The sequence below is a fragment of the Apteryx mantelli genome, chromosome 3 (genome assembly GCF_036417845.1).
Source record: "Apteryx mantelli isolate bAptMan1 chromosome 3, bAptMan1.hap1, whole genome shotgun sequence".
NCBI lineage: Eukaryota > Metazoa > Chordata > Aves > Apterygiformes > Apterygidae > Apteryx > Apteryx mantelli.
Window position 1 is genome coordinate 117330879 of NC_089980.1, and position 144179 is coordinate 117475057.

Here is a 144179-nt window from a genome sequence, read left to right on the forward strand (position 1 = left end):
ATTGAAAATGACACATTTTTGTAAGTAGTTGAAGCCTTTTATTTTCACTAAGCAAATTTCCTTCTTTTATGGAAGTCTTTCTCACATCTTTATTTTCATTAAACTGTGGTCTCAATTCATTCTCCTTAATTTAACCATCAACTGAATTAAGAACCTAATGGCTCAAAGATGGTGTGAAGCTGAAGAACTGCCCTCTAGAGATGTCCACTTCCCTGTGCAGCTGTGGAGGGAATGTGGATGCTCAAGTAGGATGGCTCTGGTCCAAATGTTTTAGTGCTGGAGTTATAGGGAGGAGAACAGGGGAGAGGCTGGATTTTTTTCCCTCTTCTACAACAAAACCTTTCCTTTGAGACTATTGATTAACCCTGCACTTAAGAGCAGACAGTGCTTTCCTTCCATGGGCAATTAAAGTAGTAGATTTCATGTGGGCAGAGAGAGAGCAACTGATACACAACTATTTGTTTTCCTTCACTAACTTTCTAAAACTTGGATTCCCAGACCCTGATGGAAAGGAACAGGGAATGGGGAGGAAGGGAGGAAATTTCAGTTGAAAGGGCATTCTAAAGACTTTTAATGCTCATTGTAACTTGACTCTCTTCAGATTAAATAAAAGAGCTAGTAATTCCGCAATCTGTAGATAAATGTGTTTGCACACCAGCCTGCAAACTGAATCAGATTATGAAAATTGATGTTCACATAACTAAACATTTTCCAAGCCCAATGCCATCAGTAGCTGCTGCCTGCCTTGGCTTTCTCTGCTGGAGGGATATCCATAGGAGGGACTTCAAGAGAAGTTCCCTGTGGCTGAGGAACAGCAATAAATGAACTTTACAGCCTGAAATGTAACTCTGGTGCCTTAGCTCTTTGAAAGGAGGGAACGATGTGGACTCTTCTTTCTCTGTGACCTGCATTTCCCCAAACCCACAAAAGTGCTCTGAGAACAGGAATGCAAGGGAGCCTTGCCATGGTTTTCCTCCCAGGATGGAAGATTTGAGTCTTGTTGCCCAGAACTTCACATTCGGGTTGAGTGTAACTGTTGCCTGTGCTGCCCTGAGTACCCTCTGCTCTCACGAGCTGTTGGTGAAGCATCACCAGAAATACATGTGATGCAGAGGCCCTCCAACATGGTTCTAATGCTTTGGTCCTTCTCTATTTCTGCTGTTTCAGTATACTCCCCATTTCTGCAATGTTCTTGGTTTACATTCCTTGTCCTCAATGAGGGGGGCAGGATAGAAGAACTCAGTATGCAGCTAAATGTCTGAAACAACTGTGCCTTAAGCTGAGGTCTTTTGAGTTAGAACAAAATAAACAAACTAGCGGAGACTACTACTATCTCCTTTATGTGTTGTTTATTTATTTACTGCGTTCCAGTGGTGTAGCTTACACACTATCAAATCTACTTTTGTCAAATGCAGGAAGAAAAGAAAACCATTCTCTCCTGAACAGAGTGTCTAGAAGCCAAGTTTCTGTCTGGAACAGATCTGAAGGGCTGATCCACAGACATCCAGAAATACAAGTTTATAAAGGAAAGGCAGAGTGACTCAATGGCATACACACAAGTGGGGATTGTTATATTGGATTAAAAAAAATAGAAACCAAAACAAACCAACCAACCAACCAACCAACCAAAAACTCTTACTATTAACTTTTGTTAATAGTGATAATGAGTTTTTAATCTGTTATCTTTGAAGTGGTTCTTTTATTTAAATGAACAGGAATGAGGGAGACCTCACTATCTTGCTAGTTATCAAGCTTATTCAACTAAAAAGTATTTTCATAAAACTGTGTTAGGGTTCACATATCCTTACAAGTGTAAATATCTTTTCTCTGAAAAGTGTGGTCTTTGGGTAGCAATCTCATATAATTCAATGAAATGAAGTAAGTCAACATAAATTTAGAATTTTATTTTCCCTTTTCTTCTACTCCTAAAATGAAATAACTCATCAGTTTTCAACGGTAAAATTGTATAGAAAATGGGGAGAGATGATTTATGGATATGAACATTATCATATACAAGATGGCAGACAATCTTAAATAATTTACCACAGTTAAGTCTGGGGGATCAGATGATCCCATAGCACTGAAAAAAAATGGAACATGAAGTTGCAAGTCTAGTAGAAACTGTTATAAATACATCCATCACACTGACTGTAGTAGCTTTTGACTAGAGAATAATAAACTTAGTACCTATATTTAATGAAAGAAAAACATGAAGCTGGCATCCACAGACCCATTAGTCAGCACTCATGATTTTAGAACAATTTTGAAAAAAAAAAAAAAAGAAGTGAAAGAAATGCAACAATACTTACCAAATTTGGATTATGCCAGGCTTTTCTGCTAGCTTTCTTGATAAGCTATTCCTGAGTAAGCGTGATGAACCAGACCAATCTATCTGGACTCTGTTAAAGCACCTGATATAACCTTTGATAATTTTCTACATGGGAATTTAATTAAGATGGTGAAGGAAAGTGGAAAGTGATGATCAGGAAAGAATTGCCTAGTAGGGAGACAGATTAGTTATGAGATGGGTCTGATTTAATATTTTAATTAATGGTCTTGGCACACAAAATGGGTACTTATGAACTTTGCTAAAACCCGAAAAGTTGAGAAGCATTATAAGCACAGAGGACGGTCAAGATCTGAGTGATCTTGAGGCCTGAATTTATAGAAACCATGTGAAAGAATTGCACAGTGTGAAAGTTAGTTACAGCACTAGGGGACTATGGATTAGTTTCAGAGGTAATGTCTTTTAAAGATTAAGCAGAGGAAGGTCCCCAAGGTTCTGACTACCAAATAAAAACTTAAGTTAAAAAGTCTGAAGGTACATTTTCTTTCTCGACAAATTGTACTAAAAAATGTGGTTTTGCTACATAAGCTGGGGTTCCATGATGTATTTACCTGCTATTCCACTTTCCTTTTCCAGCAGTGTATTTTTCTGTTTCTCAGCTTCTGAGTGCTTTGAAGCTATTCTCATGAAAATGACTGGAAAAGAAAATAAAAACCATAAATAAGAGGGAAATGCATTTGTGTCTCAAGATAGAAGCAAAAATGAGTGACCTGATCATTGAATTTTCCTTTTCCTTTTGACAGGAGTCTACAGCAGGCAGAAGAGAAAGATCTTTTTAAGAGGTAAGGCAGAAGTTTACTAAAAAAGTAGCTCCTGTGCAGGGTTTCAGACAGCTCAGCAAGGCCATACATTTTCACTGATGTACTAAAAAAAAACTTCAAGATATTTCAGTAAGAAGGGTACTGAAGGATAACGTAGCCAATGAACACTGCTGTGTATGTTCAATTTATAGCTGGGCTTAAACAGCAGATTGTGCAGAGTGAAGTGGGAGAGAAATGTTCTTGCCACATCTTTCAGGTCTGATGAATAACACAGTTCCTGGACCTTGTCTGTGGGAAAACTAGTTATTGGGGATACCCACAGGCGGTCAGGAGGATTACACTAATCAGTGCAGGTGCATGGGACAGGGTCTGAGTAGCTTATTGAAGAGCATGCTCAGGAAGAATCGAGGGAGGTATATTTTTTTTCTTCTGTGGGGATTTTTTCAATGGCAAACTGCCAAGCATTTCAGCAGCTAATTATGTCAGGAGTTTATTTTTTTTAAGTGTTTATAAGTGATCCAAAAAGAGGGAGGTTTGATTCTTCCACTTGACATATGTCAAATATAATTGGAATGATCACACACTGGTCAATCTGTGAACAAATTGGATTTGCAATTTTGGCAATCACCCGGCTTTTAAAAGGCTCTCTGGAAATCAAGCAGGTTTGTTTCATGCAATGTTGACAGTTTGTGCACAAAAAAAAAGAATAGAAAAATAAGCAATTTCTTTCCAGACAAATAAAATCTAGGATGAAGTCTTACTCTTTTGAAGTTGATGGCAAAATTCCCACTGGCCATGATTTCACCCCAAATCTTTCAGCAGTGCTGAACACCTAGTAGTTCCCATGGAATTCCACTGGACCTGGGGAAAAAAACTGCTGTGAAAAGCAATCTGATAAAGTTACCTCTTTCTTTTCTCCTTGCAGACATTCCCAACTGTGAACACTGTGTATGATCAAGCTGACATTGTTCAATCTGTTAAGCTTCATTTACAGAAAGTAAGAGGGAGGATAGTCAGTACTTCCTTTAGGCTGATACCATAATGGCAGTGGAAATATGTAAAAGGACTTAAAACAAAGGCTGGGGACTTTTTCTGTCCTATCTTCAATAGTATCTTCTTGTCCATCCAGTCCCTTAATTTTATCAGCATGTCATTCTGATAGGCTGGCTCACAGTCACTTGTTCTTGTTCATTTCTTTGCTCATACTCCTTACACATTCTTCTGAACCATTTTTATCCTTCCTGTTTTCATAATTTGTGGGGTTTTTTAAGGACCTAGAAAGAGGAATAGGAAGTAAGTAATGATGTCTTGTTCTAAATTTTGCTATTTCTTCTGTTCTCTCTATTTTCTTCTAAAATTTTCTCCTATTTTATTATTTTCCTCATATTTTAATTACAGCTGAAACAAATGCAAGATCAGAAAATTCTACTTTTTTTTTTTATTTTGAAACTACTTCATTTAGACCTTAGTTTATCAAAACACTTAAGTGCCTATAGAATTTAAGCATTTGCTAGAGTCCAGTGTGACTTAAGCACACATTAAATATACTTCCAGAAAGAAATGGAATTTTTCTATATATCTTTGACCTATACAGAATCAGAGTGAGCTTTTAAGACTAACAGTGCTGCTATCCAGCACCCCTCACTTTAGGTTCTCTTACTCTCAATGGGAATAGTCTCTTTGATGTCAATGGGAGCAAGATACATCTCTTTAATAATTGTTCTCTGTGCCAGACATTTGTTAGGACTCAGGACAAAACCCAAAGTTCAAGAAAGGCCATTGACATTTAAAAACCTGGGAAAAATACAACCATCTCTACTCTCAGTGAACCTTTCTCACTAATACATATCTGACTTTGTGACAAAGAGCAAAAGCTCAACATTTTACTAGTCTTTCTAAAAAATGTCATTTATAAATGGTAGGTTAAAAACTAAAGAAAAATTACAAGTGTTTGTTTAAAGAAAATAAAATGAATCCCAAACCAAATATCCTATTGTAAATACAATATATGAATACACAGTCATGAAGATGCGATATTCCTCTCTAATTTAGACTTTCAATTGCAATGATTTAAAGTTTTTGTCAATATAACACTGAATAAAATGCTTTCAGAACTGTTTATTGACTCAACTGGGTAAAAAGAAGCTCCATTTATCAAAAGACAAGTTAGTTATTGCTCTGCTGGCTGCCACTGAGAGATCATAAAGTTTAGACTGTCTGATAACAGGAATCCCACTGAAATGAACTGAGCTATCAGGATTCTGCATTTTTGACTGGCAGCCAAACTATACACAAAATTTCTTTCTCCTATGAAGACTTTATCCTTTTTGTGTATTATTTCCCTGGTAAATTTTATTCCATCTTTTGAAGAACAGATACTCAGTTAATGAGCTGGTGAAGTTCAGAATTTAGAGGCATATTATTACAGTAACCTCACCATTTTGACATCATACAAATTTACCAGAAGGACTACCAAGTCATGTGAATAAATGAATTATCTCAATTTTCAGTAATTATAGTATTATGCAAAATATGAACATGCAAGCAAAACTAGTTATCTAGGTATATACTGTGTAACCACAATAGTTTCTTGCTCCAGAATTATATAAGAAGAAAAGTAACAATAACAGATTCTTTCCCTCTCGTCTAAAAGAAATTTTTTGATTGACAGGGTATTTTCCATTGATTCTCCAAGGAAGCAAGCAGGTGTACCAGAAGTGACAAAAAAAGAATTCAGGAAACTGAATGTGAAGAAATCATGTTTTTATTTAGTTCTGATGGGCTTTTGAAATCACAGACACACGAAAGCCACAAAGATAACTGCTTCACGGAGATTTGCATGTTCCACTGCTAACACATTTGTTCACAGCTGAATGCTTTCTACTTACTGCTCATTCCATTCTAGCTGGTAGGATTACTCTAACCAGTGCTTAGGACAGCTACTAATAACCTATAGGAGGGAAAGTTTTGCTATCAAAAATTACAAATATCTTACCTGAGACAACATTTGTCTTGAGAAGGCTTCCAAGTTTTAACTGCGTTCCTGGCTTCACAGAATGCTGCTCAGATTTCTATATGCTTTTGGCTTTATGGGAAGGGGATGTTTGATGTCACTGGGAACTTTATAGACCAACAAATTTATCTCCATTTTATCATTAGTTTATGTGAGAGAAAGGACCATTCAGTTCTCCTTTTAGTGTCTTCCTCCTAAGGCTGGAAAACAAATCCCCAAATGAAATGAGGCTTGTACACCATCTGCAAAACATTGGGACCCTATTAAGAACAAAAATGTGTCCATTTTTAGAGTCTCTAAGATAGACCTATTTCTGTGGCTCCTGTTGGCTTTAGCATAAGCCAGGCAGGTGCTCAGGCAATTGGTTATTTTCCAGATAAAATCAGTATGTACATGACAGAATCTTTCATAGAGTTCAGATTGTTGCAAAGGAGTGTTATTAAGTTCACTGTTCTTCCCCTGTTCATGTTCCCACAGTTCTGATGCTTATTTTAAACTTTTTTTTCCTTTCCCACGTTCTCGCTCTTTTTGATAACATACATATAATTATGAAAATATAAAGGGGCCAAAGGATTGCTTTTGAAGTGATGGATGCTTAGGACAGCTGGGGTTTACCCGAGATGGCAAGTCTTTTCTAAGATACAGCTTTGATTATTTTGTGGGTGTGTAATAATACTACGACTTTGTTACTTTGAAATTAAGGTCCTTGAAAAAATATGGATATTCCAAATGTTGATATAATTGCTGTAGAGTTTTTCATTGCTCTGGTATTTGGAGTACTCTACACTGTTTAATTTGGGCCATTAACATTCCAAATGAAAGTAGCAAGAACTTCACTTTAAGTTTATCTTTCTTTGACTAATCTTAACATGTACCCAAGTCTCTAGCTAACTTTCCAAGAATCACATGGTACAGTTATATTTCACAAGCAGGGATATATCCACCCTGCCTGCTTTAGACATTTTACTTACTCTGTCTAAGTGGCCCCCCTGGAAGCACTTAACTCTCTCCAGTGACTATATAGGGAGTTCAGTCTTCCAAATTTTCTCTTCTGAATCAGAGCAAAATTAGATCTTACAGTAGACTACAGCAAATGATGCCAATGTCTCCGACAGTGTCAAATTAGAGTCTTGATCCTTCAAGCCCTATTCATGCAAGTAAATCAATGGTACTGCATGTGGAGTGGAAGAGAAGCTGTGTTATTAAAGGTCACAGGGTCAGGACTTCAGAATACTGATGGCTTTTACTCCACTCAGCCTTAACATACTCATGCTCAGGCCCTTCCCTCTTTTGCTGTATTTTAGCCAATTTCTAAGTAATATTCCCAGCACAACATAATCCTGAACTTCAAAGCAGGCTCTTACAGTTTCTTGCAGATGTGGTAAAAGCACAGTTATGAAAATAAACATCAGCTATTAATGTAATAATGATGCAAAGAGCAAGATTCAGTATAATCTGATCCAAGAGGTTCAGTCCAGCATTACCTCCTTATCAAATACTACATATACATACACACAGACACAAAGGAACTAATGAAAAAATCTACCCTTAGCTTATCCAGTCCCCCTTTTATTATGTACTTATGCAGTAAAGCCTTTTGTTGTTGATTTAATAAATGCAATGAATATTTATAAAAGATAGCAAAGAACATGATTTGAAAGAGTCTTTCTCTGGAACTGCAATTTCAGCTGACTTCAGTGTATTTTCCTTTAACACTCAAATCTGACACATCTGAACAGTGGTGCAGAGGGGAAAGTTTGCAGTCTCTTGACTATAGGCAATTACTTGACTGTTGCACTGTCAGAGAAAGAAAAATGATGCCAGGTAAACAGAAAAGGAAGGAAAATATAAAGAGCATATTTAAAGCTTTCTCTATCTCTGATACACACACTCTACTGTAGGGATTTTGATCCCTTTTTATTTAAAAGTAGTTAAGTTTCTTTGCTCCTAAGGTCCCTGAAAGCATAAACAAAAATCTTACAGCATTATGTATGAAAATTACTGAAAGACTATAGAATGACAAAACTGCTTCATAGATGGGAAGCTAAACTTTAAAATGTCATTGAACTAGAAACTGTAGAAGAAAAGTCTCAGGAACCTGGAATAACTGAAATAATCTTGAAGTAAATTTTCCCCATTTTTTTTGAAATTATCCTTCTATCTTTTTTCTACATTTTTGGAAAAAAAAACCTTGTAAACCTAAATGCTTCCTATTTGAGAGTTTAAAAAATGGACAATTCTTGTGAAAGGGAGCATTTCATTAAAAATTCTATTCTGTTGAAAAATGACTTTTGTCAAAAAGAAAAACCACAGCTCTGATTCAAAATGGCTAGAAAAAGAAAACAGTACTATGTTACCAGGAGAGAACACATCCCATATGAGGACCCAGATACTGGAACACTGGCCTTCATACATTTTTCATACATTTTTCATACATTGTTCTTAATATTTTCAGTTGATAAGACTCTACCTACCTTTCACTGTACTGTGTAAGCAAGTATAAATACAGGTTGAAAAGGATTACTCTACCATGGAAGGTAAAATCTCTATTCAGTTCTTTAGGAACAAAGAAAATACCTGTGTAGGAAGAATACATTTCTCTGGTTCCCTAAAGTGTGAAACTCACAAGTCTTTGAGCAATGCACACGAAAATTGCAGAAAGAAGGTATACACACCTGAAGATCCATTTCCAGGAGGAAATTTGAAAGAAGTCTTGAGGAGAACCTGAAAAGTTTATTTTCTTCCAGAAAATCAATTAAAAAGCAGTCTCCAGCAAGTATTGGAAATAAATAAACTTTGATGTCTTCTGTTGTCCAAAAACCTATCGTGTTTCCACTGAAGTCAATGGCAATGCTCCTGCACATTGCAGTGGATATAGGATCAAAATGTGACTATTGATACAGAAGGTAGTGCTACATAATTCATTTTATGCTTAGGAACATCAGATCAGATTTTAAAGATGTTATAGTTGCTTAGCTGTCATTGAACTAAATATAGACAGGCACTGTAATAATACTCCTTAGAAAAATCTGAACCAGATTAGAGGTCTTAAATCCTAAAGCCATTCTATAAATCCCTATGACCAACTAATACCTCAGATCACTTAAATTGATAACGTTCATATTTTTAATTCAAGCAGCAGCCTCAAAAATACAGTGATTTTTTCATCTAAGATTATGTGTTCTTTATCTATATTTTCTTCGTTTAGCCTTTGCTACCTGCAGAAAACTTTGAAAAACAAACACAGTGAATCTATTGAAGTTATGTGTTTATTTAGACATGTCAGGATTTTAAAGCTTATTATTCTGCTAATTCTACCAAACTTATGCTTATCTCCTAGTCTATGTTGTTAGATAGAAAACCATCTATTCTGGTTTCCACAGCAGCTTACAAAATACTTCCATTAAAAGCCAGAAAGGAACTCTCCATCTATTATGGAGGTGCATGACTTTCTTTAAAAACAACAGCCTAGGCTTTACTAGGGAAGAATAACTTTTTATCTTTGTGACAGAAATCCTGGTTGACAGCCCTGTTTACACTATAGAAAATAATGACTGCTGACAGTCCAAAGGACCACCCAGCGGGTTATTTACATTTGAAACATTTGAAATCAACTCTGTTTAGATAATGTTTCAGTTCTGCATCTGGCTTGCCTGCACATGTTGCTTGTACACTGTTTTAAAGTTAGTACATCTCATTGGAACTGTAATCAATAATGTCCAAGTTTCATACTGTCAGCCAGTATCTATTAATGTGAAACTGCTGAGTTTAATGTTAAATATTTTGTTCATTTGGATTTTGGAGCCCAGTTGTTAATAGAAAACTCTTATGTTTAAAAAAATGGCATTTTTAAAAAGTAAGTGAATAACATTTAGGCTTTTTATTCTAACATCACCCTCAGGAGAGGAATATAAATGTATTTTCATCATATTATACTATGTAAAAGAAAGATCTTCCAGGCTACCTGAGTTCCTCAGGCTTAGAATGTAGACTGCAACTACACTTCAACAATTTTAAGAAATAACATTTTTTCATATCTGTATTTTCTTCAGGTCAGGAAGTTCTCTTTTCAGGTTACTATTTTCTACTTCTTTGTTTGCCAAGAATATTTCTAAACTGAGTAAAAGAAGAATAACCTGAAGGGTGTTCCATTAATCTGAAAGAAAGGTTTGGACACAATTCTCTGAAAAGAAAGAGTGGCCAGTTGGATTGACTTTTTTTAATCTAGCATTTGTCTTAGTACTCTGAAAAAAAAAAGGCAATGACAAAATAAGCAGGTAGTTTGAAGGTGTCTAAACAAGCAATAAAGACTAATATCCTTTATTAATTACTGTTCCTGAAGTAGATATGAATTTATGTTGCTGTTAATTATATCTTTCCTTTTCTTAGGTTTTCCATTCTTCATTCACAGTGGCAGTGATCCACAGCTCCAGTTCATGTTCTAGTTTGGAAACTCTTGTTAATACAATCTGAAACTGGGTCTCCTTGCTTAATTTAATAGGTCATGGAGAAAAAAAACATGCTTATTTCTGAAATGCAAGAACAGAGCGTTCATGTATGGAGATCATCCTGAAGTATTGCCAGATAACTGACATTAGGATGACAGTCTGAAGAAACAAGTTAATCTTCTCTACTACAAACTCCAGAAGGCATTCTGGAAGGCACTTTATGCAACCTACCTCTCTTGACTGACTACTTGGGAAAAAGAGAAATCTAACTTGGAAGGACTCCTAAACCTACAGATACCTAAAAGTAGATGGCAGAAGTCTAGGTATAAAAGAAAATGCTCTTTGGATGATGTGTTGTTTGGTGCTGAATATTCTTCCCATCTAACATATATATTTTTTAATTTTATCAGCAATACATACTAATCTACAGAAGAAATAAATCAGAAGAAAAAGCCCTGCTACAAGAGGAAAATTCTTGACGTCATAAAGGACTCTGACTTAATCTAAGCTAATGTTCCAAGCTGTCAAGAAGGCAAAACAAGGAAATAGCTATAGGATTTTGCTTTTTATTAAGAAAATTCCTTGTACACTATCTATCTAAAGCATAATTGTGATTAGAAAACGTGAAAAAGAAACTCTGTCTCCTTTGGCTGTCATGCTCATGTCTTACTCCAAGGGATTTCTAGGAAAAGATGTGGGTAACCTGCAGAGGAATCTGGGAGGAAGGTCAGGGCTGCTTCATGGCTTCAGTTGCTACGGACTTCAAACATGTGAGAGGTACAGGACAGCTTTCTTCATAACACAAGTAACTGATCAGAAGAACACCTAATATGGTAATATGGTAAAATTAAATCTTTAGCACGAACTGAAGAAAATAAATATCTTTTCCACTATGAGTGTGAGCTACTGGAAAGCTAAATTAAGATTGAGGCTTGAGATTATAATGGCCATGCAGAAAATACTGACTGGATGGTTCTCAGAAACATATAAATACATCAATAATCTCCACATTACATTGTAATTTGAGCAGCAGCCTGGTCCTAGTAAAGTCAACAGAGTAACATAGATTTCAAGTAGATGTGGCATCATTTATGCTTACAGTTTACTTCAAAGCTGCCAAAAGATCCCCACTGATTTAAAATCAGCTGGAACAAGCCCAAGTGTTTTCAGCATTGCCACAAGGAAATGAGGAGTTACATCTGAAAAGAATGAAATCAGATAGGCAAAAGAAGTGATCCAAAACACATCAAATACAATTTTAGGCTGTGAAAACTTAGACAGGTTGTCCTTGTTCATATTTGTAAGACTCTGATGGCTGACAAGAAACCAATTAGAGTAAGAGACTGGTGTTATGAATTTCCGCTTTAACTGCGGCCTTAATTTTGACATCAAATATGAAAGAAGGAAATCGGGAGCATTAAAATATAAGACAAGCTAAAGGGAATACCTTAGGCTGAGACTGGTTTTAAAAGGTAATGGGCAGATCTAGTGTCCACAGAAAATGACCACCACAGCACATATAACTTAAATTAATCCCAATATTTTAACACACTTCACCTCTGCTTAAAAAAAGTTCATTCTGGCCTAATTTTCTGCAGTTGATAAAATCTTATAGAATGGCACCTACTTAAGTGACTTGATACTTTATTAATCAAAAATGTCTCCCAAACAGCTGGAATTGTCAATTTATGAAAATACTTTGGTATTCAGATGCTTTATTTTATTCCCCTCATTAGCATTATCTAAATTTCTTGTTAGGCATAACTCATTTAACTGCTTAACAAGAAGAGTCTAAAATGATTTAAAACCCTGGGAGAAAAGGATTTGACTGGCATTTGGAAAATAAAACTCTGCAAGTATAAAAGGCAATACAAATATTGTGAAAACAGTATGTTTAGAAACTCAGAATTCTAACAGTTTCTTATAAGACCATATATCTGACCTAACAGAACAAAAACTTTCTTCATTCGAACAGGTAGGCTGCCAAAGCTACTTATCTAGTCTTTTTTTTTTTTTTTTTTGGCAACTAATTAACTATTTAGTGCAGCAGTTAGCATTACTTAAATATTTAGAAGGAGGCCACAGGAAGGTTAGGCCTAACTGAGCTGGACACTGTCAAGCATTCAGCAAGTCAGATACTAAAAGACCATGCATAAGACAGGAATAATACTTCAACTATGATTATTACTTTTGTGAATGGAATTAATTGTATTAAGTAGTTTATAGAAACCCTTCATATATTTAAAATGACCTTCAGGCTCATATTACCACTACAGGCACTGCCTTCCTCAGATTCAACAAGGAAGCAGTTCTCCAGTCTGGATTCTAGGTTCTTTAGACAAATCTTCCATGCGGCAGCCAGCTACCTATAGCTTCTTTAGCACTGCCTATCATACTTTCTATGCCTTTCACATACACTACAGATTCTCGTATAAAGCAAATTCTCAACCTGAAGGCTAGAAAGATGCATTACTGTGCTAGGAGTATTTGCCTTTTCCATAAGGTTAAATGGAATGTGAACTGTGCCAGGTAAAAGGTTCAAGAACCACTGAAGAGAAATTCAAAATTAGTACTACCTGTAAATTGTTATAAAGGCAGATGCAAACTCTTATCTTAGTGATACAGATGACAGAATTCCTCTGAAGTCTATCAAGTAACAGGAATTTTTATTTCTACTGTTAAAAAAAGACATAGGTAAAGAATAACAGGATGGATGGCAGATAAAAAAGAACATTTGGATATCAATCCAGCATTAGGATTAGCTTGCACTAGTTCATACACCCCTGACATTTATGTAACTATTTGCACTTAATTTTGGATGAAATGAGCTAAAACCTTTTCCAAAGACTTGAAGCTTGTTATTTCCTTTTATTTACTTTCTTACATTAGTTATGGCATGGGAAAAGCCCAAGAGGTTTTCTTTGCAGTATTTCTAATTCAATTAAGAGCAAGAACCAATTAAAAACTCACAAATGGTTTCCCATGAACTTTTAGACTCAAGTGTTGGATAAATTTAGATTCTCAATACCACCAAATTTGATTTCTAAATGTTCTGGCCAAGTTTTTTTTTTTTTTTTTTTTTTAAACAGATGTCTATAGGTAGGATGCTGTGTCCATATTTAGACAACACAGAAGAAAAGTCTACTTTTCAAAATTTCTGTGCATCCAAGTACTCCCAGTAAATCCACACAAGAAGCTGTAGTTCAACTCCACTTAGATCAGACAGTTTCTCTAAAGATCAGACTAAACCCTTCTGCAGAGGCTACACAGGCATCACTATATTTCTCCTTCTTATGATCACATAGGCGGAAGTTGTGCATAGACTTGATAGAAATGCATGTGATTTGGATTTAAAACCATAGAGTTTGACAAGTTTGGTAAAACCTGGGGTTGAGATTTGTAAAAACATAATCAGAGCTACTGTTGACATTTATTAAGCTAGTTAAAGGAGAAACTGCCATTTTTTAATGAGATGCCAGTACTTAATCCTGAGGAACTTCCAGTTGTCATCCTACTCCCACCTTAGTAAGGAAAATAGAACAGAACATGACTGGAGAAGGCATTCAGTTAGACTGATCTGGTCCTTATTAAAACATGGATCCAAAATAATCCCAGAATATGTGTGTGTGTGTGTGTGTGTGTACACACACATACAGAAAGAGTGAAACAGGATAGATAACCATGAAAGACAGGTCTAAGATTTTTTGTGGAAAGTTCACTTTATTGGAGTATTTGGCTTTATAGGAAAACTGAGAAAGGGATAACATATTTATTTGCTGCTGAAGAACAGGAGATATTAGCCACCTGGAAATTTAGGCCTATGCCTAATAAAAGTATTTTCTGGTCAGCAAGGGCCTTCAAGGAAAAAAAGAAGAGAAGAAGAAACTCAGATCAAAAGTTTTGCAGTTATATTCACTGCCGAAGTTAATTTTTAAAATGATAAAAAGCCTATTGGTAATTTTTTTTAATGTTACTAGTAGCAGATATTGCAAAGAATAGAGTTTGAATGCAATGTAATTATGTTTTTGGTCATATACTTAAACATATTAAAAATCAACATAAATGGACAAAATGATGTTCACAGTAAACTGTTAGAGAAGTGTTAGGAAACTAAATATGGTTTACAAAACATATTTTTGAATTGCTGAAAGCAAAGATGTCATTTTAAATAGTATTACAGTTGCATTAATTAAGAATGGATGTGGAAGAAAGATCTTTCCATAGCAGTTACACGCTATTTTTGTCTTAACAACTAGCTGATTAAATGCCTGCAAGAAAAAAAAAAAAAGCTTCTTTTGCAAATTGCCCCTTGCTTTTTGTATCTTTGGCTGGTATCAGGATATCAATTTTCTTTTCTAGTATGGGATACTTACTCACTTGGTCCTTCAAACATCTATTCTCCTAGACCCCTACCTAAAATGACTGGGTGCCAGGAACCTAATAACTGGTCTACAGACATATTTAGTACTTTGTGTGGTTTCTGTAACATCTTCTCCAATACCTTCTCTTTGTTCTGATCTGGGTTAGGCATCCTGTAGCAAAGGAACACCTACATGGACTTTCCTTCATAGAAAACATCTCCTACCAAGACATGAGCCTCTTTTGGGAGTCTGTATATCTCTAGGTTTTTTTCCTAGATCTACCACAGAAAGCCTGTTCCTTACATATCTCTTAGTTTACAGAATTGTGCAGACTGCCTTTTACTGCAAAGTCCATACTAACCAAAAATACTTTTGGAATTAGCCTAAGCCCACTGACACAGGTTGAACCAGCATGCATAAAAGGCATGTAGAATCAGGCAGTAGAGTTTTGTAGTGCCACAAGAAGGCTTGTTTTTGACAACCAATGTCACTTCTTCCATTAGGCTAATTCACTACTTCTCTTTCCCATGTAATATTTAGAGGAAGAAAGGAATTTTCCAAGTATGGAGCATGAATTTATTAGTCACTACTATACTGCAGAGTCTACAGACTAGCATGAACACTTAAATTAGACAACCCTCTTTTTTCCCAAACTAAGTCAATCCAAGAAACTGAATTTGCATAAACAATAAAAATATTGTACTGTGGAAGTTCATAAATTCCAACAGTTTCATGGAAACAGACACTTGAGATGAGTTAAGAAGCTTTAACAACCCTATACAAAGGCAAGTATATTGGCTGAAAAAGTAGCCAGTATTCTGGAAATTACTAACAAAGTACTACAGCACAAATCTGCTAGTGGATTCTTAAGCTTGTACTGAATAACTAAACTGAAGCAAAAGGGTATAATAAATGCAAGAGTGATTCTTTATGAATATGTAGCATATCTAGCTTCTGGGTCCATGATATTATTACTATTCCTATTCACTGAGCCTCGATATTGGATGATTCAGTGTTTCTCTGCTTAATAAGTAACAGATGTAGTTCACAAAAGACATGCAAACAGAATTTGCTTCTTACCTCAAGGTGGTGGATGTTACAACAGTTCTTCAAAAGGCATATATTAATGCTTTCACTGCAGTTATGCAAGCTTATATAACTTTTTCCAAAAGGTTGCAAAATACCTTCTGATAAAAATACGTGCAAACGATACACATCTTTTTTGGTGGTGGTATCTGTCTAAAGACAGATGCATATGTCTGTGTTGTCTATGATACATAGAATCTGAAGGATTTTCTTTGAAAGATGGTAAACACACTTGCCTATGTTTTTAATCTCTTCAGTCTCATTTTTGGTTTTGTCAAAAATATACAGCCCAGTCTGAAAGAACTCCAGAAGCTTTTGCTATTGAGTGGAACTGAATGACTTTCTAACAATGCTAAGTTTTCCTCTATACTAGGCTTAGTCTCGTCATGAAGATAGGTAACTTAGAGACAAACAGCACCTGATAGAAGGAGAAAGTCCGCCTGGTGTACTGCTGTGAGTAGTAGATCATATAACTGCAAATTGGCTGCTGGAGATGTCACACACACTAATTTTTTATGGGATACTCATGGCACTTTTAGGACAAGGACCTACCAAGGACTTAACAAAATACACTTTCAAGTGGGGAAGAGTCCAGACTGAAGAAGCACAATTACCATCTTGGCATTAGTTATGTATAAGTATAAAACTGCACATCCAGCCATGAGAAAGAAACTAAACTGGTTCTCAAGAACTCCAAGTCTCATTCTCAACTCTGCTCTGATGTGTCACACCAACTTTCAAGTCAATAACCGCATCTCTACAGTGAAGCTGATTTACAAAGATACTCGAAATTAAGTTGAACTCTGTGAATTACAGGGTATATAAATGCTACACATTACTACTTCTGCATATATTCTCCAGAAATGTTTTTTCTCTATCTTACTGCTAATAATTTACTCTTTTTTAAGCTAATGTTACTGTTTCCTTAAAGATTAAACAGTAAAAAAAATCTTATATGAGAAGGAGCAGGAGAGTTGTTTAAGTTCATCTGTGAACCAGGCTTGCTTGTTTTCTCAGGCTTGCTTCCTGGCTGTAGAATAAATTCTTACAGGAACCAAGGGACATCATAAACCTATATATTTTCTGGCCGGTATTGATCATGCATTTGATTAAACAAATTTTCAGAAGTGCTTAAATTCTTCAATGATGAGGGCAGCACAAGACAAGCTATTAAAGAAGCTGAACTGCTTAAGTGCTACAGAGTTGCTTTTAAAAAAGTCTTTGTATGCCTGACAAGGAAAAACATTGGGGACCAGACCTAAAGTATTTACTAAGAAAAATTACAATGCTTAAAGTGATTTTTAAAACCAAGTATGAAGGTAATTTCTTCTACCATACATGCGAAAAAAAATACCTGTACATTTAGCAAAAGTAAAAAACTCCAACTCAGAGACAGTTTGATGCCAGTTTGAGTTTATTACAGAAAGAGACCAAACATTATAACCTAATAGAAACCAGTATTTCCCCACTATGTCTAGTTTCAAATTGTTTGTAATTTTTCCCCCAAATCTATATTGCAAGAGAAAGTTGAAACTAGACACAAATCGGAATAATTTTTTTCAGGCAACCTATTCAAAAATAAAACTTCATCATAAATTATCACCTAATGTTTATTTAAGAAATAAGTTTAGGGTAAAGTTAATGTCATTTAACGCACTTCAGTTTTGTGTTGGAATAGTCTTGATCAGGAATCTCATTTTGATAAATCCAAAAAGTTAAAATACATTTTTGTGTGCAAGTATATTATTGCTTCAACACTTTCTTCTATACAAATTCAGTCATTACTTATGGCAACATAATTGGCTGGAAAGATGCCAGTTTGTCCTCCTATTGTTCCTTCCCACCAATCAAACTGTGAATTTGTTTTGGTTGTGACTGTGATTTTGTCTCCAGCTTTGAAAGATAAGTCACCTGGCTGTTGTCCTTCGAATGAATAAAGTGCTGTCACTTCTGCTGGATTGCTCCAAGAATTACCTGAAATGAAAGAAATTAAATAAAAAGAAAATTACTGACCTTCACATACAGTAAGTCCTTAAATAAAATATCCTTAAATGATAGTAGAGACCAGTGACAAAGGCACCAAAATAATTTATCTGAGTGTATAAACTGCAGACAGAAAAACCATGGCTTCCACTACATTTTTATATAAGTGCCATTTGGATTCTAGTCTATCAGCACAGTATTGTTAACAAAGTAGCACTCTTCTCAAAATAAAGATCAGCAGTTTTCTCTGTATGCCTCAAATTGTTCCACTAGAGACAGTGCGAACAAAATCAGCGTGTTGAAGAAAGCATAACTATTTCCTGATAGACTGCTGAACAGAAGAACTTTTGAGTTTTAGTTCTGGTATGTGTTCTCTGGACACAAACTGCAAAACTTAAAGCAGGGACTTTGATTTTATATCCATGCTTAGGATATAGGATTGTAAAATACAAATGTTCACAGCATTTTCCTTCTCTTTTCATAGTGTTTATTATTTCTAGGATTTTGGGATGTTTTGCCCATCAAACAAAACATACAAAGTTTACTGGTGGAAAGAACGTCTTATGGCTCTACATACTGGAAGGGACTTAGCCTGCATTGAGGTGTTTTACACCACTTACATAAATGATTTTTATTCTCTTTCCATCAGTCTCATACACAACTTTTTCAGTCCTTAACTGCGGTGGGATTCATGCCGTGACTCCTCCAATTTAGTTTTAAAATCACAGAATCACAGAATCGCTGAGGTTGGAAGGGACCTCTGGAGATCATCTAGTCCAACCCCCCTGCTCAAGCAGGGTCACCTAGAGCACATTGCACAGGATTGCATCCAGGCGCGTTTTGAATATCGCCAGAGAAGGAGACTCCACAACCTCTCTGGGCAACCTGTGCCAGTGCTCTGTCACCCTCACAGTGAAAAAGTTTTTCCTCATGTTCAGATGGAACTGCCTGTGTTTCAGTTTGTGCCCATTGCCTCGCGTCCTGTCACTGGGCACCACTGAAAAGAGTCTGGCTCCATCCTCTCGACACCCTCCCTTCAGATACTTGTACACGTTGATAAGATCTCCTCTCAGCCTTCTCTTCTCCAGGCTAAACAGGCCCAGCTCTCTCAGCCTTTCCTCATAAGAGAGATGCTCCAGTCCCCTAACCATCTTTGTAGCCCTTCGCTGGACTTGCTCCAGTAGTGCCACATCCCTCTTGTACTGGGGAGCCCAGAACTGGACGCAGTACTCCAGATGTGGCCTCCCCAGGGCTGAGTAGAGGGGGAGAATCACCTCCCTCCACCTGCTGGCAACACTCTTCCTGATGCACCCCAGGATACCATTGGCCTTCTTGGCCACAAGGGCACATTGCTGCCTCATGCTTAACTTGGTGTCCACCAGCACTCCCAGGTCCTTCTCGGCAGAGCTGCTTTCCAGCAGGTCAGCCCCCAACCTGTACTGGTGCATGGGGTTGTTCCTCCCCAGGTGCAGGACCCTGCACTTCCCTTTGTTGAACTTGGTGAGGTTCCTCTCCACCCACCTCTCCAGTCTGTCCAGGTCTCTCTGAATGGCAGCACAGCCCTCTGGTGTATCCTCCACTCCTCCCAGTTCTGTATCATCAGCAAACTGGCTGAGGGTGCACTCTGTCCCTTCATCCAGGTCATTGATGAAGAAGTTGAACAAGACTGGACCCAGTACTGACCCCTGGGGGACACCGCTAGCTACAGGCCTCCAACTAGACTCTGTGCCACTGACCACAACTCTCTGAGCTCTGCCATTCAGCCAGTTCTCAAGCCACCTCACTGTCCACTCATCCAGCCCACACTTCCTGAGCTTGTCTATGAGGATGTTCTGGGAGACAGTGTCGAAAGCCTTGCTGAAGTCAAGGGAGACAACATCCACTGCTCTCCCCTCATCTACCCAGCCAGTCATTCCATCAGAGAAGGCTATCAGATTGGTTAAGCATGATTTCCCCTTGGTGAAGCCATGCTGACTACTCCTGATCACCTTCTTGTCCTCCACATGCTTGGAGATGGCCTCCAGGATGAGCTGCTCCATCACTTTTCCAGGGATGGAGGTGAGGCTGACTGGCCTGGAGTTCCCTGGGTCCTCCTTCTTGCCTTTTTTTTTTTTTTTTTTCAAAATCATCTAAAGCCTTGAACATTATTATCCGGTCCCCATTCTTGTTAACATTTTTAGCCAATGTCTAAATATTTAGTATGTTTGATCTTTCAATCTGAGTATCTTTATTTTGCTGATGATCACATTTGCTCTCAATTCTTTTAACACGGTCTGAACTTTATAGAGTAGTTGCCTTTCTTTAAAGTTGGTTTTAAAAATAATTCAATTAAACCAGTGTAATCCCTTGTATGAATGCATCTAAAAGTGGTTCATGCAGATCTGAAAAAAGTACTTTGGTGGTACAATAGACAACTAGTTAAGAGGAAATGATGAACACAGTGAGCTGGAGAGGTTTCAGGATGTATTGCTCATATGGACACAATGACTGCACAAATGCTCAAGCACATAACATGACAGATTTTTAGCATTAGGTGCACCTGCAAGTCATGCCTGCTGCCTGAACTCAGTTGTAAAGGGGAAAACCCATGCTCCTCTTAGTCTACAGATTTCAAGTAGAGCTGGAAAGGATGTGAGAGAAGCACCGCTACTACTTTTTTTAGCAGTCTGTCCTCAATAGCTGATTCTGATAACGGTATAACTTTTCGTCTGGCTGCTTTTATCACCTCAAAAGAAAGAGGAAAAATTCTTTTGCACCCCAAAATACAGACTTTCTAGACAAAAAAGGACAAACAGAGAAGAAGAATGGACTACAAATGTATGTGTAAACAGCACAGATGTCCTTTTCTGGTGTCTGTAAATATATATGTTCACTCCATAGGCTACTTCTTTCCCTTCATGACCTGCATTTGCAACAATGCACTGGATAATCAAAGAATAATGGAAAATTCTGCGGCCATGGGCTGGGAGACTGTTGATCGCAAAGAGGTCAAAGACTGTCTTTCCTAGGTTCATGATCTTAAGTCGCACATCACTATTTCTTTTGATATAAAAAAGAAAACAAAAGAGAAGGTCCATGTATATCAGATCTTTTTCTCCACTAGTTACCCCTACCAAAAAAAGGTAGCAGTAGAACTTTCCTCAATATCCTTTTTACTTTTGCACTTGAAACCTGGACAGATTGAGTATTCAGCAATTGCTTGATCTTCCTCCACGAATTCAAGCATTTGATGCAGTCAGGATGATATGATGTGTTCACATGCATATTTTGATTGAGGAAATCATGCAGAAAAGCACAAAAGTGAAAGATACTTTGACTTTTTATTCCTAATTTTAAATGAAGAAAAGTAAGAAAATATTATGGATCAGCACTCTTCAAGGGCTAAGGCAAGAGAACAGTTCTGACACACTTATGTAAAAAAAAAAAAAAAAAAGAGGATGGGGTGTGTTTTACTTCTATGCCACATTCAGGCAGTAAGTAGGGGTATCAGTGTATTGCATAAGGTACTATGAAGGCTACAAATTCTCATGTTTTTCTTAATAATACATGTTCCCATCACCTGAATGTGCAGGTAGAGAAGCACTCAAGGAGAATTACAGTTACTAAATATTTATAACTGTCCAAACTATGTTAATACACTTGGAAAAATAAAGATAATTGATGACACGAAAAAAAGACAACAGGAAGTTAATAGTCAAAGTCTCTTTTAACTAAAGTTAATAGAAGTTAATAGAAGAACTGTCACTGCAGCTTTAGTAAGCTGGACTCACAGCAATGGTATTAAACAGCAGTTACCTCCTCCATGGCTGAACTTGAATTACGAGTAATACTATAATTCCTCTTACATAAACCGTTGAGTATACTGAAATTGGAAAAGTAGAAGTAGGAAGGAAAATGAAGAGAAACTAGACACAAATCAAAGCATGAAAAGGTGAAACAAAAGTACATGTGAGATATGAAAATGTAGGAGTGCAATTGATGCACTACAAACACGTCTCCAACTACTGTTTGCTCTGTCAAATGAACAAGATTGTTTCATGCATTTGCCTTCCCACTTTTGCTCCTCTTCCAGAGGATCATACATCCTTCCAAACATGCAGAAACTTCAAAGTTAGCTGTGATTATGAACACTGCTTTGAGTCCTTGCCCTGTTTGCTACCTATCATTCCAAAGCATTTTCCAACTTTATTATTCTCTCACCTATTTCATAATAATTCCTATTTAATTTTGCCTAGCAGCTCTTTGCCATATTATAGTTTCATTTTATTTCTCATCAAGACTCTTATCTCTGCGCTTTACTAGCACGAACCAGATAAAATACGTATTTATGGTCTCTAGATTGCAGCATCCCATGCCTCATATTTATTAGATTATCCTAACAAAGAAGTATCTTAAATGAATGTACCTTTTTGAAATCTGCCATATATCATATGAAGAGAAGCTATTTCATCTGTTTCCTCATTTCAGTTGCACATAAACTGGGGTGGATACATATTATACTGTATCATGTTATATGTGATATACTACAGATGAAAAAGCATGACTTTTTCTATATGCATTGTAATAACGTCAAATTTTAAAACATTTATTTTAAACAAAATTGTTATAGTCACACATGAAGATTGCTGAATGCCTATCTTGAAACCACATTTGCAGCTCACACAAGATGGTGCTACAGTGCTACATACAGCATATGATACTGAGATCACTGAGATTTATGAGTATGCACACTGGAATAAAAACAAATTACATTGTGGAAAATCCTTAATTAATGAGATTTGAATACACACACAGCACACTTCTACAAACACAGTGGCCAACACAGAAATATAGAAATTTTGGTTGAAGATCTATTAGTGCAGCAGCCAGCATACATATTCAGTGTTCTAATAAACACAGGAATGGCGTATGCTGGTTAACTAACTGCTCTGACCAGTATACCCTTTCATTTTTATTCATCTTTACATACCATAATGCTCTGAATGTTTTGCTTAAGACTACTGCTACAGATAAATGACTTGATGTTGTATTAACTAGAGTGAATTTACAGCCTGTTAGGCACTCTGTGGTACCAGCCCCACAGTAAATATAGAAAGAAATTACAGTATATCTACAACAGAATAAAAGTATTCTCCAGAAAGTTGCTACAGAACAGATACACTGGATACATTTATACTAATACACTGAACAGTGTCAGAGCCTTTTTTTTGACTTTGAGGCCAATGGGGATAGACTAGTCACCTATGTACTAGTAAACTCTCAGCATCCAGACAGGAAAGCCATATCCAAACTACCTACTGGTTTCTAGACTGGAATGACTCCCAAACTGCACCCATAAATTATCTGGGAAAGTGCTAATGACAGCCATGCCAAGGAACGGTCTAACAGTTTAGCCATATAGGTAACTGAGTTCTAGCGCTTAGGCCCATGCCCTCACACTGTTTATATTACCAGTAAATGTAGCCACTAATTACACATTCTAATTTATACCATGATAAAATATCTGTAAACCCATAGCTTGACTCTAAGAGTGTTTTTTTTTAAAGAAGAACAGGCATTTCATGTCACTTTGGATTCGGTTTTATTAAGCTTTTGAAAATCAAAAACAAGCTGAAAAACAGAAGAGTTGCAGTACTGCTGTGGGTCCCAAACTTGTTTTACTGGCAAGGATGTATATCCTCTAGCTATTGAATGTCCAATGTTGAAAAACTTGCAGAGAAATTATGCAAAAACTACAAAGTGCTGCTTTTGCCCATTGGGACACAAAATAAAATTGAAATGAGTTTCATGTGCTTGAGGTTAGTGGCGAGATTGCTAAACACCTACTTAGCAAAATTAGATAATTGTCAGCAATTAGAGAGCTAGCAGGATCTCCATGGAACAACCATGTGTCCAGCTATATGACAGGCTATAAGCAAAGTAAGACAAACTACTAGTGCTGTCTTTGGGCTCACCTGACCCATATTAAGAATCTTGCAGAAAAGGAGACCCGTGACTCACCTGACACTGTGGACATGCCATCTGACCCAGGGCACTGATGACTGATAGGGTAATCCTATTGCAGTTTGCCAGTATCTTATGCACTTTCTTTTAAACCTCTGCTTTGATAAATGGGCTGTGGGTCTGGTTTCTTTTGAAGCTGAAAGGTTGCAACACCAATTCTTTTGGGTTGTAACATACCATACACAAAAGCGGTTGTCCAAGAGATTTATTTTTCCCTGAAATTCAATGTTCCTTCTACCCTGCAATTACTCAAAATTTGTGTACAACCTTTGGAATACAGGGCTAACATTTTTGTTATTTAAAAATCAACCTGAACAAGCAACGTATTCAACATATTAAGCTCTGCTTTCTCTGTATTTTGTAAAAAAGTAGAGAGAAGTGACTGGAATATTATTAATTGCCACACACATTTTAAAGTTAGATGAATCTCCAGCATTAGAGATGACAGAAGTTGCATATAGTGCATAAAATCTTCACCAAAAAGTGTTAGCTTACAGAAAAGCTGCCATAGAGTTCTCATTGGCTAAAACGAATCACGGAAAACTAAACGACCAGATAAACCCTGTTTGTGCAGGAGAAATATGAGAAAATCAGCAAACAGACCAAACGATGGAAAACATTTAATGGTTCTAGGCAGACACAAACACCTATTCTTTTAAAAGTAAATATATCAAATATCAAAAAGGCTCACTGTCACTAGCATAGTGTTCACAGAGATTGGAAGCCTCAGTTATTGCTCACAGGTTTAGGATGAGAGTTGCAGCTAATAGCGGACAGACAGAAACCTTAGTTCTTTCCCTGTTATGGGACACTGTGCTTTTGTTAGGATAGGATTAGTATTGAGTTTAGAATTAGAGTTCAGGAAACAACTCAAAGTGGAGTGAAGAACTAGATTAACTACCGGGTTCTTTTCAGTGGTGCCCAGTCATAGGACAAGAGGCAATGGGCAAAACTGAAACACAGGCAGTGTCTGAACATGAGGAAAAACTTCTTTACTGTGAGGGTGACTGAGCACTGGCACAGGCTGTCCAGAGAGGCTGTGGAGTCTCTATCCTCAGAGATATTCAAAAGCCATCTGGACAAGGTCCTGGGCAACCTGCTTTAGGTGACCCTGCTTGATCAGTGGGGTTGGACTAGATGATCTCCAGAGGTCCCTTCCAACTTCAACCGTTGGGTGATTCTGTGATCACAACTGTTGTTTAAGCCAGACAGAACAGCCTCCCCATCCGACACTGTTAGTAGACTGCACCCAGCCAGGGAACTGACAGCATGGTGTGCAACAAGTAGGGACTCACGCCTTGGTGTGCTTGTGTGACCTCACAGGTGGCTTTCTTGCTAGAATCAGTGGGTCATAGGGAGCCTTGCAGGCACACACAGAACTGGAGTAGCCACATCTCCAACAGGAGGCGTGTGTGAATAGAGGAACTCACACTGCCAGAACAGGTGGTGTGTGCTTGTAACCCCTACTGCCTGTGAGAGGGGATGTGTGTGCCTTAATACTTTGTGCACATAACATTTTGTGCACACTCTTGTATGTGCATGCATGTGTGTGTGTGTCTGCATACAATTAAAACTTTGGGGGGAGTAGTTATAGAAGAGCATTTAGAAATTTGTAGGTGTTTATTAACATTTTCTTAGTGTTTAATATTGTGGTTTATTTGCTGTAGTACTGATATTGATCCTGAATGTAGAGTTCACAGATTAACAATTAATTATGTGTCATTAATGAATTAATAAACCACTTTGATCCTGATTTTGGTTTAAATTACATGAAGTGAGCAGTTTTTCCCTGTGACAGTTCTTAAATGAATCTCTGCTCCTACAGTGAACACTAGGGTTCAGGCTGAATGGCTCAGCCTCAATTAATACTTATAATTAAAGAGTTTTACTACCAGTCTAATAAAAGGTTTTAGAAGGTTGGCAAGTATAGGCTGTGAAGATAAAGTGAGACTGGAGGCAGGAATTCAAATAAGCAATAAAAAGCTAAGCTTGCTACAAGTTCCATGAGAAGCTAGGGTGGATTTTTTTTTTTTTTTTGCATAAACAAATCAGTTTAATTACCCTAGGACTGACAGAGTGACTGGACTACTGTTAGGGTTAAGATTAGGACAGGAGTTAAAGAAAGTACGGGTTGAGGAGAATTTATTGGTGGACAAGCAATATCAAGGCTGAGATGAGGCCTGCCTTAAATGGCAAAAGTAAATAGTTTATTGCTATTTCTGGATTTGCTGTGCTCACCAAGCTATAGGGCTAGATCCAGAGATTAACCCTGCAGGTGCAGGAGGGAGGGAAAACAACATATGAATTATGATTCATTCTGAGGTGGATATGAGTTTCTGCATTATAGTCAGTTAGTTTTAAGGATAGAATTAGAATTTGGGTAGAGGATCCAGTCAGCAAACAAAGTTATGCAACCTCTAGATTCACTGTTAACAGGGGTTTGAATAGGTCAAGTTCTTACAGTGATTAATGCTGCTCCCTCCTTCATATTTTGAGACTTTAAGCTTCCCAAGCTATATTTTGGATAGTTTTTGCACAGAAACTGCAAAACTAGAGATACATTTTCTGCTGGATCCAGCACACCATGCATTATAATAAGGAAGGCAGGGTTAGGCAAAGGAAATAGCATGTAGTAAATTCTGAGGGCATCAGGGTCACCACTAATGACAGGAACAGGTTTTGGATTAGGGTTAAGGCTCAGGATGGTAGGAACTAAAGATCTAAAATTTTGACTTGAAGGATCCAGCAGCATTGGGCTATGATGAGGCCTGAAGACAGAGAAATAGCTTATGGTTAATTCTGAGGTAAGAGGTAAACCACTAAGTTCAATCTGTAATACTCACAAGAATGAGATGACAACCAGAACTGGTAGAGAGCTTTTTTGGTTCTTTTTGAACTCAAAGATAAAACTTAACCAGAGAGGTTTGGGTATAGTTCAGGATACCATTTGCCAAGAGCTAAATTTATTACTTTACGGCATAAGGCCACAGTTATAAGTGCTTTTGATCAGTCTTAGTATTAAGCAAACTATAGCTAAATCTGAGTTTACAATAATGATTAGGTTTCTGCAGAACAGTAGACAAAAAGATTTTTTGCTATATCCTACAAATCCTATGGGGCTAGGATAGATATAAAGGAGGAAATGGTTTATTGTGAGCAAGGTATGAGCCTCTGAATTTAGTTGAAGTTTCAGTTAATAATGGAAATAAATATCTACCATCTTGAGTCTTAACTCTAAGAGTTATGTTTACTGTAATTCTTATAACATCTGCACACAATTTATCTCTAAGATATAGATTCTTCTGACATGAATAAGTTCATAAGAAAGCACCCGGACAACTTTCCTTCAGATTAGAAAAAGTCATACGAGTTGAACTGTTCTATAACACCACTACCCAAAATATCCGATGACCAAAAAAATAATTTTTTTCTAGCATAGAAATATATTGGCAGCACTGCTTCTCTTCACACTGACCACAAAAATTGCTTTCTATATAGAAAGAACATAGAGAAAGGGGAACGAAATGCTTTCCACTGCAAATGCACACAGTGATGGAGCCTGGCAGAGAAAGTGGTCTGGCATCCATATCTGTAAGAGTCTTATTTTTTGGAGACTGCTCTCAACAGTTATGAGGTCCAGTAAGATCCACACAACAACGAACAGATTACTGCTGGCTGCAGGTTGAATGTTTTACAGTCTCAAGTCATTCAGGCTCACTCAACTATGATTAAAACTTTGGTTAGAGTTCAAGGCAGAAGAGACTAAGTTGTAGGTCTATAGCTAGTTCCTGCAATGCCTGCAAAACCAGGATGTAGTTTGGATTCTGAAAGGTTGCTTTTAATGTGAATGAGACTCCATGATAAACACTTAACCCTAAGGTTAAGACTGACGCCATTGTTTGCAATGTGTTTCTTAGACAGGAAGAGATTAATTAACAGTTCCCTGAAAGGTGGGATGGAGGTCTGTTTGCTTAAGCTGAATCCAAAGGTTAGATGTGTGTGTGTGTGTGTGGGTGCGTGCGTGTGCGTGTGTGTGTGTGAGGAGAATGATTGCTTATGACATTCTTGTGGCAAATTTGGTAATGGACAAGACAATAAGCTACAGTGGTTTTGAAACATATTTGCTGTGATTTCAATACAACTTTTCTACGTAAACTAGAAAATCTAGTCTTTTAGGATAGGATTCATCTGACAACTTTTAGATGTGTAATCACTCTATGCTTCCTTTATAATCAAAGAAGAAAAAAAAAAGGCAATTTAAGGGTAGTTCATCTTATCCTAACATAGATGACTGAGATAAATTGCCCTTTTGGGGTGATTTTTTCCTACTAGAGTACATTAGCTTAGATCTAGATGATGAACTTTCATATTACTAGACTAGAAGAGAAATTTCACACTTAATTTGTTTTCTTAGACATATTGTGCCAAACCCAAAAACCTCAAGAAATCTCTAGATGCTCTAGCTCTACCTGGGAAGATTATTTTGCAAATATAATACTTACCAAATAATGAGAAAACATAATGGTGTACATTTGAAAACCTAGTTAGTGGTGGAAACTATAATCAGCTACAGAATGAGAGATGATACTGGGTATAAGGCGATAGGCTGTAGATGTACTTAAGAAAGGGGAAGTGAGTAGCTAAATGTCCTGATTCAACTGAAAAAGGAGAGTCAGTGGAGGAATGTGATGGAGGTTGATATGGGCAAAGTGATGGGGCAGGAAATTAACTTTGAAGCAAGAGCTGAGTAAAAGAGAGTAAAAGAATATCGAATTTGCAAAGGTCAGAGAGAAGGATGTTGGAATAATTGAATCATAAGATGACAAAAGCCTGAACAAAAGTGCAGACTGAAAGAAATGGCTCTCCCTCTGAAATGGTCTTCAGAGAAAAATCTATAGGACTTGCACATTGCTCAGAAGGTGAGAACTTCTGAAGAAATTTGACTTGAAGATGACACATGGTCTGCAGTGATCAGCAACAGGCAGTTTCAGATTATATTAAAAACTATTTGGATAACTTATTAGTAACTCAACCTAAAAATTAACAAAGAAGTACTACAGTTAGACAGAAAGAGATGGATCTGGAACAGAGGTAGTAATGAGGTATCTGCAGAGAGATGGTATCCGGCAAATGGAAAAGGACCAAGGACAGTGAGCTGGCAAACCTTAAGAGGAAATTGGAGGACTGACGAGGAGGCTTTCTCAGAAACACACTGAAAGTATAGATGTAAAGGCAACTACACAGCTAGTCCAGCAATGGAATGGAGAGAGCACAAATATTCCTAAAGAAAATGGAAGATCACAATTAACATGACCATCAGGTTAAGGGAGAATGGAATACAATTTCTAATACTTGGTTATGAAGAGGTTGCTAAAGACTTGGAAATAACAGTTACATTTACTGTAAATGGAACAGTATCATGGCTGAATCTGTGGCCCTAATGCCAACTGACAGTCTAGCTTTGTTCATGCTATTAAACTGTGCCTCCAAATCAGGGTAGCTTTATTTGAATTGCCTATCGGGAACGGTCTCTGGCACAGGCTAACCTCTAGGCTACTGAGGAATCATTTGAGAGTCCACTATATTGCCCAGGTCAAAATGAGGCCAGGGACCTGCTAACAACTTAAGAGAACAAATAATAAAGTTGCAGTGCCCAATAATATTCCCTGGCAATATTTCATTTATCAGCATAGATGAAGCCAATGGTTTCAGCCAGGTGCAAGAGGAGACACTGCTTTAGAGAGGGTCCACTAATAATACTGAAGAAGATTAGGTAACAACAATTAGGCTTTATAAGATGAAAGAGGATGAAATGTTAATACTGGGAAGAAATAGGGCTTGATGTGATTGAGAGTTTAAGGGAGAAAAAGAAGCGACAAGCTAGGATGGACCTGGGGCAAACAGAGAGAGAGAAGACAAAACAATGAGAATCTTCTTCATCTGTGAAAGCTATAAGGTTTACAGAAAATATGAGCTGAGGGAGAGTACAACCATCAGACTTGTAACAGTCTCTTCCTGAAAGATAGACAGTGCAGATCGAGAAGAGGGGACAGACATTGGGGAGGACCTGAAGAATGATCCAATAATGCAAAACTTCCATACAGATGGGACTGGGAGCATGTGATTAAATAAAGCACACTCTCAGGCTTAGATCAGAGCCTGGTCTGTTGCTAGACATTAAACCAGTTTTTTGGTCACTCCTCTTTTTGTTCTCATTACTCTTAGGGGAAGGCTACTTTGGAACCCTACTCCTCTGTTTTTTGAGGTATCTTTCTTAACATCCAGCTTCAAGTGATTCACTACTAGTTTATATCTTTTTCTTGTTTGTCAACATTGGCCTTTGGTTTAAACCTTTCTTTCTCCGTATTTACCTTTCTTATGCTTTTCTAGCCAAAAAAACGTATTCCTCAAACCTTCAGATTGTTATACTAAACAAACTGATTTAGTTACCTCTCATTTCAGTGACTCCTCACTTCACTCATCCTACTTATTCTTCTCTGCATCCTTTCAATTTTACTTAATCTTTCCTGAAAATGAGTAACCCAAATACTACCACATTCCAGGTAAGGCAAATTCCAAGTTTAGTTATCATTTCCCTACCTCTACAGTATGAGCCCATAGGCAACTGACTTCTCACCCTGTACCATTAAGAGCAGAGTTGTTTAAATAGAAGGGAGACAAAACTGAAGGAACAGAGAATTTGTTTTGTGAATATCATGGATTTCTTTCTGACTGTGAAAAGAAAAAATATTTGGGGTGAATCAACACAGTAGATTGTCAGAACAGACCTTTTATGAGGAGATAAAGCCAAGAATAAAGAAATCAGTGTACACAAAGGAAAAGAAGGGGAGGAATGGAGAGGAGAGAACACTAGGGGAACTGGAAGTCACTGAAAGCTGAGGTATGAGAGCAGGAGAAGTATTAGTGACATAGCGGAGCCTCTCTTTCAGTGAAAGGCTGAGCTCAACCAAGGCTGCAGAATAAATGACAAAGGCAGACAACACCAAGCTAAGGGGTCAAATGAAAGAACGATAATGAAGTTACAAAAGCTAGTACTGGGGATTGAGAGAAATCAAGACAAAAAGGGGATGTGTGTACATACTTTAGAGAAACATCAGTACATATAGAGGCACAGACTTTGAATATTAATAGATGTATTCCAAACCCCAGATCTCTAAACCCAGAGCCATACGAGAATTCAGCATAATATAATATTGAACACACGTTATTCATTTGATGATTGTCAATCCAACAGATAGTTATCAGTTCCATAAAGTGTTTTAATATAAGTAGGTTTTGAAAGAAGAGTCTTGGTATACATTAATGGAAGCTGTTCCAAGGTTTTAGAGGAGAAAAAAAATGAAGGTAGCAAACAGGAGACTAGAGAGATGCAAGATTAAGAGTGAAAGGAAACATTTTGTTCTTAGTGCCTTTACCTGCTACCTGATCATAAGAAGAAATACCAAGAAGTGGATTTAAATGGTGTAGTTACTTCAAAGAGAGTAAGAAAATGGGCATAAAACTAACCTGTTGATATTAATTTTTAAACTAGTATGATAACAGCACTAATCAGGTCGAAGTCAAAGTACTACTTGGTTGGTAGGCCATCAATATGGAGAGAGAAATTGGATTGCCTGTTGTCTAATATAATGCTAATGCTTCAACTTCATGATACTTTGGAGAAAGGAGAGATAAAACTTCAATAATAGTCTCAGAGACAGCACCTTTTTCAGAAATGTGAGGCAAATCTGAGGTCCTGGTTATGCATGGTCAGTTATACTGGGGAATACCTACTTTTCAATAAATCTAAACTTATCCTCTTGGTTTCCATTGTATTTTACCTCTAGTCCTGAACTATTATATAAAACAGAAGCTATGTAAGTAAAGATATGAAATCAAGCTATGAACATAAGGAAATTCATGCCCTACAGAGATTTCAGTTCTGAGATGAATTGCATCAGAGGATAGTCAAAATAGCATTGGAATGGAGCTGAGAGGGAAAATGAGAAAGAAAGATGTAAGAATTAGTGCTGGATGTTGAAGAAACCATTAATTACTACAATATGCTTGTTTCCTGCAAGCTGTTCAGTTCTGTAATTTTAAGTATCGCATACCTTAGGTCACAATAAATTCTGTAATTGTTTTTAAGAGTTCAAACCAGAACAAATACAGATTTTGAACTCAAGTTATGGGAATTAACAGTGGTTTTGATCATAACAAATACATATCCTAATACACGTTTGATCAAAGAAATGGTTCAAGACGACAAATTTTGATAATATTTAAAAAGATAATCTTAGGAATACTTCAGTTATTGAAAGCATACACGTATAACCCTAAATTTAGCTCCCTAGAAGCAAAACAATGGAAACTATTTTATCTCTTATGTTATGACAACTGCCGAAAATGTATAACACAGGAAAAGATACTGTAGGGTGTAAGGAAAGAAAGCTACACAAGTATGCAATCGTACATTTAATACTAACATTTAATACAGCTGTTAAATCAGCTGCAATAGAAAACTATTCTTTTACTTAAGTAGAAAAGGTATGGCTTGCAGGTGATATGATTATCAGTTTCAAGTTTGAGCGAATACTCAGAACCTCTTGCATATATTATGTAATTCCTCTCTATAAAAAAAAAGGACCGGCTTATTTGGTTGCTAGGATGCAAACAAAGAAAAAAAATAGTATGTCCACAGTCAGGTTATAGAACATTGAAACAACCGCCTCAAATAAAATGCCTGCTTTATGATCACATGCAATAATAGAAAGACATAGTATCTTTTTTCATGTGATTATTGGGGAAAAAAAAAAGCATCTTAGAGAGTAAGACCTCATTAAGCAAAGTTGACTGGATGCACTTCATTTTCCCTATTCATAGAGCATATCTTTCAATCTTTAACCTAGAAGTAGAGTATTAGATGAGTCCCTAAAGCAGAACAGACATATACATAATTATAAATTCCACTTTAGTTATTTCTGGACAAATTATAAACCAAGTATCTGTAAGGGTATTCAGGATGAGGATCTGAGCCAGGTGTTGGAAGTCAGGAATCTTACGTCCTGTTCACTTTCAATGGCTAACCTCCTTAAAAGGGTTTTCTTTATTTTTCCTCCCCCCTCTCCACACTCTCCTGAAAAACCCTCAGCATACAGAAAACAATAACCTCATATCTCACTGAACAGATGTTTGAGAAGGCCTAATATGCACAGTGGATTTGACATTTTATATTCTCAGGTACTAATCCGCTATAATCAGATATACATACAAATCTTTCAGTACAGACACTTGAAATATGTCATATGCCACCATTGATCCAATTAATCTCCAACAATGCTCATCTGATCAAAGGTCAGGAGCCATGCTATTCACTAAAAGACTCTCAAAACAAATAAAGTCTCTTGTCTTAGCTGCTGTTTTACTACTTAGCTCTGTCTTGTTTGGGGTAAGTAACAAAAATACTAGTGCTTTTCTACTTTCTGATAAAAAGCTCAAGATGCTCAAAGTGTTAACATTCAACATTGAAATCCTTCTTAATAACTGAGGAAACAAACAAAACCATTGCAAAGTATTAGTTTTACTTGTTCTGTAGAGTTGGCTTGCATGTATTTCTGGTACTAGAGTGGACTACTCAAGGTAACTGAGCTTCACTCACACTGCAGAAAAGCAATACCCTGTAATGTCCACACAAATGCTTTTTGCACAAATGATTCTGTGCCAACAGTTATACAGATCTGCTCTGAAGAGGGAGGACAGGCCACAGTTGCTTTATTCTCTTCTGCTTTACAACCACTTATGGGCAAAAAAGTCTTGTATCCAGAGGACCTGATGTCTGTCTTGTTACACCAGCTGAAGATTTGAGGTAGTTTGGATTATGTCAAGGGAAGGCCTGTATCATTCCAGGAACTATACTGTATAATACCTCTCAGCACTAAATGTACACCCCAGTACCGGCAAGGAGCACAAAACCAAATTGCTTTGTGTTCAGCCCTTTTGTCTTCCACTTACATGGGAACTGTCTCAGCAATGTCTATTTTCTGAACTACTTGCAGAGTACTTTATGTACTACCTTAAGTTGATACTTCGTCTAGGTTTTCAGTGCCCTTCCTGGCTACAAAACCCTCAGGCTGATTTCTGGAATAACATAACTATGTTCTCCATCAACAAAGAAGTGGTGGATGGAAAAATTCATTCAGGTTTAAAAATGGATGTGGAAGACAGAACAAAGCCAAGTTAGGTACAGATGTAGCCTTCAAGGTACACTATCCTCAGTTTTGTCCAATGAAGAGATAGAAATTCAACAACAGATGCAAATCCTTATGCATAGAACAGAGGTAATATACTATTTTTTTTCTGTTGACTCACAAAAAGAAGAAAAAAACTCAAGTGTTTTTGACCTCTTCCACATAAGCTGGAAATGGACCATTTCAAAGCAGCTTCCACGTCACCAACTTGTGTCACTACTAAACAATGTCACATCTGACAAACAAAACCAATAGTTTCATTGGTGGTCAAAGCAGACCTGACTAAATTTAAAGTTTAAGTTACTGTGCAAATTAAGCTCATTCAGTATGAAACACGCTTCACTGGTTTTGAGTCTCTGGCCTACTAGAGAACATGCTGGCTCATCATCTTCATCTGCTGATGGAATGTGTTCTATCTTTGTTTCAGCACACTCAGCTTTTGCGTTAAAGAAGTGCCTTTTTTGTCAAGCATCTGTGGATGTATTTGGTATTTAGGAGATTAAAAAAAACACCTCCTGCTTGTAAGAGTCAATTCCACAACAAGTACTGCTGTCGATTACTTTCTGGATTTTTCTGCCTTTTCAAAAAGCATTTGAATTTCCCTTCAAGCTGAAATGGTCACATAAACGATACTGATGCCAAGGTCCTTATGATGTTCAAGACTACATTACTGCAAAATAGTGCCTCTACTGAAATCATACTGCAAGAGATGAGATTTGATGCTAAGCATAATGATCATATTCTGAAAAGTACAGTATAGAAAGGACAACTGAGCACTATTTTACTGAGGCCAATTAGACTATTCAGGAATTATCTGCAGATCTTTTATTATGTTGACAAGCTACTCCATGTTTCCTCTACACATACTGAGTCAACCCAACCTGAACACATCATCTCTGCATTTTGCTTCTCAAGTCTCTCTACAGTCTGATTAGAAAATTCTGCTAACATGGTATTAGCATGTGAACTAGTTCATTTGATATAAATCTTCACTTTCATCCCAGATTGGAAAACAACTTGCAGCCTGCCTCCCCCCCTCCCCCCCCCCAAAAAAGAAGAAAAAGTAGTAAGCCCAATTTTATTCTATATAGTTCTGCACAGTCACTACAGTAATGCTCTATGAAATACTGATTGGAAAAAAGTTTCAAACTGGTATAGAGAAAAACTCTTCTGGAGTGGTTAGAAAACAGCGGTTAAAATAATAAAATTATATGAGGCAAAGAGGTACCTCATATGAAAACATATAAAATAATATTACTGTACAAGCCTTCATCTGAACTACTGCTGACAACCCTCATCAGTAATGTTCAAACTGCATGAGGAACAGGATGGTCAGGAACAGAAAAACTGTTTTTGCAAGGGGAGGCAAAGATTAGCTTCACAGAATAAAACTTAGATGAAAAAGATTACTACTTTCAGACAAACGAATAAAGCAGAAAAGGTATTTTAGCTAAGGAACATGAAAGCATGAGACTAAACTGATTTAATCTTGCTAAGAATAAATTTAGATGAAAAATAAGTCTCAGAAAGAAGTTTCAAGTCATTAAAAAAGAAAGATTCAGAAACAGCTTTCAGTAGAAATAGCTGGGCAAAATCTACCTATTTTTAATATGAAGTCTACTGCTTTCATGATAATACAATCATGTGGATCTACGCAACACGCAGAAAGCTCTTATTAACTTAAGTTGGGTTAAGGAGCTCAAAGCTTGCTGTGATATATGCTATATACATTATTGCTGCAATTACTAGCTTCCATTGCTGTTATGTTATTATACTACCACTATAGCCATTAACTCTATCTAATTCCAAGGGTTCACCTTATAACTTCAAAAGGTATTTAACAGATATTCCCTTCCTCTGTCACCTGGTGACCCAAGCAATTGTACTTCCACTTACAGTATCCTATGGCACAATCTTGTATCATTTAATAATAGTGCAAATCAGTAGAAGAAAAGCAGATAACTACCTAATCACAGCACAACTTCAGTAAGAGCTAGAAACAGCTCAAAACCACAGAAACTAAAGTCAAAACTGGTTAAACTCTGCAAATAACAGCACCCAGCTTCATAAGGATGAAACATCTTGGATAGCCACCATCATGAAACCCATATTTACATTTCACTTCCCAGGCTAGCCCAGCCTATCTTCACTGAATACTCATTACATCAGACTGGCCAAGAAGTAGGCAGTTATGATAAAGCTCATGAAATGAAACAGCAAAGTTTTTCAATTTTCATTTACAACTGAAGAATGGTATTTACAGTATTCTTTATACTTTTATGAACATGATGCAATGCTAAATGTACTTTCAGGTCAAGTAAAATATTAGATATCTAGTTACTTCTGATAACAACCTTACAGTAGCTAAAGCAGTGAAAGAAAAATGATAATTTTAGATCAAGAATGAGGAATCTCTGGCTTGCAGACTGGATTCAGTCACTAACTCCAATTTGTCCAACATGTAGCAAACTCAGACAACCTTCTACCCCACCTCTTGCTCTGCGGCTTCTTTTACCAGTAATCAGGTGGAGTTGATTATTCTATTTACTCCAAAGTTCTCTTACCCACATTAAAGAATAGACTTTAAAAAAGTGTACAGCCTAATGCATATGAAAATGACTTAGGGCTAACATTTCAGAAATATCATCTGGTCTTGGTGACATTAAGAGAAACAAATCATGTTTCCATAGATTATTTAATTTCCATTTCAAAAAACAAACTGCATTTTTCCCCTCATTACTAACCATGGAGTCTTCCTCCATCCTTAAAAAGGACAAGTTCTGCATTCTTTCTCTTCTTCAAATCTTTGTAGATAATGTGGTACAAAAATATTTTATAATCTTCCTGTCTAGTTAAAAAGTTTTGATACATGTTTACTAGGATTCAAGTTGGCAAATGAACCTGCAGAATGATGCCACCATTTTAAAGTGTCTTGATCCAGAACAGAAAAGAATAAGAAAAAAAAGTCATTCTGACTAAATGCTAGAAAGACAGACTTTAAGCATATATATGCTTTCTGAGAACAAAGGAAAAGTAAAATTTCAGGTATTACACAGAGAAAAAGTGAACCTGAGACCACAGTCTCTGATTTTTTTTTTGGTTCCAAAATGGTGAAACACTTCTGCTTTGCTACAATGGTACTTAGCTGTAATTGCAATAAAAATGTCCAAGTCATGAGTAGCTCATGAACCAGAAAGATTTGGGCGCGCTTGAATTTCTCTTATAATGTAGTTGTTAGTTTTTTTGTCAATGGGTATTTCTAAATGTGGAACTGCATAACTGATATATATAGCTGTATGCTAGATTTCCAGTTAAATATGAGTTGTTCCAAAATATTACTAGTTTTGTTAAATCTAAGTTAAAAGAATATCAGAAAAACAAAATGATTGTTTCAATATGTACTTAGCAAGGCAAGCCAATGTTAAAGTTGTAGGCACATTGAGAAAGTGATGCTCTCTTTCAGCAGGTCTAACTAAAGATTCCATTATTTCACTGCACTGATTTTAACCAAGCTCACCAGTAACACATAATTAGAGGTACTAATGCACAGAAAACTAGAGTGGTGTCAAAGTCACACATTATATTTTGTCTTCTCCCTGAGTTTGATTGAGATCATCCTATAAAGTAGTAGTTCTAAAAATAGCAGGACCATAAGTGAGATGGAAACTGAACTGCAGAATAGGCATGCGAGTACAATAAGTGAACAGAAGGTGAAGTGACAAGGAAAAAAAAAAAAAGTGGGGGGAAGCTACTGCCCTCAGAGTGCTGCAAAATTGAAAGGTTTTTAATTTTTTTTTTAAAGCTTTATACCTCAGAAGCAGTCTATGAACTCATAGCCAATTTAATTTTGTTGGCTTAGTGAACACCAACTTTTGTAACTGGCCACAGAGAACCTCATACTACTAACCTCGTACTACCAAAACAAAAAACTGTGCATACAGCCCCTAAATGTATCTTGCCAAGGAATATTTAAGGAGGCATAAAGGTGTTCCTTGAAATTCTCACAGCAAACAAATTTTCATATATGTACTGAACCATCTGGCACTCAAGAGATTATTGAAAGAAACATTGAGATCACAGAAGGCATTCTGGCACCTCCAAAATTATAGAGAATCAGACCAGACACGATTCTTGGAGAACTGTAACCATGGAAAGATGCAACTCTGAGAAGGATTTAGTAAGCATAAGCTGAGTTTACCACAAACCCTTGGTACTGCCTGGTCAAAAAGGGTTAATATTGTCCAAACTGTTCTAACAGGGAATAGCAAATTGAGTAAGGAGTGGAGTTTGGTCCAAATTCACAATGTTTTTTAAGAGCCCAAATCCTACTGATCTCAGGGAGTTCACGTCTCAGAATTTGCTATCTGTAACATTATTTAAAATTTGAGAGGAAAAGAAAATGTCTTACGCAAGACTGAAGGAACTCAATCTGTTTAGCAATCAAAACGAAGATCAAGAAAGATCAAGAGGTGATTTGATTACAACATGTAAGTGTCTCAAAGGGAATGGGAGGGGGAACCTTTGGGTAAGACAGGGCTCTTCAGTCTAGTGAAGAAAGCCATAACAACCATCAATGTCCAAAGCTGCAGACAAATTCATATGGGAAAGCATGAATTTTTAATAATGGGGCTGACAAATTACTCAAACTATCATCGAAAAAAGCAAATTTTTCAGCTTCTTAAAAAGGTTGTAAATTTCTGTCTATTTCAGCTTCTCTTCATCAGTAGGTTTTGTATAGCACTTCTTTCAGTATATAAGAATACAAATACATGCTTAATGATGCAGTGAGGATCCGTTAATATTTTCATAGTATCCTCAAAATGTAAAGTTTCACATGAAAAAAAAGTTATAGTTTAGATTCTTATTCTTTCAAAGTTTACTCAAATTGAGTTTATCTGTAATGATTTTCTGCATAACAATCTTAAGAATTCAATGCCTGCAGATAGATAACTTTAATCAGTTCCCAAGTCAAAAAGAAGAGGGCACACATTTTCCCTAGGATAAAATTAATTTAAAAAAATTAGGTTTAAGTACGTATGGAAGGTAAGAAAGCCAGTGTTTCTTAGAGAAACAAAAAAATCTGAACATTTAGGCTTTATAAGCACAAGTTCTTATGGGTTTCTTAAGCAAACTGTATGACAGCTTAAAAGATGTAAACAGCATCATTAATATTTTCAAATTATGACACAAAATCATACTGTTATGAAGATAAATGCTTACATGTCTGGGGACAGTGTTTTGTCTTATAGTATTGTACCCATAGACCCACTCTCTTATTTGTAAATAATCCTGAAAGGCAACATGTTACTGAGCGGAGGCAGAAAAACACTAGCAAGCATGCATTTTCAAGGCCAGAGAACAAGACTCAGAAAGGTGATATACCTGTCAAGCTTTTTGCACAGAAAATATTGAAAGGGCTACTACAACTGAACAGTGCTTTCTGTAGAATCTTTTGGAAACTATTTTTTAGTATTTCAGCTTAAGACAGTTCTCTCAGGGACAAGAGTAGCAATCAAAAGCCTACATTAAATACCTTAAAGCCATTAAACATCCAATGTTTAATGCAAACAGCTCTCTTCTACAGTCACAGTCCTCCTGAAATGATCACAGTAGTAACAGGAAAGGAAAGAAAAAATATCAAGTCCATGAACTGCTTGGTAATAATTTTTGAGTATTGTGAATAAACAGCATGTGGAAGGAAAAGATTTTTTACATTTTCAACCCCATTCCTCCCTCAAGTTTGTTTTCCAATTGTTTCAGCATCTTGACAGTTTCAAATGCTTCTTTTCCAAACACACAAACCAATCTTTTTCAGATTGGCTGAAGAAAAGCTGAAAAAATCTGACTTCTGACCCCAAACTAACTGTCCATTAATGATTCAGTTCTCCCAAACATTCACTTTAACCCAGCTCTTACAGCTTATAAATGAACCAAATCTAGGAGCATAACTTTTACTAGCAGATGGCTATTTACTGCTGCTACCAGTTGAGCTGAGAAAGCACATCACTAAAGTACTTCCAGAATTGTACAGTATTCAGCAACCTGTTAGGACAATAGCCAGGAACCATTTATTCTACAGTTTTGGTTGCTTGCTGCTCTATGGCAGAACTCCAAGCAAAAATAATTAGAAAACACTCTGATAAACTAAGATCTAGGATTATGTATCATTCTAGTTTGACAAGGTTGATAGCTTGTCAAGCTTGTAAAGCATCTGAAGACATGTTCTAGTAAAACAAACTTTTATCATGAGGTTACAATGCTCAAGTAGTCTTCTAAAAAGCCACGGGTCATTTAGATTAGCGATGTGGCAGAACACCCTGCAGAAACCTTCTAATCAGATAAAGTAATGGTAATAAAGCTTGGAAAGATGAGTCAGTCCTTTTATATATGACATACAGGTTGTATATATAATTTTGTATGGTGACAAGTACAAAAATTAAGTTGCAAATCCCTAATTCTAGTAGGGGAGGAGGCATGGGCTATCATACTTGCAAGCAAATCCAATTTCTTTATCTGAACAGTCTCTTAAAAAATCTCCACTACTGTAGAAACTTCATACTGCAATATCTTGCTGAAAAATCCATTTTCAATGTATCCAGTCTGGATAAAAGTGTCAGGTTTCCTATAGCATGTATAATGCTTCATGAGACATGCCTGAAATTGGAGCCTGTGGGATCATTCTTCCAGTATTAACTGGCCACTAATTTTGCTTCCTGGCAGCTTGACTTGACATGACACACTATTTTAGTATAGCTTCTTCTACAAGGTAAAAAGACGAATAGCCAAAATGATATTTTTTGTAAAAAGAAGATATAGAAAGAATAAGCTATTCAAAGCTTTCTTCCTGATTTCCATATGTAGAACTGGTTATTTCTGAAAGTTATCACATATGTTGGTATTGGAAGGTTCAAAGAAACCTTAAAGATTTCAGTTTCCCCAAATCCTTTACACTCCACTGAATCACAGTAACCTATCAGCTGTTTTCAGAATTGTAAAAGGTCTCTCCCTTAAAAAAAACAACCCCCCCCCCAAAAAAAAAACCCTGAAATTTGTGTTATTTTCAAGTTTCTGGAAATATATAAAAATGTTACTGAACATCATTTTAAAACTAAATGCATTACCTTAAGTATTACTCAGTTACATAAAAAAGCTCTACTTGCATCAGAGTCAAGTATCACAATATCAGTTTAGAAAAACATGGTTTTCATTTTACATTTTTCTTGTGCTTGAAATGGGTTATATTACATTTCTCATCTAGATAATTCAAGTCTACATAAAATATAATTAAAAATGTTTCATCTGCAAGTCTTGCTTTTCTTCCACCTAATGAAAAGAATCAACGTTTCAACCCTCCTGCTACTTTTATAACTGCAAAATCAAAAACTTGTAACAAAAACCCAAAATAAAGAACCCTTAACTCCTTACTATTGGCATCACAGACAAGTTTGTTACTAAATATTAAAACCTACCCCTGCACTGGCAGCTATATCTAAAATGTAGCTTTCTGAAGATCAGTTTTATGCAGTTTTTGGTTAGTTTTCCAATAACTGTCTTTTTTTTTGTTTTTTTTTTTTTAACTGGAAAGAACCAAGAAGTGCTGAATGGTTTTTTTCAGGTCATTGTAGACTATTAGTCGCAGCAACTAATCCTGCAATAAAAATTGGCTAGTACAAGTTTTAATTGCTAGGCTCTCTCGAAATCAGCTGGACTATAAACAGGCAGAAAGAGATTACTGACAGGAACCTTAAGGTTACTTCTCTGCCACGACCCAGCACAAGAACAAACTCTAGTACTGATGAGAAAGGGGCTGTAACTCTGTTCCAGTATCCCGTCAACATGCACATAGGCAATGGTGCTAGCAGACATGCAAGAGAACTGACTTGAACCTTTTCTTGGAAAAGAACAACTATTTAGTCTTTAGAGACACATAGCACTTCTATGGGTACAGACAGTATGCGAAGTGTTACTATGGAAATACAACCTGCAATGCAAGGCAAAATACCCCATTTTAAGTTTGGAAGGTAAATGAAAATTTACTGTAAGAGAACATTTCTTTCAGGAGATCCTACTGCATCTTGTTCTCTTGTGTATTTCTAGAAATCTTTAAGAATCCACATATAACTTATCTTACATTTTTAGTGAAAATCTCTAATTGCATGAATCAAGCTATGAAAGATACATTTATGAGTTTGGCCTTTTCCAGCCATTATGAGTTTCTGTTTGAGACAATGGAAGTTAAATACTATGTTAAATCATAGCATTCAGTTAGCCTGATTTAGACTTTTATTGTAATCAATTATCAAGCTTCATTTTAACTCAATCTTTAAAAATAAAGAGATCTTTTGTGATATTTTCAAATTGTGTAAATGATAAAATGTGTGTACATATCCAAATATATATTCATATTTATACACAAAAATCTTACACACACATTTTGAAAGACAAGACACTTTTTTAATGGAAAAAAACACGACGGAAGCTAAATGAACACAGCCACTCGATCATAACATTTTTTCTAACGGACACCCTAAGTTTCCAGATGATGGGACCCACAATCCCAGAGTTATACTGTGAATACTACAGAATCAGATTCTATATTAATTAGAGGTAAAACTGAAATTGCCTGTTTTTTCTTTAAGCTCAAAAGAGAGTCAGAATAGAACACTGAACAAGCAATAGCTTTTTGGTATAATGCAGAGTTATCTCAGTTCAGTACAAAAAAAACCAGGAAGGGTAAAACTGAAATGGAAATCTATGTTTATGCCAGTAATCAGATACGACCTGTGGAGGTACTTTTTAATTAAAACAGGAGTTATCATACCTTGCATAAGGAATTGGACACAAGCTTGTTATATCAGCTTTCTTTTTTACTTCAATTAGGTTGAAAAGTGAAATACTGTTTTACTACTTTCAGTGCTCTTTTAGAGCACACTGAATAAAGAAAAAGGACTTTTGCCATTCAAAAAAAGAACACAGGACTCATCTTTGATGGAATGTAAAGCCAGGGAATAAGAATCACTTTTATGAAATATTTTCGGGAGAGTATACAACAAAGGAATCTTATTTTAACACACGGATAATAAAGAAAAATACCCATGCACAGATGTTAGATGTTTTCCAAATTACTTACAGGACTTCTCAGATTATTAATAAAATTAATTAATAATTAATAATTAATTAATAAAATAGGCATAAGCTCAGTACTTACCTGCAGAGCCATAATCATTTGGAAGTTCAGGATAAAGTTTGTTTGAATTCTTTTTAGCTGTAAGAGAAGATTTAATAGCAAGTTACATGATATGCCAACATACACTGTTATATTTTGTACACTGCTTTTCAAATATATGTTTAATAGTTAAAAAATGATTGAAGTTATCTAAGGAGCAGTACTGGTGAAAGAAATAAGGACTGTGCTTCATATCCTTGTCCAGAGAAATACATCAAATTAACAACAGGAACTGCAGTAAAGCCTCACTTCTGATGAGAAAACTCTGGCAAAGAAATTGTTATGGAGACAAAACTCTGCCCCCCCTGCTCAACTATTAGAACTCCATCCATCTATTCAAATATAACGACAAACTAGAATGGAACCTAGTTTTCTATAAGCCAAAAGTTTTTAGTAGGATTATTCTTTTTGCTAAGAAGTTTCATTGTACTAGAGGAGCTTTTATGTGTACAATAAACATTAATGCTCCCTTTGAGCTATTATATATTTTTGTAACTACACAAACACTGTTTCTGTAGCAAAACTGTCAGATAGAAAAGGTTTGTTATAGATATCTGCTATAGAAATGTCCACACTATCATTAGAAACCAGATTAATAAATTTACCAAAAGGTGAAGAAAAAATAAAGCACAAACTCTACCCTTTCTCACTCATGGAACTATCCCAACCTGTGTTTGTCCAAGGAAGAGTATTAAAAAAACCCTGAATATAGACAGCTACTACTGTAAGAATAGTATAATGTTCATCAGTTTTAATGCTCTGTTTTTATATACAGCAATAAACTAACCCTTATCAAAAGATCTTCTAACCTGGTGGCGTTGGCCTAACAGAGGGCTTATGTGGCTCTGGTCTTGATGATGGTCTAGCAGGTGGGTTATTTACCTAAAATATACAAATTTTAAAATAAGTTGCATCACGCCTGGAAGTACACTGCAACTTCAAAGTGTACAGGTATGTCAAGTTACACTAAAAATTACTCTTTTTGCACTGAAATTGTGTGAATTCGAGAAGAAAACTACAAAATTAATATTTATAGATAACTGTAGTATAATTCACTGTGAAGTTAACAAAGATGAAAGTACAAGATAGACTATCAGTAACATCAACCCTGCAGAAAAAAAATCATGTTCTACAGTTCTTAGCATTATATTTATCTTAAATACGATTGTTCTAAGTTTGAATAGGAGACTGAAAAAGTAGAAAAAGTTAAAAGAGTATTCACATCAAATCTGGTATGCTCATTATTTACAGATTAACTTGATTAAGAATACTTGGAAAAAACTTTTCTAATCAAATCTCAGATTTGGTTATGCACTGATCTAAAAACAAGGACATATATAGTTTAGAGGATGCAAAGCAAGAAGAGCAACATCCTCATCCAGAAAAGGCTACTATGACAATAGTGAAGAGTATACTTGAATGAACATGTTAAGCACATGAAGTTTCTGCTATGAGTTACATTTGTAGGCATCCAATAGAGATCCTAGGAATGCCACAGAAATAGCAACATTATCATTACAACTGACTATAAACAGTTCGACAACAGAAAAAGCCTATATGGAGAAAGAGACAGACAAACCCTTCTTTGTTCTCTTACAGCTTTTCCTGGATTATTCTTTTGCTCTTCATTTTCATATACTTCAGTGAAGGATGCTAGAGTTTCATAAAGATCTTCTGCTTGAGCAGGAAAAGGCACATCACCAAATAAGATTGCACTAGCACGAATATCCTGCCCATAAAACCTGATACAAAACAAAAGATACCAAATATTTCATTGCCATCACATTTCAGTATCTAGATAACTTCATTTGGTGCAAATGGAGCGCAGCTAACAGAGGCAGCGAACAGACGCAGCAGTTTGCGCAGCAGTTCGCGCAGAAGGGCGCGCGAAGGAACCTTTGTTTCTGTTCCCTGTGGTGTACGCTTCCTCAGGTATGGTTGTGACACGCCGTACAGCACGTTCCCCAGTAGCTGTTGGAGTTGCTGTGTCAGAGGCTGGGACCCAGACTGACCCTCTGACAGTAGATGCGGATCTACAGGTCTCAGGCTGCAGGGAGTGCTTGGGGCCTCTCCGGGAGGCCTGGGCTGGCAGTCAGCTCTCCTGCAGGAGGTGTGCTGCTGTTGGCGAGCTGTGTCGTCAGGTAAGGGAGTTACGGGAGGAGGTCAGTAGGCTGCGCAGCATCCGGGAAGCAGAGCAAGTGATAGACAGGGTATTCTCGGAGACTGTGCAGCTTCAGGAGTCCCAACCCCCCACAGCAGTGGAGTTGCCAGAGGGCTCTGTGCCGTGTGAAACGGTACATCATAACATCGTAGAAGAAGACTGGAAACTGGTCACTGCTCGTGGGAGGAGAAAGGCTCCTACTCCTCCTGAAGACCTGAAGCTGAAGAACAGGTTTAGTGCCCTCCAGCATGAGGAGGAGATGGGCATGGCTGCAAGGGAAGTACCTAGGACAACAGACCCTGTGCCCTGCCGGAACGCCCGGAAGAAGCGGTGGGTGATTGTTGTGGGGGACTCCCTGCTGCAGGGGACGGAGGCATCTATCTGCCGACCTGACCTCATGTCTAGAGAGGTTTGTGGCCTGCCGGGGGCTCGTGTGAGAAATGTCATGCAAAGACTGCCTAGGCTCATCCATGCTTCAGACTATTACCCACTGCTGCTCTTCCATGTGGGCGCCAATGACACCAAGGGCAAACTGGAGACCATCAAGCAGGATTTCAGAGCTCTGGGGATGGTGGTCAACGGTCTGGGAGCCCAGGTCATCTTCTCCTCAATCCTGCCAGTGAGGGGGATGGATGAGAGGAGGAGGAGACGGACTTTCCAGGTTAACGACTGGCTGCACCGCTGGTGTTGGCAACAGGGTTTTGGTTTCTATGACCATGGGACCCTGTTTGAAGATCGACAACTGCTGGGGAGAGATGGGATCCACCTCACGAGGCGGGGCACGCGGGTCTTTGCCAACAGGTTGGCCAACCTGGTAAGGAGGGCTTTAAACTAGGAAAGATGGGGGAAGGGGAGAGTTATAGTGCCAGGGTAGTTGGCAAAAGACTGCTCAAGTCAGGATGCCTCCAACAGGTGAATGCAGCCAGGGAAGTGCGCATGGGATGTGGCTATGGAGGACCCTCTTTTACCCCTCCTGGGAAACCTGCATGCTCGATCACCTCCCTGAAATGCCTGTACACCAATGCACGCAGCATGGGGAACAAACAGGAAAAACCAGAGATCTGTGTGCGGTCGCAGGGCCATGATCTCATTGCCATTACAGAGACATGATGGGATAGCTCACATGACTGGAGTGCTGTCATGGATGGCTACGTGCTTTTTAGGAAAGACAGGCCAGGAAAGGGAGGTGGTGGAGTTGCTCTTTATGTGAGAGAGCAACTGGAATGTATTGAGCTGTGCCTAGGGGTGGATGAAGAGCGAGTCGAGAGCTTATGGGAAAGGATCAAAGGGCAGGCTAGCATGGGTGACACTGTTGTGGGTGTTTACTACAGGCCACCTGATCAGGAAGAGGAAGTCGATGAGGCCTTCTACAGACAGCTGGAAGTAGCCTCACGATCCCAGGCCCTGGTTCTCATGGGGGACTTCAACCACCCCGATATCTGCTGGAAAGACAACACAGCTAGGCACAAACAGTCCTGGAGGTTCCTGCAGAGCATTGGTGACAACTTCTTGACACAGGTGGTGGAGGAGCCAACAAGGAGAGGTGTGCTGCTGGACCTCGTACTAACAGACAAAGAAGGACTGGTTGGAGATGTGAAGGTCGGCGGCAGCCTTGGCTGCAGTGACCATGAGATGGTGGAGTTCAGGATCCTGCGAGGAAGAGGCAGGGCACCAAGTAGGACTGCAACCCTAGACTTCAGGAGAGCAAACTTTGGCCTCTTCAGGGACCTACTTGGAGGAATCCCATGGGTGAGGGCCCTAGAAGGAAGGGGTGTTCAAGAGAGCTGGTTAATATTCAAACATCACCTCCTCCAGGCTCAAGAGCGGTGCATCCCTATGAGTAGGAAGTCAAGCAAAGGAGGCAGGAGACCTGCATGGATGAGCAAGGAGCTCCTGGCAAAACGCAACCAGAAGAAGGAAGTCTACAGAAAGTGGAAAGGGGGACAGGCCACTTGGGAGGAATATAGGAACGTTGTCAGAGTATGCAGGGACGTGACGAGGAAGGCTAAGGCCCGTTTGGAATTAAATCTGGCAAGAGATGTCAAGGACAGCAAGAAGGGCTTCTTCAAATACATCAGCAGCAAGAGGAAGACTAGGGAAAATGCGGGGCCTTTGCTGAATGGGGTGGGTGCCCTGGTGACGAAGGATGCAGAGAAGGCAGAGTTACTGAATGCCTTCTTTGCTTCAGTCTTTACTGCTCAGGCCAGCCCTCAGGAACCCCAGACCCTGGAGGCAAGAGAGAAAGTCTGGAGGAAGGAAGACTTTCCCTTGGTGGAGGAGGAGTGGGTTAGAGATCATTTAAGCAAACCTGACACCCACAAATTCATGGGCCCTGATGGGATGCACCCACGAGTGCTGAGGGAGCTGGCGGATGTCATTGCTAAGCCACTCTCCATCATCTTTGAAAGGTCCTGGAGAACAGGAGAGGTGCCTGAAGACTGGAAGAAAGCCAATGTCACCCCAGTCTTCCAAAAGGGCAAGAAGGAGGACCCAGGGAGCTACAGGCCAGTCAGCCTCACCTCCATCCCTGGAAAGGTGATGGAGCAGCTCATCCTGGAGGCCATCTCCAAGCATGTGGAGGACAAGAAGGTGATCAGGAGTAGTCAGCATGGCTTCACCAAGGGGAAATCATGCTTAACCAATCTGATAGCCTTCTCTGATGGAATGACTGGCTGGGTAGATGAGGGGAGAGCAGTGGATGTTGTCTACCTTGACTTCAGCAAGGCTTTCGACACTGTCTCCCAGAACATCCTCATAGACAAGCTCAGGAAGTGTGGGCTGGATGAGTGGACAGTGAGGTGGCTTGAGAACTGGCTGAATGGCAGAGCTCAGAGAGTTGTGATCAGTGGCACAGAGTCTAGTTGGAGGCCTGTAGCTAGCGGTGTCCCCCAGGGGTCAGTACTGGGTCCAGTCTTGTTCAACTTCTTCATCAATGACCTGGATGAAGGGACAGAGTGCACCCTCAGCAAGTTTGCTGACGATACAAAACTGGGAGGAGTGGCTGATACACCAGAGGGCTGTGCTGCCATTCAGAGGGACCTGGCCAGGCTGGAGAGGTGGGCGGAGAGGAACCTCCTGAAGTTCAACAAAGGCAAGTGCAGGGTCCTGCACCTAGGGAGGAATAACCCCATGCAGCAGTACAGGTTGGGGGTTGACCTGCTGGAAAGCAGCTCTGCCGAGAAGGACCTGGGAGTGCTGGTGGACACCAAGTTAACCATGAGGCAGCAATGTGCCCTTGTGGCCAAGAAGGCCAATGGTCTCCTGGGGTGCATCAGGAAGAGTGTTGCCAGCAGGTGGAGGGAGGTGATTCTCCCCCTCTACTCAGCCCTGGGGAGGCCACATCTGGAGTACTGCGTCCAGTTCTGGGCTCCCCAGTACAAGAGGGATGTGGCACTACTGGAGCAAGTCCAGCGAAGGGCTACAAAGATGGTTAGGGGACTGGAGCATCTCTCCTATGAGGAAAGGCTGAGAGAGCTGGGCCTGTTTAGCCTGGAGAAGAGAAGGCTGAGAGGAGATCTTATCAATGTGTACAAGTATCTGAAGGGAGGGTGTCGAGAGGATGGGACCAGACTCTTTTCAGTGGTGCCGAGCGACAGGACGCGAGGCAACGGGCACAAACTGAAACACAGACGCTTCCATCTGAACATGAGGAAAAACTTTTTCACTGTGAGGGTGACAGAGCACCGGCACAGGTTGCCCAGAGAGGTTGTGGAGTCTCCTTCTCTGGCGATATTCAAAACGCGCCTGGATGCAATCCTGTGCAATGTGCTCTAGGTGACCCTGCTTGAGCAGGGGGGTTGGACTAGATGATCTCCAGAGGTCCCTTCCAACCTCAGCAATTCTGTGATTCTGTGAAATGCTCCCCCCACCACATTTCTCATACTGATCATCTATTGAGAAATGACAGTAGTAGTTCAACACTATAAATTTTGAATGATAAATAATTACAGCAAACTTGAATGCCTACCTTATTTCACACTATTTTTTGCCAGTAATATTTGGTTTATGGTCATCTGGCATACACTAACTAGAGCATTAGAAAACTAATCACATACCGAACTGAAGAAATGCATTCCACTTTTACAAAGCGTTGCAATAAATTCCTTAACAATGCAGTAAAATTCCTTAATGATGCAGTAGAACAGTAAAACTGCAATTTTATGAATGAAGAAAGCTGAAAATTACTGACATGCTGTCACTAGAAGTAGTATTAGTCTTTGCTAATATTAGCAGAATCAAAGTTTTCATAAACATACAAGGCAACAGATACATAGTAGTTACTAATCTAGATTTTCAGAATTGTTTGGCTGAAGTATTAGGATCTGCAGTATGCTGTTTCACGTGTCTCCACCCTCTCAGAGGTGCCTTGGATTTCAAGCCTTAATAAGCTGCACAAAGGAAGAAACACTACATAAAGAGAGGATTTTCCCAAGCTCAAGATTCATTGAGGCTCTAAACAAGATTTTTTTGAGTGGCTTTAAAAAAATATTTGTCATTATGTGGTAAATTTCTCTATAGCTATCTTCTCCAATACACGATCTCCTTAAACATTCAGCATATTCTCAATATCCTTTGCATGTTGTCCAAATTAAAGACATCCACACCCCTCAAGAAACCCTAAACTCAGCACATAATATTCTCAAAACATACTAATTTTTTCCCAGCTGAATGTCCTTATTCCTTGTGTCACTATTCATTTGCTGAACCTTCTAAATTTGAAGGGAACTTACTTGCGATTAGTTTCTTTCCTTTCAATTAAACAAGTTCCTTCCAGAGATACACCTGCAAACAGTCCTCGAGATTTGCAGTATGTATAGACGGCAGCAGAGCTTCTCAGGGCGACATCCCCTTCTAAGTTTCTAGAAGAAGGAAAAAAGTTTTGCTTGATATTCTTCAATATGGCTTTACAACAGGAACAGCAATTGTCTTCTTATTCTAATCCTACCAGTTGTCAGAAATAATTTGCAAGCATTCACAGAAGTCAGAGAGAATTTTACTTTTCTCTGTTCTTATGTACTCTATTGAACATATTACTGGGCCACACCTGAAATCCACTTTCAATTCTCATCTCAGACAAGATCCAGGACAAAACGATTATCTTGTGTGATAACATTTCCTCTGAAGCACCAGATAATGTTGCTTTGTGAACACTCTACATTAGACCTCCTCTTGCATTCAGAAGTCAGAACTCTAACCATGAGGATTTCAGAAGACCATTAAAAATTTACAAGTCAGGACATAATATACATACCAAATTCTGATTGGTTGCTTGTTTGACATGATCTTCCAATGACACTGATTCCACACTTTCCATAGACAAATTTGTTATTACTCAAAGTTTTTTCCTCAGCCTTCAAGAAATCTTTCTTACTGCAATTTAATCTTATTTTTATCTTGTCTGCTACGGACAGAGATGACTGCTTTATTCCTTTCCTCTTTCTTGCAGCCATTTATGCATTTGTAGACATTATCACACCTTAGTCTTCTCTTCTTTAATCAGCTCTTCAGTCATTCTTCATAGATCGTGCTTTAAAAAGCCCTGATTACGTTTGTTGTTGTTTTGAACTCTATCCAACACATCCAAATCTGTCTTGATTTTGTGGTGCCAAAAACTGCACAAAATATTTTAACTAAGGCCTTATTAGAGCTCAGTAGAGTTGGAGGATTACAGCGTTTGTCCTACACAGGATCACATATTTTAAGTTTGAAGGGACTACAGGAGGTCATCCAGTCCAACTTCCTGCTCAAAGCAAGTACAATATAAAATTAAAATCAAGTTGCTCAGGACTTTGTCCAGCTAGTTTTTGGAAACCTTCAAGTATGTAGATTCCACAGACACTCTGAGCAACCTGTTTCCATGCTTAATTATACTCATAGTGATTTTTTTCCCCTAATATCTAGTCAGGGACTCCCTTGTTTCAATTTATGACTACTGTCTTTTGTTCTTCTGCCAGGCACCTCAGTAAAGAACTGGGTCTGTCTGAGTAATCTGGTCTTGGGAATGTAGCCTCTTAGAAAGCTGCTATTAGGTGCCCCAAAGCCTTTACCCCTCCAGGCTAAACAAGCCCATCTTCCAGGCTGACCTCAGAGTTCACATATGCCAGGCCTCTGGCCATCTTTGTGGCACTGTGCTGGACACACACAGGTTCATCAACATCTTTCTTGTATTACAGGGCTGAAACTGGACACAACATTCTGGGTTCAGTCTATAAAGTGCCAAGGGGAATACTCACTTCCTTTCTGTTGACACAGCTCCCTGTGCTGTTAGCTGCCCTTGCTGTCAGGGTGCACTGCTGACTCATGGGTAACCTGTGGTCCTTCACAGGTGTTTTCAGCAGAGCAGCTATTCAGCCCATGATGCCCCATCCTGTACCACTGCAGAGGGTTCATCCAATCCAGGGGCAGGACTTCACATCTGTCCTTGTTTAATTTCACAAGGTTTCCTGTTGGATATTTCCTCTTCACTGACTAGAACCCTCTGAACGGCAGCCCTGCCCTGAAGTGTATTGACTGCACCTCCTGGTTTGGAGTCATCTACAAACTTGAAGAGGGTGTAACACCTCTCCTCCTCCAAGTCACAGATAAAGATATTAAGTAGAGAGGTCCCTGAGTAGATTCCTGAGGAACTCCACTGGCCTCCAGGTAAAGCATGAATCATTTAGTGCTATTCTTTGAGCCTCCTGATCTGTTTTCTCACCCATTTGCTAGATTCCCACCTAAACCATGATGTTTCAACTTGGATACAAGTCAAGACAGAAGAAATCCACTGCCCTCCCCACATCCACAAATCTATCTTGTCTGCAGAATAGGTATCATTGTACCCTTTTTTTTGTCTGTAAAGATGACAAATGTCAGTAAAAACTTCATCAAAAGAACAAAAACATCAGGATGCAAATGACACGTGAGAAGAGGCTGAGGGAAACTGGGCTTTTTTAGAATGGAGAAGAGTAGGATTGGGAGGACCTAACAGCAGCCTTCCAGTACCTATGAGGAGGTAATCAACAAGACAAAGCCAGGCTCTTTACTGCAATGCATAGTGGAAGGACAAGAGGCAACGGATGTAAACTGAAACAAAAGATTTTTCAGCTGGACATAAGGCAAAACTTTTTCATCCTGAGAACAGCCAAGCAGTGGAGCAGGTTGCCCAGAGAGGTTGTGCAATCTCCATCTTTGGAAGCTTTCAAGATCTGACCGGAATAAAGCCCTGAGCAACTTGGTCTGATCTCATAGTTGACCTCACTTTGAGCAGGAGGTTGGATTACAGACCTCCTGGGGTCCCTTGCAAACTAAATTGTTCTATGATTCTTCACATTGAGCTGGCTTAACACATTTAAGCTTTAGAAGTAATTATTTGGTGTATTTTTTTTATTTACTATCAGTTAGACTGAGGTGACAGAAAGTATGTGCCCACAGATCAATGAAAATAATAATTCAGAGTTAGGCACTGTAGCACCTATGCTCTTTATTGAGACCAGCTTTCAACAGTCTCTTGCAAAAGTTTCACTTTGTTTCTGTCTAATTTGTTCAGAGGAAAGAACAGACATTAAAGAGAGAATATACCTCAGAACAGGTTGCTTCTGCCAATGAATGCCTTTATCTAAAACAGAAAAAGGCAGCAACAGACTGAAAAGGCGTAACACAAGAAAACAATTAGTCCAGTCAACATACAGGCTATACAGTTTATCCAAATATGTCAAAGAAAGCCTTATGAATGTTTAAGCAGCTTTAGAAACTGTTTTTTATATTTAAATCTACTTTATATTAGGAAAATAATTTACTCACCTCCCCAGAGGTCCAATTGCCACAGTAAGATTTCCTCCAAGTGTAAGATTGCCTCCTTTAGCAAAAGCTTCTACTGCTCTCTCATGATTCAATATTATTACTAAGTCTGAAACCTATAAAAATATCAAATAAAAATGCTATGCTTTTCAAGAAGAAAGTTAGAATTACATGAGAGAAGAATTTTCTGTTTTGTGGGAAAATACGTGAAAGCATACAAGATATTTCCTTCCCCCAAATAAAAACTAACTCCAGATTTATCAAGTTTTTAATGGAAGTTAGAATCTCTCATTCTACTCTCAGTCTTTCAGGCTTCTTGCAAAGAATTCTTTTGAAACAGTTTTCATAAAGTTGATTCTCTTTCTGCAAGACATTTTGAAACTAAAAATTCATTTAATTTTTTTTTAAAGTGCTGATGTGGACAATATGTGATAAGAACAGTTTTAACGGGATATCCTGATTATCAGAATATTCTGACTAACAAATTTTTATCTTATATAGCTTTTAGAAACAATTATGAATGCACTCTCAGAGGTGAAGAGAGATCAGATTAAGAAAATCATTTTTAGCATTCCATAATCTAAGTAATAATAATGGCAAAGAATAACACAGCAAACAAAAACTATTTATTTGTCTGTCTAAAGAATAAGCAACTACAAAAGAAAATACAGATTTTCTCACTATCAAGAGAATTTCATTTTCTTGACAGAAAATAATTTTAACACATATAAATTTATACATAATTTTCTTGAGCCTTGAATTTATGACATGTAGCCCATTTCTTCAAGAAATTATTAAAGCAAATCTCTGTAGAGCTAACAAAGTATTTTTCATTTGAATACTCCAAAAATGGAAAAAAAAATTGTGTTTTTCAAATACTTTATTTACCTAGATTGTGACACAAAATGCATGTATAAAAGAATTTCTACTAATATTAAGCTGATGCCTATCAGTACTGTAAAACTACACCTCTCTTTAAATTAACAAGTTTCAGTAGAACTCTCCTATAACTCTCTTTCCAAACTAGGAAGCATTCTAAAGAAGGGAAGAAAGAAAGAAAGAAAGAAAGAAAGAAAGAAAGAAAGAAAGAAAGAAAGAAAGAAAGAAAGAAAGAAAGAAAACTTTCAAACACAAGCATGGCCCTATAAGGAACACTATCTGATTTCAAAGCTCAGTAAATGTGTAACACACATCAAAAAAAAAACCCTCAAAAACCTGACAGATGAATTAATTGGCACACCTGGGACTGATGCAGTACCATCTGTTTCAGAGTTCAACAGAGTGGATTACAGTCTTAGAGGCTTATTGTGATGGATTTTCTTTTCAAGACATAACTTGGGTACTCAAGGACTACTGTGCCTGATCTTTCATCAGATGGACTTGATTGAAACAGGGGTTCATAAAAATTTTCAACTTACCCCAAATTCCAAAAAGTGACAGCAGGGAACATGAAAGGAAATACTAGATTATTTGGAAAAAAAAAAAAAAAGTGTGTGGGGGGGAATGGCCCACCAGTACACACAATGTAAGAGAGCTCTTTGTTATTAGCCCCATGGTAACCCCCACCCTTTCCCAAACGAAAAATAGCTGATGTTATTATCTTCATCCAGGAACAGGGAGAGAACATCATCTGGGATTCTGCTACCTCCTCTTACCCATAAAGACGATCCTGAAAATCAAATTTTATATTATTTTCTCTGATAAAAAACAGTGTTCTGACCCTTTGTTTAGAGAACAAGCTAAATGAATCCACAGTGAGAAAGGCTGCATTGAAAGCATTTAGATAAATTTAAAAAATAGTGTTTAATTTGAGGAACCAAATTATTTTATTGTGAAAAACATGTAAATACTATGACTTGTGAAATCCGTGATTCCTTTCTTATGGTTTATAAACACCCACAAGTACCACTACTTAACTATAATCTGTCCTATAGGAACAAAATTCAACCAATTTTCACAAGGTTTAAGTTCATAAATGGCTAGAACAGTGCAGAATTGAATCTGGGCTCCTAAGCCACTTAGATATTTCTGAACAATATTTATTTCCTAGAGTAGGAAAAGAAAATTGTGTTACAATACTGCTAGTATGGAAACAGTACTTTGTAAAGCTGAATTACTAAAATATCAAACTAAGGACACAACAGTGTTCAGAAAAAATGTCCGCTCAGAAATAGCTTCTGTGTATTAAAATTATTTTAGTAAAAATCAATAGTAAATGGTTACATTTTCTAAAATATTAGATGGAGATGATTAGAGGAAAAGTTTCATTGATCAGTCAAAGCATCAGAAGAGTTTGTTTCATTTGCCACAAAGGGAAAAAGTATAAAAAACCCTGGGACTAAAACTCATTAATGTTTGGTAATGCATTCAGATGCTGCAGTCATAAAAGTCAAAGAAAAGCCCTTACGAAAATTAATAATTTTGTATTCACAGCAGCTTTTAAAAAGCACACAGTAATAATACCTGAGATCACCCAGTGAACAATGAGGATACAACAAAATATTGATCGGTTGCTCATGATGCGAGTACTAAATGACTGGTCGCCAGGATATGGATGGGTGGTTAGCAGTAGGAGACCTATTGGGGACTGGCCTGTACCACACAGATTAGCCATGCAGAGATTCTCCCAAACAGCAAATGCCCATATTAAGAGATCTTGTTGGTAGCATAATGCTACATCTGGTTTTCTCTTGGAAAGTGACTCCTTTCAGTTAGTAGAATACCAGCTAAACAGAAAGGAAAGGGAAGGATGGGAAAGACGACGAGGGCAAGGAAGAAGGGAACAGATGGAAACAAACTAGGATGAAGAAACTGTGAGCGAGAAGAGAAGGGAAGCAGAAGCAGAGAGCACATGGTCAGGGCTCAGATCAACAGGATTTCTCTGAATGTGTTACAGTCCCTTGTTTGACTGTTTCTACTGGCTGGAAATTGGCTCATTTTCTGCAGTATTTCTTCAGAAGAGGTACCACCAGTTTTGATGCTCTCAAAGTGCAGGGTGAAGTCAATAATCAAGTTTGGGTAGAGTATAAATGCGTGAAGTACAGTAGTATTAGCTAGACTCCATTTTACTCTGCCTTCTATTCCTTTCACTGTCTCTTGTCAGATGGAGCCCCTGGCTGCTCTTTAACAAAGCATTTGATACAATATTAAATATAGCATACCTATAATCAATTCCAATTGGCTTATGTGTGAACACCGATTGAAAGTTTTCCACAATGGAAAAAATTCAGTCTACTAGAAGTGAAAAACCAAGGAAATAGCTGTTAAGTCACTTATTTTTATTTAAGTATCTCCAAGCAATTAGATATGATCAAAAAAAAAAAAAAGAAAAAAAAAAGAAAACCAACACATTTTGTTTGCTTGTATAAATGAATTTTATAATAGTTCATTTACACAAAAAATAGATTTCAATATCTCACCGATATTTATAGCTTTGTCAATGTATCTTAATTTCTTGCAAAAAGGAGTTGTTAAAAAGTATTTCAAATGTAAAATTATACCTCAATTCCGATTTCAAATCCACCACCAAGGCCAGCAATTCCTATTGCAGAAGGAGCAGACCAGGCTGACACACAAAACAAAACACAAAATAACAGGAGTTTTGCTTAAGTTAAAAGAAAGACTCAGTTTATTTTTAGAGTTCAAAAATGCTAACAAGTTCTCTATTTAAAACTAGATTCACAACCACTAGAATGCAGATGCCACATAACTATACTGATTTATTCCACTAGCAGGAATGTAAGAAGTACAAATCCTTATGTACAAAAAGTCTTTATCATACAGTTGTCCATTATTGGACATTATTCATTTTTCTAACGAGTTTTAAACTACAGATTTTTGTACTTCATTCACACTAAGAAGTTCACATATTTTTCTATAAAGATACTGAAAGTACTTACACCTGGTCAACAACAGGTACAAAATTTTGAAAACAACTTTCAAACCAAAGGCTTGACTCTTTACACATCTTATGTTGTATGCTGTGAAAAAAGAATAATGGAAAAAAATTTTTAAATTCTCCCATGAAGTACAAAAGAAAACATCCACTTACTTCCATTTGGAAGACGGGCTAATACAATCCCACTTCCTCCTCGAGCAGTCACCAAAAATCCAGCTTTGATAACAGACAAAACTGCAAGGCCTTTGGCTTTAGCTATTACATGGGCTGCAACAATAAAATCATTTAATAAAAATCTTTTAAGAGAAATTCAGAGAGGGGAAAAATAAAACTATATTTAACAATTTCAAACATAGAGTCAAAGAATCAAAGCAAAAGCTTTAAGAAAACCAGAAAAAAAGAAAAAGAAAGAATAATAGCACCTCCACTCCATAAACAATCACAAAGCTAGACACAGGTTACATTAGCTTGCACTGACCCCTACATTGCCACAGCTAAGACACTGCTTCAGCTACTCCAGTTAGCTCATACAGAATTAGTTTGTTTATTGCCATGAACATTGCATTCAAATACACCCTTAGCAAGATAAAAAGGTCGTGAGGAGTTGACATCCATGTCTCTATGGATTTTTGGAGGAGAGAAGTCTGAATTTAAATCACAGTGACACATAGCAGTCAAATCAGCTTATACCATTAGACAGTGTTTGTGTCAAATAAAATGTGATCATCCAGCAAGTCTTATTATAGACCTTCTAGAACATAATAGTTACAAATCCAAAACCACAGCCAGCAGCACCAGATGAAGGAGGACTCTAGGAGAAGCATAGAATAACAATTGCTGAAATAAAAAGGACACCAGCAAGTAAGAGTGCTTGCCTTTCTCAAAGGCGAAAAGTACAATGATCTGTTTCCTTTCACTCGTTTTCATCTTGCTAATTCTGATGAACACAGATATTCCAGAACTATATCTACTATTCAAGGTTCTTCCTTAAGAATGGTCATACACAGGTCATGAACATGAGAGATTCCATTCACCCCAGAGAGAAAACTTTCGTATGCTGATACCCTATGGCTGTAAACACGCAAGCAACCTCTCTCAGCAACTAATGTCTTTCTAGAACACAGCAAACTGAACACCTTTACTTTCAAAATATTTTCACAAAAGTTATTGGAGTCCAGATCTTCATTCCTCTTAAAGTAAATGTCAGCAAAAAGAGAGGGCATTGGTAAAGAGAGCAGGATTTCAACACAAGGGAGAACTGGATAACAGCAGGTTTTAACTGAATCAAAACATTTTTTTTACTCACGAGGTATGATTTTATCAGGTCCATTCCTGGAAGTTATTTCTGTAAATTCTCTTAATATTTTAGCTGCCTTTTTAGCTTCTGACTTCAAGTTGGAAGGTATAGGGTTATTCACTGTAAAACAAGAAAGAAGCAAGCAATGACATCTACGGTCAGTTTTGGATAGTTCATGTGAAGATAAATCAGTGTAATTTGTATGGAAAAAGTGGTTCTTTAAAAATGAATAGTTGATCAAAAAAACAGAAATCAGCAAATACAAAAAATGGCTTTCTGGGTCAGACCAGCATTTTGTCTCTGACAGTGGCAACAGATGATGTTGCTTAGGAAGAATACAGAAGCTCGTTCTTTTCTGCAATCCATTCCCCTTGTACTTCCTCAGAATCCACGCTAATTATATCAGGTGCTGGAGATGTGCCCTTGGATACCCCTGTCAATATTTCTTTATGAGCCTGTTGCATACAAATTTGTCTAATCCATTTTTGAACCTGCTGATACTCTCTGCCTGCAAAACTCCAGGAGCAGCAGTAGTTTACTACCTACTACATAAAGAAATATTATCCATTTTAAATTGATCTCCTACTCATTACAGATAATGCCTGCTAGTTCAAGTCTCATGAAGTTTGCTGAACAACAACTGAATTCAACTTATCCACTACCTACATGACTTTATAAATAGCCACAGCCCCCCAGGCTTTTCACTTCTTCAGGCGGAGTTCCAACCTTCTTAGCCTCTCCTCAAGATAGTTGCTCCACCACTTTGATTACTCTAATTGTCCTTCTCTACCATCACCAACTCGTTTTTTCTTCAAACTGAGAAACGTTGATCAAGGAACATACAGCACTGCAAGACTGCTTCTCTGTCTTCTCTACAGGACCTTTTCCTTTAGAAAGCTCCACTTTCTGTTGAAATATCTGTCAATAGCTTTTCTCCAAGGGGATCTAACATAAGCACCTCTGCAGATTTCAATTGGGAAAAAGCAGAGATTACAGATAGACTATGTTTCTTATAAAGAAATACACCACAGCAGTAAAAACGAGAATCTTAAAATCTATCCCAAAAATCCATGAGGTACTAAATTTTACAGAAAACTGTTGATTTCATTTAGATCTATTAGATCTGCTGCAATTAACCAACTACTGATCAGAATCAAGTATTATGAGATATTAACATTTTGCAATATTATAAATATTAGGTCCTGAAAAATATTAGCAGCTTATCCTATACGATAGTTAATGATCTTCTATCTCAGTCCCATAATCACATTCACATAAACTATTTTGTAGTATAGTAACATTTTGCCTACAGAACATTCCGCAAAAAGAGGCCTTAACGCAGATTAAAAAAAGATACAAGTCATCTTGATTCTTAGTTCTACTAAAAAAAAAAAAAAACTTCAAAAAATCACTTAAATTCTTCTTGTTTTCCTGTCTGGACATATCAGCACTCACTATTTTTGGGCTTATCAGAAATAAACTGTCCCAGTAAAATAAGTACAGAGTGTCAGACCAAAGATTCATCTAGCCTCATGTCTTGTATCTGAAAAAAGCTGTTCATAGTATTTCAACAACATTTCACTGTTCTTAAATTCACAAATGTGTAGAAAAAACTGTGCATAGGCAAACAACTTCCATTCAAAACTCACCTGTTTTTTAATGTGTTCCTGAATATTCATTCACCTCTTCACTCTAGACAAACATTCTTACCAAAAGCCATGAAGGTGAGACTAAACACATTTTGAAATTAAGTCAATGGAGCCTGGAGAGCAATTCAGCCCAGCCTAGATGAGGATCTAGCGGCAAGTTAGCCGAGTTTCTCTCCAGACTCCATTGACTATAATAAGAGATTACACATCTGCTTTCTAAATTGAAGCCTATCCCTCCAGCCTACTCTTCAAGCAGGAAGGGAGACTCTCAAAACGAGACATATTTTGACAGCTGAGACTTTGTACTAGCTCCCTCTGTGAAAGCTTGCAGCAATATTTCGCTTTGGTGAAAACACAGCAGGTATAACACTGGAGAGCATGACAGTCATTGCAAAGTTGTGCGGAGGTATCAGTCTCCCCAGGAACATAAGGAAATAGATGTATAAAATGCAACAGACTCTAGACTGCAGTGAGATAACAGCTGGAACACATGCTAATTCTGTCCCCTAGTCCCTTCCATTTGGTATTAGAAAGACAAGAAGATGGCCAAGTCCCCATGTGCAGAGGAATAGGGGAAGGTGAAGTTCTAAACTTTAAGTGCTCAGGATTTTCAGAAAAAGTTATAAGCATGGGCAGTTCTCTCGGGCTATTATAGGACTAAAATTTTCAGTTGGTTTGCAGGAGTCTAGAACATGCATTTCTTCTTTGTTTTACCAGGCTAGAAACTGGGTACATGGATCACAGCAAGAAAAGATGTCAGTGTTGCCCAAATAAAACACGAAAGGGCAATTGCTTTTGATAGATTAAAGGATAGTTAAAGTATCAAAAACTAGGCCAGAGCCAAATGTTTCCATCTGCATTTGACATTGAATTTTCAAGGTCAGAGGGGAAAAATTAAGAGGAATAATAGGAAGATTTTTGATTTTGTATGAAGAAACATTGAGGCAGTCACCAAAAGCAAATTGCAACACCATTCTTCTGAAGGAGGCATGAATAATAGCCATTTGCATCACCAGATGGGCACTTCCGTATCTAGGTTTTCACTTAAGACATTTCGTAAGTGTACAGGTCTTGATTTTGGAGAGAGTATTTTAATCTTATTGAACAGCAAAAAGAATTGAGTGGCAGACAGGCTTTATTTTAAGTGAAGTAAAATGGATAGTTGCATGCCTGATGATGCAGGATTCTTAGCAAAGTGATATAGACTTTAGGAAAATAAGATGTCCGCACTGATTACTGGAGATAGAAAATTTTATGGAACAAAACCAAACATTATCCAGGTTCTAGATTATAGAGAAATATAATACACTTCTGTGTTCCTCTCACTCTCCTCTTCCTTAGCTCTGCATGCAAACCCTCCTTCCCCTTGTTTCTCTTTGGCCAGCCTTGGATTTTGGAGGAACATCTCCAATCCCTTTCTCACTCCTAAAAAGAAGGAAGCTTCATATTTCAAGCTTGTTAGGAGCAAGCTCCCTCAGCTAAGTCCATTGACAAAACATGAGATGTTTTTAGATCTAAAAGACTCTGCAAAGAAGAGATGAGTAAAAAACGCACTTCACATTCTCCACTCACATCTTCAAATTCAGAATTGCTTCAGGAAGATTTTATAGTTACCAGAAAGTAGTATGTGCATGTATACAGGCACACAAGAGTTACTATTTAATTGAAGACAATTCAAAGCTGAGCCCTGTGAACCAGCAAAAGTAATACTGTTACTATCTCACTGTCTCTTCAAATCTGAATATGCAAACAGTTTTGAAACCATATTTTGGTTGCAGGTTTGGGGCAGGAGGGATGGTGTCAAATAATGATTTGCAATGTTAACTTATAAAGTTTCACAAGATCATCTAGGCTGGCTCCATGTTTTTCCTATCTGGTTTATTTTTATGCTGGTGTTGCTAGCTATCTACAGAACGTCAATATGATTCTAAACGTTACATTCCCAAATGAAAGTTTTGGACAGAAAAAAAGCATTACTTAAGCAAATAGAAAATCATGCATTCCTGCTGCAAACCCTCTAAAAGAGTATTTTTGTGCCATATGTTGTGGGGTTCCTTCACTGCCAGAGGACAGGGAGGAGAGAGAGATTCCTCATCTAGCTGTATATGGCAAGTATGAGAATAATCTTACATTCCATCCTCAAAAGAACAGCAGTCCCTTCACCTTCTCCCTATATTACTTGTCGCCTATGCCAATATTACTTCTGCATCACTTCGATATCTACACGAATTCAAGCTTGCATTGTCCCTTGCTTTCTTCCTTCCTGACACAGACTTAAGCAATCCAGGACTATTTTTCTGAACTAAAAACAGTGGGATTTGACAATATTCTACCAGTTACTTCACATGGAGCAAGACCTGTACACTTTCAAAGGCAGGCTAAGGGTGATTTTTCTAAATCACACTGGAGATATAGAGGGGTGAGAGGGAAGGAAAAAAGGAAGAGGGCGAACACTGTTTCTCAGGATCACTGTCAACTGCAGAGCTCAAAACTGCGTCTTGTAAAGATTATTTTCAAGGAGTTCGACCACTTCTACTAGTAGAAGTAAGATGACTTACACCCAGACTTTAATTTAGACAGCAGCAGTCACAAAAATTGAATTGACTTTATTTTTGGCAAGTGAACAAGGCACAGAAAGGTTTTAACAATGGACAGGGTCAACAAGCCAAATGATTAAACACTTTCAGCACTGCAAACCAGCATGGTTACTCAAAGTGGCTACCACATAAATAGTGGAACTCAGAGCGAGACGCTACGGAAAGAATTACTTTTGTACTATTGTGTAAATATTAAGGAATTGGCAGGATGCCTACAGGGGTCTTGAGGAACTGATGACATGTTTAAAACAAAAACAAAACTTAATTATTGATAACAGGATGCTTTAAAGCCCAGCTGGACTAATAAAGCCTTTTCGAGATTAGATTGCTACAGCCAGGCTGCAGTGCCATAGCTGAAGAGATCTAATACTTTATTACTGAGGAAATGGGAAGGTCTGGCTCTCCTTCTTAGGCTGTATCACAAATTCAGGATTTTATTGACAGAATGCAAGATTAAATAAGGAACACACAACAATTAACAGACAAAAGGCAAATCTTAATGGTTAGATTTATAGTGTAGATAAGGCCTCATTCTTGCTCACTCAAATTTTAGACCAGTTTCATAAAAACTTGTTCAAAGCAGAAGAACATTAAGTATTTTCCATTAAAAAAGAATAAGTGGAAAAATCACACAAGCATGTCAAAGACAATCCAAAACTAGTTATTTACTTTTTGTTAAAAAAAAAAGTACAGGGGAAGTTTGACTATAAAATATTAGTGTTTGCCCCAAATTACAATATAAATAAAGTGATGAAAGACTAGACTGAAGGTCAGGGACAGGATCTTGATTCTACATATTTTAATTGTTGTATAAACAGAGAAAACCATAGCTGGGATTTCTGTGACATCAAAAGTAGTTTAAACTTCTGTTCACCCAACCTGCCCATCTCCCTGAAGCTTACATTATGATTTCAACTGTAATTTTCTTAAAACCTGAATAGATATTACAAAAGTTTGTTGAACAAAACTTATAAAAATATCTGCTCTTAATACAAATACTGTAAGAAATATTTAGAAATGAGTAGAAGTTCTATGTTCAGTTTACCCCTCCAGTGACATAAAGAATAATCCTGTAGCACTATCTTCACTATTAGCTGTTAAGTATGCATATATAATTGTCTAGTTTGTATTCAACCAGTGTTCAGGAAAGCGGTAACAAGAAGCAATAAGACAATAATTTCCATCAGGAGGATATACTGACTGATGGATTTGGAATGCTGTGACCAGTGAATGCTCAGCTGGGAGCAAGCTTCATTTACACTGCTGCTTGTTGTTGAAGGGAGAAGATATTGAACATGTGTGAGTCAGCAACACAAACCCCACGGAGGAATATCACAGCAAAATTGATTAACTGCTTAATTTGTAAGCTGATGAGGCAAGTGCGTCAGCTTCTAATTTACATTCTGACTAACATTAATAATGTGTTGCCTGAACGATTGGTGAAATTATCTGAGCAAGGTATAATAAAGAATAAATAAAGTCTTTTTACTTAAAAGCTAGAACTAATTCTGATATAATCAAAATTCTGCTGAATATAAACAGATGAAATAAAAGCATGGTGGCATTATGAGAACTTGAACATCAAAAGTACAGTTTCAAAAATGACTGATGATAAAGTGGAAAAAAAGCCTAGCATGGAGACTTTATACATACATTGCCCATGTATTGGAATTGAAGTATTTTGGAAGTTTGTTTATTTTTGGTTACAAGCAGAAGAAAAAAAACCAACAATGGCAAATACCTTCTAAAAGCTTCAGGCAATAATTCAAAGTCTTCACATTAAAAAGGTCTAGAAACAGTATGAGAATACATTAAAGTATAGCCAGTTTGCAAATACCCATGGTTACTGCAGTAACAAACTCCCAAAAGTCAGTATGAACAGCGAATGATTAAGAATATTCATAAATATGAGAACCAACACAGTCACAAAAGGTTAAAGACAAACATTTTATGGGAAAGAGAAACCTGAAAAGCAAGACACTGCAGTGCTGGAGAAGAGCCTTAACGAGACATTTCAATTCAGCATGACAATTAAAGATGTCAATGTAATTTTGGTTTCACAAATGGGCAACATCTTGGTACTGTGGCAGCCAGCTCTAGCCTTGGGATTCATCTGATACTTGGAGTACCTAGAACAGCGCGCAAGATGTGTACTGTAAGCATTTTGTCTAACTCTAGACAAAGAGAAGTAGGTTTGGAGCAGTGGCCAAGAAGCACGTAGTAATGGGCAGACTACATTAAAGATGTCTCCCTCTGTCTCCTTCCGTTTATTTTTCCATTCACTTCTTCCAACACTTAAAGTGGTAGACAGCAAAGAAGCCCAGGTCAGTGAGGGGTGAGGAAAAGATCAGAGGAACCCAAGAAGGTAGTGGTAGAAGTTGAGAAAGAACCTGAGAAAGAGGATAGAACAAAATAGTCTAAATAAACAACAGTCCCCTTTAGTTGAGACCCAACCGACTCCTGCTGTCAGAACCTGAGCTCCATATTCCTAACAGGCAGAGAGTATTTCCTTGAGACCTCAAGAAGCATGAAAGAGGAAGCACCAGAATATGCACTTTGATCATCCTGCTGGAAAGCCTTTACTACGAACAGCATGGCAGCAAGAGTCTGGGAAAGCAACAGGGGGATGAGAAAGTAGCAATCGTTGACAGAGAGATTTGTGCCAATTGTTCATGTTGTACAATTCTGTCATAGGCATCTGGAGAAGAGAAAGCGAAACAAATGCATAGCAGTAGGCAACAGAAAATACATCAGTGTAAGGTAATGGAAACAAAGTTGGAAAGGAGAGAACAGGCAGTGCAGTGCAACGCAACGTACAGTGCAGCCTTATACTGATTTCATGCATCTGTACCGTGCTTACTATCACTTGGATTCCTGAAAATTTACCAGTCTTTATGCAATACTATTCCCCAACAGACTTGGTGTAAGTACATAGTGCTACGTGAGAGCTAATAAGAGTTCTGGCAGGGCAGAAGTACTTCAGCAGGAACCACATGGCCTCGCAAAGTGGGAGCTGAACTGCAGTTAACACTAGAAGACTCCATATGGTCATTACTTCAGCACTTTGTGTGCCTTTGTACCCCTAAGGGTTTTTGCACTGTATGATGTAGAACTACCTTTTCCTCCTTCCCCATCCCGGATAACAGGAAGTTTACTGGACAGTATTTCATTAGTTAAGCTCTTAAAAAGTTGGTGGTGGCAGTGTGGAGGAGGGAGAACAGAGGAGAAGGTTCACAGAACCTGTAGCCTTCAGCATACGAAACACGGAGCTGAAGGAATTTAAAGGTTAACCTAAGACAGATGGAAATATTAGAATAATATTATTTTTCTTATCAAACATTGCATTGGAAGCACGTGAAATAGCACTTAAAAATAAAGCTGAAAATTTAATCTTTTCCATGTTAGAAACAGATTGTTTTCCCTTGTTTTGCCTGCAATAACCTAAAGTTGACCACAACCTGTGCACAGGTAAAAACATATGAGCATACTGGAGTTACAACTAAATCCACCTTTCAAGGAATCAAATATGGAAAAGGAATGTCACATAATAGAAGATGGTAGCTTCTCTAAGAGAAAAACATCCCAAAGATTATATTTTAAGTGAGAAAACCAAATCTCACAGAATGAGTTACAATAGTTTGAAGATTTGTGATTGAATTGGGGGGAGGGCTATAATAAGAAATCATTCGAAACTTATGACTTACCTTTCCAAAACACATTTTTAGAAATGATTCATTTGGGGGAAGAAAAAAAAAAAAAAGAGAGAGACAAATACCATTTTCAGGATTAGCACTTCCAAAAACTTGTATGGAACTTCATACTGCACCTGTATGCTTATTCCAAGACAGCCAAAAAGTCAGAGACATGCAGAGCGTGAAGTCCTCTGCATTACACTTGGACGTTGCTATGCAAATACACAGGATGAAGTCAAAATGAAAACTAAAGAATCATAAGCATTTATTCAGAAGAGGACCACTTCAAACAGAAGCATTTGCATTGATAAGAATTAGGTAATGGAGATAGAGAACAGGCACAGAAAACAGGTTTCTTCCTTTACTCTCACCCCTGTAAGACTTTTTTGTTGCTTTATTTTTATAATGTATTAATGTAAGTTCTGGAAAGCAAAACACCTCTGAAGACAACCCCAGGGAATCCAATACTATTGGAGGCATATAATTGTGGCAACTCTGAACTCCTAGAAGGAAACTGCTCTATTACTCCCCTGCCCCCAACCTCTACTTATACTGCTTTTACTATTATCTAGTGTTCCAAGGTAAACTGCTCTTATTCCCTTTGCAGCCTTCTCAAGCACCTGACTTTGGTTTAGGGTTTTCTGCTACCACTTTTTTGAAGGAGAAAATTTCTTCTTCCTGGTCAAGCTTTTAGGCTGCTCCTAAGCACAGGGAATTTGTAAATTCAAACCTATTGAGACACAAACTAAAGCGTTAGCCAATGACCACCTACCTTTCTGAAAGCAAAACAAAATTTACTTGAAATGCAGTAATTACATAAAATAACATGTCCAAAATCAGCTTAGCCTCTGTATAGGCCACCTGAATAAATTGATACGAAATGTGATAATAGTATTTATGTCTGTTAGTTACATCAGTGCAAGTATTTTCACGTATAAAGCATCCAAAAGCATACAAGGTTTTCGGTCAGAGATACCTGCTAGTGTTGGTAATCTGCCTTCACCGCTGCAGCTTTTTCCATCAATTGGGTACATGCTCCTACAGCACAGGAGCTCATTAACAAAATGGAGACTGCATATAAAAATAATGATAAAAAAGACAGTTCCACTGTATGTGCATATTTTTATCACTTTTTTCATCAAGAGCAAAGGAGTTAACTAATCCAAACAAAAAAAGGTATCACTTAATAACTTAACAGGATATCAGTCCTCAATCACACTTTGAAATAACTATTTCCTTGAGAAAAATCAAAGTATTTGAAAAAAAACCCTAAAACACAGAGTTACCCACATTATCAAAAGGATTTGATGAGCTTGTTTCCCAGCAGGTTCTGTACTCAAGTCAGCTTGGAGGAAATTTCAAACTGAGATACTGAATTTGCTCTAATCTCCTAGAAGGATAAACTTTCTGAAGAGAGTTGGAATATATCAGAGCAAAATGATACTGAAACCTGTACAAGACACTTTAAAGAAAAATGGGTTCACTTTGCACTGGCATGATGTTTTAACTAGGTGATGTCTTCTGTTTCTAATCAACTGTGGTATGTGAAGACAGCAGCTAACTGCCTGAGGCGCAGGTGAGTCAGAGGATTTGTTCCGGAAAGCACATCACATACCTTTGTTCAACCCCATGAAAGGCAGAACAGAGGAACATATTGCTAAAAATCTTCAAAAATCCTTGTAACTTTTAGCAATGACAAGAATGCTAAAATCTCAAGTTCAAAATTCTACATTTGAGCTGTGCTTGGCACTAGAAGAAAAGGTACTCACCCAGAAGAGGTATAAGGAAGACATCAAAATACCTACCAAGAAACTAAATATGTTTTCTTACAAGGAATACAGCTCTGATTATACTTGCTGGTAATTGCTTATTCAAATGTAATCAATACAAAAGCCTTTTAAGTTGCTGGGAGGGTTATTAGAAGTTGGTAACCAGAACAAAGATCACTGGGCATGACTGGATTCTTCAAATTCTTACTTCTGAGATGCATGATCACTGGCCGGGGGGGGAGGGAGAATCTTTATTTTGTTGGTAAAAAGGCTACGTTTCAAATATTTGTTCAGGGCAAGCAGAGAAACAGTAAGACATAGGGTAGGGGGAAAATGAAGGCAAAAAAAAAAAAAGCACAATTTAGTATCTTAAGAAAGTATGTCTTCATTATTAGATTTATTGAAGTGTTTACAAGCAACAAGAATCAGATCTTCTGCTATTTTTCCTCTCACAAGCAGAAAGAGCTACTAGAAGAGTTTGTGTTTTGTAATATGTTTTTGTGAACTAAGAACTTCTATTTCTTAGACCAGAAATACTAGACAATACCATCAGAACAGATATAACTGGAGTACAAAGGAAATGTGCAGCATCTACCTACAGTTTATACACATTGTTATCTTCTATTAATCACCTGAGTCCATATTAGTGTATCTCAACATTGTAGTTTAGGACCAATGTTAGGCAAATAAGTTATCTGCCAATGCCTCTTCCAACTCAGTTGATATACAAGACATCCTGTTTAGTGTCACTGAACATTTGTTATATTAGCTCTAACTTAGTGCAAATGAAAATCATAAATCTAATTATAAGTAATAAAGCAGGGGACACTATATGAGCATCATAATACTGATACATTACTAAATCTTTCACTTAAGAATTTCCACAAGGATCATATGTTGAAAAAGGCCAGAAAAAGAACTACGCACTACATAAAGCATTTGAACGACATTAACTTAAATGTCAGCAGCACATAACTGAAACAACTTTGCTATCCTCTACTGAAGCTGAAGTGGCCCAGGACATGAAAAAAAAAAAACAAAAAAACCCCTCAGCTTTCTGCTGGCAAAGAACTGACTGCCACTCAAATTGTGCAAAGACAGTCAGAAAATAGCATTTTCAAGGATACAGAGACAGTGGAATGCTCCACAACAAGCACCAAAGGCAGAGTTACCTTGGGGTTAATCTGAGACTCACGAGTGAACTCCTCTAGGAATTAGTACTGCAAGAACTGCAAGTTTCTGCTCAAAGTGCACCACACCTACTCACCTTGTCACCCAAACCCTGGGAAACTGTCTAGCTGAAACTATCAACTCTTTCCATATACAGTTATTGTAACATGTTTGATGTGTAAACACTTGGTACCAAAGGGGCTGGGTGCTGTACACCAAGCAAGAAAAGTAGCATGACTGAAGTTAAATCAGAGCTAGGAATTCAGTTCTGCCTGTCTCTCCTCACTCTTATATTAGAGTTGGTATGATATGTTAAATTTAGACATGGGGATAAGGGGAAAATCTCAAAGAGAATCCCAATTTTGGATTGCTAATTCTGTTTTAATCATGAAGAATAAGCTTCAAGGCAATCCAAGCAGATAAACAAGTACATTAAGTACATTAATATTTAAACAAGAAGGCTTTAACTAAAACAAAGCTGTGCTTTTAAGAACAGAATCCTAAACAAACAAAAAAAAAAACCCAAACCACCCACCATCTTGTTTTATCTTCTCTCAAGGGATGGAAGCATAGAGAGAACAAACACATGACATGACAATCAGTCTATGTAAGGCAGCTCCATATACTACTGCAGTAACCTATGTGAAAAAAAATATTTGGGCAGTCTAACAAAATATAGATATTAGCCATTCCCTGCAGAAAACATTTAACAGCACTATCACTAAAACAGCCAAGATTGTTCTGTCCCTCTCATTTCTCCTTTTCATGGATGTCCCAGTTCCCTATGTGCTGAGGTCAAAACTAACAAATTACTGATTCCCACAATGAACATAAATAACTGCTACAATTAATCTAACAGAAAACACTTCTTCAAACAAAAAGGAATAAAGAATGTTAAAAAAAACAGAAGAGTAAACATAAATGTTTGATATTTATTAATCAACAGTTTGAAGAGCCGTAGTTTCACCTAAACTCTTAGGTTGCCTTATCCACAATAGTGTTTCTCTCAAATTAAGTCATACAGCCTATTCTCCACTGCAGCCTTACTTTACATGGTCTCTTACAACAATGTAATAGATGTTCAGAAAAAATAAATGTAGAGAGTTGTCACACCAGAAAAAATAGTTATCAGCAGTGAAAAACCATGATACAAGATGAAGAACAATGGTGAATTTAGTTATTGTTTATTGCAAGGGTATGAGGTTGAAATTAACTGAACAAGGTATAGATGGACTCTCTTTTACTGCTATGGGCTGGGAATGCAGAACAACACTTAAGGCAACAGCTTCCCCTCCTCCAAAGATAAGGAAACATGAAATGCTTAGTCTCATACTTACAGCGAGGCACACTTACACATTAACTCACTAAATGTCTATAAAAAAGGCTGCAGAGATGCCAATCCTTCAAAGATCTACTTTTATATATATATATATATATATATATATATACACACACACACACTCATACAAACACAGAGTTTTACATGAATTCCAGAGTGGTCTTCCACAACTCTCACTTCTATACACAGTCTTGCTTTTCTCTTCCTCAACCCACATCTGCATGGAAAGGGAGAGGCAGCAAAATGTATTTCCTACATTGGTGCCTCAAGCCACTTTATTTGATAGAAAGCAGGAATAGTAGCACTCAACATTGCTCGGTTTATGAAACATGATAGATCTTTGTGTGAGAATTACACAACTGACTCATCTCACCCTTCTTTCCTCCACTGAGTCTGTATCTGATAGCTGAGCAGTATCATGGTGTCTTTCTGGATCCAACACCTTTGCATTCCTGACACCTGCAAGGGGACCAGTGCTACTGTGGAATGACACAGTGCTGAGAGAGAACAACTAAGGAATATTTGATATAAAATGAATGTTTCTGAATACCAATGATTTCCATTGCAAAGAAAAAGATGCAGTTGTACAACCACATTATGACAAATGTGTCATAAGCAGACCAGCATATGAAGCTGCATAAAAGGAAATGCACTATTAACTCCATTTTGGAGAAAATACACTTGATAGAAGCTTGTTGGGTTATAATTTTTAATTATTAATCTCTTTGATTTGAAAGTCTCAGATTTTGCACAATATTAAAATTTTACATTTTTAATCTTCAAACTACCACATTTTGACTGAAAAACAAGGCAAGCTAGTCTTAAAAGCAGCAAAGGAATCCAGCCCCTGGCCACACCCTGCCACCACAGGGCTGGGATAGAGCCCGTGTTACAAAACCCAGCTAGATCCATGTGGTAACCCTACAGATAAACCACATACAAGAAAAAAATTCCAGCCGTCCTGGTCAGCTAGAAGTATACGTGCCAAACTGCAACATCAGTCTAATAGGACCAATACCATATTAGATGTTTCTCAAATTTCTAATCTGAGGATGCACCACATGCTGCAACTGGGGGGGAAGGGGAGGGGGGGAATTAACGGAAAAAAGAGCAGCGTTTGTATTTTAAGAGCACGTTCCTCAGTTTATGCCAGGTTTTAGCAGGCTCAGCATTTGAAACACCCGCTGGAGCAGCGACCCACACGGCCCGCTAAGTGCAGGCCTACTTCGTATGTCCGAGCGCTCTTGCGGGCGCTGCCAGCGGCGCCGTCCGAGGCAGGAGGGAGGCGCGGTGCTCCCAGCGGCGGGCCAGGCCCTGCCGCGCTCCTCGGGCTCCGTTCACCCCCTGCCTGCCCCAGGGGCGGCGGAAGCTCGTCCCCCCCCAACCCTGCGCCGGGGAGGAGGCCGCGGAGCGCCGCGGAGCACCGCGGGCAAGAGGGAGCGGGCCGCCACCGCCTCAGCGAGGCCGGCCGCGGTGGGCGGGAGCCCCTCGGCGACGATACTCACTTCTGCTGCCGCCGCCGCCGCCCGCTCCCAGGCCGCCACCGCACTGGGCAGCGCCGGGGCGGGGCGGGGCCGCCGCGCCGCTCACCTGGCGCAGGTGAGGCAGGAGGGTCTTAGGGCGCCTACCAACCGCCTGCCCGCCCCCCGCGCGCCGAGCCGAGCCGAGCCGGCGGGCGCGCGCGGCCCCGCCGCCGCCCCCCATGCCCACGTCGGTGCTTGTGTTTTTATGTTTTATCTCCCTGCTTATCCCTCAAATCAGGCAAAAATCGTAGACGGCTGTAGCGGCCGGTGCCGTAAAGCGAGGCGCAGGCGGCACGACAGGCTGGCGGCGGGAAGGACCTCTCTCGGCGCGGCTGGTGCGAGCGAAGATGGCGGCGAGGGAGGTGAAGTCGGTGCTCTTCGTGTGTCTGGGTGAGCGGGCCGGGTGCCGGCGGGCCCTTTCTCGCCCCCCTCCCGCCGCTGTCCGGGCTGGGGGGACTGGGTGAGGGTGGAGAGATAACGGGAGCCCCCGGCGCTCCCGGGGAGCGCGGCGAGGCGGGTCCGCCTCGGGGCGAGCGGGCCCCGCCTGGCAGGGTTGCCGGCAGGCCCACCCCGGCAGCCTCCCACGTCCCACTCCCCGGTCGCGTTGGGCGCCCGGCGGCAGCTTGCGGCTGTCTCCCTCAAGAAGGGTCGGAACAGTGCCCGAGTAGGGAGGAAAAAAGCAGAAAATAGCATCTGTTCCCTTCCCCTGAGCAAGTGTTTATATCAGAAATAGGTCGGAGTGGCCAGTACAAAACAGGTGAAACAGTGTTGATAGATGCGATGTTTATACGTGGGGAAGAGCTGGCCCTAACTATACATATGCAAACCTGAGCTCTGAATTAGCTATTGCTACTCAAGAGTAGCATTAAATGGTTTTTGTGAATAGCCTTCTGGAACTGTCAGCTCAGTGCTTAGCTTCTAGAATAATAGGGAGGTAATAGAGAACCAAACGGCAAATGTCATGATGCCACATTTCTGCTGCAGTACATCATTGGTATGGTTTGCAGTTCTGATCACCTGATTTTAAAAAAGGAAAGAGGTGACGAGAATGATTAAAATTAAGGAAACAGTTTGTCTATAAGAAGAGGATAAATACGCTAGAACTCTTTTAGTAAGAAAAGGAACTTGGTATAGGGTGGAGATGATTTTGATCTATGAAATCATGGTCATCATGACAGGCGTGAGAAAAATCTGACTCTCTTTTTCTTGCAAGTTGAAGGATTGTCCAAATGAAGAACTAGGCAACACATTTTTTTAAATAAGAATTTGCTTATATTTGTGAATTTTATGTCACAAGATGTTATGGAAAACAGAAGTACAAATGTGTTCAGAAAGGGTTTGGATGCATTCCTGAAGTTTAAGACAATTGGCTGCTGATAAGCATCTTTTGTATTTTCATGAGCAACAAATTCCTAACCTGACTGCTGGGAGGATTACATTAGTGAAAGAGCACATGGCCTTATCCTATTTTATACATGTTTTCTCTAAACACCTGCTTCGAGTCTCTTTTGGGGACAGCAAGCTAGATGGGTCTTTGCTCTGATCTAGTAGGGTTTTTAATATTATCTGCTTCCTAGCACTTATAATATTACCTGTGTGCTGGGATTTGATCCCTGTGAATCCCTGGAGTTTTCACCATTTTTTTTTTTAATTGGATAGAGTTTTGTTACAAAAACAAACTCTTATTGGTTGATTATATGTATACTATCTGCTTTTCTGTAATAGAAAGGGAGATGAGTTGAATAGCAAAGCAAGAGTTTAGTTTTGTGAAAAATGTTCTGTTGCCACGTTACAATAAAATCAACCCTTAATAATAACTCAGGGAAAACATCTGTTAGATAAGGAGTTATCAATTGCTGTTTGGAGCCACTGGTCTAGGCAAACCTCTTAGTATAAGGGCATCTAGTGAATCCTTCTCTCCTAACAATAAGTTCTTACAACAGTAATCTTCACCAAATGATTCATATGTATCTATGGATCTGTAACGCCATGATGGTCATTTGTACGTTAACAAGTTCCTAATCCAGTTTGGTTTCTGAGAAACCATTTTTAGTGAACGTTAATAATAGTTTTGGTATGAAAATAATGAATTATATTGAGTTTGAGGAAAAGGTGAGCAAGTCAGAAAGTCTTGATGTTAAAGGGATGATTTTTTAAGTAAGCGTTGTAAATTTGTTTGAAATTTCCTCTTCTACCTTATTGGCTTATAAAAAGTAACCTAATGGTAGGTTTTGATAGGCATATGACATGAAAAGCTAGTTTAGATAACAAACACTTATTTTTTTTCCAGTCAGATATACACTTATTTAAGATAAGTTTCTCAGGCACCTTTTATCGTTTCCTGCAAAAAGTTTCCTTATTTTTTTTTATTAGTTTTGAGAAGTAATGTTGATACCTTATTAGATTTTTTTTCCCTGCTTTTGGTTATAAATAATACCTAAGGTTACTGCTGAAAAACCTACTAAACAGACTTCTAGAACTGCAGATATCTGTAGTGTTGTTTGCTGATTAACAAGGCCCATTAATTCTGAATATCTCCCACATTCAGTGAGAGCTGATCCCAAAAAGTACAAGGCTTCGTGAAAAATTACTTTATTTCTACATTATTTTGAAAGAAACCTATTACTGAAATATCCATTTACTGTATTCTTTGTTTGTGATGAGATAAGCAGATATTCATTGCACAGCAAAATATAATCTAGTTAATGTGCATAATTACATTAATGATAAGGGTTTCTCAGCACTGAAAAATAAATGGAGCATTTAACAGCATATGTGATTACAGTATACGAAAAAGCACCTGGAAATAATTTTTTTTAAGCCAAAGGAAGAATTATAACTGGACATGAACCAAAAAGCAGTTTGCTTGCTTGCTCGTTTGTGGGTTTTTTTGTTTTTTTTTTTAATCATGTAGCTCGTCTAATTAACAGTTGAGCTCCAGAAATCATCTTAATATAATGCCATGTTATATAAGTAAGCCTCTGTCTCTCAGTTGACAGTATTGACCACAATAACATGACAAGCTGCATGGGTATGTTAAAGAGACCAGAAACTGGCCTACTGGTAGATCTCAGTATATGGAGGAATAGTTGTTAGACAGCTGGAATTAAGCAAAGTGGTTTTTTTTGTTTGTCCTCAAAAAACTGATGGTTGGTATGAGCCACTGAGTATCAGTGTCATCAGAGATATAGATTGCATAAAATCTTTTCTAAAATGACAATAAATTGATCGGGTAGCCAGTAATGAGGAAATTAGGTTGTAGTTACAGAGAGATTCGATTTTCTAGTTCACAGATCACAATCCATTATGCTTTTTAAATATAGGCAAATTCAGAGCTTCATGGAACAAAATGCAGTTAGTTTATAGCTGCAGAATGGGAAAGCAATAGCTTGAATAAGGCATTGAAGAGGTCATCATAAATAACTACTGTAATGGGGTTTCTCAGCAAGCTGACAAAAAGAACTAATGCAATTTTTGGACAAAGAAGAGAATGTTAGAAGAAGGAAAATATGTTGCTTCTGTGCAACATTAGTAGGATGGCTGTTAGAATATAGTGCCTTATTCAATCTGTGATTCAGAATGATACAGAAGTTTGAGAGAGAGTTGATAGCATGGTCATACAAGTGATCATGGAATTGGAAAATAAGATTTTGATGCCTGTTTAAAAAAGGTTGAGAGTCTGATCATTGTGGGTAGGTGCTTATGTGTTGAAAAGTGCTATTATTACTGAGGAGCTTGGGAAGCTACTGGCTTTCTGGGAAAAGCATAATGATCTAGTTGATAATTGAAAATAATCTTGTTGCAGGAAAATAATTTTAACTTTGTAACATCCACATGATTAGCTGATGGTTTGAGTACCGTGGATTCTAGTGAGTGATACAGCTATTGACATTGATTATATTGACCAAACCTCCACTGACTAGGGAGTTAGACACCTAGGACTCCTTTAGACACCTCAATTTTGATGTCTTGAGCTCAAATTGAGTTGCACTTGAATTTTTTTTTTTCAGTATATTTATGCTAATATTTAACTTCCGTGAGTAATTCCACTGTGTGTTGGTGGTGGGGGGAAATGTGTGAAAGTTAGGTCGTGCCATTTGTTGTTATATACTTAGCTCTTCCAGGTTAAGAATGGTAGTAGGAATGTTAGCTGTGCAGTTGACAGTGAGTGGAAAGGACAGGGAATGTGGACTAAGATCAGTTTTGAATGGTTCTGTACAAAGCTAATTGAGTGCTAAGCATCATCAGATAGATTTAACTGAAGAGAAGATACAGTAACACAACTGGGAACTATGATGAAGTTTAGACAGGAATTTGAGTACATAGAGTAGAGTAATTAGCAAGCTTTAAACACTTGCTGAAGAAAAGGATGGTAAATTGATGAAGCAAATAATACCAGGAAGCGGTATTAAAATAACTCAGATGAACTGACCATCTAGGGAAAAATAAACAGAGTCAAAAACTAGATTTTTAAATGTGAGAGGATGAAAACTTCTGTTAGAAACAGAAGATGGGATAACAAAGGAAGAAGAAAAAAAGCATCTGTTTGCATTTGGAGAAGGTATAAAAGAGTTAGCTGGATAAGGAACAGTGAGGATATAAAACAACTTGAGAGAATAGATGACAAGATCAGCAGTGCTTGGATCCACTTAGTTGATGCCATCGCTAAGAAGAGGCAGGTCTATTTGACTTTAAAAGTGAAAAACTTAACCAAAAGGTGGTTGTCTTGCCTACCAGATGAGCTATGGACCTGAGCCTGAAATGGATACAAGTTATCTTTCGTGCCCTTATGGGGATTGATGAAAGATTAATACACAGACTGGAAGAAGAATTCAGAAAGCATATTGGCCACTTGGATAATCGTCAGTGGTGTTCTTGTCCCTAGAAAATGAGTGACAAAGCACAACTGTAAAAGTGATCAACAAATGGTTCCGGGACTGATTCTATGAGTGAAGTTTGAGTCTCTTACCCTAAGTCATCATTTGGAGATGGTTGTAGGATTTACTTCAGTGGGCAGACTCTGTCTGGGTACTTTGGGTACTAGCTTTCTGAGTTTGAAAATGTCACTACAGTTTAAAAAGCTTGACATTTAAAAAATGGAGAAGACAGAGATTCAGAGAACTTTCATACCAGTATCTTATACATAAGATCATAATCATATCAATCAGAAATGCAAAAAAAGGAAAAAGGAATATCAGTGGGTAGGAGGATAGGAAGTAAAGATAAGATTAGTGATAAGGAAGGGGTAGACAAGATGTAAGGAAAGTATGGTTCAAGTCCAAGGAGGAAGGTAATCCCATATGAATCTTTCTGTGAGATTTTCTGTTCATTCCTCAGGCACTTGTCAATCTGTAATTTAGGAAACGCTATGCACACGCAAGGAGCCTGGACAAAGCATGGAAAGAAAGATGTGGGAAGTAAAACTGGATATTGTATGGATATAAAATATCATGGGGAAGTGATCATGACTGGAAAACAACAACTGAAGTTTGCATGTTACTCAATATCAGTGAGGTAAGGTAGTGCTTTACATTAACAATGGGAAGAACTATAGCATAATGGCTAGGAGTAGCATGGATAAACATAATTGGTTAATACAGAAATAACACTGAAGAGTATGGTGAAAAAGAGCTTCTATTAAGTTAGTTATGGGATTCTTCCTGTAGTCCCCAAGAATAGATTTGAATGGAGATGGCAGTACTGTAATAGTATTAGTTCCTCCAGTAATATCTGGAATGTGTCATCATGGAAGACACTGATTTTCAAGTCACAAACTAGGTAACAAGTTTGTTTTAAAAAGAACATAACCACATTTTCTAGGTATTGCTAGAAGTGGTAGCTAATATATTTAATCAGTCAGTGATCATGGTGCCATCAAAGGATGATCTGACATTTATTTTAAGTAGTGAGGACACTGGAAGAGTAAAAATAATTTGGATCACGTCATAAGGTGATTCAGTTCAGGTAATGAGGAAGGTTAAACAAACAAAAAAAAATGTGAGAGTTTTACTTAAGAGAGTCACTTTGAAATTCTGAAAGATAGTTAATGAATTAGTAGGACCAATAGTATTTAGTGTACATCATTATTTGTTACAGAAATTTTAGGTGTAGTAATGAAATTTACTGTGATTCTGTAACTGTGCATGAATAGAATAGCTGAAGCTGGAAGATATCTCTGGAGATCATCTGGTCGAACCCCCGCCCCAGTCAAGTAGGGTCAGCTAGAGCAGATTGCCCAGGACCACATCCAGTCAAGTTTTGCGTATCTCCAAGGATGGAGACTCCATAACCTCTCTGGGCAACCTGTTCCAATGCTCAGTCACCCTCAGTGCAAAAAAGTTTTTCTTAGATTCAAACAGAATTGTCTGTGTTTTGGTGTGTGTGTCTGTTGTCTCTCACCCTATCACTAGGCATCACTGAAAAGAGTCTGTCTCTGTCTTCTTCACACCCTCCCTTCAGATATTTATACATATTGATAAGATCTCCCTGAGCCTTCTCTTCTCCAGGCTAAACAGTCCCAGCTCTCTCAGCCTTTCCTCATATGACAGATGCTCCAGTCCTTTCTTCGTCTTCATAGCCCTTTGCTGGACTCACTCTAGCAGGCCCGTGTCTTTCTTGTACTGGAGAGGCCAGACCTGGACGTGTTACTCCAGCTGTGGCCTCACCAGCGCTGAATAGAGGAGAAGGATCTGCCTAATGTAGCCCAGGGTACTGTTGGCCGCCTTTGCTACAAGAAACATTAATGGCTTGTTCATCAATGATCAGCTTGTTGTCCACCAGGACCGCCAGATATTTTTCTGCAAAGTTGCTTTCCAGCTGATTGGCCCTCAGCATGTACTGGTGCATGGTGTTATTACTCCTCAGGTGCAGGACTTTGCATTTCCCTGTGTTGAACTTCCTGAGGTTTCTGTCTGCTCATTTCTCCAGCCTGTTGCGGTCCCGCTGAGTATCAACACAACCCTCTGGTGTACCAACCACTTCTTCCAATTTTGTATCATCTGCAAACTTGCTGAGGGTGCATTTGGTCCCATCATCCAGGTGGTTAATGAAGATGCCAAACAGTATTGGACCCATGATTGACTGCTGGGGGACACCACTAGTGGCTTGTTTTTGTGCCGCTCTTCACAACCCTTTGAGTCCAGCAGTTCAGCCAGTTTTCAGTCCACCTCACTGATTTCTTATCAGCCCTGTAGTTCATCAGCTTGTCTGTGAGGATGTTATGGGAGACAGTGTGGAAAGCCTTACTGAGGTCAAGGTAGACAACATTCACTGCTCTCCCATCATCCACCAAACCAGTCATCTCATTGTAGAAGGGTTGGTTAAGCACAATTTCCCCTTTGTAAATCCCTGATGACTACTCCAGATAACTTTCCTGTCCTTCACATGTCTGGAAATAGTATCCAGAATTATTTGCTCCATCACCTTTTCAGAGATCAAGGTGAGGCTGACTGGCCTGTAGTTCCTTGGGTATTCCTTTTTGCCCTTGAAGATAGGGGTGATATCTGCAGTTCTCAGGAACCTCTGCTGATCTCCATGACCTTTCAAAGATAATTGAGAGTGACCTTGCAGTGACGTTGGCCAGCACCCTCAGCATTTCATCAAGTCCTATGGACTTGTTTACATCCAGTTTGTTTAAGTGTTCCCTAACCTGATCCTCTTTCACCGAGAGCAAGTCTTCCTTTTTCCAGACTTTCCCCTTGGTCTCAGGGGCCTGGAATTCCTGAGGGCAAGTCTTGCCGGTAAAGACTGAGGCAAAGTAGGCATTCAGTACCTCAGCCTTTTCTGTGTCCTGTTTCACGAGGACCCCTGCCTCATCCAGCAGCAGGCCCACATTTTCCCTAGCCTTCCTTTTGCTGCTTATGTACTAGTAGAAGCCTTTCTTGTTGTCGTGTATGTCCCTCGCCAGATTCAACTCAATAATGGGCTTTGGCCACCCAAACCCAACCCCATCCCTGCATGCTCAGTCTCTGTATTCCTCCTAGGTCACTTGTCCCTGCTTCAACCTCCTGTATGCCTACTTTTTAGGTTTGAGTTTTGCCAGGAGCATCTTGTTCATCCGTAGAAGCCTCCTGCCGCCTTTGCTTGATATCTTGAGCTTGTAGGAGACGATCCTTGAATATCAATCAGCTCTCTTGGACTCCTCTTCCTTTCTGTATCCCAAGGAATTCTTTCAGGCAGGTCCCTGAACAGGCCCATGTCTGCTCTCCTGAAGTCCAGGGATGTGATCCAGCCTTTTGTCCTGCTCCTTCCTTGCAGATTCCTGAACTCCACCATCTCATGATCATGCTGCCAAGGCTGCCCGTGACTTTCACATCTCTAACCAGTACTTCCTTGTTTGTAAGTATGAGGTCCAGGAGAGCACGTCTCCTCGTTGGCTCCTCTATCACCTGTATCAGGAAGTTGTCATCAATGCACTGCAGGAACCTTCTGGACTGTTTGTGCCTAGCTGTGTTGTCCCTCCAGCAGATATCAGGGTGGTTAAAGTCACCCATGAGGACCAGGGCCTGCAAACATGAGTTGAGTGGTATTATTCATTCAGAGGAAAAATATTGTTCAGGAAGAACTGGATGGTCTTGAAAGCTGGTGTAGTAGAAATGGAATTTAATAGTTTAGAATGAAGACTTAAAGTTATCTGAAGCAACAGAGAAAGAGATGGAATGGGCTAAGTAGAAGTAGGAGATTATGATCACAAATCTGATATTCATGAAGGATCAAAATGTGATTCTGGAAGGTGTTATCTCAAGTTATTTTCAATAGAGTTAAGTAAATATTTTGGAGTCTTTTTTTTCTTTTATAAAAGGAGTTGGTAAGACATTTCCTGGAATACTGTGTGTAGTTTTAGTTGTCAGCATTCAAGAAAAATGAATTCTATTTAGAACAAATGTAGAGTTAGGTTAACTAGAATGATTAGATAAGGGACAATTAATTTCCTGAGGAGACTGAGAGCTTGGTTTGTTTAGCTTAGCACAACTGTGCTTGACAAGAAGTATGTTGGTTCTGTATCTGCTGAAAGGAAGAAAGGTTTTTAAGATACAGAGTGATGTTAACCAAGATCAAATGAGTGTAGGCTTCCACGAATAAATAATAACTGGAAATTGGAAGGTTTCTGGCTATCAGAGGAAATGAGTTTCTGGGTTAACCTTGTAATACAGATGATGCTTTTAAAAGGGAGCTTGATGGTGTATTTGTCTACAGTATGGAAGGACTGGATTCTGTGACTGTGAAGGTTCTTTTCTGTCTAATGTTCTATGTTCACATGTTCCCTCGGTTTCCTATTAAAATGGTACTGCTTAATGCTTAACTAGTTTATTCAGCAAAGGAAGTGAGATTTATTTATTTTTATTCTTCAACATTCTTATAATTAATAGAAATGAATCTCTCTTTTGTCACTAATTTGTAGATAAAAAACAACTTTTTTCTGCTTTATTTTTCTCTCAAGTCCAATTTAGTTTCTCAGCTTGCAATAAACTAGTTCAAATAAAGGAAATAGTATATTTGCACCTGGAAAAAGATCTGCTGCTATCAAAATTCACTTAATGCTTCAGCAAAATTGTTTTCCAAATGGTTAGACAGTTGCTTTTGCCCATTTAGTGATTAGACTTTCTCCAAAACTATGGCAACAAATTTGTATTACTTAAATGGTTCACTTCCCGCTTTGATTTTATTATATAGTTGACATAATTGAGAGCAAATTATTAAATATTCAAGTCACGGCAATTTCTTTCTCTTTAGTAGTAAGGTATCTGCCTTGATATTTTGTGTGAATATATTGGCATGAAAATGAGGCTGTGTGTTTGTTCTGCCAGTTTGCTGCCAGCAATTTAGCTCTGTTGTTGGGCATTTCATTATTTACTATTTCTTGATGATGAAACTTGGAAAGAATTTAATCAATAGTAGAACAGTGATCTTTGTGATTTATCTAAAGTTACAGAAATGAGTTTTAGCATTTGTGATATATTTTATACTTATTTGCTCAAAAGACAGAGGGATGAGTAGAATCATACATTCTCTTAGATGGAAGGCGAAGATTTGTTTTTATGATTTGTTGTGCATCTAAGTGGAATGCCAGGTATTACAAATTTACACCTAGTTTCACAGAATTTTTGAAGGATGAAAAGGTAGAAAGAGTTCAAATAATAGTTGAGTAGACTTTGTTGTTGTGATGTTTCTTTGTTTTTTTCAAAGAGTATGTATTTTTGTGTGTAGATTTGGTCTACCTTAAATGAATAACATGGTTATAGCCTCAGCAGTGGAATAAATGCTGTAGCTCGATTATTTCTAGTTTTTCATTGGTCACTATTTCATTGTTGAGATGGGTTTTTATTGAAAGTAATGCTCAGACCATGTGGCTAATATAATCAGAGGCCGTTGGAAGGGAAGATTTATTATTTCTTATTTATATAAGAAACCAGGTATCTTACCTGTTTGTTGGCTGACTGGCAGTACTTAAGCCTTGCTGTCAGAGTCGCTTTTCATCCCTAATTCTCCATACTCTGGACCAAAAAAAAAAATTGGAAAAATTCTTTTCCTTAAGTATTTAAGATCTTATGTAATTGATTTTTTTTTTCTTTTCTTTTCCTTGAGGTTTTGGAATTAGTAGCTGGAAGCTGCTCTTGAAAGTTCCATTTGACCTGGAGTGTCTTCGCTTTAGTAGTTAGCAGCTTTCTAACTGCAGGTTGTTCAGCCATTTTGCTAAGCTGGTTCCACAGTGGGGGTGATTGTGTTTTGGAATTGTTCAAAAGTTTTGTTTCATAGGTGGATAAGAATATAAATACTTCAAATGAATATTTGTAGATTATCCAGTAAAACATTAGTTGAAAAATGCCAGTATGTAGGAGGATTTGCAGCTGATTTGCTGCCACTTAGAAATTCTGTAATTTTGCCTTGTCTTCTGTGATCATAAACTTTGTAGAGGAGGAGAGGAATAGGGCAATGTGCTTAGACAACCCCCCTCCTATTTATTTTAACTAGGTATATCTTTGCATGTAATAATGTGCATTTCGAGAGAGTGATGCATCTTATGTTTCCACTGTTGCAGAATCTCTTGGGATAGAATAACATAAGCAATCCACATTGTAGCTAAGTAAAAAATCTTTCATCTGATTTATGCTGATGAATCCACACAACTATTTAATTTTTGGTTTTAATCATCCTAAATTTTACTTTAATTTCATGTTTCTGTAGGAAACATTTGTCGCTCTCCAATAGCTGAAGCAGTTTTTAGAAAACTTGTAACTGATGCAAAAGTTGAAAATAAGGTAAGTAACTTATTTCTGTACCTGCCTAAGAAATAACTGTCTGTTAGCCAGTTAGTACAAATATGAGCAGTGGGAAAGGAAAAATAAAATATAAATCTGTTTTTCTGTAGTGGAGGATAGACAGTGCAGCGACATCTACCTATGAAATAGGAAACCCTCCTGACTATCGAGGACAGACTTGCATGAAGAAGCATGGCATTACCATGAATCATATTGCCAGGCAGGTACTGTACTCTTATTTTCTTTAAATATGTATATGTATTTGTTTTGTTGTTACAGTGGATGACAGACAGTGCTGCTGTTTCAGACTGGAACGTGGGGCGCTGCCCAGATGCAAGGGCTTTAAGCTGTCTAAGAAATCATGGCATTGAGACAGCCCATAAAGCACGGCAGGTAGAAGAGAGTATATTTTCTTTCATGTTCATACCCATTCTTTGTTCGGCTCTAACCATTACAATCACAGAAGTCATTTGACCAAGTTCATTTGCTCAAAGTTAAGCGTCGCATAATAAATATGTGCAGTCTTTCAAAGGGCTTCAAAGTGACCTAACTCTTCCAGGTGAAGTTAGTTTCTTATTATTAAACTTCATTGGAAGTAAAATTAGGAAGCATTTGAGCAGCTTCTCCATTGTAGAAGAATCTTACCTTCAATACCTTTGTATTTTGCACATTTTTCTGAAATATTTTTGAGTACTTCTTAAAATGGATGACTTCTCGTAATCTGTGGCACTTCTTTAAGCAAAAAATTGACTGGAATTTGAAAGGATTGCATTTTTATTCAGCAGGTCCGAAAAAGAAGTAGAATACCTGTTTATCCATCACTAAAATTTCTGCTTTTGGATGAAAATCTTTTAAAAGTTTTTGGAATGCTAGATTAGAACTAAGGAGCTTAAACCCAAGATTAGTAGTAGGGTTGGTGGTATCTTCAGCGGAAAGCATAGCCTTGAAACATTCTTTTTGACAAAACTCATCTCAGTTTTCACTAATGAAAGAAAGTGTACTTTCATGTTGCATTCCAGAGAGATCTGAAACAAACATGTCTGCATCTATTTAAATTAAGATTCTCAAATAAATGCACAGAACTTATTTCAATTAACTACTCTCTGGATATAAAGTACTCCTTTAGGACTTGACCTTTTCTTAGCTTGAGTTTATGCCACTGGTTCTTGTACTGACAAAAAGATCAAGTAGTCGTGTTAATGTCTTTCATTTCTGTTCCCTTCAGAATTTTACTAGACCTTACTGAGGTCACACTTTATTTTTTCACTTCCAAAAACTACATGTTTAGTTCTTTAACTTTTTAAAATAAATTCCCTCAATTAGTTGATTGCCCTCTGCTAACCTTTCCTGATGCTAATCTCCCTTATATAATAGTGCAAACATAATTAAGCACAACACTGTTCCAGATTTTGACTGTTTTACTGTAAGAATAATTACTAGAAAAAGTTGGTTGATGTTGTGATCTCTTTCATTACAGGTTCTAGATTTATTGCTTATTAGTGCTTAAAAACAGCACATTTTATCGTTATACTAGCTAAATGGTAGTAAAACTAATCAGTTAGTGTTTCAGTCACATTAGTGTAACATGTTTGTCTTCTTAAAAGATAAGCCTTAGAAATGGGAGAACTGTCCTTGGGTGGTATTGGAGCAGTTCATGAGCAGTTAAACTAAAGCAAAGTATCCAAAACAGTTGATCCTTTGCCTTGAAGCAACTCTATATATGCTCTTTTGGCATGGAGGAAGTGAGAACACATTCCTGAAGAAATTTGCCTATACATTTTGGCAAATGAACAGAGTTTTAAAGTAGAAGAGATTAGATCAAAAAAACAAACAGGAAAAAAAAAACCGAAGGAAGGCTATAAGTGTATCTGATAATAGAATGTTAGATGTACAGGGAGAAGAAATTAAAAAGGATGAGACAATATTATGAAAGACTAACAGGATGGAAGTATGTCTAAAACATCCCCACAATACCAACTTTTGTTAAGAAGGAAACTTTTGAATCCCTGGCCTGTGGTAACTGTTCATTTTTCATTGGTGTTAGCTATGTAACTCCAATTTTACTGTTTCAAGGTTCTATCAAATGGTCTCTGATGATTCTCTAAAACTTGTGATCGTGATATGGCCCCATAATACTTCTGGAAAAAGAGAAACTTAGCAGTGTAAAATTTGGTTGTTGAGAGTGGTCACATCAGAAAAAGTGCCAGTGAAAGTTGTTCCAGAACAACCAGAATAGTTCCAGTTGTTCCATTGTTCCAGAACAGATTGAGAAAGATTTAACCCAGGAGTTGCAGAATTACAAAGGAAGGATTTTTCTTCTGTTGTCTCCTAACTACTGTCATAAGATGACTACTTCATACAATTATCCTTTTCATTCCTGTGGAAAATTATGTACCCTGTGAAAGGCACTTTATTTCAAATAATTTTGCACATATTTATGGTAATTGTGGATTATATCTTTTTTTATATAAAACTGACACATGCTATAAGACTGATTTATATAAGAGAAAATGTTAGGTTGGTTATATCCTACCATGGTATATAATAATCGTGAATTTTAAGTGGAAGTGTTGAAATATCAACATACATATTAAATCTTAACATTTTAGTTGATAATAGGCTGCTTGATGTATGTTTATGTACCTATTGAAATTCTTTCAGTTCTTAGCCTTTGTGTACAAAATGGTATATTAATCAGTTTCATTTTTATTCATGCTCAGGTCAAAATTTATTTCAGTATGACTCATGTCTTGCATTTGCCTTTAATGTGAAATTGAGATTAGAAGGTTATATTAAATGTTGTTTCACAACTGAATAAATTTGAGGACCACTGCAACTCTTTGGTTTTTTTAGAGAGAAAAAGAGATTTCATTTCCCGTCTTGAAATGGAAGGCAAATGCTTAACATAGATAAATTAGAACAATGACGTGTTTTTCCATGGACCGTCTTTAATAATGGTTATATGCATTTTTTTTAATGTAAAAATTATTCTTGTCTGTGTAGTTCCATCCAAAATTGATCACTTGAGCTCTCCAATACTCTTTCCAAAATACACACACATTTTTAGGTTCCCAATTTCTTCACCCAAAATATGACCAGTTTTCATAGTTTTGGGGAATCTTCAGGTCACTAGAGTCTGCTGAATTATGCTTTTTGTATCTGATGGCTGTTGTAAGGCCACAAGAGCATAAGCTAACCAATCATCCTGGTTTTAGGACAGCATCTGCATCAGTGGTAGTACTGGTTCATAAGGTAATAGCTTTCAATCCATCGAAGTATACAGGAAGTTTGGCAGGTGCGTTTTCCTTTTCACTGCTTCCTCTCAGCCTGTCAGTACTACAAAGAAATTTATGCCTGTGTATTTTCACAGGGGCCAGTATTTAGCTGCATAGAGCTACCAGAAGAAGCCTGTAGAGGTTCTGTAAGGGTTGCTAGGAAAACAGAGCTATTTTCACTGTAAAAATATTTTCATAGGTCAAAGGCACAGCATGAATACAGCTAATATTTTTACAGTGAAAATAAACAAGTCTGCATTAGTTTTCACTGTTTAACCCTTTCTTGTCAAAGCCCCTTTCCCCCCAGTTCTCCCTGTGTGAAATGTATCATGTATGGCTTTAATCTAATAATCTTTTCATATTCTCTGGTATGGGAGATTTAATCAATATGTATTTGCTATTAACACAAAAACTATCTAAAAAGTGTTTGTATATGTAAATAATTTTTACAAGTTAAAGCTCTGATGGCTTCTAGGAAAATGTGTTAAGCCTTTTTGTATTTTCACTTGCTTATTTGCTTCTCTAGCCCATCCTTCCCAGGGACAACTGCCAGAGAAATCTGTACTCTAGAAACCTTCCAGGTTTCTTGGTTATGATGCTACACATAGGACTATGCATGCAATGCAGTCTTAATGTGAACTCATTACGGATTTCATACCATTTAGCCTTTCCTGATTAGGGACAACTGGCTCAGATATTTTGTACTAGCATACTGTGCATTTTAGGCATTGTGGGAAGTTTTTACTGTAAGCTAAGGTGTGAATGTAAACTGATGTATAATTACTACTGTTAAAATCTGCAGCCATCCTTATTCCAATACAGATAACGTTGCTACCGGTATTAATGGATTATCAGAAATGCTTGCCCACCTTACTCTGAACTTGGATCTCTGAATTTTATTAATACGTGTGTTTAGGAGTCCATAACCTCTAGGAAAGAAAAATAACTGCTGGTATGACAGTACAAAGATATAAAGTAGATCCCAGATATTTTTCACATTGTGTTGTAAATTTTGTGAGCTCACAGAATGTCACTGCATTTGTTTTTTAAGAGATTGTAGTTCATGCCATCATACTTTAGCTTTGAATTTCACCTGTTATCTTTCTTTGTATAATGCACAGATTTCTGGATTCTATGTATTACACGTTATCTATTTTTTTATGTTTTCCTGTCAATGAAATACTAAGACAGTAAATTGCCTGCATTTTTTATTGCATGGTTTCTATCACTGAAAACCTGCTTCAGTTTTAGCTATTGGAAAGCATGGGAGGTGGTGACATTTCTAGTGATGTTTCTTTGTTGATTAATGGGATGTTAAAAATTATTAATAAAATATAATTTATTTATTTTGTGGAAAACTTGTAGAACTGGATAAATAACCACGGCTGAGTATTTTTAAATGCTTTACATGTTATTGTAAGGGATGCTGAAGATAGTTTAATTTTTGTAATCTGTTTCTTTGAATAAATCAAGATTCTGTAATTTTTTTCCTGTGTTGTATTGAAACACAGTTTGTAGTCTCAAGCACGTATTTGTAATTCTAGATTACTAAAGAAGATTTCCAGACCTTTGATTATATACTTTGTATGGATGAAAGCAATCTAAGGTAATGTATGAAGAAATGGGGGGAAAAAAAAAAAATTGATTACTTCTAATGCTAGCTCATGAGTCGCTTTGGAAGACAGATGTGATATTTTGGGGTTTTTTTGTTTGTTGTGTGTGTGTGTTTGTGTATGATATCCTAACAGAGGTATTCTTCACTTCTAATATGTTTGATAAGCTAGAAGTGAGCAATTTGTGTGATATATGCCACTTAAGGAATAAAGAAAAGGAATTTGAGTATACGCTAAATTATAGACATTCCACTGATGTCTGTAGAGTTAGGCATGAGTACATATTTTCATTTTAAGTCCTAAGGCTTCTGATTAAATTGATCTGTTTTTCTAGCATGGGATCTAAAAGATACTGTGGAAATTTGGAAGGGATTAAAGATTTTGCTTGCTCAGTTAGAGATCATCAGCATTGCTCATCTCATGTCATCTTCATTATTACATCTACAGAACTTCAGTTCTCTGTGCACTTATCCATATTACAGGTTGTTTTCTGTTTTTTTTTTCTTTCTTTCTTTTTTCTGTTTTTTTGAGAAATAGAATGAACTCTGAAGTAAGGTTGTTAGCCAGGAGACTTGTTTGCTCCTGTTTCCTATCATTCTAGTTAAGTCTGTCTTTGAGACAATTTGAGTTTAAGATGGATTTGGAGAAGTAGCTGCCTAATATGGCAATTTGGGCATCTTTAGCAAATTTTCAACTGAATTAGGTACACACTTATAATTGGTGTTAAGGGACTGAGTTTTAATAAAGTACAAGTGTCAATGTGTTTGTAAGGACTATTGCATATAAAGTTAGTTTAAAAAAACAACCCTATTAGTAACCTACAAAGACTTTTTTTAAAACAGCAGCACTTAACTGAAAGAAGTATCATTTGTTGACTCTTCTAGAATGTTTTGAATGGACTCTCTTATATCTTTCATTCATGCATGCTGTATATAACACTTGGATTGATTGCAGTTTGTCAGGCAAAGACTTAATTAGGTTTGCTTTTAGTTTCATTTAAATTCTTAAATAAAACTTACTTTGGTATTAACAGTTTCCATAATGTGAACTGTAGAGCAGAAGAAGCATCACAGCTATAGCAGAATAGGGATATTGCTACTGCTACACTTTCATTTCATCTTAAACTTAGACCCAGTTCAAGCAGTTTCCCTGGGAATTCCTATCTGTAGCTCCAGAAGACTGGCCCATTTTACATGCTGATGGAGTGCCCATCATATCAAAAAGGGAGCAGTCTTAATTTGGGACAACCCTTTTTCTTAGTACTGGAGCCATTTGGCCTCCTCCTACTTATTAGGTGGTATGCCAAAAGCCTTGAAGCAAATGGTTGGAATTCATTGTAATTATGTGAATATAATTATATAGCATGGGATGACAATCTCCAAACAAACATCCTTCTTGTCCTCTGAAAATATAATAAATATTCACAGGGCTGCGCCTTTTATTATAGAAGGCTAGAGAACTTACTGAAAATCTGTGACTTCAGGGAATAATTGCTTGATTGATAGAGCAATCCTAACTTTTAAGAAAAAGCATATTGTACTCTTACTGCAATTTTATATTTCTAAACTATATGAAATAGGATCATTAATTTCTTAAAGCTGAGTATTATTATTACTGTAAGTATTTACAGATTTTTCTTAAGTGTAAAAAGTACTGGGAGTTGTAATGTGCTTTGGGATCTACAAATGGCAATTTTTTTTAATTAATTTTTTCTTTAAAACCTCATCTATAAATCAGTGTAAGACTTGGAAATATAGTGTGTGTTCTCAAAGGGCCCTGCTCAGTGCTTAGTTTGTTAGGCCACAGAGTTAGTCCTCACTGCTGCCTTTTTGTGGTATGATTTAGACAGAAAAGTAAAGTCGTAAATCTTAATAGCAACTATATGAAAGAATACTCTGCAGGAAATTATTTCTAATGACCCCTTGCAAAACAACTTAAAAATTTTCAATACTGGGTGGGTAAAGGTGATGATTAGGAATGGAGGTTTATAATATTAAAAGAATTTAACATGTTCTAGCTGTTCAGCATTGTGAAAATCATAGCACTGAGCTTTTAATTTGAAGGTGATGAGAGGTGCATTTTAACTGCGTTTAGGATAATGGACACTCATTTGTAAGTAGATGGGGAAAGTACTGTCTCAAAAATAGTATGTTATATCAGTGGGAGGTAATTTAAAAGAAAGGATGTGACAGTCTAACGCTGCTGCCAAAAAGAAGTTCTGAGAAGTTGATTGGAAAACTTTTAATTTTACTTTTACAGAGATCTGAAAAGAAAAAGCAACCAAGTTAAAGACTGCAAGGCTACAATTGAACTACTTGGGACTTATGATCCACAGAAACAACTTATTATTGAAGATCCTTACTATGTATGTATAAGAAATTCTTTGGGTGGCTTGATTAATAACAGTGTGTATATATGTAGTATATATATATATGTAGTATATAGCCTTGCCAGATCCCACAGTTCTCATGGAATATATTATCTGATGAAATACCAAGTCAACTGTAGACATATTTTCAGTTAGGAATTACTAGGAATAGAGAAAAAAACAATATAAATTATTAGAATAGGAAAGGAAAAAGTATCTTTATGCTTATATAAATTATTTAATTTTAAAATGCACCTACATTTTGAATACTGTGTAAAGTCCTGGTCAGTCAGCATCATTTCTCAAAGAGGAAGTAATCAAGAAAGAGAGAAGGGCACTGAGATAGTCAAAGTAGTGAAATAATGTCAGCAAAGAGCAACCAATTAGACTAGGATTCTTCAGCTTAGGAAAGAAAAGTGGAGAGAGATGCAACAGAGTTGTATTAAGTCTTGAATATCATGGGAAAAGGTGAAAAGGGAATCACTGTTTGATATACAAGAAGTAGATAGTAACAAATGGCAGGTTCAAAACAAAAAGGGGTATTTTTTCACACAGTGGTTTGTTAAACTGTGAAAGTCAACATGAAAGGATTGTGTGTAAAGAAAAGAGAAAAGAAAAGGCTTGTAAGGGCTCAAAGAGAAGAAATATCTATGGAGGGAAGTTACTCAAGGGTTGTTGAGCACAGAATCACAGTATTTGGCTCTGGAAGCTCATGTACCACAGGTAATTCAAAGCAGGGAGGAAATATGCAAAAAATATCATTGAGTATTTGTACTGTTTTTATATTCTTCTGTAATGTCAATTATTTGCCATTATTGGCAACAGGGATCTAGTTTGTAAGAATTTTTGGTCTGAGCATATTACCGTTCTTACATTTTCTTCCTCTGCTCTTTTCTAGGGGAATGAAAAGGACTTTGAAACTGTTTACGAGCAGTGTGTTAGATGCTGTAAAGCGTTTTTGGAGAAGCCTCATTAATGCATAATTTTATTTCTAAAAGAAAATAATTAGCTCCTCCTGAAATATGTAAGCTTTGATTGATGTATTTGAAATGTAATATTATGCCTCCTCAGTAGGGCCAAATTGGCACTTTTTCAGTTTAATTTTGTATTGTAACTCTTCTGTCATCTAATTAGAAAAACATAGAAAAGTTTTAAACTTGAATTAGATGATCAACCATTTTCTCATGCATCTATGTAATAATAAAGTATTTCATTCGGAATAAATTTATCTGTGAACTCTTCCAGTGCTTTCTCACAAGCACTGTAAAAATAACATCTTGCTTCTTTATGTGCAATACAAACTAACCTGAGTTGTTCTTATTGGGCCATTAGTGGGTTAATTTAAACCAACTTCCAACAGGAAGCTGTGCGATAATAGTAGCTGCATACTTAGTACTTAGGCATAGCATCCTAGCATTGTTAGACAGCTTTTGGACTGAAGCTGTTTCATACTGTGCTGGGTGAATAAAAGAACTGTGTCTGCCCCTAGACAGGTATTGCTCTTAACATTATTTCAAAAGTTTGAGTAAGCAAAACCTGTCCCGTTAAAACAGGTTGTATAGGTTTAAGTGCTCAGTTAGCAAAGAATAAATCAGTTTTATACCAATTAAGAGGAACTTGGTTCAGAAATACTAATGAATATTAATAGTACTTATCCAGTTAGTCTTCCTTTGGTCTTGGGGCCAGTTCCTAGCACACCAATACAAGTATGTGTAATGTATTTATTTTCAGGACAAAATAGGTCAGTTTAAAAGCGTAGATGTGAAGTGTATATTTTGTATCACACAGATAGTAAAATAATTCAAATTCACACAATATAATAAAAGAAATTTGCTATAATCTCAGTTCCTCTATGGACAATATTGTCAGATACTGCTCAGGAGAGTACACGGACTGTCTTCAATTTAAACTATACTCTCAGAGCAGTTTTGACTGACTATCTGTAATACAATGTGAAGTTAATAGAAGGCCAATAAGTAGGAAGTTCTGCTCTCACAAAAATCGCATGGTAAAAATCCATGCCTGTTTGTCTGAACATTGCCTTTCATTTCTGCCTTAGGTCTCTTTTGAGAGTAGTAACATAACTGCTACCATGGTAGTTTCCTATTATAAGTAATGGCAACATTGGTATGAACTGGCATTACCACATTCTCTTTAAAACTTGCTTTCTTACTTAGCCTTGCTGTGTTACTGCCTCTGTCTACCTTCCAAACTAATATAGAGTAGCCTCTGGATTCATTATCCACTCACCTCCTGCGCAAGGGATGTATTTTGATAGAGGACTCTTATTCCTGGGGAGGGAGGAATCTTTGTGTCACTGTGGAGATGTGCTGGAGCCTTCATAGCAGGGATTAAGACTCCTAGGACTATTGCAGTAGAACAGCTGAAAAATGTTTGTGTTAATGAGATTTCTGTTTTCTGATTCCTAAATTTTTAATCAGAATTTTCCTAAAAATACAATATTACATAAAATTTAAGAACCTGCTTACAAAATGCAAATGGTAGATGGAATATGTAAGTACAGAAACAAGTATCTTTATGCATAATTTGTATTACCAGCAGTTTTGATTTTTTTGAAGATCAAGTTAAGAATTTGTAGGTTAATAGCTGTTTTCACTTCGGGGATTAATTTGGGGGCTAAACCAAACCAAAATAAAAGATTTTCTTTTCTTTCTCACCTAAGACAAGGAATATATATTTCAGGTCAGGTGAAACATTGGATTTGAAAAAAAATTATTTTCTATTTCTGTTATGAATGCTTTAACAAAATAAATGAGTAAAATTAATGGGCAGTTAGGCACAAACCATCTTAGCTGTGTTTTTATGCACTACCTCAGAAGTACTTAGGAGTACTAGCATTTTAAATATTCCAGTGGAAGTAAAATAACTCAGAAGGCTGAGAACATGATGGTTTGTGCTTTCACATTGATGGCTGAGTAGGAATTGAACCTATCGTTTTGTATGTTTTAAAGCCAAGATTTAAAAGCTGTAAATATTTATCTTTGCAATTCTGGGGTAACAGAAAGGAGATAAGGGGGATTTTTTTCTTTTTTTTTAATCTTCACTAGGCTTAGAAATCTTACTCCAAGCTGATACTAAGTCAAAACTATCCGTGTTAAATTCGGTTCAGATTTGAAGTGTCAGACTTGAGCCAAGTTATGTTTTCAGCAAGTAATTTATTGGGTAAATAATTCACTGGCTCTGGTAGCAGGAAGAGCTGGGTTTTTTGTTTTTGTTTTGTTTTGTTTTTATCCCTGTTTGGGTTTGGGGGATGGATTTGTTTTGTTTCTTGAAGAGGATTCATGCATTTGTTTGAGCTGGAAGCTAGGAGAGCAACACTGCATTTAGAAAGAGATCATAAAATACAAGAATACAGAACCAGGACAGTTCAGAGAAAGGACAGTACCATTGCATAATACCATTATTTAGGTTGCAAGAGAAACTGAACGTAATACACAAATCACAGAGATGATTAAGCTTTTACTTTTTTTTTTTTTTTTTTTTTAAGTAGAATTCACTCTCCCTTAGTCTCCCCCCCCCCCCCCCCCCCCCCAGTTAAGGTAATGAACCTATAACTAGGACTAAATAAGCAAACCCTTATACAGTATAGTTGTATCTTCTATCAAAGCCTGCTGACTTTTGCCAAATCTAGAAAAAACTTGCATGGAATTAACTTATTTATATTCATTTATTAAGCCATTAAATATATTACTTCTTTCATTTTACAATATAGCTTTTTTTTTTTCCTAAAAAGTTTTGACTTAACTAGATTTCAGGTGTCCTATTACAAATAGAAATATTTCCATGAATTCAAACTCCCATGTTAAGTAATATGCTCTGATCTGATTTCAATCAGTGGAACTACAGAGAAGCACGGAGTTCCACCCACATGTTTACTGCAGATGAGCAGCTAAGTGAATCGTGTAGGAGTACCTTCTCTTAACTACATGTTTTTCAGTATACATGTATTGTTGCCAATGAGAAATGAAACTTTAGCACTTAGTGATCATTCATCATCTAGGCTTGTACTTCTGCCATTTTTTCCTTTTTCTTTTTTCTTTATAAGACAAATGGATGCTGAAGGCTTTTTGGTGTGAATTTTAAGAATCTCAGCCCCTAGCTATTTCTCAGGGTGGTATTTTGTTTTGTTTTTACATTTTGTGGATGTAATTGAGGATAAAATGGAAGCTAAATGGCAATATTTAGAAAAAGATCATGAGGTGCATCTACAAGATGTGCATTTTTTTTTCTTGTTTGAGCCATTTTATTATGACTACTGGATTGAATAGCTGATTTAAGGAAGAAAGGAAAATGCATATCAAAGCCTCCTGAGGAGTCAGCAAAGACTTACTCAAAAGTTATGGTACTACAGTATTTTGTTGAACATGAACTGATTATATCACTTTACAGTACCATGAATAGACTGCAGATTTTCTGACAAAATTTGGCCAGAAAAAAATCAAATTTAGGAATTTCTACAGAATTGGGGCAGCCCTGTGGTCTGGGCACTTCTTGAGATTGGAACACGCAGATCTGGCTGTACTCACAAATCCATAGAGAGTGTCCAAGCTACTGGACTTTTCTGAGGGGAGTGTACTCCCCCCCCCTTTAATCTGAGCAATCATTCATTGGCAAAAGGCTTAAGTGTGGATAAATTACAGTGAGTACCTGAAAACAGCTTCTCATTTATCAAATTCTGGATTCCAAGGGGTGAAAAGAAAACACACTGAGGATAACTTAATACCAAACACTTTATTACTTATGTTTGTTATTTACAGTATTTACATATTGCACGTTAGCTGGAATGTTTTATACATTTATTATATAAAGTAGATTAATGGCAGCTTTAGTGTGTGTACAAAATCCATGCTCCACTGTCCCCAAAAATATGTTTACTTGGAATTATGTTTGTCATGCAATTTGTACTCCTAGGGTACAATGTGACCCCAATGCAAGTCTGTTTTAACCAAACTTTTAAAAAATTGTATAAGCATGAAGGATATCAAGTGACCACAACTACTGTGGAGCAGATCTTTAGCAGTTCTAGATATACAAACAAACATTCCTTAAAACCTCAGAATTAAGCAACAGAACATCAATTTTCTTGGTGAAGTGTTCGTGTTTATGTAATTTTTGGCAGCATTATACATCAGTTGTGGAGTGTGTTTTTTAAGTATGGAGCATTAAGTACTACTGGCAGTTATACTACTGTAAAGAATGTCATTCTGCAAACTGTTGACACCATACAAAATGCATGTTAAAAGAATTATGGGAAGTAGTCTGTCAATCTGCAAAAATAAATCTCTTGTTCACAATGGAATATGTTATAAAGGTAATAAGTTCTATTTCCCTGTTGGTTTCCAAGGCACTTCTCTGGGTTCTTGGTGTTTCTTTTCATGGTAATAACATCTGGTGGATTAAAAGAAAGAAGAAAATTGTCTTTCATCATTTTCATACTCAATACAAGTGTTTAAAATGCATTTATCATATTGAATATAGTAAGTAAATAAAACTGGAGAATTCAGTAATAATTCTGTAAAGATCTAAAAGCACATTCCTGATTTAGTTCAGTTCATATCAGCCTGACTACTAAATTAGTGTTTAGGAGTGGAAATCCTCCTTCTTTGTGGTGTTTCATTTTAGGTAGAAGAGATTTGGAAAACTGGAGTTTTACCAATTCAGCGTGTGTTCGTAGATCAGTTTAGCTTGTTCCTATCACTGCAGCAGTGAGATCAAAGCATGAATAAACATCAAGGATAGTATTAACAGATTGCAAATTTTTGTCTTAACAGCTTGATATCAAGAACAAGCTGATATAATGTCCAGTAATGTAAATCTGTCAAGGTCAGATTTGAAGGATCTAGAAAGGATTCAGTGTTTTGTTGGTCCCATCGGTGAAGAAACTTGGACATAAACAAGAAGCAAATAAAAGCAGCTTTCTGAGATTCAATAATAGAAATCTTACCCATGGGACTTGCAAATAGTGAGGTAACACAAGCTGAGTAGCAGCTGCAGCGGTTGAATTTGCTGCCAGTTCTATTAACTCTACCCAGAACAGTTTCTTGGAATCAAATCAAAGCCATTTTTATGACTGGTATCAAAATCAATGATATGAAATTATAGGCTTCCAGGTCACTTAAACAGGTACTTTCTAATAGTTAAAAAGGTTGATTCAAAAGTGGTTGAGTGGTGAAGGTTACCCCAACGCTTTCCTCCCTACACCTTTTATAAGCCTACTTCTCTGAAAAAATGTAATTAGCTATATATGTGTATGCATGTATTTAGAAGTCCATCCTCTATCTAGTAACTTCTGAGCTTGTTAACCACATTTTCCACCACCGCATTTTCCAGACAGATGAATATCAAATGCTTCAATTCTTAGAAACAAATGAAACTGGGTAAAGATGACAGCCTGTTAATGCCCTAATTGAAAGGAAGAAATGCAGCACAAACTTGATTCTCATTCAACAACAGAAACTGCGCATATGAGAGACAGAGTGTGCTTACAAGACAATAGATTCAAAGGGATCTTGTTTTATGGTAGCATGTGGTATCATACTTTGGTATCATGGATAATGAAAGTCCATGTAGGAGATATAAAGCAGTGGATCCTCTGATTAGGTTATTTTCCAAGCTTAAAACTTTTATATTGTATGTTTGAACACATGTACTTGTCTCTCCCATGATCAGTGCGAATTCTCTGATATTTTGAATTTCTCTGAATTTTCTTCTGCTTAAATGTAATCTGTAATAGAATGATTAAATGCAAAGTCAGCCAGAGTTGATGTAATCCATTGGAAATCAAGCTATTGGTCCATACAAAACTACTTGTTAGTAGTATTCTATTTAAACATATATTTAATTTTCTAATGTTACAGAAAAGCTTAATGTAGCTTAGTTTTGTTCTGGCTTTGCAGATAGGACAAATGCATTTTTTTACTTTTTTCCCTGGAGGAGAAACTGACATAAGTTCTTTCTGTCTTGCTTTTCCATCTAGCTATTTTTTGTGTGTATATCCATACTGTGCTCTAATTAAGCTGAAAAGTGATGTTTATAAACAAATTAATATGCTTTTAATCTGATCACAGTGTGGTACAATTGACAAGTTATACACTGAAAATTTAATAAACAGTTTTTTCATTACTAATGAAAATATACAGCTCACTGAGTTTGAAAAACTGGAAATGGTCATGTTCATGCATATAATGCTCCTTTGTTATTTCATCTGTACTTGCTTTTGTATGGACCTCTGATCAGAAGTTGTGGATCTTAGGATCTCAGTGCTCAGGTAAGTTGCAGTTTCCTAAATCCTCTGCCTTTTCAGAAACTTATGGAAAGGCCCAATGTTGGTAACATTCACAGAATCACAGAATGGCTGAGGTTGGAAGGGACCTCTGGAGATCATCTAGTCCAACCCCCCTGCTCAAGCAGGGTCACCTAGAGCACATTGCACAGGATTGCATCCAGGCGCGTTTTGAATATCGCCAGAGAAGGAGACTCCACAACCTCTCTGGGCAACCTGTTCCAGTGCGCTGTCACCCTCACAGTGAAAAAGTTTTTCCTCATGTTCAGATGGAAGTGTCTGTGTTTCAGTTTGTGCCCATTGCCTCGTGTTCTGTCACTGGGCACCACTGAAAAGAGTCTGGCTCCATCCTCTCGACACCCTCCCTTCAGATACTTGTACACATTGATAAGATCCCCTCTCAGCCTTCTCTTCTCCAGGCTAAACAGGCCCAGCTCTCTCAGCCTTTCCTCATAAGAGAGATGCTCCAGTCCCCTAACCATCTTTGTAGCCCTTCGCTGGACTTGCTCCAGTAGTGCCACATCCCTCTTGTACTGGGGAGCCCAGAACTGGACGCAGTACTCCAGATGTGGCCTCCCCAGGGCTGAGTAGAGGGGGAGAATCACCTCCCTCCACCTGCTGGCAACACTCTTCCTGATGCACCCCAGGATACCATTGGCCTTCTTGGCCACAAGGGCACGTTGCTGCCTCATGCTTAACTTGGTGTCCACCAGCACTCCCGGGTCCTTCTCCGCAGAGCTGCTGCTTTCCAGCAGGTCAGCCCCCAACCTGTACTGGTGCATGGGGTTATTCCTCCCTAGGTGCAGGACCCTGCACTTGCCTTTGTTGAACTTCAGGAGGTTCCTCTCCGCCCACCTCTCCAGCCTGGCCAGGTCTCTCTGAATGGCAGCACAGCCCTCTGGCATATCAGCCACTCCTCCCAGTTTGGTATCGTCAGCAAACTTGCTGAGGGTGCCCTCTGTCCCTTCATGCAGGTCATTGATGAAGAAGTTGAACAAGACTGGACCCAGTACTGACCCCTGGGGGACACCGCTAGCTACAGGCCTCCAACTAGACTCTGTGCCACTGATCACAACCCTCTGAGCTCTGCCATTCAGCCAGTTCTCAATCCACCTCACTGTCTACTCATCTAAACCACACTTCCTGAGCTTGTCTATGAGGATGTTCTGGGAGACAGTGTCAAAAGCCTTGCTGAAGTCAAGGTAGACAACATCCACTGCTCTCCCCTCATCTACCCAGGCAGTCATTCCATCCTAGAAGGCTATCAGATTGGTTAGGCATGATTTCCCCTTAAATCACTTGTGTCCTCTCTACTGCCCTTATTTATGGTCTTTAACAAACACTTAACATGATGGAAAAGGGAGAGCACCAACAGTAGTACCTCTGGTTTTCAACCAGAAATGGTAAAATTTGGATCTGCCGAAAGCCAAAGTACTTATGACAAATGCTGTCAAGGAAGCCAGAATTTCTTCTCCAGATTCTCTGTCATATTGCATAATATCATAACTGTGAACTGTAGGTGAAGACTTTAGGATCCTTGCCCCTGACCTGTTTTTAATCACTGTAAATATGGACAATATAAAGTTTGTTGGGTGTATCTGCATGGAGTGGAACACAGAAAGCATGGAGTAGGAGAACTTTGAAGGAACTGGGAGAAAAATGAAGCTGAAAGACAGAACAAAGGAAGAGTGTAGGGGACCGAATTTTGGCATAGCCATGTGAACACAAGAAGGAAAAGGTGTTACAGAATAAAAAATGTTAGAGATGGTGCTAGTGGCAAGCAGAGAACACTGCATGGAATTGCCCATGAAAAAAAGGACCATGAGTGATGTGATAATAAAGATGCTGCTCTGGCTTTCCTGAACAAGTAAAGGGGCAGTAACTGAGCCCTTGCATTGCTTACATCTTTGGGTGTGGCAAAATGTGAAGCAAATATGCTCTATAAAGGAACATGATGATGGAGCCCAGTTAGGTACGTGTAGGATAAATTAGAAAGTGAATGCCCCAGACATATTGTAAAATGCGTGACTCATCTCTGAAGAATCTTAACTTTTGATCCCATATGTAGGTTTAAATTTGCATTGCACACATATCCCTGACTGAATTATTTTGTGTATCTGCCAACCAAGTGCTTCTTATGAAACCGTGTTTCCATGAGCAGTGGATATCAATCATGGGCTTGCAGAGAGAACCTTGACTTGATGGGAAGACATGAAAGTATCTTAACTAATTTAAATTTTAGCTATTATTATCTCTAAGTTTAATGAGAAATGTTAAAAAATTAATATAACCTGTAGCTGAGTTAGGAACAGAAGGGAGTATATTCTCTTTCAGGGTGCAGTGAAACCTTTTCACAGTCATAAATTAACTCCTATTTTTGAAGATTTGTTTCTGTAGATTTGAGTAGGAAAAACTAAAAGCTGAGTTTAATAACTGTAATCATCTCGCTAAACTGCACTAGTTTGGCAGTGAATGCTCATGTTTGTTTAAGAAGATAACGTGTGCGCATGCACGCACACACAAATCACTTAGGTACTAGGATAGTAATAGATGCCTAATTCCTGTTTCACTATCTTGTTTGATCTTAGCATTGAGTTTCAACATTTTCTGTGTGCTTTAAAGCTATTATAATCCAAAACACATTTTAAGTACAAACCAAACCCAAATCTAGTATTTCTTTTGTTCCAAAATTGATCTCTAAACATGGACAGTTGTCTGTGGATTTTAAAAATACGCAACAGCTAACTATTGGTTTGCCAAGGTATCAAAAGCATTAATTCATCTACAGCCCAGTTGCGAGCCTACAATGAAATTAAGTTTCAGCTTCTGAGCAAAATAGGAATTCTAATTTTGGGGAGATAAAAATGTAGGCATGGAAAATTAAGAATGTTACTATTTTACTAGGCTAGAATATGTGAGTTTGCATATTGGATCAGATCACTGATTGGTCTAGCATATCACCTTAATTGTCAACAACAATAAGTAAGTTGTTAAGTATAAAAATGAATGTTTCTAAATATCTGAATGTAAGATAAAAATAACTACCAATAAAAATCATCTTAAATTTTTAAAAGAAGGTGTATTATTTATTCTGAACCTTACCTCTGTGGATAGATTTTGAAGAAAAAATATGCAGTAAATCTCAAGTATAACCTAATTTTTTTTTCTTTATTTTTTTCAGTATTTAGACTAGAGTTCAGTAGTGTATTTAGCTTGAGCTTAAAAAGCACAGACTCAAGAGTTTTGTTAAATTGAAGCAACACAAATTTATAGTTCGTTATTTTTAAATAACCTATTTCTTAAGCAATAATTTAACACTTAAATGATAAGTAAGAAAAAAAACCACAAATCTTCTGTTTTTTTTTTCCCATGAAAAATCCCTGAATTATATCCTAATTAAGAATTTAGCTTAAAATTGCACAAGTTAAAATAGCAAGTTACAGTATAAGTCTGGAGAAAGTGTAGAAAAAGAATATAAAACATGTCTTAAAGTTTAGAAAGATTTTCTAAAATGTACTTTTGTCTCTATAATTAATATAAACTGAGTCATATAGACTACAAATAGACTACAATTTTAGTTATAACTTATTATAAATAAAGTAATGCACTATATGTCAGCTTCAACTTTTGTGGAGTAATGTCACAAAATTATTTTGTTATCTAAGATTCAGAGTTAGTCTGAGCTTTAGAATTAATACTAACTTGTAGCCTTATGGCAGAGACTGGAAACATCTACATATTGTCAGACTACAGATAAACTATTCTTGCATTAGAAAACTATCTTAAGTAAGAAGCACTGCTTTGAAATCTTGTCTTGCTATGTATAAATGGTTCTATGTTCAAAATTTTGAAATTTCTTGAGAACACTAAGAAAGTCTGAAGTAATGATAATTATCCACTCTGTGGAGAAAAAGGATTGGTAAGTAGAGAAATAGAAAAAGTAACCTATTTATCTACAGTTCAGTCCATGAAATGATATAAACAAACAAAGGCTGCATTATACTTTTCTGTGAGAGATGCTTTACCCACACAAAGTAAACTGATGAGGTGGAAAAGTTTTGTGGAAGAAAGACTCTTAGTTTTATGGGGACACCCATGGATCTCAAGGCATCTGTGGTGGAGAATAGGCGTTCTTTCTATTAATACAGGTCAGTCAGGAGTACTGGTACTATTACTGATTTATTTATGTCTGTGGAAGATAACAGAAGGGAAATGTTACTCCCATTCAAATATGCCTTTTAGTTGAGCAAAGGAGTTGTTAAACAAAATAGGGATGGATTTTTTTTTTTTTTTAAGTAGACTCACAGCTTGAGATTAGAACTACTGTTTACTGTTCCTTCATATTATGAATCTGTGTTTTCATGATAGGATGCGTGAACTTTCTAAGGGAAGGAAGAAAAGAATTCCCTGCTCTGATATATCTGCTTATTAGCATTGGTAATAACACTATTCATCTACCTTTTACAGATTAATATGAAGGATAATAGCTCTTCTGTTCCTTGCTTTCTGGATTTCACAATTGAAAGGTTGAATCCCTAGAATTTCTCCTAGTTAGATCAAATGATTTAGCTATCTGCTAAGTTTTATTTATATTACTGCTATACACAATTGCTTCCATGATTCCATCCCTGAACACACAAAGTATGGATAAAAGATTCCTCTCTGTGGCTGCATGTTTCAGATTAAGGCGTCAAGTAACATCAAGTGAGTGGACCTTAGAAACCACCTGTGTTGAAGCTGGGATAGTTTATTGTATGCTGCCTCCTTTATGTGAAAATGAAAACAAATAGGAAGTCAGAGAGGCAGAAAATACTTAAAAGAATGTTGAGGAGCTTAGCGTAAAGTCAGGATGCGGAATTACACCTAATGATTTAGTATGTATCTCTGTCCTTGCCATTAGAAGCCCTTCCTAATGTCTAGCTGAAATCCTCTTTTCCTGCAGATTTAAACACATCACATCTTACTTATCCACACTGATTATAGAGACTGGTTTGTAGCCACTTTTTATGAAATTGAGTAGCTCCATTATGTTTTCCCTCAGTTTTCTTTTCTTTTGACTAAATAATCCCAATTCCTTTTATTTTTTTTTTATAATTTGTGTTTTCTAGATCTTTGATCATCTGTGTTGTTCTCCTTTGAATCAAGAAGCACCCAACTTTCTTCAAGTGTGGTGCCCTTAACTGAATACAGTATTCCAGTGGAGGCATTACCAGCAACAGTGAAGGGATTGTTTCAGGTATCTGTGCTTCTATTTACATATTCCAGTATGTTATTTGCCTTTTTTCCAAGTGTGATGTGGTTGATTTATGCTTAGTTTGTGATCCACTTCAACCCGTACATTTTCTACAGAACTTCTACCTACCTAGCCAATCACAACTTGCCCTATATTACTGCAGTTGATTATTCCTACATGACTCCAGAATTCTGCTCTTTCCCTTAAACTGCATCCTATTTTTAGACTAGTCAACTAATTTTCCAAGATTATTTTCAATTTCAGTATTCAATTCCAATATTGTACTCTCATGGTTGCCTCTCCTACACCTCTGTCATCCATAAGTAGAGTATAATCTCTCCTGTCACCCAAGTTATTGATGATACTGTTGAACAATATCAGACCCATAATGTATCTCTGTGTGACTCTGCTCAAAACATTCTCCCAGTTTGACTGCGAAGCACTAATAACTTGAAATTTTTTTCCAACCATTTTTACATTTATCGTGAATGCATTTCCCTAGCCTGCTTGTGAGAATGCTATCCAAAACAGTGTTGGCACTTTAAAAAATAAACTAAGATGCATAGTATTTATTGCTTTTCCTCACTGACTCTCTCCACAAGATACATTATTTTGTCATAGAGTTAAAACATATTGGTTTGACAGCATTTGTTATGGACAAATCACTATGAGTTATTATCACTTTGTCAGAGGTCACATTTTTGTCTCAGGTAAAGGTTCAGAAGGACAGGATCTAAATTAGTCCTTTTGTGTTTCTATGTGTCAATTCTGTAGAAGTACAGATAGTTTGAAAGTACTTTTTTTGTTTTGGTGCACCCTGAAATTACCAAAGCATTTCCAGGAATTAAAGAGGTGCCTCTAGGTTAAAGAGAAGGATATAACAGATTGATGTAAAAGACAAACACAGTGGAAATCCCAAGAAATCTGAGTAGCACAAAGTTAGTTTATCAATGTTACTAATATATTTTAATTGAATTATTATAAAAGCACCTGCAACTTATCTGCATTTATAAAGCTTTCATGTGTATAGTTATGTATATATTAATTCATATTAAAAGGTACACCATAAATCTACAGCTGCACACATAAAAGGGCTTCCATTGCCAATATGTGCAATTGTATACTGAGTCAACTCAATCAGCTACAGCTGTTGTGCTTTGTTCTATAACAACAAATTCACTATCTGCTAACTACATACTGCTATGAATAATTCACAGCTGATGCGCATGTATTTTTATATAAATGCCTCCAGTAGGGGGTATCCTTTATTTATGGCCAATATTTGCCAGATTAAGACAGTTATGCCAAGTACTCTGAAAGAGGAATACCTTAGCCAAAGCACAATTGTTATTATACTCCCATGAATTTTCATGTTTGAAGTGCAAAATCCACACTTTTACTATGCTGTAGAATACTACTTCCGCTATCAAAAAGCTTACCTTATCCTTCCATGCACACTGGGCTTACTGCCAACCGAGTAAGAAGCCTGGCACATCTTTTATAGTCTGTCATGGAAAAACACCATAGATATAGACATTTTTCAAGTAACCAGTTTTGCTTTTAAAAATCAAAGTTGTTAAAGGTGTGCAAATTATTGTCATAATAAACTTTAATCAACACCTTAGTCTGCAACAGTATAGAAATCTGCTCCTCAGACCTAGAAATTTAGTGTGCATGAGTTACATAACTGAGCCTTGTCTAACTGGTACATACAACTACATGCATGTGATTTGTGCATACTTAATATCTATAGATAAATAACATGAATGTGCGTGGAGGTTGTCCAAGTGCATGTATGTATGAAAATTTATGCATCTGTGCCTGTACTCCAGTGTGGGATCTAAACATGGGACTACAGTATTTCCACATTAGGGGAAGAAAACATACTGCTCACCCATCTGTAAAATTCAGTCCTCAGTGAATAGGTCTAACAACATAATTAAAAAATGATGCAGCTTTCCAATATATTGTCCTCCTGGAAGAACCGATATATTAGATGAATAAGGTCTCTGGTTGATAGAAACAGAACATATATATTCCCTTACACCAATATAGAATGATTTCACCTATTCTTTTGATGCTCTCTGTATAATCACAGGAACATTAAGTCTAGCCCCTAGCTACAGTAAGGAGCCACATCATATAAACTCATTCATAACTGTATCAAGTTTGATCTTAAAACTAGTTAGGTTGTTTTTTCCACAGTATTCCTATTGTTAGTAGTTCTGATGTTAGGCACCTTCAGCTTTTTCATGCATTCGTAATAAGGAGCTGCGTAGTGATGAACAGAACTGATGCAAAGCTACGAAATTAATCAAGAGACGTGGTTTTTTTTTTCTTCTACATGGCAAACTGAGAGCAAATCATGTGAAAGCTGGCCATGAACAGACAGCAGACTAAGTTAGTGTCCATATGTCAATGCTACTATGCTACACAAAGCACTAGAAAGTATGCCCACAAAATACTTTTGTACTAGCTACCACCTTGTTGCAGCATCATGGGCACTTTTTTCTTTGTTGATCTGCCTTTCAATGACTACATAGACTGAATAGGTGAGTATTAACCTAAAATCAGAATATGATCAGAAGTAACATGATACTGCGCATGAAGAATTACAAGAGGCTGTTTATTTCGTGTTCCTAAAAGAAATTTGCTTTAAGAAAATGCTAGCAAGTCTAGCCTAGTGACTGATAACAATTTTTGCTTGGTATCATTTCATTAATGAGTAACTACATCTAATGTTTCCTAGAGATTCAATGTTAACGATCCCTCACAACTTAGATGTGCTATAATTGCCATTTATACAAGTTATGTTCCATTACTCAGAAAACATTATGTTAGTGGGTATTTCACCTGTCAGGAGGAAAAGGCTAATTCAGACTTTCAGGCCACCTAGTCTTTAGCTTCACAGCTGAAGGTACTAGTTAGCGCTGAGTCAAATGATGTTTGTGATGTGACCCTTATGGTAAAGGTAATATGACCATGTGTTTGTCTAAAACAGACTAGTTATTAACAAGTCCATCCTCATAATCAATGTAAACTGAACATGACCTGGTTAGCCATTATCAATAATTCTTCATCAATTGTAAGTAGTCTGGTATCTTTCCAAAATGGTCCTAATCTGAATCCTTACACATAGGAAGAAAGTCTGCAATTCTTAACAAATACACCTTTAAAATATATTGGGCTGAAATATTTATTAATACTTGAAACTTGGAATCTGAAACTCTTGATTCTATTCCCAGCTCTGCTACTGACCCAACTGGTTGACCTTAGTCAAGTAAAATAAAGTGCTCTTCCATTCTAAAAAGGCTTTACTGAAATAGCATCTTCTTACTCAACAGGTCTGCCCTCTGTGTCAATCTGGAGTCATATCTATTGACTGATAAATGTCAATTTCTGATTTTTTTTTAATTCTCTATGCTGCCAACATTGCTGAGATATTGCAATTTGTGTCCATCAGTTGGTTTGTTTACTAAGCCTTAGTGAGTTATACTTATGTATTTCACTGAAGACAAAGGTTGCAAAGATTTACAGGGAAGACCACTGACAAGCTGACTTACCAAAATATAAAATGTCTATAAGATATGTTCTGCATAAGATAATTCATAAGAAGGAATTAGTCCTGTCTGGCTTTCTGATCCTATTTTGAGTCTGCCTAAATATGAGAGGTTTAGGAAAGGAGTTGTATGTTCCTATGCAAAATAAACACCTTTGATTTGAAACCAAACAGACCGATGCATAGGTATCTAGGGAAGCAGTATTTACAGTCATTCTACACAGTGTATTTGCATTGAAGTCATGTTTCCCCTTTACCAACCAGTAATACTATCCCAGCAAACATGCTGTAAAGCCCAGTTAGCACCTTTCAGAGCACTTCAGACTTCACTGCAAGAAACGTAGTCTAGCATAGTATCATGAACCTGGTATTCCATAGAGCTACTATATTTAAAAGTTTTCTGATGTTTTATGAAAGTTAACCTTAGCTTTTGGCACTTACATGCTGGGATGGTGCAGTCCCTTGTATTGTGATAAAGTCGATGAAAGTGTTTACTACATTTTGGGCTGAAGTAGAGAGGACCTGAAACATAAAGAAAAATAATTTATTAATCAGCACAGCTCACAGGAGCTATTGGAAGAACAGTGCAGCCTACAGTTTGTAGATGAAATAATGGATATGAATGTAAAATTAAACATACCTGTTAAATGCTTTAAAAACTTGTCTTTCATCCTCAGATCTCTGGGAACTATTTCTGTTGGACACAAAAAAGAATATTCACAGTGCTACACTGGAGCTATGTTTGCCAAGTATAGTATGAAAGAAAAGGGAATAAACTCTGATGAGCAATCAACACTGTTACATCTTGACAGACACACAAAGATCAAAACTCATTTGTGTACAATGGACCAAACTGAAAGCTTTGGTTTTGCATATGAAGCCACTGTAGAAAGTACTGCAGAGCACTGTGATGATGAAACATACAACATCTGTTAGGTGTGCAGTCATTAATGCTGTTGACAACTAACAGTCAGATTTTAGTTCTTTATGGTTTGCATTATCACCTAATCTAAATTTAAATTCTTTAAGAAAATTTAGCTCACAGTTGCTCGGAAATGGCATATTCCACCAACAGTAAAGATCCAAAGATGTATTTAAATTTGGTTTCCTGGCTTCTCTTCTGATTCTCTTACGCAAATCTATCCACTATTTTGTCAGAAGTGTGTTTGTACAAGTACTATCTGGCTGTAATCATGAAACTGGATTGATCTACTTACAGGAATCTTTCTTTTTCCACTAGCAGTAAATAAAATTCACAGGAAATGATCCCAAGCAAATTGCTCTCTTCTGGCTCCCTATGTTTGTGGTTTACCGCCTTGTGTTTTATGTTCAGCAGATGGCAAAATGAAACTGGTTTACTGAAATCCATTTTAGCCCTAACCTTTGCTTGTGTCTTCCTGATTTACAGCTATCTCTGATTGCTCTCCATTACAAACTCTATGCTGATAGTTTAGTGATGATTGTGTATGATACACTACATGGTGCTTTATTTATTTGACCATAAATGCCTGAGAAGCCTTTTTCATTCCCCTGGCACCTCTTATCAGATATAAAGCAGAGGACATTTCCATCCAGATCTGACTGACTTGTGAGGTTAGACAGTTCTCGAAAGTCATTCTTCATTTACTTGTAACTTTAGTGAGTGTAAATAAAATTGACCTTATTGTATTTGACCTAATTAACGCACATGTTTCACTCAGGCATTTCCCATGGGACAGACTCACTGGGAAAGTGATACCTAAACTGAAATGAAGGTATCTAAGCAGTAGAGTCCTCTGAAAAGGAACCTTTTCAGAATTACTGGTAATAATTCTATTATAACAACAGCATGAAAAATCCTGTTTAGGAGTCAATGACAGCAGTACCAACTACTTTGCTCTCAAGTGGTTTTATATTCACATAAACAAACATATCCTCAAAACCCAGATGTTTCACACCAACATACAGGTGTCAGATAGCCAACTCTGCCCAAATTCCAAGTTAAGGCTTAAGAATTGTATAGGTTAAAGTTCACTGCCAGTCTGGCCTCTTAACTTTTTGACGTTTATCAAACAAAATGTTCCCAGTGTGCTGATCTTAAGTAGAGCCAAACTGTCTTCCTTCATATATTCATTAATCATCCAGGTGGGAAAGTAACATTTTAGTAACAATCACCAACAACTGCTGATCGTTGTGATTCTTGAATATGAGTGAGAATGAAGAAAAGGCAGAAGGAAGCTTTATGAGATCAATAAATGGACACATAAATAGCAAAATAGCAGAGTGAAAGCCAGTTTGGAAAAAAATTAATAGACATCTGCTGGAAAATATTCAGAAAGTCATTTCCAGTAGGAGGTGTAAGCTGAGCAGCAGTAATGCTGACGGGGTTTGTGAGTGACACTGAATAGTAAATTAGACGTGGCAGCGGAGAAGCCAAATCAACTTTCAGATGGATACACAGAAGTACATCATGAAACAGCTTTAACTATCCTTCATCATGGAGCTTGGTATGACTGTTTCTGGACTGCTCTATACAATTTTGAATGTCATCTTACAAAAAAATCTGGACTTTCACTGGAGATTAGATAAAAGCAATTCAAATGAGTAGAATGATGACTGAAGGAATGATTCAAAATATTTGTGGCTTGTAGAGTGACACTGGAGTACTCTGTTCCAGCTCCCCAGTATTTCAAGGATGCTAGCACCAGAGTACGAAAAGGACTAATAAGTAGGGGTGAAAAGTTTAGTAAGGCTGAACTGCAGGAAAGACTTCTAAATGTGAACATTATAAGGGCACAGCATAGTCCTGCAGAGGAATTATTTGGTAGGGTCATTTCCAGGAAAGACTTAAAACAGGCACATTTAAAAAAAGGTAAGCTTCCAGGAGGAAGAACCTTTTTATCCCTGATTTCTCTGATCTCAACCCATTTCACTGCTTTCCTGTATTAATATTGTACATTCAAAGCCAACACACAAGAGGTCTGACTTTCAGTTGAGTATATTGTCCAGAGAATAAGAGTCTCTGAAGCATGAATGGAGTTCTTCTATTCTGAAGTTGCAGTCCGTATGAGTTTCTGATAACCAGAGGGAATTGCAGATATTTTGAGTGATGAATTTTTGATACAAAACTAGCAATCTGATGTGATTTCTGATTCCCCAAGGCAGTATAGAAAGGTCCCCTAAGTCATGGATTGCAACTTACCAACTCTCTGCTCATCCTGGTATCCCCCATAGTCCGCCACTTCCCTTCGATCTAAGGTGTAGTCGTTTTTGGAGAAGTACTGCACCCCACTGTCCTTCTCCAGGTGGTACCTTTTCAGTTCCTGAATGATCTCCATGATCAGATTTAAGAGACTCTGCCTGTCCTTCAAATCTGTGGAGTCAGTTTTCTCTTTGCAATATCCTGCTGAGAGCATTAGGAGCACCAGCCCCAGCAACCCAGGAGACCTCAGTCCACTCATTGCAATCTGACCTGAAGGGTGAACGACAAGATGAAAAGGAAGGATCTGCTGCTGTGGGAGGCCTCCTGTTTCTCTGAAAGAGAAAAATTGGGGGTGGGTTGGAGATGGGGAGGCTCCAAGGGGTGAAATCAGGAAGATTACAGAAGAGCACGGAGCCCGCTTTTCAGGTTGCGCCAGGCGGGTGCCCGCGCACCGGCGGGGGCTGACCCGGGCCGGCAGCGCGGCGGGGCGCCGCCGCCGGAGCCGCACCGCGGCCGCCGCGCTCCCGCCGCGCCCGCGGGGGGCGCGCGCAAGGGCGCGCTGCGCAGCCGCGCCGCGGGGCGAGGCGGCTGCCGGGCCGGGCGGCGGGACCCTTCGCTGAGCCGTGGCAGAGCGAGTGGCAGGGCGCGGCGGGCCAGCGGCGCGTACCGCCCCGGCCGCGCAGCGCAGCCGAGGGGCGCGGGCGGGAGGAGGCAACTTCGCGCGAAGTTTTTGCCGGGGAGGCGCCCGGGGCTGCGAGCCGAGCGAGCCACCCTGGCGCTGCGCCCCGCCACGGCCCGGCCCGGCCCGGCCCGGCCGGGGTTTCGCGCGGGACGGCCGCCAGCCGGCTCCCGCTGCCAGGCGGCGCGCTGCCGCGGTTGGGGGCATGGGAGTGACACATCTCGCTCGCTGCTGCCGTCCCTACGCGGCACACTTGGGGTCCTAGTTTTCCCTTCCTTTTTTTTCCCAACTCAGGGAAGGAGCGCGGGCAGCCACAGCCACCTCTGCCCGGAGCAGCACCGGCCGCGAGCCGAGCGGCGCCGCGTCGCTCCCTCCGGCGCGGGCTCTCGCCGCATGCCCGGCTCCGCTCGCCACCTCCCCGCTCCGGCGAGCGCCGGGGGTGGCCAGCCCCGCCCGCGGCCGCCGCGCACCCGGCTGCCCCGCGCGGCGCGGCGCGGCGCTTCGCGTCGCCTCCCCGTCCCCGCGCACGCCCCGTGCCGCGGCTCCGTCGTGCCAACTTCGCCGGGAGCGCGGCGGCGCCCGGCTCCCGCCGCGGGCTGTCACCCGCGTGGCCGGGCCACCCCGCAGCGCCGCCGCTGCGCCGCGGAGCGCGCCACTTCCCCGGGGCGGCCGGGCGGTGTTAGGAGAGGGACAGGGAAAAGGAGCTTGCTGGCTCTTCCCAGCTTTTTTACCTGCCTCTCCGTCCCAGGATCCGATGCGTCTTTCCCGCGGGAGCCGCTCCCGTGGCTCTTCCCGGGCAGCAGCAGCCCGCGAGTGGCGGGGAGTCCAAGTTTGCCCCGGCTGGCCCGCCCCCCTCCCGTCCCTGTGCTCCCGCCGTATCCACAAACTACTCCATCTCCTCCAGCCCCGGCGCAGCCGCTTATATAGGCTATAGGATGGACATGAGACGGCAGATAGTATCGACTTGGGAAGTGGGTGGAAAACAATAAAAGTCCACTTGGCAACCTCGGGAGCGTCGCTACTGCACAGCCCTCCCTTCCCTCCCGCCCCGGTCCCCCCCGTCCCTCCCCTTAGCGCAGCTCTCCCGGGCAGGGCTCAGTCACTCCTTCTCCTCTCTCCGACGTAAGGAGACGGTCCCAAGTGTGTGTGTGGAGTGGGAGGGGGCGGCGGCGGGAAGATGGGAAGGGGGGGGGAGCGCCTAGCCCGCGCCTTTAATTAGAAGCGCGCTGAGAAGCCTCTGAAATATTCATGGGCCTTGGCGCGACTCGCCGTCAGGCGGGTCCCCGGCCCGGGGCCGCAGCCGCCGCGCTCCCTGCCGTCACTCGCCGGGGGCCGCGTCGCGGGGGCGGACGGGGAAGCCGCGTGTTTACCAGGAACTTCGGGTTTGGCTGCGGCGGGGAAGGGGAGGTGTTGGGGCGGGGGCGAGCGGCTGGGGAAGAGGGAGGCTATTTTCTGCTCCTCCCGACCGGGAAGCCCGCAGCGAGGTGGCTGGAGTAGGGTCCGGGGGGGAGAGGCGGGCGTGTCGCCTTTCTCGCTTATTCTTGGCAAGGGCAGTCCCGCGTGGTGAGGAGGCTTCCTGGGCTCTCAGCGCGGCACTGCCTGGAAACGCTCCCAGCAGAGCCGCCTGGGGTGGGGGGAGGAGGAGGAGGAGGGCGAAGGGGGGAGAAGGCAGTGGCGCGGACAGGAGAGCACTGCAGACTCTTGTCAGTCATCAGCTCTGACGGAAAACGGTGACAGCCCGAATTAAGGGGGACTGCCACGGGGGACGTGGGAGAGACGGCGGTGGAGGGAGAAGAGGTGAAAGCCTCCTGGGAACACACAGCATTATGCTTCCCTCTAAGAGAGCCATCCTGCAAGACTGAACACCTCCCGCCCAACCACAGATTTTCAACACAAATACAGTTCCCCTCCATTTCCCGATTAAGCCCCTCAGAACTTCTGGAGCTGAAGTGAAACACGGTGAAACATGATCCAACTGAACTTTTCTATTTACTTTCATTGTGTGTATAAACCTCTCCCTTGGCAGCTAAAAAGACAAATATAAAGTTGGATCGAGCGGTGAGAGTCCTTTCCAAACCCCAAAAGAAGACGGGGTCGGAGCGGGAGGCGAACGGACGAGCGGACGGGACGTGAACTTGCCGGGAAGGAGGCACCCGGCAGATAACGTCCACTCCCACGCAGTGAGATCGGCAACTGGGAAAGCGCTGCCCCTTCTGCCCTGCGCTGGTGGCCGCAGCAGTCAGGTAGAGCGCGGCGGCGTCCTCTCTTCAGGCAGCAGCAACAGTGACCCGCAGTGGCAGCTGGCGAAACTGAGCCCTGGCGAGGCCGAGCCGCGGGAAGCGGCGCGGAGCCAGCACGGGGGCAGCGATCAGTCTGAGCTCCCCGTCGGGGACTCCGCCGGCGGGCGCGAACACCGTGCCGCCGGTGGGCACGGGCGCGGGAGGCGCGCGGAGGCGCCCGTTAACGGCTGCAGCGGGGGCGCGCGGAGGCGACCGTTAACGGCTGCGGCTGTGGAGGGAATCCCCTCCCCCCGACCCGCGCCGTGCCGCCGTCGCCTGTCAGAGCCCTCCGGGCGCGCGGCCCTCCGCGTCCGGCTCCAGAAGTGGCCCGGCCACGTGCGTCTCGAAGGAGCTTCGTCTTCTGCGGGATAAAGAGCGTTACATATGCTCACAAAGAGCTGTAAATCACCCTCGGCGTAGCGCGGAATAAGTTTTCATGACTAGATTTACAAGTGCTCCCAAACAAAAGGAAAAAGAAAAGATTTCAGTGTTCTGTGTTCACTTTTTATATCTGTCATTCTGTTTTCTGTAAATACTATTTTATTATTTTTAAATATATAGATATGATACACAATACAATATGATTAAGAAAAACATCCAGAGGCAAGATTGAGCAAGAACAAATTTGAAAGGAGTCCAGAATACTGGTTTCTTCTTGGCTTCATGATTTGTTTCCAGTCTTGAGGCTTGGGGAAAAAAAATTGAAACAATAGTTCATCAGTAAGAAAGAATGGTACTTTGCATGACATAACCATGGTATGGTTGTAGCTGCAAGTTAGCCATACCAAATAGTGACACAATAGCTACGAGACAGGGTCATGTGATGGAGATAGCAAAGAGGGAAAACTAGACAGATATTATGCAGTCTGACAACTTATTATTTACTTCTCTGTGATTTACTTCTCACTATTTACTTCTACTATTACAAGTAGTTATAAGTAATACAACTTCCAAATTAATCTCTTTGGAAACAGGCAGATATAGTTGCAGAATGAAAGGAGGTGTTTGGGAAGTCAGCTACATGCCTGGATAGATTTTCCCCTAGCTTGCAAGGATAAGTTCAGTGTGACTTTTAGTCACCATACTCTAAGGAATAGCCTGCGTTTCAACTATGCACTGCACACCTGTGCACTATTCAACTATGAATGTCAGGCTGCATCTTTTCTAGTAAGTTGGATGTACCCAGGAACACTGTCTGGCGCGGAGGCCAGCTGGCATGGAAGGTCCTGTGAGTTGTTTAATAATTTGTTTTATGAAGATGTCTTCCTCTAAAAAGACTGTGGACTTATCAAAATTGTGTATTAATCCTTTTTACAAAGTAACTCCAGCATGAGTTAGGGAAAGTGTTTGTTGGCATGGGCCAAAAGCATGCCAAGGACAAATTAACAATGTAGACAATTTCATTCTGATGCCCAGGAATATTCCTGTTTAATTTACTAATATAGATGTAGATTCAAAGTACTATGGAAATATTAACTGAGCTATAAAGTAGGTAAATAAACAATCTGTTGCCTTTTTATATATGCAGAAACTGAGGTAATGGTCTATTCTGATTTGTTTATGCTGAATTATACAAAGATATGTAGTAGCTCCCATGACTTCAGTGGAGTTAATTGAAATTTACACTGATAGATTTGGGATGATAATTTAATGTTCCACTAGATTATGTTTTATATCAAGTACATTTTCTTAGGGCTAGATCTAAGATAACTACCTAAATGCTTGCCACTTAAATACTGCCAAACTCCTGCTCTGCATATATGTAGACAAAACTGTGATCCCCAAGACTTCTGCCCACCTTCAGTCTGACTCCTGAGGCTTCTGAAATGAGTAGGTGCACTATTTTGCCATTAAAGCTCACAGGTGCTTGGAGTTCCTTCCAGAATATCGGGAAGCATCTGACTCTTGACAACACTAAGCAGCGTGGATGCTGAAGAAAGCATGCTTCCAGGATTTACAAGATGTAAGTTTGAATACCTTCAGACAGAAATGACAGATGAACACACCTTGTCATGACCCCCAGTCTCAAAAAGCAGCACAGTCTTGGATGAGGAGGTCACAGAGATGATACAATATAATGAGTATTTTGGCTTGTCCTGCAGGGATAGATTTCATTTAAAAACTCCTGGTGTGATTTTTTGGAACATCAAGTTAGTGGTCTCCTCTGCAATCAAATCTTATGAATCAATCAGTCTACAATGTTAATAAAAATATCTTTAAAATAAACATCTTAATCCTCTGAATAAGGACCTTGTGAAGTAAGCATAAAAAAAAAGAAGATGATTGAATGCTGTATTGGGTGGACAGACTTCACTGATGAACTGTTCTGCATTCCCTGGCTGGATTATGGAACAGAGGCACCACGTTTGGAACTCGGAACAAAAGCCAAAGCTGAATTTCTAGCTTTGTTAACTAACACATGGTAGTCACTGTTTTCTGGGTAGTAATTTTACTAACTTTCACCAGTTCCATTCTCTAATGCCATGTTAAAATGTTAAAGGAAAGATATCTTCACATTTTTTTACATACGGGGTGTATGTGAAAACAAGAAAATGTGTCCTCCTTGGTTCTGTCTTCTAAGACTGGTGAAATTTTCATGCTAAGAGCCTTACAGTTTCAAGCATGCTCTTGTTTCAGCTGATTATAACAGACATAAGGGTTCCTATCTATATTTAATAAAAGCAAGTGCAACATTTTATGAAGTGATTGCAGAGCAGAGTTGATTGTCTAAATCAAGCTCATAACAAATATATGAACCGAGCGTACACTTAGGAGAAAATTTCAACAGACATTCACATGACTAGGCTATAAAATGCTTCTTGTATTGCCCTCTATTGACCTCAGAACCTCAAAATAATGTTTTGAAATCCATTTTTTCCATAAGCATTACAACTGCTTACAAAAATTTTAAAAAGTTGCGCTGTTATTTTAAAAAACAGACTTATCAGTCCTCACAGAAGAAAAGCAATATTTAATCTTCTTCAGGTTATATGTCAATCATGCTAAAAATAAATAGGATGGGATGGGATCGGGCTGGTAGTTCTGTTGGGTTTGTTGAGTGGGTATCAGTTGGCTGACATGATAACTGGACTTCCAAAGTATAGATGACATCCATCATAAAAATGAAAATTTGATGGTCACAGATACTGCTTATAATTTAGACTTTTTATCCCATATAGAAGTCAATAATTCTTTAAAGAGGAAGCTTTATCCTACCTGATGATTCAAGAATATCTGCACTGGCAAGTGACGAGCAGATTTTCTTTCTGGCCACTGTTAGGTTAGCTACATTTCTGTGAGCAGAGTATGCAAGTAAGCATTACTTTGGAATCTATGTTTATGATAGTTACTTTTAAATTCTAGATAGAAAAAGCATCCAACAGATGGTATTTTCCAAAATTTCTGTTCCAATTTATGAAACTGCAGAATATGTTTTCAATATAATGTATTGTACATAACTGTAAAATAATATTTATGCACCTGGCTCAGTCATCTCTGTGAGCCTCCAACTCTCAGAGGCAATGCCGAATGCATTGACAGCTGCTGGGGAGGGCAGAGATGAAGCATTAAGAATTCCTGTAGTGCTGAAATCAGCCAGAGAACATACCTAACCTGAACAAAAACTTCAACAGATGTTAGGGGTATTAAAGCCAATTGAGCATTTTAAGGGCTTTACCCACTTCTTACCTGCTCCAAATGCCAAGAAGATTAAAATCCCATCACTGCAACCAAGACTGAAGAACTTTGATATACTGCCTAAATGTTCTGTCAGTGTCACAGGCAGGGCTAGCCTGATGTTTGGTAGAAAGTTTAAAAAAACAGATTTCTGACTATAATATTCTCTACCTGTAAAATCAAGGCTAAAGACAGCTCTGCATTGACCAGCATATCAGTCATTGAGCCAGATTCAACGTTATCTTCAGTCAATTTTGTGGTACTGCACCGATGCAAGCCTACTGTGGAAATCCCACTGAACAAGCTGGAGGAAATTTAAGTCTTATGAAAATAGTCTCACTTTGTCTAGTTACCTTCCATAGTCTTCAAAGTATTCCCTGGAACCTCAAGGTTCAGAAACCAGAGATTGAAGAAAAACACTCCAAATTATTCCCCTATAGGTTTTTGGAAATACTTTGCAGAGTAAAGATAAATGCCGCAGAAAAGCAAGGCAAGCTCCTCTTGACTGTAGACTATCGACTATAGAGGGACACTAACAAAGACCGGACTCCTATCTGTTAAACAACTAACGGAAGGTGGGAGGCTAGTTCTGCTCTAAGAAACTGTTTTTTAGGCCATAAACAGTTCAGGGGAAGGCCCATCTTTATCTATATCTGATATGCAGCAATGAGTCTACTATATATGTGTTCATCATTGACTGTTATCTGTTCACCTTAGAGTTACATAGCTGCAGGTATAGTAGCTTTCTTTCCATGCAAGAGCAAGACTAAAATCCCTAGCTGATTTCTCTCACTAGCCAATAGAGGGCATTGCTTTCTCTGGCCTGCTCTGATCTCTCTGTGCTACAAAAGGAATGAGGATGGCTTCAGTGTACATAAGAACTCAGTTGTTTTAGAAGCAGAGTAGCTTGCTCTTTCATTCTCAACCATAGTTCTTAGCTCAAAGAGACAAGTGAATCACATGTGTTTTACGGAGCCATAGCTGATAAATGATAACATGTTTTGGTAGTACAGTCTAAATTTGAGAATGTCATCTCACTATGTGTATGTATCACTTTCAAAAAAATAAATGTTGAAAAATAAATGCCATCTTATGTAAACATAAGGATGTCCCATGTGAGTCACTGTCAGCATTTGAATACTAAGCACAAGTAACTACCGCTTTAAAAAGTTGTGGTACTCTTTTCCTGCTCTGGATAATCAGCAGGCAGACACACTGCTCATTTAGTAGGTAGGCTCCATGACTTTCTGGTGGTCAGCTGGACAACTGTCTATAGGCAAGTACACCCTTTGGAAGATCACGTGGCTATGAAATTATCAGTGGTTCTTTCCTTCCAGAAACCAGCATTGCAGCCCCAGCTGTATCTGTGCAGCCTCCTCACAACCAACTTCATAATGAAAAAAGCTTCCTTCTAGGGTAAAGGCATAAAGTTTACTCAATAGCAGCAGAGGACTGTAAAGAGCAGTCTACAGAGTTAAGATTTTGACTCCTGGCCTCTCTTGATTCTGCACCTAAAGTGACAAAGAAACTGTCCACTAGCCCAAACTTGTGAATGTTGTCTCTTCTTGTGTGGAAGGCTGCTGTCTTTTAGAGGGGAGAAAACATCTTGACTCAGCCTAACTTCAGGAAATCCAGAACCTGGGATACATAGACAACATTTACAGGAGGAAATATAATGTGCTCAGGACCATTGCTAGAGCCTCTGGCACTTAAGCCAGCTGGCACAGAGCAGGCCACATCCATTCTCTTCATCCTTCTTACACTCTGTGAGAGGGTAGCCTTATGCAAACTACTCTTTGGGAATACTTTGGGGACTGCCTAGCTTCCCAATTGTACGCAGGAATCGATTAGGAGAGTTGGCACAGACTAAACGTGTGCCAGGGACTGCTATGACAGTGTAGGTGGCTGAGTTCCAGTGCCTGGGCACCATCCCTGGCAGTGTTCAATTTTGTCCTCTGGTGTAGTCACAGCCTGTGAGTTCTGCCCAGCTTGTAAGCGACAGAGGCAACTGCAAACCAGCTTTCCCTTTGGGGACTCTTACTGGCTGGTAGAGTTTACAGTAGCTTTGCTGCATCATGGCTCAAATTGGAATAAAACAAGCATCAGAATCTGTGAATTCATAAGCAGCTTTAAAAATAGTTCCCTGTCTTACAGTCAAGCAGCTGTGTACAGCCTCCACTGGAGGCAGCAAAGAACCAGTGTAGAGCAGGAAGAATCCCTGTGAAATCAGCTTAGTTACAGAACAGGCTAAAAAGATCCATTCCCCATCACCGCCCCCCTTGTGTGTATTGTTTGTGTGAATACAAGATCTTTTAGATTGTGTAGGGCAATGGACCAAAATGGTCAATATCTTTAGTTTTAACCCAGGGGAAAACAAAAAGTTAAAAAATAATTTTGTATAACCTTTGTAAGGTGGTCTTTCTCCTAAGACAGAAAACACCTTTGCCTCACATTACATTATTTTTAAGCTATTATGTATTTATTGAATATTTTGCTACTGTGATTGCTGTCTTCAGCCTCTTTCCTGATCTGATTTTCCCCCAAAATTCTTAGCCGATTTTTTAATGGAGGAATTTTCACCCTTGACAGAATACATACTGTTTTGGGACAAGTGAAAACTTTCTACAGTATACATTTGACTTTTTATTATTATTATAATCATTTTCCATTTTTTTATCTTATTCTAAGCTAAAAGATTTGTCGAAGCTTTTCTCATAGAACATTAATGCCAAATGGTTCTGAAACTGAAAACTAACTTGGATTTGACAGTCATTATAAAGTGGAACCAATCTTCAATTTTTATGGGTTGTTTTTATTGTTGTTGCTAAAATCACATATTCCAAAAATCACATTGTAAAGGTCTTTTCTACAATTTTCACTCTAATTTGCTTTTATTTTGAAAAGACAGCTAGATTAAAAAAAAAGAACTAACTTTGAAAAGACCTTATGTTGCTGAATTAGTTACTATCATCAAAATAAAAATCTAATTGATGATTTACTGTTTATGTTATTCATTTAGATTTTTCATTGACCTCAGCCTGGATAATAAAAGCAGTGCAATCATTTTCACCTCTTCCAGTTGGCATACTCATTTGGGGAAGACTTCATGCATTTTTATAATGACCTAGTGACAGATATCTCCTGGGAAAGGTTTTTGATTTAAAATGTTAATTTCTCATTAAATATTCAACTGAGAGATTATTTCTTTTGTATGCAAATTCTCTAAAATGTTGTTCTGATATACCAAAGAATTTGGCTCCGTAATTAAAAGAATACAGATGGACTTCTATCACTGCCATCAGGTACTGCACACAGATATGGCTATTTCCCTCCATGTTCTCACTTGTTTCACAGAGCAAATTTAGTGGAAATAACACTTTGATAATTTCAGTTAAGTCAGAAATCACAGTCAGATGTTTCTATTTCATGGAAAGACAATGTTCAGCTTTGATCAATGCATCTGTGACCTTTGCAGTTATTCCTTTTGAAAACACAGGATTCACATAAAAAAAAACAAACACACAAAACAACAACAAAAAAATTCAGATAGAGCTGTTTGTCTCTTTTTCTCTGTCAGTATTGGTCTTGGTAGAGCAGCAAGAGGACGGTACTCAAAGGAAAAGGGCTTTGACTGTAGTAATCATAATTAGGAGCTAGATAAAACCTGAACTTCCATTCTCTGAGCAAGTTCAACATTTCAAAACATCTTTCTTTCAATTTGAAGACAATCTCATGAATAAAAAAAAAAAAACTTTAGTAATAGGAACTGTAAAAACATTATCAGGGGATCACAGAATAACCTATGCTTTCTCCAAAATTAAATGAGGCACCCTGCTAATTCAGAAGTGGGAGTGCTCTTGGGAGTTCCCCAGAATTAGGACTAGCACAGGAAGCTACGTGCTGTAGAACAGGATGCCTAGCAAATCAAGTCTTGAGAGGCCTTCCAGGGTCTTTAAAGCTTAGATCTAGCTAAATTTCCCAAGGCTACTATGTTCTTGGCTCCATGATGTCCTGCAATCCTTGATTGTGCCAAGAAACTTGATCTTGAGATTGGCTGTTCAGTCTGTTAAGTCCCCAGTTGCCTCACTCTGAAGCAATCTGTTTGGTGCAACATACTAGGGAGCTGTGTTTGTGATTTTTCAGAGGTTGATAGAAAGCAAAATATTTCCACAGAACATTCTTTTAACAAAGCAACTTTTTAACCATGTTTGAAAATATTTTACTAGCTCTAGTAGGAAGTTCTCAGACCAAAAGACTGGGTGGAAGAATAGAAATTAAAGGAGCATGATCTGTTTAGGATAGTTCTTATTGGAAAAACACTAAATATTGCTGATTTTTTTTTCCTCCAGAGAAAGTAAAACTTGCTGTGTTCAACAAGCAAGTGCTTTTGTGGGTAGGCTCCAAAACAAACCTGTGCTCCAAACAATGGAGCGCAAACAAACATCTGTCTGTTATGTCAGAAAAAGTTCTGGATTTTGTGTTGTATGGTAAAATCAGTATTCAATCTATATTCAAGGTGAGATGGCCCTGACAGCAGAATAGTTATCAGTCAGCAGTGCATCCCAGGAGAATGGCAAAGGGATCTGGCAGTTTTCTATAGCATACTTCTGAAACAGAACATTATTCCATATTGATCTTATATGTGTCCAGTGCAAATGGATGCTCTGATTAGTTGCTTTAGATAATATGGAAAACAGATGCATTTTTGTTGCCATGAAAGGGAAACTGGATGGTTCTTTCTTATCTTACCCAAAGGAATACATACAGAAGATCAAACTCAGGTGATTCTTAACTCAGTAAAATTGCTTTAACCTGGAAGGTCCTAGTTTTCTCAGCTGATACCTGATCCATATACCTTATGTCTTTAAAAATGGTCATCTTGAAGCCTGTCCCCATTAACTATCCTGACATCAGTGTATTATTCATAGTTTAATGGAAAATAATAGAGATAAATTATTGTGTTTACTTGCCCGTTTTAACAGATTTTTATGTTATTCAAGGCAAGAACACCTGACTACCAGTCATGTTGCAATTTGTACTGTAATGTTTCCTTTGACACTTTCTACAGCCCTTGAATTATTTTTATGATTTTTCCATGATCCTTCCACTTTTTTCCTCAACATCCTTTTTTTAAAAGAGAATATCAGAACAGCACATAGCATGCCAGTATCAGCCTCACCAATGCTGTATCTGGATTTCAAATTATATCTTTCTATCTCTTGTTAATAAACTCAAGTGCCAATTCATTCTGTCATTTTGCTACCTCTTAGCATTGGGTTCTCATATTAGTAGCACATATTAAACTCCTTAATAGTATGATACCTATGCTGTTACTTTTGTCAACAAAATCTATTGTCTAAAAAAACCCAACCCATCTTATCTTGCAAAATCTATTTTTCTTAAAATCCATGTTGACTGAGATTAACTGTATTCCTAATTTTTAATTCTTTATTTATTGATTTTTAAGTCATTGTCTTTCGTATTAATTTGCCTCTGACTGGACTCAGACTAGTCAGTTATCCTTCTTATCATTCCATTTCCTCATTCTGAATGGTGACAAAATATCAGTGTTTTCAGTCCTTTGTTGATTCATTGTCACTGTAATAAATAAATAACATTTAAATCAGAAGACTAGATATTTCCTCAGTAAATAATGAAGTGTTACTGGAAACGTCTTATGGGACTGTAAGATGTTTATCTGTTGTTGATGTTGCCTAATATCTTTCTCAGTTACTCATGAAGTAAGAATCTTCCCTTTATTCCTATGTGATCCCTGTATCTTATCCAGCTTCCTTCTAAAGGCAGAACAAAAGTATTAGTTGAATAAATGTTCCTTTTCTACACTATTAATAATTTAACAATTCATGTCTAGTTAAAAGGTCTGTTTCATTGCTATGATTCATTTCTTTTGCAGTGCACTAGAATTCCTCACTCTTAGCTGTGCCGCAAATGGATTTTCTCCATTGTTGTTAGTTTTCCTATAGTTCAGATGGTTTTAGCTGCCATAGTCCTCTGTCACTGTGTTTCAGTATTATTAACACACGTTTTGTAAAGGAAAGTCATGCCTTACAAATCTATTGTGCCTTTTTGTAGGTATCAACATGCCTTAGGGAAATCTAGTTGATACTGTCAATGAACTATCTCTCAAGAAGCTCCTAAAGAAATAAAGTATTCAATGAATAAGAACCAACATCCTTATATAGGTAAATAAATACTTAAAATACAGAAAATAGAGGTGGTGTAAGCAGTCAGTCTTCACCCTGCAAGAAATTATCAATAGTGTCCTTCAGGGATCTGTGCTAAGACTGATAGTTTCCAATATATTCATAAACAATGTGAAAAATGGCATTCCTTGGAAAAGGTGACAGTTTATTGATAACAAGTCATTCAGGGTAGCAAACAGAAAGCCTGACTAAGAAAAATTGGAAAAGAATCTTATGAAACTAAATGATTGGGCAATATAACAGCAGATGATATTCAGTGTAGATACATCCAATATTAAGTAGAATATATAGAAAAAACAATACAAACTTCACACAGAAAAGAGATTGAACACTGTGTTGATTACTATTTCTCAGGAATGACATCTTGGAATTATAATAGATGGTTCTGTTAAAAATGTCATCCTCATCCTCAAAATCAAATTAAAAGGTATTTAAAAAAGATCAGAAAACAAAATAGAAATCATTCCTCCACTCTCCATGGAAGGTTGTGATCTGTCTGCAACTGTGTTCCATCCACTCTCCCACTTGCAAAAGCATATAATGGAACTGGAGAAGGTTCAGAAAAGTTTAAAAAAGGGTGACCAAAGGTGTGAAATAGCTTCTGTACAGGGAACGGCCAAGTAGATTACATCTCTTCAACAAGGAAGTGATAAGACTGAAGGGGTTCATGGCAGAGGTCCATGAAATCATGAGTGCCATGGGTAAGCAAATAGGAAATGATTGTGCCTTTCAGTACAAGGTTTGGTGGCCTTAGATTCAAAACAGATGATAGGAAGTGGTTCTTCATACAATGTGCAGTTTATCTGTAGAACACACTGACACAGGATGCTCCAGAGGCTGACAGTATAAATGTGTTCAGAGGTGACTGGAAAAGTTTATGGAAGAAAAATTTAACCAAAAAAAGTTTATTAGATTTAAAAAGTGACACCTCCACCTCTGAAGTTTGTGAACCAGCTCTCAGAGATTCTAAGAGCATTCTGATAAATGTATCACTAAATGCATGCACTTCTATGCTATTTCCTGTGTGTTCGCTGTCAGAGTCTGGCTGCTGGGTAAGATGAAACCTTGATTTCAACAAGTATGGCCACTCTTAAGGAATGTTATGGAGGAGAGCAAACCATTCAGCATATGGCAACAAGCAGTTTAAAACACATTGCAGTCCAGATCTGTCAGAATTAAATTTTGCATTTGTGACAGTAGATTTGGGTTACATTTTAAGCCTAACCAGAGCCCACTTGCCCTCTATTACCTCAATATCATCTACAAACTGCCTCGCTGGCTCTACCTTTTCTTCTAGCTCTGAAGACACTGTAAAACATCATAGCAATTAAATAAAATCTTCGGTCCCTATTTTTCACAAGTGTGATATTATCTCAAACCTAACCACAGGTTTAACTAATTTGGTCTATATCAGCTGCAGAATTTAGTCAATTCACCCTGTTGGTGTCCAGTGACCTTGTTCTGCAAATCTCATAGAATCTAATAATAAATCTGCTTTTAATCCTCACTTATAAGATAACCTTAATCCTACTATCATGTCCATTGTTAGATTTAATAAAAAACAGTGAACCAGCTTTTCCCTATAGCTTTCCATAAATCACTTGCTCCTGTTGGATCCAGACCTGCAGGTCTTGAGGGGTCCTGACGAGTCCCTGTGCAACCAAGCTGTAACACAACCCTGATTTTAGCAACAGCATGGGAATCCTCAATCGTAAACATTTTGCTTTCATCAGCACCAGCTCACTTCCCAGATCTTGGGGTTTAATTTGTCACTGGTGGTGCCCTAAACTGTAATCCTAATCCCACCTCTAGCCTAAATTTTAGTTACAAACCTATAAAGTGATAGATCTGTCAAAATCATAGACATGAATAGAGGGCAGATGAGCTTTCAAAAATGGAGGTAAGATAGTTTGCCCTCCAAAATGCAAACCTTAATGGATATATTCACCGCAGGAGTCTAGACAGTAATAGGTAGCCTCCATTAACGAGATCTGTTGTTCATGATCTATGGGCCAGATGTCTCAGTGTACTCTCTGGTATCTGAAGAAGGGATACTTCAGAGGTCCACGCGGATTCAAGTTCTTTAAGTTCAAAGTTTTAACTAGTCCAAAGTACACATTTTTTGTTCTTGACAATTTTTTTTTTCCATTTCTTTGTCTGAAGTTGGTAATGTCTCCACTGTCCTCAGTGGTTGCTGTTTCTACCCTGACTGTAACATTCTTTTCTTCATCTTTCCAGTGACACTTCCTCAGGCCTTCCATATCTCATTTTGTTATGTGGAATATTAAACTACAGAATGACAGGTACTCTTTTCATTGATGCAGGTGGGAGAAGGGAGGAATTCAGTTATAGGTTATTTATGGTCATGGCAACAACAAGCTACCTGATATTTAGGAGTAAATTCAGAAGACGTTAACCATAAGCCATGCCTATTAACTCCAGCCTTCACACTACTCAACTAAAGCTTTGAATAATACAGCACTTTTCCTAGTTTTTTGCTGTTGTGAACCCTAGCCCATCACCAGACCAAATTCTTTTTTTCAGTTGCAGCTCAGGATCCCATAAGATACACTATAAGACATTTTGAGTTGCTGAAAATCAACCATATTTCTTCTATGATACAATGAGCTGCTGTCATCATAGCTGCTTCAGAAATAAACATCAGCTTTTCAGCCTTGATGGCTCCAGATCACCAGCTATTCCTGCAGATCTTGTAGAATCTAACAAGAAATAAAGATGTTCAGCAGTTTCTGTAGAGAAACCTTAATGAAAGGAGAATTAACTCTACTGCAGCCCAAAGACCAATGACGGTTACAGATCTGTAACACTCATTGTAATCCTGTAGATGAGTATGCCTTGCTTTTCAGCTGTGTTACCCTTATAAGCCAGCTATCAATACATGCTTGAAAATAAAATAAAACGCATTATATGCTTGCTGCTTCCTGGTTTTATCCTAGCCATGTCAGCTTTGCATGTTCAAATTTAAAACTAATTCACCTGTTCTTCCTGTTCTGAATACTTTCACTTTAATGATTGTGCAATGGTGACTCATCAGAACTAATTTTATTAGCCTTTCCAAATAAGGTTCACGTGCCTTTTTTGAATCTGGCAAAGCAACTCTGTGTGTGCTGTGATAAAACTATATACACATGCTTGGAGTTAGCACAGGAGTTTGATTCGTACATCAGAGACTTAAGTTCCAGTCTAGAAGGAGTAGGAGAGCTTCAACAGGAATATTTTAAGCATTTGTGGATTTTAAAAGTGTGGAGCTGCCATTATATGTGTCCTTATTCTTCCGTAATAATTGAAAAAATTTCCTGTTTGAACTGAAGGAGAAGGGCTTTTTTTTGTTGTTGTTCCCTGTGTAGAATTGCTACAAAAGCTTTGTGTTGAAAGTTATCAAGAGTTATTCAGTGGAGTGGTACTAGAAGTCTTCCTGCAATGGCCAAAGGCAAGGCCTGTCTTTGTGTAGTGGAAAATTTGTGCAGCAAGGATGTTGCCAATAGAGTCCTTCAGAAAGAAATGAGGGGATAACAGCACACCACTAGCAACAATTGCAGCAAATGTACCTATATTCACCATTACAAAGGCAGCTGCCCTTCAAGAAGAACCTGAGAGCAATTTTAAGAACTTGTGACATGATGATAAGAGTTGCTGTTGCAGCAGCAACACTGAAAGTGAGATGACTCTGAGAAGTAAGCTAATGGGTTAAAAGATGTTGCTTTGTTTAATAGGCCATGATAAAAAAGCACATGGGGCAAGTACAGTGATGTGGAAATTCACAGGGAATGACTGACTCCAAATAAAATCAGCCTGAGGATGAGCTAGAAGCTTTGCTAGAGCTTTCAAGTGGCTTACTGAGATCCAGACATCCAAATCTTGGAAGACAATCTAGGAAACCCCAGACCTGCTGTAGGAATTCTGGCAGGAATAGAATCACAGAATCACAGAATGGTTGAGGTTGGAAGGCACCTCTGGAGATCATCTGGTCCAAGCCCCCCTTCTCAACCAGGGTCACCTAGAGCAGGCTGTCCAGGACCGTGTCCAGATGACTTTGGAATATCTCCAGGGAAGGAGACTCCACAGCCTCTCTGGGCAATCTATGCCAGTGCTCTGTTACCCTCACAGTGAAGAAGTCCTTAGGTTCAGACACAACTTCCTGTGTTTCAGTTTGTGCCCGTTGCCTATCGTCCTATCACTGGGCACCACTGAAAAGAGTCTGGCCTCATCCTCTTTACACCCTCCCTTCAGATACTTATACACATTGATCAGATCCCCTTCAGTCTTCTCTTCCCCAGGCTGAACAGTCCCAGCTCTCTCAGCTTTTCCTCATCTAATAGATGCTCCAGTCCCTTCATCATCTTAGTAGCCCTTCACTGGACTCGCTCCAGTAGCTCTATGTCTCTTTTGTACTGTATCCGCCACTCCTCCCGGTTTTGTATCATCAGCAAACTTGCTGAGGGTGCACTCTGTCCCTTCATCCAGGTCACTGATGAACAAGCGGAACAGGACTGGAGCCAGCCTTGAGCCTTGGGGGATACTGCTAGCCAGAGGCCTCCACTTAGACTTTGCAACACTGATCACAACCCTCAGAGCTCCATCAGTCCACCTTACCGTCTGCTCATGCAGACCCTGCTTGCTCAGCTTGCCTGTGAGGATGTCATGGTAGAGAGTGTGGAAAGCGTTCCTGAAGTCAAGGGAGACAACAGCCATTGCTCTCCCCTCCTCCACCCAGTCAGTCATGCCATCAGGGAAGGCTATCACGTTGGTAAGTCATGATTTCCTCTTGGTGAAGCCATGCTAACTGCTCCTGATCACCTTCTTGTCCTTCATGTGCTTGGAAATGGTATTGAGCAGCAGCTGCTCCATCACCTTGCCAGGCATGGAGGGGAGGCTGACTGGCCTGGAGTTCCCTGCATCCTCCTTCTTGCCCTTTTGGAAGGTTGGAGTGACACTGGCTTTTTTCCAGGCCTCAGACATCTCTCCCAGTTACCATGACCTTTCCAAGATGCTTGAGAGTGGCCTCACAATGACATTGGCCAGCTCCCTCAGCACTCGTGGGTGCATCCCATCAGGGTCCATGGATTTGTGGGTGTCAAGTTTGCTTAAATGATCTCTAACCCACTCCTCCTCCACCAAGGGAAAGTCTTCCTTTCTGCAGACTTTCCCCCTGGTCTCCAGGGCCTGGGATTCCTGAGGGCTGGACACAAGTCAAACTGTTGTCTAGCATTCGCTAAAACTGAACTTGTTACTTTGCCAAGGAGAACATGATTTGAAAAGCATCCTCGGGAGCTATTAGAGCATGTATAGAACAGTACTGGATTTTACTTCATTAAAAGAGAGCAAGTTATTAGTGAAGGAGTTGATATATGGAGGTTCTGAGCCATATTTCAAGGGATGACTATAATGTACACAGTCTGGATCTATGACACTTAGCAAATCCTTGATGCTTTCAGCTAGCTTCTGATTTTCAGGATGCAGGCACAGTAACAGATGTGGAGGTTCTGTCCTCAGGATAAGAGGAGAAGGTAAGTAGCTGCCTGAAAAATTTTCAGACATATTTATCTTGATATTCAGGACATGTATTTATTTGGACACTTCTATACAGGTGGTTGCACAACTTCTGGATATAAAAAGCTCACAGAATACAGTAAAAGAATAGCAGAAGATGGTTTTAACAACATTCAAGAGTTGCTCAGCTATGTTAGTTACAAAGAGTGATAGATCTGACCCTTTATTGACTGTAATAATTCTGATGCCACAATTATTTTTTGAATGTTGGAACATTTTGGTGTCTTTATTCCAACTGATGTATCTGCAGGCTAATCTGGGGCTTGTCTTTTGCATGGGTTGCAACAATGTTAACTGCTGTGAAAAGAGCTGTGTGAGCCATGTTGGGAGTTGCAGACTTAGGACCTTCATTTAAGTTCAGGTCCTTGCCCTGATGCTTGTCTGAACTACAGCATAGATTTGCCTGTGTCTGGCTGTGTACTTGACTGTGTGCTTCAGGCTGTCTTAACTTCCTTGCTTGTCCTCAAACCCGCCTCATCACTACGAATTTGTCCACTGATCACTGGACTATGGCCCTTGACCATGGCTGACCCTGGTCCTTTCACCTTCAGACTGGACCCTGTCACTAGACCTTTTCTGCTCTTGTTGATCAGGAATTGTGCGAGTGTTCCTCCTGTCGGTGAGGTCACTGCTTTGCTGTCACCCTTGGCTCTTGGCTTGCCTTTCCTGCAGAGGAGCACGCTCTTGCTGCTCCTTGACACTTAATTTCTTGCAAGAACACTCAACCAAGTCCCCATTCAGAAGCATTCATCTGTCAAAAGAAAAATCTTTAGTGGCATACTAAGACAGTGGAAGATACATTTTATATCGCTAGATATGTTCTTACAGGCAACCATTCATTATTGTTGTGTAAACAAGCCATTAAGGGGTTTGTGAAAATCCTGATGAATTGGTAGAGACCAGCAACATACTTAATATTCAGCTTTTGACTTTTGAACCTGAGCCTGAATCCAACCCTCAATTCTTCCTCATTCATAACACAATAGCCCACTTCTGGTATATTCTATAAAGACCTCCACCTGTTCTCTGTTCTTTCTAGCATCCATCAAACACAGGTTTGTTAACTCCTACTGTTTAGAACCCAAACCTTAAACTTCTTAGCAGGGACCTGTAACAGAAACATAATTCACTCTGTCAAGTTATTTTAAGTTTTGACAGGGTGTTATAGAATATAACAGTTAACTGTTCTTCAGTCCTTGCTGTTATCCACTATTACTTATAGCCATAACCATAGCACAAGCAGGCAATCCGTAGTCAGCATAGAACTAAGTTTATCCCACTATTTCTTTCTGATACTTTTCCTACTCAGTGGACCTTGTAAAGGCTACAAACAAACCTAGATTTTCAAATTGCCTGTGCCAAACCCTTATACTGACTCAAATCCCATCTTTACAATACCACAGGGTGCCTGTAGTGACTAGAGAAACAGCTGCAAAACATTTGCCTATATCAAATTCTGCATCCATCTCTTATGTGGGATTTGTGTCTGTTATGCTCCTAAGTAGAACCTTTACTCAAACCATACGGAAACTTAACATTTTCAATAAAACAGTGATCTATAAACCCCGGGGAATTCAATAGATGGGAAATACCCTGAGAAGAACTAATTTGAACCCATTCACCTCTGTCAGTTCAAGTTTTGCTTTTGCTGGCCTTGTAGAACCCAGAAAAAGTTAAGTTTTCACTGTGTCTTACATCAGACCCTCACACCTATTCCAAAAGCCTAACAACTTAACTGCAGCCAGGAGATTAATTCCTCCCTAAATCCTGAGGTAAGATATTAGTGCCCACCAGTTTCATAAAATTATAAAGTGTTATAAAGTGAGACTAAATACGTGGTAATACAGTATTAGAATAAAGGCTCATAGTATCAGAATAAAAGCTGGTACCAACAGGAGTGGGGGAGTCATGGTTTGCTCTGTGGCAGTTATGACTTATAGTTGCAAACTGAAAGCAAAGTTTAGGAACAGTGATGCAGTTAATGCTGGCAGAATAGACACTAAAGAACTTGATCTTGCAAGTGTCCTGCAAGCCAGGCAGAGCTGAGATGAGGGTTGAAGCCATAAGGGCAAACACTTTTTTGTTGTTGTTGTTTCTGGCTAAGAGTAGGTGTAAGCTTTGATTTTGGGTTCAGGTTAAGGACATGCAGGATACTAGTGTTTCAGACCAAGCTCTCATCCAATTTCTGCATATCTAGCGAGAACCAGCAATAACTTTAAGAAATCAGTTACTCCTACCTTAAAAGCTATCCCCCGCCTCCAAAATTGGGAGTGGGGGAGGTAAGAGCACCATCAAAAATACAGTTAATGCCAAAATTTCCAGCATCTCCTCTCCCCAGTAGTATTAGTAACACCAAACCGTGACCTTACCTTCAAGCTATATTATCAGCCCATGATAGCCAAAGAATTAACTGTAAAATGTCTAGTGACCTTGCCATCTCCAGCCCAAATCCCAGTTTTTCAAACTTTGTACCTTGACAGCACAACACAGTAAGCTTTTCATTTTACCTTAATCCAAATATTTTCCTCCATCTCAGCTACACACTAGCATGCTGGAACAGCCATAAAACTATCTCCTAGATGGTATCCATTAGAGACTCATTACTATGGATGAGACTACAGTTTCCAAGTTAAAAGAAAGAAACAGGATTAGGAAAACAGGAACTACAGAGCTGGGACAATAGCTTTATCTTTCCTGCAAAGTCCAAAGGACCAGAATTACAGATGATTTTGGTCTGAATGAGAAGTTAAAATTAGTTCTGAAGGGGAGTGGATCATTGATCTATAGAAAAGATAAAGACTGAGGTTAATTTTAAGGTATGGAGTAGGATTAAAAACAGTAGTGACTGAAATCTTTTAGAATGTATTTTGCATACATTCACCGGGTGAGCATTGTTAAAAAAAAGTAACTTCCTTTGAGTGTTCTGATGTGATGGTTGTATGGGCGGATTTACTGTTCTAGTAAAGGTTAGGAATAGAAATAAGGTGAGGGAATAGGATGAAGAAATTGAGTGTATTGCTAGACTGAGCAGAGCACACAGGGCCAAGATGATCTGTTAAGGGCTTGTGGGCCCTTAAAGCATGGTTGAGGGAAAGGCTGGAGCTAGGGAAGAGTTAAATGGGGGTTCTGTACAAGAGGTGCTGAAAAGTTTTGAGAGTTCTGTATTTTCTAATGCCTTCAGAACCACAATGATCCTTCAGTTGGCCTGGGTAAATAAGTTTATATCTGATTTGGATATGCTTCACATGTATCTAGGATGGGGGCTGTAATGGTTGTAAGGGAGTGTAGCAGTTCATCAGTGACTAAGCCAGGTTAATTGCTGCATCCTCTGCAGACTAAAACATACTGGTGTCTAAGGGAAAATTGTGGTTAAGACTAGAGTAGGGGCTGATGTCTGGATTAGGAACTGGTACAAAAGATTACAAAGATCTATGTTTATACTGGAACTACAAGTCTCACAGAGCTGGAATAAGCGTTTATTGATAGAGGTGTGTAGGTTTTCATTAGATTTAGGACAGCTGTAGATTGTAGATCCTTAATTAAAGCTACATTTATGCTTGTATTGTAGATTAGGCACTGGAAAGCAAGGTCTGTAGAGCTAAGCTGATTACAATATACTTCAAGGTCTTCTGAACCAAGATGAGGGATAGTCTTGGAGTGCCTAATGTCTAATATTGATGTGGGCATTCATTGTTGGTAAAGTAGGTTATGTATTAGGGTTACATTTTTAAAGACAGAGAATCAGCTCTAAGAAATTTGTTTCTACAGCTTCCAGCCCTTGTTTTCCCTGCCTTTTTTGCAGCTTCCAGCAGTACTCTTAGCTGTTTAATGCTTTCTGTCCTTGACTCTATGGTTCTTATGGATTACAAGTATCTCACATCTCCAGTGCCTCCTAGTCTTAATCTTTAAACTGAAATGAAACATAAACCACGCTTTACAATAGGCTTGTTGGCCTGATCCATCTCTTCATTCTGACTTATTTGACCCTGCTACTTGCACCATTTTAGGGCTGCAAATAATACATAATCAAGTGAAAAATTCGATTACAGCTTTCCAAATTTTAACTGCCATCCAAATTAGAAAACTTATTTTACTCTACAGCTGTGGCCCATACCATGCCATGTGTGTTACCCATGTAAAGCCCCTGGTACCATCTATCATTCTAGAGTGTGGGGCTGCAGGAACCAGAGAAGAAATTTTGTTTATTACTTCTTGATATTCTTAAAGTTAAACCAAAGCCTTTCTTAAGCATACTCTAAGTCATAATTGCCATAGGTAGCATTGGCAATAAACCTTCAGCCAAGTCCTTCAGTTGTTGGAGAATTCTCAGAACTTAAATTCTCAGGAACAAAATTTATCCCTATTGTGAACTAAACTCAGAATCCTGTAACATCTAGAAAACTAACCATAACCAATTACCAATTTGCTCCTCTAAGGCTTGTTACAGCCCCTTGTGCTTTTCAGGTGCCATCAACAACACTATGCTCCTCCATCCCTCCAGGTCTTAATCGTAGCCCTTTACAATTCACATCTGCCATCAAACTAAGCAAAAGCCATTTTTCCTGCCACTTAAGCCCCTACATTAGCTCTCTAGGCACTGAAGAATCCAGAAATTAACCTAGACCTTCAGTTTGTGTCAGACACTAAACTTATTCCTAATCCAGCTTTAGCCTTACCAATAGGTAAGGTAATAATATACCATTTTAAGCCATCTTCTCATGTTAGTTTTTGTGTACCTAAATGTGTTTAGAATTCAAAAATAAACCTAGCTTTTCATAATTCTAACCCTAAATTTAGACAAATATCTCAAAAAAATAGGGAACTAGCTAAAACTATTGTTGACTCCTGTTGTTAACTCTACAGACCTCGCAAATTCAAAAAAATAAACCATTTTTTTTCAGATTCTTCTCTCTAGGATTGCTAAATGTGTGATAGCAAACGTTTTTCATGTCTAGTGAGAAATTTATTTTAAACACATCTTAGGTTATCATATTGGTGCCAGCATAAATGTCTGATGGTGCCAAACATGGCACCAGTGTCTGGAGTTTGCTGCTGCTGCTGCTGCAGGGAATGTTGCTCTTGACTAGGCCTCGATTCTTTTTCAGCTCTGTGACTTGCTTGATATTTGACCTGAAGTGAATTTACTTCTGAACTGTATCATGAGATTCCCTCCCACTTTTCGTTTATTTAACAGGAAGCTTATGAAGCAGGGGTTATCTTATATATATCCCTATCACAAGTCTAATCTTGACTGATGTGTCTGTGCACCATTGATTTGTATTCTGTTTATTACAAAATAAATGAATTTTTTTCCTAATAATATGAGAATTAAGTCTGAAAATATTCCACAGTCAAAAACCAACTTTGTCAAAACATCTCACATGCATTAAACAATATACCTTGCATACCTGCTTCACCACATAAACAAGACTGCTGCCCACCTTCAGAGTAAAAATTCAGTATTTGGTTGCCAAATTGAATTCAAATCTTAATTTGTTTTCCTTATCAGAGTTTTGTTTTTGTCTTTTCACAGATGCTTCCCTGTGTTTTCTCTTCATGAGCGAATTCTTAAATGACATAACATGCCCAGGAGACTTTGCAATTGAGAGCCTATACTTACTAAAAATACTTATGTTCTTTTGTTTGCTCATAAAGCAATGTTACACAAGTCTCAGAATTCATGGACAAAACCAATTTTTTTTCTATAGAAACTCAGTCTAAATTTTTGCTGGATAAAATGCCAACATAAAGTGTTATCTTTCATTTTAGCATATTTCTTATATGCAGGTAAATATTATGTCCTATGATAAAATACCAAGTTTTAAAATATTTCCTTCATTTCCTTACATGGTCTATTTAAAAGCTATTTGGATTTATTATATGACTGTTCAAAGAAAAGCACTGATTTTTGAATAATCAAGACATAGAGCTTTAGACTTTGGGATGCACATTTTTGCTACCAATGTATGTTACACTTAAAATGATGATTTGCTGGTGGGTTGAAGTTACTACTAAATGAGGTTATTAGTGGCCCTTAAAAATAAATTACAATGCTCTGTTAGAATTCTATTTTTTTTCCTAATTTTTTGTTTATAATCAGTTTAGTTACAGCATTTCTCTGCCATCCTTCCCCTCAAATAACCCCAAACAACAGAATACTGTTATAAGAATGATCTACTTCATACCTGGAAAAGGATGAAGCATTTTAACAGATACCAAAAAAAAAACACACCTCCTCAAGACTGATACTGTATCCACAATTTCAGCATCAAAGCAAAAGCTATAGACAACTAAAACAAAGATGTTACAAATATCCATTGATTTTGTACTTAAAATTAATTATAGGTATCCTTGCACGTTCTGCTTACAACTTAGAAAATTTAGGGAAAAATGATCATTTAAATGATCATTTAATAAACATAAAGAAATTAAATTAAGATTACAGAGAAAACCTTAATTCAGATATTCGCTGATTTTTGATTGATTTTGAAACCAAAATAAGATTCTTTATCTGTAGTTCTTTGTTGTTACCTGCAAGTAAATTATTCATATGTGTTAAATCTTCCAGAATCTTTAAGTAGAATCAGGTTTTTATGCAACTGCAGGATTCATCTCAGGGAGAGATGGGTACAGTTCTAACCTTTCCTTAGACCTCTTAGGACAAAGTGGGCACTTCATTATATCTTTTGTCTCTGAGCATGGTGAGGTTCAGTTATAGTTGGAATCTCTTGAACTGCCACATACCTAGAAACAATCCTTCTTGAAAGCATTCAATAAAATATATATATCTCTTAAATAATCCTTTTCCTAGCAAACCCAATTACAAAATTTCTTCTAACACTCAAAAAAACCCTAGATAGGAGAATTCTTCTTTAAAAATACAAGCATAAAAATGTATTTTTGGAGTACTTACTCCATATTTATTTCAATAAATACTTGTGCTTTTGCAGTTATATTCAAATGAGATGAAGTTAGTAACATTGCTACAGTCTAAATGTGCAAAGCCCTCTGCTAAGAACAGTAGTAATTATCAGAGTTAGTTTTCAGCTGTAAAATAAGTCTCCCAATGTATTAGATCTTCCTATTGTCCTACTTATAGACAATTTCGCTCCCAACACTGACCCTAACAATTTTTTTTGTTGTTGTTTTACTTAACACTCATCCCCAGTTTTGCTGTCAGTAGCATGCTTCCAAAATTGCTTTTTCATATAAGCTTTTTCCACTTCACTCTGTCCTCTCCATTTAGGAAAGAAAGAACACTGGAAGAATTTAACGGCCTAAATTCTAAATTAACACTCACTCCTTCTTTTCCTACACCTTGTCCACTTTGTACACGCTTAAACCAAATAGATGAGAGGTGGAAAACTCTGAGCCCAAATCTTTTACCTCTGTTCTACCATGTGACTGGGGTTGGTACTGAGCTGGTACAAGGCCCACTGTGTAAACAGAAGCCTTTGCAAACAAGAACACAACTTCGTGCTAAACCCAGCCAAACCCAGTCCAATTCTTCCCTTCTAAATAGTAGCAGAGTAACAGCCTCCGTCAAGGGAACAGAGAATCTGAACTCTTTCCATATACACCCCAAGGGAAATCAGATACCTTATTGCCATTTCCTTGAGAATATTATTCTACAGGTTGCTTTGGGTGGTGGTGACCAGACCTTCTTCACCTCTGCTGAAGTTGTGTCGCAATCTGGCAAGAGTTCAAGATTAAGTGAGTCACAGAGAGAGACAGAAAGAGAGAGAGCCCAGAAGATAGCATAGTGGCCATACGTCTCTGTTAAGAAGGCAGCTTCATTTTAATCCTACTCTATGTTCATTTTCTAGATCTTATACTAAATAATCAGTTGCTATGATAAACAACCCTCCCCTTTTCCAGTAGGTTGTTCTAGCCACCTGGTATCAATATTATATCTTTACTTTCTTTGATTAATTTTTTTTTACTAATTTGAAATCTTTGATGAATCCTAAATCCTTCAATGTACAAAAATTCTACAGGAGATGTGAAGAGTTTCCTTTCTTCTTGCAAAGCAACACCTCTTAGCTCACTCTTTAAAGTCTGTGTATATGTTTGTGTGCGAGAACCCCCTTTAGATTGAAGAACAAACAAGTCTGCCCCCATGTTACAGGGAGTGTGTGACTGTGTGCATTCATGTGTGTACTAACTGGAAAAAGATGGAAGCATGACACTGTTCCTATTTCTCTGAAAGAAAACTTGAAACCCCTGTCAGTTCTATGACAGCACAGAAATAAGCATATCACTGACAAGTTAGGCAATGGAGACATTCAATTACACATTTTTCTCCTCATAGCTTTCCTAATAGCTGCTTTAAGCTGGCCTCTTCTGTGGTGTTAAGGGTCCTGTTATGAGGTGTCCAGCTTCCCCAATTAATACTGAGAGATGTGATCTGAGTTGAAATTCCAGGTGCCTAAAAGTTAGCTGCAACATGTAACTTTTCTGGATCTAACATACACATGACTATTAAAAATACTCTTTTTTAAATTTAAATGTAAATAATTAACTAGAAGTTGCATTTTCAGACTCTACTAAATTAATATATTTCCAGTTTATCGTGTTAATATTACAAAGAGAATCTTATTAACTGAATGTATTTACTTCCTTCAATATTTAATGTCTTCTGAAAGGATTTATTTTTTCACATTTGTTTCCCTCATTCCTGTGTAAATTTTCACTAAATCTCTGTCATTAAAAAAAGGCAGATTTAATCCTAACAAACTATCTGCATCCCTTATATGTCCATGTTTAAAGAACTCTGACTAGACAGGACTTACACCCTGCAGGCATTCTCTTGCTAATAGAAGACATCTGTTGAATGTGTTGCAGGGAGCAAGACTCCATAAGGTTTGCAGGAGTTGTTTTTTATAGAGTATGAAAAATCATGGCAGAAGCTCTGCAGCTTTATTTAAATACATTCAAAATGAAACAGGGATTCATTAAACCAGAGCCATCAAAGAAAGTAGTGGGAAAATGCTGAACCTTAGCTCATAATGCAGGGACCAAAGAGAAGTGATGGAAAACCTCTAATAGTGCCTTTCTGTCTCTGTCTGGTGTGGTCAGCTGGCATACCATGGGAGAAAGAGAAGGACTGGTCTCCTACTGAATTCAGCATGAGCTGTTGGAACTAAGAAGTTGTGAAAAATCACGCTTCTAAAAGCAGTTTTCATCATAGCAAGGTCAGAAGTCTGGTTTATTCGGGGCTCAGAGATACAGTTGAATTATAATAACTTTGTGAATAATCTATTCTGTTTTAGTGAATGAAAGCTAATTTGACCAAGCTTAACACTCATGGAAGAACGTTAAGTAAAATTATCTTGCATTTGCTATAGGCTAAGACATGCACTCACCTGACTCAAAGAAAATTCTTTAACAAGGCAGCTTAAACATGTGCCATAGTACTCAGACTTTCATCAGTCTCTGATATAAAGGGATTTCAGTGTTGGTTTTAGAGACACTACTGCTTTCACAAAACTCAGCATGGGTGGAGAAAGGAGAGAGCTGTATTATAGCCATATACAGGGAATATGTGATGTTATAGTTTCATTAGGACTGTTACACACAATGTCACATGTTGAAATTGATACAAAGTGAGTGGTATAAAATAAGTGGTGACTAGGTAGGCCTACTTATCTTTGGAATATGGCAGGATCCAAATATAGATGAAAAAAAAAGACCTCTTATCTTGTAGGAAGAAATTTCTCCATACTGGTTTAAAACTGCCTACTCATAAAAGTATTTGAATTTTTTTTCAAAATGTTAGATCATTATATATTTCTTTGAGACTTTATTAAATATTATTATTTATTTAAATACATTTAAAATACAGACATTTAAAATGTCTGCATTTTTTAACTCTCCAGAGTTTTCTTTCAGACTGTTTTTTGGAAACTGAATACAAGAATGAGGTACTGGGATTCATACTTTGTGCGCAATGTTGGATTGGAGTGTGGAATCCTAGGCTGTAAACATGCAACAAAAGTAGAATGGAAATTTAGGAACTACCTGTTGAAGAATAAACTACATAATGGAAGTGCTGCCTCAAAGTGAAGACAAAATTTGTGAAAACCCTAGTTTGTTACAGATGTGAACTCTGTCTTAAAAAAACAACAACTTGGTAAAGGATTTATTTTCAGATATATTTGACTGTGTAAATGGGATGAGGATCTGCTTAAGGATTCTAGTTTAAATCTGAAGAAAAGCTTTTGTGAGTTAAACTTTTTTTTGGTTACGTCAGTCATAGCCCTCTTAAGTGTGGAACGATGCTCTCTCTAAGGGCATCTGTTCTTTTCCAATTTCTCTTTCTGCTACAATACCCTACTTGACACCATTCATACAGCTCATCCTTTGTAGTAGCCAAAGAGAAGTAGCTTCAGAAAATCAGAGAACAAAAGCAGCTAAATCACAGCATAAGAAGTTGCAACTGTTCAGTTTAGCACCACTTCATTAATAAGGTATCCTCAAAACAACAGCATCATGGGTGAGACACATTTAAAAAGGATACCTGAGTCATTAGATTTACGTTTTCTTTTAATGACTGGTTAAGACGCCCAGATATAATAGTTCTGAAAAGAAGACTCAGGCTGACCTTAGATAACTAGAGATGAATAGTGGTAAACAGAAGGTAGACTGAAAACTGGCTGAATGGCAGAGCTCCAAGGTGACGCAAAGTCTAGGTGGAGGCCTCTTGCTAGTGGTGTCCCCTGGGGCTCAAGGCTGGCTCCAGTCCTGTTCCACTCATTCATCAATGACCTGGATGATGGAGCAGAGTGCACCCTTAGCAAGTTTGCTGATGATACATAACTGGGAGGAGTGACTGGTACACCAGAGGACTGTGCTGCCATTCAGAGGAACCTTGAGAGGCTGGAGACATGGGCAAAGAGGAACCTCATGAAGTTCAATAAAGGGAAGTGCAGAGTCCTGCCCCTGGGCAGAAATAGCCCCATGCAGCACTACAAGCTGGGGGCCAACCTGCTGGAAAGGAGCTCTGCAGAGAAGAACCTGAGAGTCCTGGTGGAAGACAAGTTAACCATGAGCCTGCAAGGCGCCCTTGTGGCAAAGAAGGCCAATGGTATCCTGAGCTGCATTAGGCGGAGCATTGCCAGCAGGTCAAGGGAGGTGATCCTTGCCCTCAGCCTGGGGGAGGCCAGAGCTGGAGTGCTGGGTCCAGTGCTGGGCTCCCTAGTACAAGAAAGATGTGGAGCTCCTGGAAGAGCGAGTCGAGAGCTTATGGGTAAGGATTAAAGGGCAGGCTAGCATGGGTGACATTGTTGTGGGTGTTTACTACAGGCCACCTGATCAGGAAGAGGAAGTCGATGAGGCCTTCTACAGACACAGTCCCAGGCCCTGGTTCTCCTGGGGGACTTCAACCACCCCGATATCTGCTGGAGAGACAACACAGCTAGGCACAAACAGTCCTGGAGGTTCCTGCAGAGCATTGGTGACAACTTCTTGACACAGGTGGTGGAGGAGCCAACAAGGAGAGGTGTGCTGCTGGACCTCGTACTAACAAACAAAGAAGGACTGGTGGAAGATGTGAAGGTCGGCGGCAGCCTTGGCTGCAGTGACCACGAGATGGTGGAGTTCAGGATCCTGCGAGGAGGCAGCAGGGCACCAAGTAGGACTGCAACCCTAGACTTCAGGAGAGCAAACTTTGGCCTCTTCAGGGACCTACTTGGAGGAATCCCATGGGTGAGGGCCCTAGAAGGAAGGGGTGTTCAAGAGAGCTGGTTAATATTCAAACATCACCTCCTCCAGGCTCAAGAGCGGTGCATCCCTATGAGTAGGAAGTCAAGCAAAGGAGGCAGGAGACCTGCATGGATGAGCAAGGAGCTCCTGGCAAAACGCAACCAGAAGAAGGAAGTCTACAGAAAGTGGAAAGGGGGACAGGCCACTTGGGAGGAATATAGGAACGTTGTCAGAGTATGCAGGGATGCAACGAGGAAGGCTAAGGCCCGTTTGGAATTAAATCTGGCAAGAGATGTCAAGGACAGCAAGAAGGGCTTCTTCAAATACATCAGTAGCAAGAGGAAGACTAGGGAAAATGTGGGGCCTTTGCTGAATGGGGTGGGTGCCCTGGTGACGAAGGATGCAGAGAAGGCAGAGTTACTGAATGCCTTCTTTGCTTCAGTCTTTACTGCTCAGGCCAGCCCTCAGGAACCCCAGACCCTGGAGGCAAGAGAGAAAGTCTGGAGGAAGGAAGACTTTCCCTTGGTGGAGGAGGAGTGGGTTAGAGATCATTTAAGCAAACTTGACACCCACAAATTCATGGGCCCCGATGGGATGCACCCACGAGTGCTGAGGGAGCTGGCGGATGTCATTGCTAAGCCACTCTCCATCATCTTTGAAAGGTCCTGGAGGACAGGAGAGGTGCCTGAAGACTGGAAGAAAGCCAATGTCACCCCAGTCTTCCAAAAGGGCAAGAAGGAGGACCCAGGGAACTCCAGGCCAGTCAGCCTCACCTCCATCCCTGGAAAGGTGATGGAGCAGCTCATCCTGGAGGCCATCTCCAAGCATGTGGAGGACAAGAAGGTGATCAGGAGTAGTCAGCATGGCTTCACCAAGGGGAAATCATGCTTAACCAATCTGATAGCCTTCTCTGATGGAATGACTGGCTGGGTAGATGAGGGGAGAGCAGTGGATGTTGTCTACCTTGACTTCAGCAAGGCTTTCGACACTGTCTCCCAGAACATCCTCATAGACAAGCTCAGGAAGTGTGGGCTGGATGAGTGGACAGTGAGGTGGCTTGAGAACTGGCTGAATGGCAGAGCTCAGAGGGTTGTGATCAGCAGTGCAGAGTCTAGTTGGAGGCCTGTAGCTAGCGGTGTCCCCCAGGGGTCAGTACTGGGTCCAGTCTTGTTCAACTTCTTCATCAATGACCTGGATGAAGGCACAGAGTGCACCCTCAGCAAGTTTGCTGACGATACAAAACTGGGAGGAGTGGCTGATACGCCAGAGGGCTGTGCTGCCATTCAGAGGGACCTGGCCAGGCTGGAGAGGTGGGCGGAGAGGAACCTCCTGAAGTTCAACAAAGGCAAGTGCAGGGTCCTGCACCTAGGGAGGAACAACCCCATGCACCAGTACAAGTTTGGGGGTTGACCTGCTGGAAGGCAGCTCTGCGGAGAAGGACCTGGGAGTGCTGGTGGACACGAAGTTAAGCATGAGGCAGCAATGTGCCCTTGTGGCCAAGAAGGCCAATGGTCTCCTGGGGTGCATCAGGAAGAGTGTTGCCAGCAGGTGGAGGGAGGTGATTCTCCCCCTCTCCTCAGCCCTGGGGAGGCCACATCTGGAGTACTGCGTCCAGTTCTGGGCTCCCCAGTACAAGAGGGATGTGGCACTACTGGAGCAAGTCCAGCGAAGGGCTACAAAGATGATGAGGGGACTGGAGCATCTCTCTTATGAGGAAAGACTGAGAGAGCTGGGCCTGTTTATCTTGGAGAAGAGAAGGCTGAGAGGAGATCTTATCAACGTGTACAAGCATCTGAAGGGAGTGTGTCGAGAGGATGGAGCCAGACTCTTTTCAGTGGTGCCGAGTGACAGGACACGAGGCAACGGGCACAAACTGAAACACAGACAGTTCCATCTGAACATGAGGAAAAACTTTTTCACTGTGAGGGTGACAGAGCACTGGCACAGGTTGCCCAGAGAGGTTGTGGAGTCTCCTTCTCCAGAGATATTCAAAACGCGCCTGGATGCAATCCTGTGCAATATGCTCTAGGTGACCCTGCTTGAGCAGGGGGGTTGGACTGGATGATCTCCAGAGGTCCCTTCCAACCTCAGCGATTCTGTGATTCTGTGATTCTGTGAACGAGCCCAGCGAAGGGCAGGTATGATGAAGGGATGGGAGCATCTCTTATATGAGGGGATGCTGAGAGAGCTGGGACTGTTCAGCCTGGAGATGAGAATGCTGATGGGGGAATTTATCAGTGCATTTACATATCTGAAGGGAGGGTGTAAAGAGGATGAGGCCAGACTCTTTTCAGTGGTGCCCAGTGGTAGGATGAGGGGCAACAGGCACAAACTGAAACACAGGCAATTCCATCCATCAAGGAAAAACTTTACTGTGAGGGTGACTGAGCACTGGCACAGGTTGCCCAGAGAGGCTGTGGAATCTTCATTCTTGGAGATATTCCAAAGTCATCTGGACACGGTCCTGGGCAGCCTGCTCTAGGTGATCCTGGTTGAGCAGCAAGGGTTGGACCAGATGATCTCCAGAGATCCCTTCCAGCCTCAACCATCCAGCAATTCTGTTCTGTTCTGTGATTCTGTTCTGGTGGTCTATAACAGCTGAGTTCTCTATGTATTTCAAACAGAGTATACAAGTCTGACTTTTATTAATTTATTAAATTATAAAACATTTTTATATGGTATTCTGCATTACTTAAAGCATGAATAAGTTAAGGTCTTGATTCGCCTTGGAACTACAGCTCACTTTTAATAACTCATCACAGCTATAGAGTTGGTCTGAAAGTTTTAATATAAATGTGTTTTTATTCTTATAAAAACATGTCAATATTTAGAGACTTCTGAAAATGAGTGAATTTTAATAATAAAATGTGGTTTACGAGTGTGGTAAAATATTTTGATAAAGTAGAATTCCTATATTGGCATTTTTTAATGAAGCATTTCATTTATTGTGGAGACAGATTTTGAAAAGAAAAATTAATTACTGACATAAGTAAAATCTGTAAAGCTTTAAATCTTCCAAAACACAGTACATGTTTACATCCTATCTACAAAATATCTTAACCAGCCCAAAATCTTCTTTGTCAGCATTCTATTTTGTGGAATATCTCCTCTGTTTTGTTTTGCTCTGTAAGCAGGCACACCATTTGGGTGAGCAGGGATGTTACTACCCTTTACAACATTACAGAATCACAGAAAATAGGCTTGGTAAGGGCTGGAAGAACTGTCATTTCTTATAGTTTGTTGTTAGTATCCTTCTTGCCACAGTCATGGAGGCTACCATCATCACTACCCCTCTTTATTGCTGCACTTACCACTCTTGTCCTCTGCTCACCCTTTGCAGCAAACTCAGTAGGGTTTCATCTCTTTCAGAAGAGCTGGTGGCATATAGGGTGCTGACTAAATTCCTGTCACAACAGGGAAAAGAAACTGGTATCTCCTTCTATTCTCTCCATTTTATTCTTTTGAAATTTGGTGTGTTTACAGACTGAAGCATGGTTATGTGATTGTTTACCCAGGCACACCAAACTGAAATCTCGTTCCATAGGTTTTCAGTTCTGAATAATAATGTTATCTACTCCAGCATCAAAACTTAATGGAATGCTAATAATGCCTCAAATTCTTACATAAATGATTGCAAATGAGGATTAGCCCATCCTGTCAGCTACCTTTATTTGCCAGCAGATGCTGGCAGAACACTTTTTCCCTGGGGAGTTTTCTCTCCATCTGCACTTCTAAATAGGTCTGGGCTCCTTTTTTTATTTGTTTATCAAGAAAGGCCAAAAACAAGTTTTTTGTTTGAGGTTTCAAGCCAGTGGCCTAGAAGGCAAAAGACGAAGTTATCAAGATTCCCTCCTCTAAGCAGAAGGACCTTATCACTAGGCGATAGAAATGTGTTCACATCTTACTGTT

The 144179-nt window shown here is 38.6% G+C and overlaps 3 protein-coding genes across 10 annotated transcripts; 1 reads left to right on the forward strand and 2 right to left on the reverse strand.

The window, feature by feature from the left end:
- Positions 1-17412: 17412 nt before the first annotated feature.
- Positions 17413-72406, reverse strand: SH3YL1 (SH3 and SYLF domain containing 1). 4 transcript variants are annotated; one of them, XR_010883835.1, is made up of 11 exons: positions 72332-72406; positions 58620-58730; positions 57467-57580; positions 56916-56980; positions 53419-53531; positions 50367-50495; positions 45055-45217; positions 44285-44357; positions 43458-43514; positions 39783-39844; positions 17912-17990 (listed from the first exon to the last, which is right to left on the reverse strand). XR_010883835.1 is itself a non-coding variant. In XM_067294248.1 (10 exons), coding segments are annotated over exons 1-10 (1008 nt in total). In that variant the 5' UTR covers positions 72333-72406; the 3' UTR covers positions 17413-17790. The 4 variants fall into 4 exon arrangements, 2 of the variants coding, with proteins under 2 accessions (XP_067150349.1, XP_067150348.1); XR_010883836.1 differs by lacking the exon at positions 17912-17990 and adding an exon at positions 22500-22522; XM_067294248.1 differs by lacking the exon at positions 39783-39844 and having other exon boundaries at positions 17413-17990; positions 45073-45217.
- Positions 72040-92087, forward strand: ACP1 (acid phosphatase 1). 4 transcript variants are annotated; one of them, XM_067294249.1, is made up of 7 exons: positions 72040-72425; positions 72588-72711; positions 83534-83607; positions 83718-83831; positions 88427-88488; positions 90755-90860; positions 91762-92087. In XM_067294249.1, exons 1-7 carry the CDS (start codon positions 72057-72059, stop codon positions 91837-91839), a joined length of 927 nt encoding a protein of 308 aa, XP_067150350.1. In that variant the 5' UTR covers positions 72040-72056; the 3' UTR covers positions 91840-92087. The 4 variants fall into 4 exon arrangements, with proteins under 4 accessions (XP_067150350.1, XP_067150351.1, XP_067150352.1 ...); XM_067294250.1 differs by lacking the exon at positions 83718-83831 and adding an exon at positions 83887-84000; XM_067294251.1 differs by lacking the exon at positions 72040-72425 and having other exon boundaries at positions 72626-72739.
- A 3513-nt stretch (positions 92088-95600) lies between these two features.
- On the reverse strand, positions 95601-111646 carry ALKAL2 (ALK and LTK ligand 2). 2 transcript variants are annotated; one of them, XM_013952944.2, is made up of 6 exons: positions 111550-111646; positions 110140-110471; positions 107599-107652; positions 107400-107480; positions 104839-104904; positions 95601-96272 (listed from the first exon to the last, which is right to left on the reverse strand). In XM_013952944.2, the coding sequence occupies exons 2-5, from the start codon at positions 110396-110398 to the stop codon at positions 104840-104842; spliced, it is 459 nt and encodes a 152-aa protein (XP_013808398.1). In that variant the 5' UTR covers positions 110399-110471; positions 111550-111646; the 3' UTR covers positions 95601-96272; position 104839. The 2 variants fall into 2 exon arrangements, with proteins under 2 accessions (XP_013808398.1, XP_013808396.1); XM_013952942.2 differs by having other exon boundaries at positions 110140-110463; positions 111550-111566.
- Between the last annotated feature and the right edge of the window lie 32533 nt (positions 111647-144179).

Bases quoted from the DNA above. Each gene is read 5' to 3' on its own strand.
- ACP1 (XM_067294249.1), top strand. From the start codon at position 72,057: ATGTCCGAGCGCTCTTGCGGGCGCTGCCAGCGGCGCCGTCCGAGGCAG. The intron at 72,426-72,587 runs GTGAGGCAGGAG...CCCTCAAATCAG, and splicing joins GCGCCGCTCACCTGGCGCAG to GCAAAAATCGTAGACGGCTG. The intron at 72,712-83,533 runs GTGAAGTCGGTG...ATGTTTCTGTAG, and splicing joins CGAAGATGGCGGCGAGGGAG to GAAACATTTGTCGCTCTCCA.
- SH3YL1 (XM_067294247.1), bottom strand. The intron at 45,218-50,366 runs GTAAGTTCCCTT...GTTTTGTATCAG, and splicing joins AGGAAAGAAACTAATCGCAA to GTTTTATGGGCAGGATATTC. The intron at 17,991-43,457 runs GTAAGTACTGAG...CTTTCATTTCAG, and splicing joins AAATGATTATGGCTCTGCAG to GTAATTCTTGGAGCAATCCA.
- ALKAL2 (XM_013952944.2), bottom strand. From the start codon at position 110,398: ATGAGTGGACTGAGGTCTCCTGGGTTGCTGGGGCTGGTGCTCCTAATG. The intron at 107,481-107,598 runs GTATGTTTAATT...TTTATGTTTCAG, and splicing joins GTTTTTAAAGCATTTAACAG to GTCCTCTCTACTTCAGCCCA. The intron at 104,905-107,399 runs GTAAGTGCCAAA...TTTCCATGACAG, and splicing joins GGACTGCACCATCCCAGCAT to ACTATAAAAGATGTGCCAGG.